Genomic DNA, 144,179 nt, shown 5'->3' with positions numbered 1-144,179 from the left:
TGTTAAATAATTAAATATTTTTGTATTAATATCTATTTACTTATTCACTTTACACTCTCCTTACTGCCCCGTGACACCCATAATCTTTCCCCAATATTCCTGGCCCCTTCTTTTCTGAGGGAATATGGGACAGCTATCTCAGGTCATCCCTTCTCCTACCAAAACTAAGTGACCCTGTCCTGGAGAAAGGTGCTGAGGGTGCTGGGAATGAATGACTTCTGCTTGGCTTTCTTCTTGCTGCACTTGGCTGGCTTTGACCAGTATGTGCAGAACTTTCCTTGAACTTGGTACTTCATCCTGATGGTCCATAAAAAGCACTGTTTTGATTAATGTTTGAGAGTATATTTCCATCAAACCTACTCCCACTAGTATACTAACAATGACAAAGGAAATTAGATATGAGACATCTATTCCAGGAGTTTCCAATTGTTCTCAGACCAGCAGTAGAAAAGCCGACAAAGCTGACAAAGGTGAGGTCACACAGGGACCTGAGAGCATACTGCTGCTTTCCTAAAGAATGTTCTAGAGGATTAGCATATCTAGACTCCCATAGATTCGTGTGCACTGGACACCAAAGGGCTCAACATACTTTGCTTTTGTCACTCAGCTTCTCCAAGTATTAGAAGCCCCCCAATTTAGAGGGATTTGAAGGTATAAATAAGTCCCAGTGGCTAGAGGTATCTCAAAAAATGTGTAAGATCAGAGAACTGCTTGAGAATCAGAAAGACAAGAGCAAAGTCATAGCCCAATAAGAAAATCTGAGTAACAAGCCATCAAGTGAAAACTGAAAGTAGCAGGCCATGCACCAGTAAGGTTGGTCCTTGTCTCTCAGGTAGATCTATCTGAAAATTTCTGAGGAACTCCATATTGGTTTCCAGAGTTGCCATAGCACTTTGCAGTCCCACCAGAAATGGAAGAATGTTCCTCTTTCTTCAAATTCTCACCAACATATGCTTTCACATGAGTTTTTTTTGATCTTAGCATTCTTCACTGGAAAGTATACCGCTGGAAACCAGCCTCAGGGTCATTTTGGTTTTCATTTCTCTGAAGACAAAGGACGTTGCACACTTCTTCAGTGCTTCTCAGCCATTCAAGATGAGTTGTTGTGAATGTTGTGTTTAGTTCTCTACCACATTTTTAGATTGTGTTCTTAGCTCTTATGCTGGTTATCTACTTGAGTTCTTTATATATTTTGGATATTAGTGCTCCACTGGATGGGGGGTTAGTGAACATTTTTCTCCCAATATGTAGTTTGTCAATCTGTCCTACTGGCTATGCCCTTTGTCTTATAGAAGCTTTTCAGTTTCTTGTGGCCCATTTATAAACTTTGATGTTGGAGTCTGAGCTATTGGAGTTCCCGTTTATAACATTTATCCCCATTCCCATAAGTTTGAGGCTCTTTCCTGCTTTCTCTTCAGTTAGATTCAATGAATCTGGTTTTATGTTGAGATCTTTAATCAACCTGGACTTGAGTATTGTGCCAGGTGACAAATATGCATCTACTTTCTTTTTTCTACATACTTACTCCCAGTTAGACCAGCGACATTTATTTTAGGTGTTTCTTTTTTCTATTGTATATTTTTTAATTTGGCGAAGATCAAGTGTCCATAAGTATAGTTTAATTTCTGGGTCTTCATTTTTTTTTCTATTTTAAAACACTTTAATCTTACATTTCAAATGTTAGCCATTTTTTCTGGTTACCTGCCTAGAACCCACTTATCTCATGCCCCTTCCACCTGCTTCTATGAGGGTGCTCCTATAGGATGACTCCTGTGCTACAAAGGGCCTGGCTGGAGAAGTGACCCAAGCCCTTGGAAGAGCCCAGAAGATCGTGAGTTGGATCCCAGACATTGGACGGTTGGAGATTGACTTTTGCTTTTGATTGTGACTGTGCCCTGATATTTTCCTCTTGAAGGAAGAAACTGTTTTAGTGGAGCCCACAGTTGAGACTTTTAATTGTAAAAAGACTTTGAATTTTAAAAGAGATGGATATTTTAAAGAGATTGAAATTTTAAGAATATGTAAAGACTGTGGGACTTTTAAAGTTATTTAGAACACAGTGTTCTCTTACTACCCTGACATTCCCCTACACTGGGGCATCGAGCCTTTAAAGGACCAAGGGCCTTTCCTCTCATTGATGTCCAACAAGGACGTCATCTGGCACAATGTGCCTAGAGCCATGGGTTACTCCATGTGTGATTGGTGGTTTAGTCCCTGGGAGTTCTAGGGGATATGGTTGGTTGATATTGTTGTTCTTCCTATGGTTGCAACCCCCTATAGCTCATTCAGTCCTTTCTCCAACTCTTCCACTGGGGACTCTATATTCAATCCAAAGAGTGGCTGCAAAAATGTGCCTTATTATTTGTCACTCTCATGTGGAGCCTCTGAGGAGACACCTATAGCAGGATCCTGTCAGAAAGCACTTATTGTCATCTTCCATATTGTCTGGGTTTGGTGTCTATATGTGGGATGGATCTCCAGGTGGGGAAGGCTCAGGATGGCTTTTGCTTCATTCTCTGCTCTACACCTTGTCTCCACATTTCCTCCTGTGACTATTATGTTCATCCTTCTTTTTTTTTTTTTTTGACTTTCAATATTGTCTGCTATGTTTATATGCTGGCTCTTTCTTGTTTTTTAACCTTTTTATCATATGTCCTGGGAGATTCAGACTAATGGAGCCCATATCTGTTCATAAGCCCAGGCATATATAAATGACCTTCCCAGGTGTTCTCCGTTTCCTTGTTAGCATTTCCTTCAAGGATAGGGAGTAAAAGCCAGGGAGTCAAAGCAAAGGCATAGAGAGGGATTGTGAATTGTGATGCTCAGATTTCTAAAGCAGGGAATATACAAAGCCTAAAAGAGAAATAAGGGAAAGCTTATCTATCCTTAGAATGCAGGTGGGGGACACATACAGAAGTAGAGGACAGCAGGGTTTCAGGAAGTATCTTGTTATTACCATATTAGGACTCTTTGGGTATCAAACAGAAACCCAAAGCAAACTAACTTAAGCAGAAAGAGGGGATTATTTATACAAGACACAAGGTATCATAGAATACAGGGGCAGAAATGCAGTTGAAGGGTCAGCAATTAAAGGGATGACTGGAGCCACTGGGAACTGGGAGGCTTCCATGATGAGCCATTGCTTCTCCTGCCATTTGTATTTCCTGGGAAGAGTGAATTTCTCAGCTGATTGGTGCATATGACAGATACCAGATGGCCACCCTCAGCTCCCAAGGTAACAGAAAGACTTGGCCATGTTTTTTCCAGTTTCACCACCTTAGTCTGACATCTCTGGTTAGGAAGAATAAGACATCTCTAACTTTAATCACCTGTGATCAAAATCAAGCTTCAGCATAAAATCCTGATTTCTAGGAATTAAGAATAAAAAAGTAGCCAGGAACTGTTGTAAGCTAGGGTGATCGTTGAAAGTGGCCACTCTTAATGTTACAATCCGGAATCTAGAGGTAAGAGGGGGAAAAATCCAAGGCCAGGAACATGAAGAAACTGATTGGTACTTAACTGGTTAGACTCATAAATTGACCCCACATAACAATTTCAAGTTTTCTTATTTCTCTCAAATATTTCTAGTATACCTTTTCAATGGATTCCCCTTCTTGCTCTAGTAATGTGTTGTGGAAATTCCTACTTACCTGGTCATTCTGGGCTCCTCACTGGGAACATCCCACTCCATTCCACATCCCTTTTTTGCCTATGAAAATTATATTCATTCATTAAAGGTTAGCTTAACCCTTCATCTGTTTATTAATCTTTTTGTATTCCTACCAAATTTGCTAATTTAACTTTTATTAAATAAACTTTTCCAAACAGACTATATGGTCCGTTAGGTCAAAGACAGTGTTTGTGTCCTTTGTGATTCTTTGAAAATTCTAAGTATGAATGTAATTAGTTAAATATAACTGCAGTAATCAGAGAACATTCAAACGCCAGATGAAAAGGAGTAGGAGAGGTGGGGTCTAAGTAAAATGGTGTGCTATGGTGTGACAGTAGGAGAGGTGGGTCTAAGTCAGATGGTGTGCTATAGTGTGACAGTAGGAGAGGTGGGCCTAAGTCAGATGGTGTGCTATGGTGTGACAGTAGGAGAAGTGGGCATAAGTAAGATGGTGTGCTATTGTGTGACAGTAGGAGAGGTGGGTCTAAGTCAGATGGTGTGCTATGGTGTGACAATAGGAGAGGCGGGTCTATGTCAGATGGTGTGCTATGGTGTGACAGTAGGAGAGGTGGGTCTAAGTCAGATGGTGTGCTATGGTGTGACAGTAGGAGAGGTGGGTCTAAGTCAGATGTTGTGCTATGCTGTGTAGTAGGAGAGGTGAGTCTAAGTCAGATGGTGTGCTATGGTGTGACATTAGGAGAGGTATGTTTAAGTCAGATGGTGTGTTATGGTGTGACAGTAAGAGAGGTGGGTCTAAATCAGATGGTGTGTGATGATGTGACAGTAGAAGATGTGGGTCTAAGTAAGATGGTGTGTTATGGTGTGACAGTAGAAGAGGTGGGTCCAAGTCAGATGGTGTGCTATGGTGTGACAGTAAGAGAGGTGGGTCTAAGTCAGATGGTGTGTGATGGTGTGACAGTAGGAGAGGTGGGTCTAAGTCAGATGTTGTGGGATGGTGTGATTATAAGTAAACACCATTTGCAGTGTACCTTTTAAAACAATTCGAAAATTATAAAAGACTGGCTGATTTTAATAATTGAAGAATACATTAATTAGGGAGTCAGGTCTGAACATTTCTAATTTCTATCATCTTTCTGATGATAGACCCTTACCACATAGGAAATGAACTTCAGAGAATGCTGTACTGAAAAATGAACTAGTTTAAAACAGGTTTAAGGGGAGCCTGAGCTGCATAGCAAGATCTGGAGGCTGGGGAGGGGAGGCAGGAGACAGAGACAGAGAGACAGAAAGAGAGAAGGATAGACAGAGACAGCGACACACATAGAGAGAGAGACAGAGTCAAAGAGACAGAGAGACATTCAAGAAGTAAACTAGTTAAATATGCATGGTGCTAGGGAATGGACACATAGCCTCGGTTTAGGGCGTTGTAAATATTTTTTCTAGCATTTGAATTTAATAGCTTTAAAGTCCCTTCTTCAAAATGTATGTTCAATTTTATTAGGAAGAATAAGGTAAACTCCTCTTTGTGGGTCAATTGAGAATATTTCCATAGATGATAAAATCAATAAAACATACAACAGCCTTATAGACATTCAAGTATGGCCAGCTTTAATTTATTGTACTTGCTGGAAATGAAGCAAAAGCTTTTCAATTAAATTCTGGTCTGCATTGAGATGAGTGAGAAACTTCTATTTGAGGAAGGCTGATAAAATATTTAAGAACTCAGTAACTATTGGTCCAGCACCACGTATATACTTATCCCTATGCATTTTACATTGCCACTGGGGAAGCACCATACACTAAGCATCTAAATTTGAAAGCCTAAAACATTTACAAATCCAAAACTTGCTAAGCACCAAGACAGTGCCACCAGGAGAAACTTCCACACTTGACCTCAATTGAAGGGTCATAGTAAAAGCATAAGCTCATTAAAAATCCTGTAAATCATTAATTTCAGGCTATATTCATGAGGTGTGAAATATAAATGAATTTTGTGTTTTGACTTGTGTCTTAGCCACACACACACACCATTTTTCATTAAAAAAAGTTTTTAAAGGAAGGTGGTCCAATATTTTGAGATTCTCAATTTGTACCTTTTACAAAAGTTTAGAAGTTTTAAATCCCGAGAAATTAAACTTTTGAAATAGCCCAGTTATCAGTGAAAGCAGAGTCTTCCTTACACACACACACACACACACAGGACTGTTAACTAAGCCTGGTGGTGTAAGCTTGTAATATCAACTACACAAAAGACTGAAGCAGCGCTGGGTAACTGCATTAATGCAGGCAAACCAGCTGAGGACATGACATCATGACTGATAACCTTTAGTGCACAGGCAACTTCACATATGCGGAGGCCATGACAACCTGTCAGGGTTTATTTCTTTGCTTGATGGCTCCTATGGATTCTGAGGCATCAATTTGAAGATGGAGCTCAATTTCAGGATGTAATGAAGATGGAACTGTAGCTCTTCATTCCATGTCAGCTTGACAGGCGGTCTAGCTTCTATCTTCATAGACAGCTGTCTCTTTTGCAACTTCTCAGAGACATCAAGGCATATGTCTGCTTACAATAGTTTCTCATTATTTCAGAGCCGATGGTTGTAGTCCAGTGGCTGTCTAGAGTCTCCCTCTCCTCACTCCTTGCTTTGAGTTTGGTGAGGTGAGCCGTGACCTGGATTTCAGCAGTTATCAGTCTGGGAAGATCAATGCTACTGTCAGAGTAGAGAATGAGAAAGTTCAGTTACTGTTCTTGCCACACAAGCTTGAAGACCTGGGTTTGAGCCTCACCCCAGATGTGACGGTGTGCACTTGTGATTCTAGCACACAGGAGACAAGCAGATCCTTGGAGCTTACTGGTCAGCCACCCTGGCTAACAGAAGAGCTCCAGACCAATAAGAACCCACTTTACAAACAAAGCAGGGGCTAAGCGATGCCTTGGCTTTAGCACTAAGAATACTTGCTGCTCTTACAAGAGATCAGAGCTCAGTTCCCAGCACCCAGGTCAAGCAACCCACAGCTACCGGTGACTCCAGCTCTGGGAATTTGGCACCTTGTCTTGGTCCCTTTGGGTATCCACACTCATGTGGCACACACACATATACACACACACACACATCCATAAATCTAAAACTGTGTTTTTCAAATGATGACATTCTTTCTTCTGTAAAGTTATTTCTGTCCTGGAGACATGTCAGTTGACAAGTCACAAGTACAGTGACAAGAGCTTGGCCTTCCACCTTCAAATGCTTTAATGTCTATTTTCTGCTACTCAGGATATTCTTCTCCATGGATATAGTGTAATGATCAGAGTCAATAGTGGTACACATTTCCATTCTAATAGTGAGACCCCATTTAAATGTGAAAAATGACCCCAATCATAATTTCTTTAGCAAAAGGACCTGATTGAAAATCCTGTCTTGCACTTAGCTGTCCTGTGTGACACAGCTTCTCTCGAGACCTTGACACATTTTTAAGATTGTGGTACATTTATTTTATGCAAGGTCACTCAGTTTGGGCTCATCTGACATTTCTTTCCTTTCACTATGTGGTCCTTGCGGATCAAACTCAGGGCGTGAGACATGGCAACAAAGATATTGACCCACTGAACGTTTTGCTGTCCCCCTTATCTGATATTTTGTTCTGATTAAATTCTAGTTAGAAAACCTTGACCACATAGAGTGTTGCTTTGTTGCCCAGCTCCAAGTGGGACTTGATTTTGAGTTGCCACTTACTATTGACATTAACTTTGATTATTGACTAAGGTGACATCCTCACAGTTTCTCCATGAGAAGTAATTCTTTTTCCCTTTGCAGTTCTTCAGTATCTTGAAATTTGGGAAAGGTAGATCAAGATTGTGTGACTCTTTTCTTACTCATAAAACATCCTGGTTTGTTTGTTTGTTCTTAATATATTTAATTATGTTGCTATGGACTCAGGTGTCCCCACTTAATCAATAGTTTATAATCTTGGTTAATTTATTATTTATTTTACATGTACAGGTATTTTGCCTGCATGTCTTTCTGTACACCATGTGTGTGCCTGGCACTCATGGAGGGCAGAGAGGATACCAGATCCTCTATAAGCAGCACTGTGGGTTCTGGGAATTGAACCCAGGTCTGCAGGAAGAACAGCCATGCTTTTAACCACTCGACCATTTCTCTCTCCAGCTCCTGTCATCTGTTATTTTGATCTTAAATTAGCACAGGCTAAAAGCTGGTTACTCTGTCCTTTGGGTGTGAATCCCTCATTCCTTTGAGCATTTGCCTAGTTTGGAGTAAAAGCAGGTTCTCCTCTTATTTCTTTCTCAGCCCTGAAGTCATCCTTTCCTCCAGGGAGCCCTGGTTCCTTAGAGAATGGTATTTAAGAACCAAGATCTGGCTGTGCAATATGGTCATTGCTCACAGGTCCTCTCCCTGAACAGAGCTAGAAAATGCATGTACATGTTCACATATACACATACAGATATAAATTCACACACATACAGACATAGTTTAAAAAAAAAACAGAGGTGAAGTATATGTGAATATAACCACACATTTATACCCAAACCACCAAGTCCTATTCTTTACTGTAGGGTTAGTATCATTTTTTTTTCATCTCCACATTTATAACCTCCCCCATCTCCCTTCATCCCTTTCCCCTGCATGGAACTGAGTTTCCACTCCACACCTCCCCTTCTCTACAGAAGATGTCTTGCACATCCTTCGTATCTCTCTTGATCATATTTTCTTTTTCCTCTGTGTTTTTTTGATCATATAGAGAATATTTGTAATAGCTTCTTTGGAAAAATCCCTATCCACAAATTCTATTCTTATTAGGTTAGCCTGGGCAACATAAGACGACCCTTTCTCACAAATAAATGTTTGCCCTTCAGTCGGGCAGTGTATGTAACACAGTTTGAAAACATTCCATTACTATCCATTATTAATTGTGACATCACCAGTAGTCCCTTTCGGGGACAATCTCTTGTGTTCAGGAGAACCCTAGAATCACCTGTGATGTCACCAGTGTTGTGGTGACACCAGCAGCCTATGGAGAATCCCTTTAGAGCCTATTAGTTTTGCAAGCAGGCATGTTGTTCAGGCTGCTTAGGCTATTTTGAAGTGAGAATGGAAAACAAGGAGAGGCCATATCAAGACAGAAGGAGGCTGACCTTCTATCATGCTGTAGAACAACAAGAAAGCAATGGTCCTGGGGAAGGTCCAGTGAGTCCTGGGCAGGGTTTGGGGAGCTTCCTGGAGGAGGAAAGCTTATGCTGGTCCTTCCAGGAGTAGGACTTATGATTTGAACCTCAGTCTTCCTAAATGGCAGACCCAGACTCAATAATTTCTGCAGATCAATTTGGCAGAGAGCCGGGAATTGACATGTGTCAATCTGCTTTCCTCAGAGCTCTTTACTTTCATACTGAGTGGGCCTGGAGGAGTCTCTGTGAGAATAACAGAGTGTTGCTGTCAGGATAGTGTTGAAGCACTTCATCCTAAGCATATTCTGTAGGATATATGAGTATGTGATGCCAAGAGCAAAGAGGAATACTCTCCTGGTCATGTCAGACAGACCTCACATTCTCAGACACTTTGGTCTTGAACAAACATGATTAGGGCTTGGGTGCTAATCAGTATGGATTCCAAGAATTCCCTGCATCACATCAAACATGAGCTAACAATGTCCTTCAATTCTTCTTGCCTGGGCCAGCTGATACATTTCAGAGCCAGGGAGATGACAGTAGGGTGTGAGGCATATGTCTACCTATGGTGCTTGGGAACAGGGACATAGCTGAGGAGCCCAGCTTGAAGATAACTTTCCTGCTCTTTCAGGGATTCATTAGTGTCTCTAGCAACACTTCTTCCTCAGATTTCTATTTGGGACTAAGCATGGTTTCTCCTGGCCCTGTGCCATCATCTATGCAAGTTTACTAGTGTTTATCTAACTACAGGATCTACTGGAAGGCATCATCCCAACCCTCCACCATCTCTAAGGAGGAGGAGAGGTTGAAGAGGTTGGAGAATCTGACAATCTCCAGAAGATGACAAATGGGAGGGATGAACTCTGGGGAATCCTGGCCCATTACACTAACAAGGATTTGAACAACAACAGGTAGTCATTATGCCCAGTTCTTTGCTATCTTGGGCCCTCTCTGTTAACCCAAGATTTCCTCACATCACAGGAGGCTACAACTCCAGAGTGTTCTCATGCCCAAAATCATTTTCCTGATTACATCTTAGATACAGAACTTGAAGTTCAGATAGGAGTGAGATGGGGTCACAGGCTCTTTTGATTCCCCCAAAAGTAAACCAGAGCCTGTGGCCTGAATCACAGTCTGGGAATAAGGGTAGAAGTGTGTGAGCTCTCATCCTGCATTTTAAGAAGCCTGGACATGTGTTGGCTTATGGAAATTACTAGGTGCTGTGTGCTTATGGCAAATCACTTTTGTAACTGACCTGGAGGTACTTTGGTTCTAATTGGTCCTGTCAACAGCTGAAGAGTTCTGGTCCCACGTGCTGCCTCTCAGTGTGACAGGATTTCTGCAGGTCACTGCTTTTCTCTGATTTTGCTCATTGTACTCTGAATTGTATTTATTTGGCATTCTAAGTGTGTGTGTGTGTGTGTGTGTGTGTGTGTGTGTGTGTGTGTGTGTGTGTGTGTGTTTACCTTACAATCCATGGAGTCTCTGGCCTTGATTTGGCCTGAGGATTGGCCTGAATCAATTTTCAGGTCATGATAGTGATGAGGACAAGGAGCCTTCCATTTTAGCAGCACAGCACATGACCTCTGTGCTCACCTTGGGTGCACGTTGGAAACTCCTAGTATGTGTTTTTATAAAGCCTTTCACTGTAGATATTATGTCCTTTGGGGATTTATGTAGCAATAGAACCAAGGATTGACAATTCCTTGTCTAAAAACAGGAGAAGGGTCATCACAGGTTTAAGGTGGACCCAGGCCTGTGGCACAGGCTCCTAGAAAGTTCTTGGAGAGCTCATCTATTCCTTCAAGTCCCCTCAGGGAGCTAAAGCAGGTCAGCTCTCTTCTTTTACTTCCCTAGCTCTACTGGCCCCAGGCCAAGAGTAATAATTTTAATAATCACCAAGAGGAACCAGTACCAAGGAGCAGGATGTGGCATATGTGGGCTGAGGTAGTCCACGATTCAGCTTGAACTGACATGATCCTTGTAGCCTCAGTTCAAGGGATTATTTGCTCCTTGGGCCATGCCATCCCACAGGATCAACTTTGAGGCCTTCATGCTCGAGATGCAACACCAACAGGTGATAGCCAACCTGCAGAAAATATCCCAGGACATCAGTGAGGCTTCTATGTGATGCTCCATGGCCAATATGAATTGTTGTCTGAGGCTGTCTGGGGGTCAGGGCTCATGATGGGAGGATGGTCCTTGGGAGGAGTGGGAGGAAGGTGCTGCCTGGGAGTCACAATTTTTTGTTTGTGGCTCAGCATCAGGCACTGCCACCTCCTGAGTGAATCTAACCACCTTCAGCACAAAGTCAGGAGAACAGGCAGCTGCTAGGGGAGCAGATTGCATTGGAAAAATGCTCCAAAGAAACAAAGAGGCTGTGTAAAGAAGGCAGCCTGAATATCTATGACCTATGTACCAAGCAGCAGCAGGTAGGATGAATGAAGCATCAGGGGCAGGTTGCAGTCATATCTAAGCATAAACACAGTCAAGCCTAGGCCACCATCCTGCACCTTATCCAAGATCTCTCCTATGGCTCACCCAGTAGTTCATTTCTGTGATCATTTACAAGACTTTCTGTGGTGTTAGCCTCTTGCCAGAAGCTGAAGGATAGTCCAGGTCACCTTGGGCACGGAGTCGGTGAACACCCCAAGATCCCCTAGAGGACTCTCCACACGATCTTAGGACCACTGGTGAGTGGAACACAACTTCTGTTCCGATCCAATCGCCTGGGACCTGAGAAAGCATTAGAGAAGCAGGAAACCCGGCCTGACCAGGGTCACAAGTCCCTTCCAGTAGGTGCCAGGACTTGGTCACCTGGGCGCAGAGTTGGCAGACACCCCCAAGGTCCCTAGAAGACAGACTCTGAGAAAGGACCCCGTTTTGGGCTCCAGACATCTGGACACCTTCCCTGACAGAGGAGAGGTGTCTGCCCTGCCCTGGAGGGCTTTGCTGGAGCACCTCAGAAATCCCACACCAAACCTGAGCCTGTGAGAATCCTTTCTATCATCTCTGGTCATCCAGACAACTCCAGATTCTAAGGCCCAGGAATGACCACTCCAACAGCACTCAAAGAAAATAGAACTGACAAGCTTCTACTCAGGCTCTCTCAATGTGAACCAAGATATATGAAGCCTGAAGAGACCATTTTGAGATAGAGGGGGGAAGGGGGGAATAGAAAAGCCACCAAAAGACAGCAAAGAAATCCACTTATTTGTCAATTAATCTAGGCTGTCATCCCTTTAAACTATTTCCTACCTAGAATCTCACAAGATCCCTGTAAAGCAAATGTTCTACAGGCCTTTACTTCTTCCTTCAAAGCTCTTGCTATTCTCAACAAGGGCTCCAACACAGCACCCTTCAAACTTAAGGCATGTGCTGTTGTGTTGTGATCAACCTATCTCCCTTAGTGATTCTAGCAGAGCAGGAACATTTGCATGCCAAACATGCAGTTTCTTGAACCAAGCTACCTCCACAGAGAGCCATATAGATGATCACATAAACAAACACTTGGAGGAGACATAGGTGAGTGCCTGGAGAAGTTGGTGGACTGTGACATTGGATTGTCTATGTTTATGGTTAGACATGAGGGCAATCTGCCTCTGATAAACATCATCCTACCTGCTGTTCCTTTGCACTTGAAGCACAGATGTTCTTGCTGGCCTCCTCACAGAACCTCTTTTCTTCCTCATGAGACAATTGCGTTCCAGCCTGCTCCACTAGCAGCTTTCTGTTCTCATTCAGTAATATCCTTACTTTTTCGCTGAGTTGAGTGCACTCACGGAGGAGGTGGTCCTCCTTAATGCTGATCCACAAAGAAAAATTGGTGATTCCCAGCCAGATTCCATTGGCATTTCACTCCTACAAGTCCCATGATCCCTGCAAGGGCCCTGATCCCCAGAAAGCCCGAGAAGAGTCCACAATATACATAGCAGAACCAAACAAAGACAAGTCAAATCAAGATACCACCCATATTCCAGAGGATTCCACAACCTTCTGAAAACCCTGTCACCAAGAGTTTTCCCTATACATCACAGAAGATCCTCATGGTAGATTATAGGTCTGTGGTACCATAAAACCTTCATCAAGGGAGGGCTTATCCCCTCTGAGAGAGGTGAGACCACCAAACAGGTGTACACTCTTTCCATTTTTGTCGGGAATCCTAGATCTTTTAATTTGTGGTCAGAACCCTAGAGGTTCAGGGTTCCTGGATATTCCCAGCGTGGTGGAAAAGTTTTCTATGTAGAGGATCTTGAATTTGGAAGAATAAAGTTTGGAGGGTCTTGGACACTCTTCACACTTAGGACAACTGTGTCCAAGAGGTACAAATAAAAGACCCTTGCCTCAGGGCAGGGTTCCTGGATAAAAATAACAGATAGCATAGAACCAGAGTCCTTGCTTTTGTTCAAAGTCCTAAAAGGACAGAAGCATTCCCTGCCTAGTTCTGGGGGTTTCAGTAGTGTCACTGACTCACCTGTAGGAATAGTTATCTTCTATCAGTTCCTTGGAGTACTGCATGGAACCAATTATGGACTGGATCATTTCATTCATATCCAACATTGTCTTCTCATGTTGTGATTTAATGATGTTGAATTCAGTGTTCATCCTGTGTTAGGACATAGCCCAAGAAGCAAATAATCTGCTGAATTAAGGATTCAATAATCATGTGCAAACAGGCTGTATCATGGACTACCCAAACCAAGTACATGCCACATCCTGGCTCATTCAAACTGGGTCCCCTTGGTGCTAATTAAACTTACTATCCTGGGCAGAGGACAGCAGAGCCAGGGGACCAAATGGAGCTAGCTGACCTTCAAGAGCTTCCTGGGCAAGCATGAAGGAATAGACTACTTCAATGACAATTTTCCACTACACTGTGCCACAGGCTTGAGTCCAGTAGATATTTGTAATAACTTTCCTCTTATTTTTAAGGCAGGGATTTTCATTCCTTAGGTCCTGTTGTTATTTGATTTCCCAGAGGACACAACTAGTATTTACAGGAGAAAGGCTTTATCACACCTCCTCTCCCAGGTGATTCCTGTGTGACACCAAGGAAACCAGGAGAAAACTTCCCTGATGATCACTTTGGGCCTCTATGGACTCAACACGAATAGGACCTACAAACTGTGCATCACACAAATCCTCAGACCCCATCAAAGGTCCCAGAACCCCAGTCCTGAACAAAACACACACAACTACGTTCACACACACAGACACAATTAGAATGCCAAATAAATCCTGTGAGGTGCCATCTCTCAGAATATAAGGAACAATACAGGCATTGCATTCACACACTGAGAGACAGTAAGTGTGAGCAGGTCCTTCCAACTGTTTACAGCAACAATCAGATTGCAAGCACCCCAAGGTCAAGTACAAAAGAAAATGATAATAAACACACAGCACCTTTTTTATCCAACAATTAAACACCTGTCAGGGCTACTTAATTGAATGATGAGAGATGACACAGTCCATTCATGGAAGGAAATTGGGTTAACAGATGGCACAATACAGTCAACAGGGCATAATTCCTACCTGTAGTTCAAATCCTCATATATGTAAAGTTCCAGGATTCCACCCATTTCCTCCATGTCATTGCTGATCTTCCTCATATCCAATTTCAGTTCTTCTAGTTCATTTATTTTTCATCTCTGCTTAGTGATTTTGGAATTTTGGGTTGAAGTATTTCTAGCAGACCCTGAAGATAGATAAACACAAAAGAATTTGCATACTTGATGGCCTAGGGGCAGGGGAGACTATTCTGAGTCCCAAGAAGAAGATGGAGGGAGAGAAAGATAAAGACAGGGTGAATCCAAAAAGAGCAGAAAAGCTATCTTCCAGCTGGTTTGCTAAGCTATGTTCCTCTTCCTAACCACCATTGTCAGACATATGCCACACTCCCTGTTACAGGCCCCGTTGCCTTGAAATCTATAAGCTGCCTCAGACATAAAGATGTGGGGAACATTGTCAGGTCATATCAGATGGGATGCAGGGAAATCCTGAAGTTCATAGTGCTTAGCACTATCAAGCCCTAATTAATCATGTGTCTTCAAATCCAAAGTGTCTGAGTCCTCACCACATGACAAGACCAGGGGAGCATCCTTCTCTGTTCTTTTCATCAGAGACTCAAGTTACCTACAGTAATCTGGAAGATGAAGTGCTTCAACTAACTTCCATGAAAAGACACACTGTTATTCTCATAGTACCCACTCCTGGCATTCTTTGCCACTCAAAATGAAATTAAATAGCTCCCAGAAAAGTAGCTGCAGGTTTGTCAATTCCTGGCTCTGTCAAACTAATCATCAGAAATTCTTGACTCTTTTTCTGACATTGACAAAGTCCAAGGCTTCAGCTTCTAAGACCTACTCCTGGAAGGCCCAGCTCAAGCCTACCTCTACCAGGAAGTTCTCCAACTCTGCCCAGGACTCACTGTGCCTTCTCCAGAATGATTTCCTTCTTCCTTTTTCATGAGAAAGGATTCCCTCTCCCTTCTCTGTTGTTCTGATCTCTCCTTCATCGCCATTCTCTTTCTGACATAGCCTGAGCAGCCAGGAAAACATTCCTGCTGGTGAACCCAGAGCAAACAGAAGGGATGAACCACAGGCAGTTGCTGTCACCACAACACAGGTGACAACAGAGAAGATTCTAGTTCTTTCCTAAATACAAGAGACTCTCCAGGAAGGCATTACTGATGATGTCACTAGCAACTGCCATGACCTAACAGCTAACTGGTTCTCCCCAGCTTGGTCCTTTTCTGGGGTGCCTCTCCTGGAGCCTCTCACGGTCCTGTGGGATCTCCTTTCAAAGCTGGAGAATTCTAACTACTTCATTAGATGTCATGTGCTTTTGAGGGGGAACGTTGGTTAGGACTCTGTCATGCTTAAGGGATGTTGTTAGCACCCAAATCTCTGGGGACTGTGGATGTAGTAGATGTTTCACAACAATAAATATACCACCTGAGTCAATTCATGTGACATACACTCCAATTTCCCAGGGTTTTCCTGTATCACAGAGGCAAATATCTTTCTCATATATGTTTAACTGTATAAAACCTGGATAATATTTTCTCTTTTTTTCCATTTTTATTAGGTATTTAGCTCATTTACATTTCCAATGTTATACCAAAAGTCCCCCATGCCCACCCGCCCCCACTCCCCTACCCACCCACTCCCCCTTTTTGGCCCTGGCGTTCCCCTGTACTGGGGCATATAAAGTTTGCCTGTCCAAAGGGCCTCTTTTTCTAGTGATGGCCGACTAGGTCATCTTTTGATACATATGCAGCTAGAGTCAAGAGCTCCAGGGTACTGGTTAGTTCATAATGTTGTTCCACCTATAGGGTTGCAGATCCCTTTAGCTCCTTGGGTACTTTCTCTAGCTCCTCCATTGGGAGCCCTGTGATCCATCCATTAGCTGACTGTGAGCATCCACTTCTGTGTTTGCTAGGCCCCGGCATAGTCTCACAAGAGACAGCTACATCTGGGTCCTTTCGATAAAATCTTGCTAGCGTATGCAATGGTGTCAGCGTTTGGATGCTGATTATGGGGTGGATCCCTGGATATGGCAGTCTCTACATGGACCATCCTTTCATCTCAGCTCCAAACTTTGTCTCTGTAACTCCTTCCAAGGGTGTTTTGTTCCCACTTCTAAGGAGGGGCATAGTGTCCACACTTCAGTCTTCATTTTTCTTGAGTTTCATGTGTTTAGGAAATTGTATCTTATATCTTGGGTATTCTAAGTTTCTGGGCTAATATCCACTTACCAGTGAGTACATATTGTGTGAGTTCCTTTGTGAATGTGTTACCTCACTCAGTATGATGTCCTCCAGGTCCATCTGTTTGCCTAGGAATTTCATAAATTCATTCTTTTTAATAGCTGAGTAGTACTCCATTGGGTAAATGTACCACATTTTCTGTATCCATTCCTCTGTTGAGGGGCATCTGGGTTATTTCCAGCTTCTGGCTATAATAAATAAGGCTGCTATGAACAGAGTGGAGCATGTGTCCTTCTTACCAGTTGGAACATCTTCTGGATATATGCCCAGGAGTGGTATTCTGGGATCCTCCAAGAGTACTATGTCCAATTTTCTAAGGAACTGCCAGACTGATGTCCAGAGTTGTTTTACAAGCTTGCAATCCCACCAACAATGGAGGAGTGTTCCTCTTTCTCCACATCCTTGCCAGCATCTGCTGTCACCAGAATTTTTGATCTTAGCCATTCTGACTGGTATGAAGTAGAATCTCAGGGTTGTTTTGATTTGCATTTCCCTGATGATTAAGGATGCTGAACATTTTTCAAGTGCTTCTCTGCCATTCGGTATTCCTCAGGTGACAATTCTTTGTTTAGCTCTGAGACCCACTTTTTAATGGGGTTATTGGATTTTCTGAAGTCCACCTTCTTGTGTTCTTTATACATATTGGTTATTAGTCCCCTATCTGATTTAGGATAGGTAAAGATCCTTTCCCAACCTATTGGTGGCCTTTTTGTCTTATTGACGGTGTCTTTTGCTTTACAGAAGCTTTGCAGTTTCATGAGGTCCCATTTGTCCATTCTCAATCTTACAGCACAAGCCATTCCTGTTCTATTCAGGAACTTTCCCCCTGTGCCCATATCTTCTACGCTTTTCCCCACTTTCTCCTCTATAAGTTTCCGTGTCTCTGGTTTTATGTGGAATTCCTTGATCCACTTAGATTTGACCTTAGTACAAGGAGATAGGAATGGATCAATTCCCATTCTTCTACATGTTAACCGCCAGTAGTGCCAGCACCATTTTTTGAAAATGCTGTCTTTTCTCCACTGGATGGTTTTAGCTCCCTTGTCAAGGATCAAATGACCATAGGTGTGTGGGTTCATTTCTGTGTATTCAATTTTATTCCATTTGTCTACTTGTCTATCGTTATACCAAGACCATGCAATTTTTGATCACAATGCTCTGTAGTACAGCTTTAGGTCAGGATAACAACAACAATTTTTAAAAAACCTTCTGAGGGCTGGAATTACAAGCTTGTACCAAATCGGGTCAACTTTTGTATGTATTTCCACCAGAGGTTCTTTTATCCTGGAGAACAGTTTTTGCTATCCTAGGTTTTTTGTAATTCCAGATGAATTTGCAGATTGCCCTTTCTAATTCATTGAAGAATTGAGTTGGAATTTTGATGAAGATTGCATTGAATCTGTAGATTGCATTTGACAAGATAGCCATTTTTACTATATTGATCCTGCCAATCCATGAGCATAGAAGATCTTTCCATCTTCTGAGATCTTCTTTAATTTCTTTCTTCAGAGACTTGAAGTTCTTATCATACAGATCTTTTACTTCCTTAGAGTCACACCAAGGTATTTTCTATTGGATTTTACTCTTGTGAACAGTGTTGTTTCCGTAATTTCTTTCTCAGCCCATTTCAAAAGACCAAGTCAGAATCAGTGTCAATCTCTTACTCCCTGCAGATAAGGATGTTAGTTAGCTCTTAGCTGTTGCTCTAGCACTAGGCCTGCCTGTCTGCGGCCATACTTCCAACCATGATGACCTTGGACTCTATGAAACTCTAAGCAATCCCTCAGTTAAAAGCTTCATTGTATCTTACCTTGTTTATAGTATTTCATCACAGTAATAGAACAGTGACTACCACAGGCAGGAAAGAGTTTCTCTCAGCTTACAGTTATAGACCATCATGAACTAAAGTCAGTGCAGGACGCCATGGTGGAGCCCTGCTTACAGGCTTGCTCCTCATGGCTTGTTCAGCCTGCTTCCTTACACCACAGGACCACCTGCCAAGGCAACCCACTTCTTGCAGTAGGCTTAGCCTTTCCACATCAATCCTTAATCAAGAAAATGCCCCACAGAATTGCCTACAGGCCATTATGAGACAATTATCTCAAACACCTCATGAGGAAGCTACATCTTTTTTATATTTCTTTTGAGGAACTTCCATGTTGTTTTGCCTGTGGCTCCACCAATTTACATTCTTGCCTGGAGTGCACACAGCTATCCTTTGTGAGGCAGTGGACTGTGTCACCAGAGGACCATGACAACCGGTGACATTGCATAGAGTTTTCTATTGTGATGGGGTATCTAGCTAGGCTCTAAGTGATTAGCCAATGAGCTTCCCTCCAATTCTGTGAAAGATATTCAATCTCTGGTTCACCCAGAGTAAGACTTGTGCATTTTCATCTACCCTGAATAAAACAGTTTAGACAAGCAAGGATTGTCTTCTTCATCAAGGACCTGAAGGGTGTGGGAGACAGTGGGCTGTGGGGGGATGGGGATGGCAGGGGGGAAGACTTAGACACACAGAGCTGTGGTTAAGTCTCCTGTAGAGGACCCCTCTTCTAGCCCCTCCATAGCCCTGGCACTTACCTGGAGCTAAGCTGAATTCCCCACACTGGGTTCATCTAGGGCTACTGGCTCCTGTTCCCAACTACTTGAAGTTCTCAGTGGTATCTGCGTACACAAGAGGATTGGGACCACCATTTTCAACTCATCATGGTTCCCAGGAAATTCTTGGTGCACAGGACTCCCCCTCCCCCCAACCCTGCTGTTTTCAGCCAGAGAAACACAGGCTGGGCCCCCTGAGACTGTTTCAGCCTTCCCTGAGCAATGTGGCTCAGCACTCCAGGGGCTAGGAAGAAACACAGCCTAATATCCCTGAGTTTTGCCTTCCCCAAGTGGCACATTGGTGGCATTCCTAACCCCCAGAGGGAAGGCAGAGACACAGAATGATGCCTTTACTGTATGCTGTCAGCAGGGCCTGATCTCTCTGCTCTGTTTTTGATATCTGTGCTCACAGGTATGGGGTATGAGGCAGAATGTCACTGTGGTTGATTTGCACTTCCTTGGTGCTTAGGGATAACAAACCCTTATCATAGAAATTAACATTTAGAGTCCTACTTGCTATCATGTGCCACCATACATCCTAATAGATTTATTAGTTGGTATGTTAAATGACTTTTTTTTTAATTGCAATTTCTTTCTTAGATCTGCTATTGTGGCAATATTATAACCAAAGTAACTTGGGAAGGAAAGTTTATTTGACTTATACTTCCACATCACAGCTCATCATGGAAGGAATCTGGACAGGAACTCAAACAGTATAGAAATCTGGAGACAGGAGCTGATGCAGAGGCCACTGAGGAATGCTGCTTACTGGCTTGCTCCTTATGGCTTGCTCAACCTAATTTCTTATAGAACCTAGGACCACCAGGCAAGTAACGGCCCCACCCACAATGGGCTGGGCCCACATCCATCAATCTAATTAAGAAAATGTCCTATAGGTGTACCAACAGCATGATTTTGTGTTGGCATTTTCTCCATTGAGGTTCCCTCCTCTCAGATAACTTCAGCTGGTACCAAGTTGACATTAAGTTAGCCAGCAGAGAATTGTTATGGCCAAAAGTTACTTTTCCAATGAAAGCAGTGATTCAGTGAGTTCATGTCCCTGGAGTTCCCTGACATCAGCAAGTTGCCATCATCAGAACCCCCGTAGGAAATGCTCTCAACAGAACATTCTTTGAAACAGTGGACAAAGTGGTGTTCCCCTAACAGCCAGAAGACCAGGGCCACAAATCTGATCTGCTTGTAGAAGTCACTCCCTAACTCACTTGCAAACATCTGCAGCTTCATAGCAATCCATGCAGCAACCTTTCCTTTGAAACCTTCAAAACCACTACAAGAACAAACCTGAGAGCTGAGATTGACCTGAATTAATCTTGTGGTGAAAAAATAAACAGAGTGGAGTACTTCCTCCATCTCTGGTCCACGAAGAGATCAGCAAGCAGCTTTAAAAGTGAACACACAATGCAAAATCAAACCTCAGGAAAGAAATCAGTTGAAACAATTTCTCCTTAGTCAGGAACTCTTTCTTGAATGACTGGAGGACTATTCCGGGTGTCGGCTGGTCCATTTCTCCAGCTGTGAATATGTGATATTTATTGGCAGTAGATGATAGATGAGAGGCTTCATTCAATGTTTCAAAAGATTTTAAATCTCACAGATGAGAACATAGGCAAACCCAAGGATGAGGTGATATATCTTTTAAATTGATTCTTACAACTACTGCATCATAATGTCGCTCTGTTGGGTTGGTTATTTATCTTGGTGCATCGGTTGTAGCTGTGTATCGTGCCGTGGTATCTTTTTCAAATATAAAAGATGAAAAACTTCTTCATTACAATCTACAGCTACAAAAACCTCCAGCAAAGTGGCTGGAGGCACAGTGGTGGAGCATTTGCCTGCCCAACATGTACAAGGCCCCAGACTCTAGCCTCAGCAACACAAACAACATCAATAACAACAAGCCAACAACAAATGTACCATACAAACTACACAGCATTGGGTTGTAGAGGGAGAGGGTAAACTTGAATAGTTTACTGTCACTAAAATGGTAGTTAAGCACCTCAGGTAACTATCACTGTCATGAGATCCAAAGCACACAAAGATAGTAATCAAATATGGTTCTGAATACAATTTAATGTTTGTTATAATATTAACCAACAAGTAATATAGAAATTTGGTAGATACCAGGGAACTCAATACATGTTCATCTCTTTCCTTCTCTCAACCAAAAGAATTAGGACAAATAGAGAGAGAGAGAGAGAGAGAGAGAGAGAGAGAGAGAGAGAGAGAGAGAGAGAGAGAGAGAAAAGACATCAGCTTTTTCCCCCCTTGTTCCTCTTGGTCAGGCCAACTTGAAGCTCACTGTACGCTGAGGATGAATTTCTGCTTTTCACATTTCTACCTGTAGAGTTCTGAGATTACAGACACGAGTCACCATACCTACACAGTGCTAGGAATTTAAACAAGGGCTTTGTATATACTAGCTAGGTAAACACTCCACCAACGGTGCTACATCCCAACCTGTAAAATGCCACATTTTACAGAAAAGAAAAGAAACAAACAGGAAAGGAAAGGAAAGGAAAGGAAAGGAAAGGAAAGGAAAGGAAAGGAAAAGAAAAGAAAAGAAAAGAAAAGAGAAAAGGAAAGAAAAAAGACAAGGCAGGTACATTTCTAGATAGTAGGCAACAACTTTATTACTAACCTGAGATAAGAGTTGGTATCTGGTTTTATTACCACAATTGTTGCTCCACAAGGAGAGAAAAAAAAATTAAAGCTTAAAATAGTATGAAAAGTGAAGCTAGCTGACAATAGTATGGAGAAGGAAGTATCTGGTTTGGACTCAGGAAAAAGCCCACTCAGGTAGAGCCACCCTTCTCGCCGCACGCCAAGGATCACCTTGGGTAAAGGAGACTTGGTTGGCTGGAGGAAGAAAAGGCCCAGGAGCTGTCTTCCTGCAGACTTCCAGGAGAACAGAAAGAAATGCCTGGGTCCAGTCCAGCTTTGGTGAGTTCTTGGATAGGACCTTCATGCCTACAAAGGAAAAGGTGAAACCTGAAGATACAGCTCCAAGTGACAAGGCTTGCTCTGAGGCTATGATAGCTGATGAAGAATTATGTTCCTCTTAAGGCAATAAGAAAAGAACGGAAGAAGAATGAAGACTCAGATACTCACAAAAGACTACCGCTTGCTTTCTTCCTGCTTCATTCTGAATATTGTCCAAAGATCATGATTGAATCCCAGGACTTGTCCACTGGGAATGTAGCAAGGAAATTGGGTGAGATGTGGTCTGAGCAGACAGCCCAAGATAGACCACCATGTGAAGAGAAGGCAGCTGAACAAAAGGAAGTATGAGCTACGGGATATTGCATACCTTGAGTGTGCAGAGGTGATGAAAGATAGAAGGGCCCTGGTGGGCCAGGAGGCTCAAAGAAGAATGAATAGATGAAGAAGATGAGGAAGAGGAAAAGGAGGAGGAGAAGTTGGAGGAGGAAGAAGAGAAGGATGATGTAGAAGAAGGAGGAGGAGGAGGAGGAGGAGGGGAGGGGGACAAGGAGAATAAGAAGAAATTGGAGGAGGAGAAGAAGAGGAAGGAGGAGAAAAAGAAGTGGGAGGAGGGAGGGGGGAAGGAGGAGGAGGACGACGACGACAATGATGAGGATAATGGGGATGAGCACAAGAAGGAGGAGGAAATGAGGCAGAGGAAAACCAAATGGTTAGTCTGAGATTCCCATGGAATTTGTGGAGGCCCGGTTACTATTTCATTACAAATGTGAAACTTAAGTACAGGTTAACACTGGCTTCTCTATAAATATCATACAGTTTTTTGTTTTGTATAGGATCCCTACCTACTTTAAGGCTCAGGAAACAGTATTGAAGAAGCTATGGAAAGAGTGAGTGTAAAAACCTGATGAATGGAGAAGAATACTGTGAGAGGCTGGCCTCTGAACACACCATGGATGTTACAGACACACGTTCACAGCAGCTGTGTTTACCTGTGCAAGCCCTTCACAAGATCCAGAGTGTTAAACTTTCCATTGTGGAGGGGGAGGGATTCTCAATACCCCATGCCCTTCCCTTACTGAGTTGCTAATGGCAACTGATAACTGCTAAAGGACAGAGAGCCACTTTCCTTTGAGAAAGGTGGCCATTGGCAGGTTTCCCACACCCCTTTGTATGACCCAGCAGGCATGCACGAATACAGGCAGCACCAGTGGGACTTAGTGTGTGATTTTATGAAACAACATGAAGTTGGGAGGGATACAGGAGACTTGTTGAGGGAAGGGTGGTGATTCCAAGTGTATGGGAGACCTGTTGGGGGCAGGAGGTGATAGTGGTAATGCTAGAGGGAGTGAACAAGGAATGACTACAATTAAGATACATTGTATACATGTATGAATTTTTTTATTGTATGTTATCAGGATATAGCTCAGTAGTGGGTGCTTGCAGTGCTAAATTAATATTCACAAGGTCCTGAGTTCAATCCCTAGTACTGTGGTAGAGAAAGAAGTTTTTAATACAGTCTGTAGCTTCCCCTCCCCCCAGGGTTTGTTTATGTGTTCATTTGTTTGTTTGAAGCAGTTTCTCTGTCATCAAGCTAGGCTTACACTCACACAGATTCCCCCTGCTCCTGCCTCCTTGGTGATGCAGTAATGGTTACTCCACCACCATCTGCAAGCTGGAGGTTTTTTGGAGGCTACTATATACTTAGATTTTTAAAGTTTTGATGTTGAGTGTTCATAAATACTTAGTAGTTTCTTTAATGTCTTGCATGTGGTAACACGGCCAACTTCATAGGCATTCATACTACTAGTATCTCCTTTTTAAGGATGTTTGTAATAAAATTGTGAACATTAAAATATAAAAAATATAACTAGAGACCATCATGAATAATGTACATACTAGTTTATAAACAGAAGTGAAAATGTGAGGTGTGACATCACCGCCTATCTTTGCATCCTCCACTCTTTCTCCTGGCTCTATTCCTCCTTTATGCAAGCTCATAGAAGTAAGAAAGGGAAGGAAGGAAGAAAGCAGGGAGGGAGGGAGGGAAAGAAAGGGGGGAGAGAGGGAAGGAGGGATGGATGGAGGGAGAGATGGAGGTAAATGGAAGGAGGGAAGGGAAAGGGGAAACCCACATACACTATAATAAAAAAAGAATTATTCAGAGGCTCATGTTATCAACACTGATCTCACAATAACATATTGTGAAACCGTCTAAAAATGCTTTCAAGCATTGTTATACAAGGGTCTCATCATTTCCCTCCGATCTTTAAAGCCACCAAGAACTGACAGACTTCCCTTGCATTCTAACATCCTGTTCAACCCAAAACATTTCAACTCTGTGGAAGTGAAAACGAAAAACAAAATAAAACACAACATAGCCCGAGTTCTACAAGAGAATCCAGTTTAAGGAAAAGGTAATTCAAAATCCCTGATACTTATTCAGTCTTTAGAAATCATTTGAAAGGGTGGGAAGGATCAGGGGTTCAAGGCCTTTGAGAGACATTGCCTCACAAAGCCAAAGGAATAAAAACTACTTGCACCTTTGTGCCTATGTTACCCAGAACTAGTAGTGTCTCACTTGGATCCCCTGAGTGGCAGCTGTCACTCAGTTGAAATCTGAGTTTCTCTATGGGCCTTACAGGAGAGAGTGTCATCATGGTACCCTCTGGGGTTGTTATGGTGGATGTGAAGAGAACATCTACTTCCTCCCTCAGCAGTGCTGTGAGAATGTCCGGGAGATCACATGGTGTGCCCTTACTGAACGTCTTGCCTGATCAACATAACCTTCTTAGATCACAGTCGCCTGTCCATACTTTACCAAAACAAAGCCCGAGACAGAGTGCGTAGAACAAAAAAAAAAAAAAAAAGAACAGTACACAGAATTAAACCCGGGAGAGAAATGGAGAAAGTGGGCAGAATGACACAGGCACACATTTACAAAGTACCTGCCTTGCTCTGGGAACAGACAGAGTCAGATATGATTGGCCAGAGCAGTGGTTCTCATCCTTCATAATTGTGACTCTTTAATACAGTTCCTCATGACCTGAACCATAAAATTATTTCCATTGCTACTTCTTAACTGTAATTTTGCTACCGTTATGAGTCTTAATGTAAATATCTGATATGCGGGGTATCCTGTACAGGGGTTGTGACCCACAGGTTGAGAAAGAACCACTGACATCGTGGTTGACAGAGCTGAGGCTTTCAGTGTATTCTAAACACGTGATATGCTAAACATTAAAATTGGGAAGCAGCAGAAACTCCATGCTTACAGAAGCATTATAAGATCCTCCTGTTTAAAAAAGATTTTAAAAGTGGTGATGTGTGGTACAGAAAATGTTCTCAAAAGAATGTGAAGGCCTTGCGGGTAAAACCACCATTCTAGAAGCTGAAATAAAGATGGTCACTATTTCTAAGCTCCCCTGGGCTAGCACCACCTCTCTGTCTCTCTGTCTCTCTCTGTCACTCTGTCTCTCTGTCCCTGTCTCTGTCTCTGTCTCTCTCTCTGTCTCTCTGTCTCTGTCGCTCTGTCTCTGTCTCTCTGTCTCTCTGTCTCTGTCTGTCTGTCTCTTTGTCTCTCTGTCTCTGTCTCTCTGTCTCTCTCTCTCTCTCTCTCACACACACACACACACACACACCTATGCACTTATTTCACACTCTGGGGCTTTTTGTTTTACAGATGTGGGTGTTTTTTGGCTTATTTGGGTTATTTTTATAAGGAGACAGGTTCTGTTATGTTCTTCACACCTAATCCCTGACCTCAAACCATCCTCCTGCCTCAGTTTCCTGAGTAGCTGAATCTACAGCACACACCACCACGTTTGGGCATTTCAGACAGATGAGAGTACTTTTCTACCTAGTGCTTTCCTGACAAACGTTTTTTTTTATTTTTGTTTCGATTTGCTTTTCTGAGATAGGGTTGAGCTTCATAGTCCTGACTGTGGATCAGGCAGACCTTGACATTGTTGGTGAACGTTTTTTTTCCTAATGTGTAGTTTGCCAATTTGTCCTATTGGCTATGCCCTTTGTCTTATAGAAGCTTTTCAGTTTCTTGTGGCCCATTTATAAATTTTGATGTTAGAATATGAGCTATTGGACTTCTGTTTATGACATTTATCCCCATTCCCATGAGTTTGAGGCTCTTTCCTGCTTTGTCTTCAGTTAGATTCAGTGAATCTGGTTTTATGTTGAGTTCTTTAATCCACCTGGCCTTGAGTATTGTGCCAGGTGACAAATATGGATCAACTTTCATTTTTCTACATACTTACTCCAATTTAGACCAGCGACATTTATTGAAGATGTTTCTTTTTGCATTGCATATTCATGACTTTGTCCATGATCAAGTGTTCATAAGTCTAGTTTAATTTCTCAGTCTTCAAATCATTTCTTTTTCCTTTTTAAATCACTTTAATCTTACATTTCAAATGTTAGCTATTTTTCTGGTTTCCTGCCTAAAACCCACTTATCTCATGCTCCTTCGAACTGCTTCTATGAGGGTGCTCCTCCAGGCACCCACAAAGTGCTCTCTTGCTAGCCTAGCATTCCCCTACACTGGGGCATCAAGCCTTTAAAGGACCAAGGGCCTTTTCTCCCATTGATGTCCAACAAGGCTGTCATCTGGCACACATCTGCTTAGAGCCATGGGTCACTCCATGTGTGATTGGTGGTTTAGTCCCTGGGAGTTCTAGTGGATATGGTTGGTTGACATTGTTGTTCTTCCTATGGTTGTAACCCCCTATAGCTCATCCATTCCTTTCTCCAATTCTTCCACTGGGGACTCTATGCTCATTCCAAAGAGGGGCTACAAAAAGGTGCCTCTGTATTTGTCACTCTCAGGTGGAGCCTCTGAGGAGACAACTATAGCAGGCTCCTGTCAGAAAGCACTTATTGGCATCTTCCATGGTGTCTGGCCTTGGAGTCTGTATGTGGGATGGATCTCCAGGTGGGGAAGGCTCAGGATGGCTTTTGCTTCATTCTCTGCTCCACACCTTATCTCCACATTTCCTCCTGTGTTTGCTGGCCTAAAGGGTCCTGGATCCACCAACAAGGGACTTACTCTATACAGGCTAAATTTTACTAAGAAAAGGATTGTTGCAGAATCATACCATGGCACCAAGAAGGTCAATTACAGTAACTTAGGTCCAGCTGACCTGGTAGAGAACTGAAGACCTGAGCTATCTGGGGAAAGGAAGCAGCATGCAGTGTCGCACGGCTCTCTCTGAGGCAACTGCTAGAAACTGCTAAAACTGGAATAGGGATGTTTGTTTGTTTCTTTGTTTATTATAAGGTAGAGTTTGTACATGCCTGTAATTCCAGCACTCAGAATGTTTTTTTAAAAATTGTTGTAGTTAGTATTGCTGTTGTTTCTATTGGTTTTGTTTTGAACTCTCCCAGCTCTTTGCACTGGACCCAGAAAACTAAGCCCATGCTCTGTACAGTCCTATCATTCATGTTAATCAGTGATTTTATTCTTAGCAACCACTCCTCAGATGATCTCATTACTCACTTTCAAATAAGGAAAACAGTCATACAGGCAGTAGTTAACTTGTATGGTCTCACATAACCAACTCATCATGACTGTAGAGTGGCATCCCAATCTTTGGAATACCCCAGCTTCTATTTTGGAGATGACAGGCCTCTGTGGAAGACTCCATTAGCTGACAGAGGGCCTGGAATGGCTGCCACCTGAAGGCCAAGGCTGCCCCTCCAGTGTCTCTGAAGCTTGAGGCAGAACAGGAACACTTGGCCACAGCTGGTTCAGGTCTGTGTTTTGGATGAGACCTGAGACCTGGATGAACAGAATTCTCCCGAGTTCTGGTAAAGGTGAGAACTAACACTTAGACATGAGGAGAATATTAGATCTTTGGGATTTGTTAGTATTCCTGCTGTTTCTACTAATTTTAGTTTGAACTCTCCCAGCTATTTGCACTGGACCCAGAAAATTAAGCCCATACTCTGTACAGTCCTATCATTCATGTATTTATTGTAATCAACACAGTCATCAATAGTAAACTAAGTATATTGGTTCATGGTTATAGTCTACTCTACTAAAATAAATGATTTTGACTGATTAACAATTTCTAGTGACTGTGTGAGTACAGGAACACATAAGAAGATATTTAACTGAGAATTAGTAAGTAGTTGCCCCTTTTTCTTCATCCATACATAGTAATATGTAAAGACAGAGTTATTTTGAAAACAAGACCTCTGGGGGAAAAAAAAACATTCCACGAGCACATATTCAGCAAAAGTTTAAAGTACAAACCTGAACAGAATTATGACAATGACATCTGGTCCCTACCCTTAGATCAGTCTGCTGACGAGACTTTGAAGGAGATTCAACATGAGCCTAGGGAATCACAGTTTGTGCATCTTCAGAAATTCATTTCAAAAGATTTCACAGTAAAAGTGAAGTGCTTTAGAAAGCATGAAAATATTGTTTCCCCAAGGAAGAAATCCTACCTCACTTCTCTAAGGAAAAAGCAAGATTAAAGGTAATTCTAATTTTAAAATCAGTATATGTCATTTGAGTGCAAAGATGCATCTGTGAGCCCACATCTGCAGAGCTTAAGAATGTCTAGACAACAGGATCTCAGCATTGAACATGTCCTGCATCTTCTTCACACGCTCAGTCCCAGCTGCATCCTTGTCCTTGATCATTAAAGCTCTAAGGATACAGGTGTAAAATTCCGGGATCCTGTGACCCTGAGATTCTGGGTGTGTAGCAGTTCCTGGGAGACAAGTTGCCTGTGAGACTCTAAGATTCTTGTGTGACTAACTCCTGGGATTCTGGGATCCTGGGATTCTAAGATCCTGGTCATGATAGAGTGAGTGTGTGGAGTGGAGCCTCTTCTGTGGGCTGTGGGACTGTCCTCTGGGTTTGTACCCAAGGTAGACAAGTGCTAGAGTAAACATATGCAAGAAATGATGCGAGCAGTCCTGGGACAGGTGGTGAAAAACTAAAGTTATTTAGTCTCAGCATCCAGAGTAGAGTGGTAGAGGCTATGGCTCTTCTTGGTTGTTTGTCATGCTATTGAGCAGCCACCTCCTTATGTATTGTCCCTGATGCAGATGTTGCATGACAATCTATAGATGGCCAAGAATCTAAACTTGCTGATACTCAGTGCAATCTACAGTTGTTAGGTTTATCATCTTGTGGTATTAGGATATTTGATCTCTTTGTCTATTTTTACTTGCTGTAAAAGGAGCCTAAGGCAGCTCCTCATAACTCTCTGTGAGTGCTCAGCATAGCACATTCCTGGTTTGGTAATGTTTTCAATTACAGGGTTAATCTGACCCCTTACACTAGGATTTTTAGAGTCATATAGCACTTAACTAATAACAACCTTTCTACGGGTCAACTGATTGCAGACTGATAACAGCCACGTTCCCCTTTTGGTCCTCTACTTAAGCTTGTCTTAAACTTGAAAAATCCTAAAAGTTACTCTCACGTCTTATTGTCCCCAAATGACAGAGGAGTCTGACTTGCTGTGTCCCTTTCAAGTCGGGTAACAACGATGTTTTATAGGCTATGTAGTATATAAATTGCCTTGAATCTGCACTAGCTCCATTAGGTTCATAGCAGCCTTAATCATGATAGCCAGTAGCTGGAAAGAACCAAGATGTCCATCAACAGAGGAATGGATACAGAAAATATGGTACATTTGTACAATGAAGAACTACTCAGCTATTAAAAAGAATGAATTCATGAAATTTTTAGACAAATGGATGGATCTGTAGGATATCATCCTGAGTAAGGTAATCCAATCACAAAGGAACACGTATGACATGTACTTGCTGATAAGAGGATATTAGCCCAGAACCTTGGAATACCCAAGATACAAAACGCAAAGCATACAAAACTCAAGAAAAAGGAAGACCAAAGTGAGGATACTTTGATCCTTATTAGAATGAGGAACAAAATAACCATGGAAGGAGTGACAGCAACATAATGTGAAGCAGAGACTGAAGGAATGACCATCCAGAGACTGCTTCACCTGGGGATCCATCCCATAAACAACCAGAAAAACCAGACACTACTACGGAGCCAACAAGAGATTGCTGACAGGAGCCTGATATAGCTGCCAACTGAGAGTTTCTGCCAGTGCCTGACAAATACAGAAGTACATGCTCACAGCCATCAATTGGTCAGAGCACAGGGTCCCCAGTGAAGGAGCTAGAGAGAGGACCTATGGAGCTGAAGGGTTTAGAGCCCCATAAGAGGAACAACAATATGAACTAACCAGTACCTCCAGAGATCACTTGGACTAAACCACCAAACAAAGAAAACACATGATGGATCTCATTGCTCTAGGTAAATGTGTAGAGGAGGATGGCCTGGTTGGTCATCACCGGGAGGAGAGTCCTTGGTCCTATGAATGTTCTATGCCCCAGTAGAGGGGCATGCCTAGGACAGGAGGAAGGGAGTGGGTGAGTTGGTGAGCAGGGGTTGGTGTAGTAAACAGGGGATCTTCAGAGGGGAAACTAGGAAAGGGTTTAGCATTTGAAATGTAAGTAAAGAAAATATCAAATAAAAAAGGCATTTGTTAGGATTTTATAGGATGATACCTAATTACAATCTTCATTGTTTTTGAATGATGTTTTTTGGCAGACACAGGTGAATCATAAAGTAATAAAATGAACATTGAAGGACCCCCACAGAAACCTATCCCCCAAAAGATTGTGGAATTTATTATCTCTACTTGCAGTTTCCAGTGATTGTATATTTGAAGGAAAGCAGAAGCATACACTGCTGTGTTTTCTGACAGCTTTTTATTCCCTTAGACTATGCTTTGATTTAATGAGAGCTATTACAGAAAAACTGATGTATTTGCCATTAATGCGTTCAACACCATCATCCACAGTATTTTCACAGTAGCTAAATATTTGACAGCAACGATGCAGCATGGGTAAGTTTTCCATCATTAAGTTCCTATCCAGACAGTTGGACATACTCTCCATACTGAATGTATGAAGGACTTTGTAGTTCAGTCTGGCTCAGGAGAAACTATGGAGCCCAAGTCCCATGAAGAGTGCAGAGATCCATCTGGGTCTGATATCTGTGGGATTTCATGATCACACCTGAAATAACAAGGCTCTTAGAGTGAAGAGTTGGAGATCACTGTGTTAGTTATAAGAATAAATGCAATGTACTCAATTGTAACTGAAAGCTGACAGTCAATATGTACTGTGTATAATCTTATCAAAATATCAAATTACTTAAAAGAACAATAAATAACCAATAAATAACAAAACTTTGAATGAAAACAAGAAAAACCAAATACCTAAACTAATCAAAACTCAAACCAAAATCAAACCACAAAAATTGTGCAAAGCAAAATTCTTAGTCTGCTCATTTTGTAGCACAGCCTTACAGCCTGTGGCTGTCCTTGGCAACTTAGTAGAAAAGCAGTTCCTGCAGGTAAAAATCTTTGCAGGAGAAATTTAAGCAACACTCTCCTTTTGGAGTGTGGGTCTGAAGGATATGGCCTCCCAAGTCAAAGCAGAACACATGTTGTAGACTTGGATCCAAGGTTTTACAATTTTGTTGACTGATCTCCATGTAATTATTGATGATGACCCATCAGGAAAAGATAAATTTGCACTCAGATTCTTCCTGGATGCCCAGCAGCTCTTGATGTGTCTCAGCATTTCTCTGAGTCCCTTTAAATGTGCACTCTTCCTGGGCCAGAGGCTAGATGAAATTAAGGCCTGTTCATACCAAAGAAACAAAATAAAGGAGGAGCATACAGCCCATTACAGCCATGGTTATTAGGGATGAGAGGCAACAGTGGTGTATTTCCTGTGCACACTCAGTGCTCTTCCTCCAGCACTTCTCTTTGAGGGAGATCATGTCCTGGTCTGTGCCATGTTCTGCTTTCTGCTGGACTATTTCACAAGTAGGGAAGAAAGAAACAAAGGCCGGTTAAGCATTTGTCAATTGAGCTGTCTCTCCCAGAACAGCTCTATTCAGCTGGACAAACCAACATGTCCTATCAGCTAAGATCATAACGTGCATCCCAAGTGTCATAGAGAACCTGATCTTGGAATTGTTTCTCACCTTTTAAAAACTGCTAGAATTGGAACTGTCAGCTACACATTATACTGGAGTTCTAAAAAACACCACATTTCCCCAGTTGTGCGGGTATATTATATTGAGTAATAACATTGTAGCAATGTTTGAATGTGAGTTCAAGAGAGATGTGTGCAACCTAGAAACCATGTGGATTCCTTATGGGGTAGGAGTGTGCCCTGAACTGAAGTGAAGGCTATGATTATTTCTCCAGTCAGGAACCTCACAGGGTTCCTCTTGTCAATCCCTCTATCTGCAAATAACCAGAGACACCATACAACACAATACCCATGGGTAATTCATGGTTCCTAGAATCTGCAAGAGTGTGCTAAATAAAAATATTCCCAAGGCTGGGCAATGAACCTTAAAAGTGATGGTCATGAAGAAACAGAACAACACCCCTGTACATCTATGACTATTGCAGGGCATACTCTCAAACACACATAATATTTAGGTTTATGCAATACAAGCATATTGTATCGCAGTGACCTTTTTAGTTTCGCAGTTAATACAAATATAAAAATCTCCCAGGATACTTTGCAGGAATAAAAAACAAATCTTGAATGGGAAAGGTACTTAGTGGGCATAGTATATAGGCAGCGCAGTCAGTGATATGCTTTCCACTCATAAACCGGTCTGGGAATCAGGGTTCTTGTCCTATTATCCAATCTGGCTCAGCAAGTTCCCAAGGCTGTGTAGAATAGGTTTGTTTCCCAGCCTAGGCTCACATGTTGGTGATGGACCAGTCTCTTGTTGTTGCTCATTGTTTCAGACTTGTCCCAAAGTAAACAGTTTCTTCCAATAGAATCTCCCTTTTCCATCACCTGACTGACTTGGTGTCCAAAGGCATGAGCCCAGAGTAATAGGAACTGTCTATAACCAGGATCCAAAAGAAACATTTTCTCCCCAGAATGTGACTGTGTCAGGGCTATTTTGAGTAGGATAAGGCTGACTAGTTGAAGGACAAATGCTTGCATGGATTATCTCACACTGAGTTCATGGAAGGGCTGCACCACACAGGGCCTTTTCAAACTTCAGCAGATGGACATCAGGATAACTTCTCCCTTCAGGGCTGCTCTGAGGGCCACTACAACCCTGAGCACCTAGACTCTGTGGATAACTCCTCCTTGTTCTGGAAGCACTGGGTCAAAGAGGACTTCTTTTCCACTTTCTGAACATGGCTTCTAACAGACATAACCAGTTTTATACTACCAGAACTGTGTGAAGGTCCTCATTTCTCCCAACCTCCACTGAGGCTGATTGAGACACAGGTCGGAAAAACCATGCATACACAAAAAGAAACACACAGACACAAAGTCACAGACACACACACAAGCACACGCAGACTTATTCACATAAAATCATAACTGAGCAGAAAACAATGAGGTATCTGTTATGGATCAGGACCAAGATAATTCAGACTATGCAGAGGTAATGTTTCAAGGGAGACCCAAGGACTCTGCGATTATTTTAGAGGAAGAAAAAGCACGAGAGAAGCGGGGTCATAGTGGCACACTCCTTTAATCCCAGCACTTGGGAGGCAGAGGCAGGCAGATTTCTGAGTTTGAGGCCAGCCGGGTATACAGAGTGAGTTCCAGGACAGCCAGTTTGAACAGAGAAACCCTGTCTGGGGGGAGGGGGGGAGGGAAACATCTAACAATGGTCCAATTTGGGGGCATATATTAAGAAATTTTTTCATGAAGCCTTAGAAATCACACACCAAACCTGAGCCTGTGTGAAGCCTTTCTATCATCTCTGGTCATCCAGCCAACTCCAGACTCTAAGGCCCAGGAATGACCACTCCAACAGCACTCAAAGAAAATTGAACTGACAAGCTGCTACTCAGGCTCTCTCAGTGTGAACCAAGATATATGAAGCCTGAAGAGACCATTTTGAGATAGAGCAGAAAAGGGGGGAATAGAAAAGCCGCCAAAAGACAGTAATGAAATCCACTTATTTGTCAATTAAACTAGGCTGTCATCCCTGCAAACTATTTCCTACCTAGAATCTCACAAGTTCCCTGTAAAGCAAATGAGCTACAGGCCTTTACTTCTTCCCTCAAAGCTCTTGCTATTCTCAAGAAGGGCTCCAACACAGCACCCTTCAAACTTAAGGCATATAGTGTTGTGATGTCTAATCAACCTATCTCCCTTAGTGATTATAGCAGAGCAGGAACATTTGCATGCCAAATATGCAGTTTCTTGAACCAGGCTACCACCACAGAGAGCCCTGTAGATGATCACATAAACAAACACTTGGAGGAGACATAGGTGAGTGCCTAGAGAAGTTGGTGGACTATTACATTTGATTGTCTATGTTTATGTTTAGACATGAGGGCAATCTGCCTCTCATACACATCATCCTACCTGCTGTTCCTTGGCACTTGGGACACAGATGTTCTTGCTGGCCTCCTCAGAGAACCTCTTTTCTTCCCCACAGGACACTTGTGGCCAGCCTGCTCCACCAGCAGCCTTCTGTTCTCATTCAGTAATATCCTTACGTTTTCGTGGAGTTGAGTGCACTCACGGAGGAGGTGGTCCTCCTTAATGCTGATCCACAAAGAAAAATTGGTGATTCCCAGCCAGATTCCATTGGCTTGCCACTCCTACAAGTCCTATGATCCCTGCAAGGGCCCTGATTCCCAGACAGCCCCCAGAAGAGTCCACAGTTACATAGGAGCACCAAACAGAGGCAGGTCATATCAAGATACCAGCCATATTCCACAGGACTCAACAAACTTCTAAAAACCCTGACACCAAGAGTACACCATATACATGACAGAAGAGGAAATGTTCCTCATGGTTGATTATAGGTCTGTGGTACCATAAAACCTTCAGCAGGGAGAGGGCTTAGCCCCTCTGAGAGAGGTGAGACGACCAAACAGGTGTCCAATCTTTACATTTTTGTTGGGAATCCTAGATCTTTTAATCTGTGGTCAGAAACCCAGAGGTTCAGGGTTCCTGGATATTCCCAGCATGGTGGAAAAGTTTTCTATGTAGAGGATCTTGAATTTGGAAGAATAAAGATTGGAGGGTCTTGGACACTCTTCACACTTAGGACACCTGTGTCCAAGAGGTACAAATCCAAGACCCTTGCCTCAGGGCAGGGTTCCTAAATAAAAAACAGATAGCATAGAAGCAGAACCCTTGCTTTTGTTCAAAGTCCTAAAAGGACAGAAGCATTCCCTGCCTAGTTCTGGGGGTCTCATTTGTGTCACTGACTCACCTGTAGGAATAGTTATCTTCTATCAGTTCCTTAGAGTACTGCATGGAACCAATTATTGACTGGATCATTTTATTCATATCCAACATTGTCTTCTCATGTTGTGATTTAATGATGTTGAATTCAGTGTTCATCCTGTGGCATGGCCCAAGAAGCAAATAATATGCTGAATTAAGGAATCAATAATCATGTGCAAACAGGCTATATCATGTACTACCCAAGCCAAGTGCATGCCACATCCTGGCTCATTCAAACTGGGTCCCCTAGGTGCTAATTAAACTTACTATCCTGGGCAGAGGACAGCAGAGCCAGGAGACCAAATGGAGCTAGCTGACCTTCAAGGGCTTCCCGGGCAAGCATGTAGGAATAGAGTACTTCTATGACAATTTTACACTACACTGTGCCACAGGCAAGGGTCCAGTAGATATCTGTAATGACTTTCCTCTTATTTTTAAGGCAGGGAATCTCATTCCTTGGTTCCTGTTGTTATGTGAATTCCCAGAGGACACAACTAGTATTTACAGGAGAAAGGCTTTATCACATCTCCTCCAGGAGATTCCTGTGTGACAACAAGGAAACACCAGGAGCAAACTTCCCTGGTGATCACTTTGGACCTCTATGGACTCAACACTAACAGGACCTGCAAACTGTGCATCACACAAATCCTCAGACCCCATCAAAGGTCCCAGAGCCCCAGTCCTGAACAAAACACACGCAACTATGTTCACACACACAGACACAATTAGAATGCCAAATAAATCCAGACAGGTGCCATCTCTCAGAATATAATGAACAATATCAGAGTAAAGCCTTGAAGCCTGCAGGCATTGCATTCACACACTGAGAGACAGTAAGTGTGAGCAGGACATTCTAGCTGTTCACAGCAACAATCAGAATGCAAAAACCCCAAGGTCAAGTACAAAAGAAGATGATAATAAACACACAGCACCTTGTTTATCCAACAATTAAACACCTGTCAGGGCTACATAATTGAATGATGGGAGATGACGCACTCCATTCATGGAAGGAAATTGGGTTAACAGATGGCACAATACAGTCAACAGGGTACTGGGCATAATTCCTACCTGTAGTTCAAATCCTCATACATGTAAAGGTTTAGGATTCCACACATTTCCTCAATGTCATTGCTGATCTTCCTCATATCCAATTTCAGTTCTTCTAGTTCATTTATTTTTGATCTCTTCTTAGTCATTTTGGAATTTTGGGTTGAAGTATTTCTAGCAGACCCTGCAGATAGGTAAACACAAAAGAATTTGCATACTTGATGGCCCAGGGGCAGGGGAGACCATTCTGAGTCCCAAGAAGAAGATGGAGGGAGAGAAGAGATAAAGACAGTGAATTCCTAAAAGAGCAGAAAAGCTATCTTCCAGCTGGTTTGCTAAGCTATGTTCCTCTTCCTAACCACCATTGTCAGACATATGCCACACTCCCTGTTACAGGCCCGGTTGCCTTGAAATGTATAAGCTGCCTCAGACATAAAGATATGGGGAACATTGTCAGGTCATATCAGATGGGACGCAGGGAAATGCTGAAGTTCATAGTGCTTAGCACTATCAAGCACTAATTAATCGTGTGTCTTCAAATCCAAAGTGTCTGAGTCCTCACCACATGACATGACCAGGGGAGCATCCTTCTCTGTTCTTTTCATCAGAGACTCAAGTTACCTACAGTAATCTGGAAGATGAAGTGCTTCAACTCCCTTCCATGAAAGGACACACTGTTATTCTCATAGTGCCCACTCCTGACATTTTTTGCCACTCAAAATGAAATTAAATAGCTCCCAGAAAAGTAGCTGCAGGTTTGTCAATTCCTGGCTCTGTCAAACTAATCATCAGAAATTCTTGACTCTTTTTCTGACATTGGCAAAGTCCAAGGCTTCAGCTTGTAAGACCTACTCCTGGAAGGCCCAGCTCAAGCCTACCTCTACCAGGAAGTTCCCCAACTCTGCCCAGGACTCACTGTGCCTTCTCCAGAACCATTTCCTTCTTCCTTTTTCATGAGAAAGGATTCCCTCTTCCTTCTCTGTTGGTCTGGTCTCTCCTTCATCGCCATTCTCTTTCTGAAATAGCCTGAGCAGCCAGGAAAACATTCCTGCTGGTGAACCCAGAGCAAACAGAAGGGATGAACCACAGGCAGTTGCTGTCACCACAACACAGGTGACAACACAGAAGATTCTAGTTCTCTCCTAGATACAAGAGATTCTCCAAGGAAGGCATTACTGATGATGTCACTAGCAACTGCCATGACCTACCTGTTAACTAGTTCTGCCCAGCTTGGTCCTTTTCTGGGGTGCCTCTCCTGGAGCCTCTCATGGACCCGTGGGATCCCCTTTGGCAACCTCTCCTTCCAAAGCTGGAGAATTCTACTGCTTCATTAGATGTCATGTGCTTTTGAGGGGGAACGTTGGTTAGGACTCTGACATGCTTAAGAGATTTTGTTGGCACCCAAAACTCTAGGGACTGTGGATGTAGTAGATGTTTCACAACAGTAAATATACCAGCTGTGTCAATTCATGTGACATACACTCCAATTTCCCAGGGTTTTCCTGTCTCACAGAGGCAAATATCTTTCTCCTATAGGTTTAATTGTACAAAACATGGACAATATTTTCTAACGGTGTATTCCTTGACAGTGGGCATTTTTTCATATATATATATATATATATATATATATATATATATATATATATATATATATGTATATATACATGAGTTTCACAAAATCTCTGGTTTACAACCCTATCTTTTACAAAGAAAACTCCCTACTCTTTTGAACATACGGAATCATCTACAGGGCAAATATAAATGGTTAACTTGCTGTCCCTTCTTCAAAACATTATCCTGCACATGCTCCCATTCTCAAATACAACCAGACAATTTAAGTGGGCAACAGAGAGTAGTGGTCATCCTGGACTGTACATTACTGCATTGTAGCCTCATAGCAATTACTTCTCCAATATCTGTCTTCCAGAATTGCTAAGTTGAGAAATGAGGGTGTTGCAGGTTGTAACGTCATACTGTACTCACAGCAAATATAATACTCAGAAGGTAGGGCTGGGAGTGCAATGACCTGAATTGAGATGAAACCTCAATTTTAATGTGTCTATAAGGTCAGGATGCTGTCCCTTTGGCATTATCATCTCTGGCTTTTGTGTTCTTATGCTGGCTTTGCTGAACCTGTGCCCCCTAACCTCACAGATTTAAGAGTGAAAAATCATGTATATCTTCTTTCAGAAAACATCTGAATTTCACTACCTTCTTGAGCCACACAATATCAATATGCAGAGCTCAAAAATCAGGGGGAGATAGGTGATGGCTTCAAAGATGAGGGCTTTTTCTTACAATTAGGGCGCATATTTTTTTCCAATGTGATTTTTCCTTTTCTCTTTCACTAAGGGTGGCTTGTGTGTTTGCTGGCCTAAAGGGTCCTGGTTCCAACAACATGGGGCTTACTCTATAGAGGCTCAATTTTACCAAGGAAAGGATTGTTGTAGAATCATGTCATGACAGCAAGTAGTTCAACTACACTGTCTTAGGTCCAGCTGACCTGGTATAGGACTGACGACCTGAGCTATCTGAGGAAAGGAAGCAGCATGCAGTGTCACACAGCTCTCTCTGATGCAAACTGCTGCAATTGGAATAGGGATGTTTGTTTGTTTGTATGTTTGGTTGTTAATTATAAAAACAAAAAAAGTTAGCCACAGTTGGTACATGCCAGTAATCTCAGCACTCAAAAGGGTTTTAAACAATTGTTGTTGTTTGTATTCCTGTTGCTTTTATTGGTTTTTTTTTTTTGAACTCTCCCAGCTATTTGCACTGGACCCAGAATATTAAGCCCATGCTCTGTACAGTCCTATCATTTATGTTAATCAGTGATTTTATTCTTAGCAACCACTCCTGAGATGATCTCATTACTCACTTTCAAATAAAGAAAACAGTCATACAGACATTAGTTAACTTGTATGGTCTCACGTAATCAACTCATCATGACTGTAGAGTGGCATCCCAATCTTTGGAATACCCAAGCTTCTATTTTTGAGATGTCAGGCATCTGTGGAAGACTCGCTATCTGGTATGGTAGGGGACCTGTAATGGCTGCCACCTGAAGGCCAACACTGCCCCTCCAGTGCCTCTGAAGCCTGAGGCAGATGTCAGCCAACAACACAGGAACCCTTGGCCACAGCCAGTTCAGGACTGTACTTTGGATAAGCCATGAGACCTGGATTAACAGAGGTTTCCAGAGTTCTGGTAAAAGTGAGCACAAACACTTAGACTTGAGAAGAATAATGGATCTATGGGACAAACATCTTTCTTTTTTATTTATCTTTGCTATGTTCCTAGTTTATGTCAATACCAAAGGCACCCTACTTTACAACATCTATTCTCTCTGGGTGTTAAAGTTATTGCCTGTGTATACACACTAGAGTTACTAGAACAATACATTCTGTCCAATTTTTTTAAATAATTAAATATTTTTTATTGATATCTTTTTATTTATTCACTTTACACTCTGCTTTCTGCCCCTGACACCTATATTCTTTCCCCAATATTGCTGGCTGCTTCTTTTCTGTGGGAATATGTGGCAGCTATCTCAGGTCATCCCTTCTTCTACCAAAGCTGAGTGACCCTGTCCTGGAGAAAGGTGCTGAGGGTGCTGGGAATGAATGACTTCTGCTTGGCTTTCTTCTTGTTCCACTTGGCTGTCTTTGAGCAGTTCTTGCAGAACTGTCCTTGAACTTGGTACTTCATCCTGATGGTCCGTAAGAAGCACTGGTTTTATTAAATATTCTTGAGAGTATATTTCCATCAAACCGAATCCCATCAGTATACTAACAAGGACAAAGGAAATGAGATATGAGACATCTATTCCAGGAGTTTCCAATTGTTCTCAGACCAGCAGTAGAGAAGCCCACAAAGCTGGCAAAGGTAACTGAGGTCACACAGGGACCTGAGAGCATACTGCTGCTTTCCTAAAGATTGTTCTAGAGGATTATTATATCTAAACTCCCATAGATTCGTGTGCACTGGACACCAAAGGGCTCAACATACTTTGCTTTTGTCACTCAGCTTCTCCAAGTATTAGAAGTCCCCCAATTTAGAGGGATTTGAAGGTATAAATAAGTCCCAGTGGCTAGAGGTACCTCAAAACAATGTGTAAGAACAGAGAACTGCTTGAGAATCAGAAAGACAAGAGCAAAGTCATAGCCCAATAAGAAAATCTGAGTAACAAGCCATCAAGTGAAAACTGAAAGTAGCAGGCCATGCACCAGTAAGGTTGGTCCTTGGCTCTCAGGTAGATCTATCTGAAAATTTCTGAGGAACTCCATTTTGATTTCCAGAGTTGCCATAGCACTTTGCAGTCCCACCAGAAATGGAAGAATGTTCCTCTTTCTTCAAATTCTCACCAACATATGCTTTCACATGAGTTTTTTTGATCTTAGCATTCTTCACTGGAAAGTATAACGCTGGACACCACCTCAGGGTCATTTTGATATTCATTTACCTGAAAAAAAAAGGACGTTGCACACTTCTTCAGTGCTTCTCAGCCATTCAAGATGAGTTGTTGTGAATGTTGTGTTTAGTTCTCTACCTCATTTTTAGATTGTGTTCTTAGCTCTTATGAAGGTTATCTACTTGAGTTCTTTATAACATAACAACAGAACCTGAGGAAATCCAAAACATCATCAGATCCTACTACAAAAGGCTATACTCAGGAAAACTGAAAACCTGTATGAAATAAACAACTTCCTAGACAGATACCAGATACCAAAGTTAAATCAGAATCAGATTAACGATGTAAACACTCTCATTTCCCTAAAGAAATAGAAGCAGTCATCAATAGTCTCCCAGCCCCAAAAAGTCCAGGACCTGACGGGTTTAGTGCAAAGTTCTAGCAGACCTTCGAAGAAGACCTGATTCCAACTCTCCTCAAACTATTCCACAAAATAGAAACAGAAGGCACTCTACCCAATTCTTTCTATGAAGCCACAATTACTCTGATACCTAAACCACACAAAGATCCAAGAAAGAAAGAGAACTTCAGACCAATTTCTCTTATGACCATGGATGCAAAAATACTTAATAAAATCCTCACAAACCGAATCCAAGAACACATCAAGACAATCATCCATCATGACCAAGTAGGCTGGATCCCAGGGATGCAGGGATGGTTTAATATACGCAATCCATCAGCGTAATTCACAATATAAACCAAATCAAAGAAAAAAAAACACATGATTATCTCATTAGATGCTGAGAAAGCATTTGACAAAATCCAATACCCATTCATGATAAAAGTCTTGGAAAGATCAGGAATTCAAGGCCCATACCTAAACATGACAAAAGCAATCTACAGAAAACCACCATCAAACTAAATGGAGAGAAGCTGGAAGCAATCTCACTAAAATCAGGAACTAGACAAGGATGCCCACTTTCTCCCTACCTATTCAATATAGTACTTGAAGTCCTAGCCAGAGCAATTCGACAACAAAGGAAGATCGAGGGGATACAAATTGGAAAGGAAGAAGTCAAACGATCACTATTTGCAGATGATATGATAGTATGTATAAGTGACCCTAATAATTCCACCAGAGAACTCCTAATCCTGATAAACAGCTTCAGTGCAGTAGCTGGATATAAAATTAACTCAAACAAATGAATGCCCTTTCTCTACACACAGGATAAACGGGCTGAGAAAGAAATTAGGGAAACAACACCATTCACAAGAGTCACAAACAATATAAAATACCTTGGCGTGACTCTAACTAAGGAAGTGAAAGATCTGTATGATAAGAACTTCAAGTCTGTGAAGAAAGAAATTGAAGAAGAACACAGAAGATGGAAAGATCCCCCATGCTCATGGGTTGGCAGGATTAATATAGTCAAAATGGCTATCCTGATGAAAGCAATCTACAGATTCAAACTTCCAACTCAATTCTTCACTGAGTTAGAAAATGCAATTTGCAAATTCATCTGGAATAATAAAAAAAAACCTAAGATAGCAAAAACTATTCCCAACAATAAAAGAACCTCTGGGGGAATCACCATGCCTGAACTCAAGCTGTAGTACAGAGCACTTGTGCTAAAAACTGCATGGTACTAGTACAGCAACAGACAGGTAGATCAATGGAAAAGAATTGAAGACCCAGTAATGAATCCATACACCTATGGTCACTTGATCTTTGACAAGGGAGCTAAAACCATCCAGTGGGAAAAAGACAGCATTTTCACCAAATGGTGCTGCCACAACTGGCAGTTATGTAGAAGAATGCAAATTGATCCATTCTTATCTCCTTAAACAACACTCAAGTCTAAGTGGATCAAAGTACTCCACATAAAACCAGAGACACTGAAACTTATAGAGGAGAAAGTGGGGAAAAGCCTCAAAGATATGGGCACAAGGAAAAAGTTCCTGAATAGAACAGCAATGGCTTGTGCTGTAAGATTGAGAATCGACAAATGGGACCTCACAAAATTGCAAAGCAAAAGACACTGCCTCTGGTGCATTCTGGGGGTCCAGTTTCCTGAGGCTGCCTGTTTACATTCTTTCTGCCAGACATCAGGACTTCAGTCATTTTCCCTCTACCAATACCAGATCAGGTTTCCCTCTCCCCACACCAACTGCCCCCTACCATGTTAGGGAGGGAGGGAAGGACCTGGGAGGGAAAGTGATCCTGTTTGTTTAAAAATGACTTTCATTATGATGTGTTAGACTTAGGACTAGCTCTGGATGCTGTATGCTGGCTCTTATGGGACTCTGTTACAGAACACTCCTCTGAAGTGCTCTAGGCATCCCTGCAGCAGAGGCTCTGCCTGGGTTCATCCAGCTACCTCCTAAATCTTCTCTATCCAGAGAACACTATTCACTAGAAATAGGCAGAAACTGCAGAGACCCGGGTTCAAGGGTGGCAATCTCAGGTCTACAGGCAGTATTTCTCAATAAAAGTGTAGTTTCTTCCAACCATGGTTATGCACTCCTTTAAATCCCATCACTTAAAAGTTATAAACAGGAGGATCTCTGTGTGTTCAAAAACAGCAAGCTCATAACATATCAGAGAGTTTGGAATGGAGGAAGACACTCACTGAGTATCAAACATATTGTTTCCCGGACAGAAGGTCCTGAAGACTAGATCCATGCAAACTCTGATGTGTTCTCTTTCTGGCTGTGACCATCAGGTTGTCCATGAGCAGAAAGAAGCCCACAAAAGTCACTCCACAGGATCCTCCCAGGCTTTGTTCCTACTTCATCTGAGAGACAACCAAGCAAGACCAGATTTTTTTTTTATTGCTTGTTCTTCTTCTGCATGACCAGGTCCTTCTGCTCAGCAGTACTATAGCCTTTGCTCCAGACTATCCTGTTCCTGATAATTAGAGTATGTGTTCTTAGTGGAGGGGTATCAAAAAGCATGCACACACTGGAATAAAAATGCAAGTGTTTACAAAGGATACCAGTGGTTGATGATCAGCCAGGCAAGCAAAGCAGCCAGCTTCTGGGCGAAAGAGCAAACAGTATTTCAAGACAGAGGCTGAAAATGAAACCCAATGAGACCTTCTAGAAAATGAAGAAAATGCATGAAAAAGTGCATGAAAAAAAAAATACCACATGCCTATAATATACAAAAAAGAAAATATACACACACACAAAAACACACATATCAGCAGCCTATCCACCACACACAGAGTATGTAAATGAGAGCAAAATACCAAAAAAAAGCACCTCGTGCTGCAAGAACACATTCGTTTAGTTATAGCATACCAGCAATTTGAGCGGTATCTTACACTATGCTAAACAAAAGGTGGAAGATACAATTGCTATGGTGAGCATGCTTTGCTTGGCCAGACTATGCTGAAGTGGTTGCATAAAATTTCCTCTTGCAATCTTAAATCTCTTGACACCATGTCCCTAGCTTGTCAGAATCCCTACCCACATCCATAGTCATCCAGTCAACAGGAGAATGCAATCTACAGAAAAGGAGAATACTCCAGTCTCATTGACAAAAAACATGGCTAACACTCTGCTAGTCAGAGTTCAGTCAGTGTGAGTCTGTCCTGGGCAGATTAAAAAGATTGTCTTGAAATGTAGACAGCAAAGATGAGAAATGCCACATGTCACCCCAAAAAAGATGACATCAAGAACTGCTCATTTGGCATTTGCAAAGGGATTCCCCCCACCCTTGCAAGCTGCTTCTCACATGTGAATTACATGACTGATGCCAAGCAAATAAGCCACAAGCCCTGACTTCACTCACTTAAAGCTCTGTGCACTGAACCCTGTAGGCGTGTGGTGTATTATTGAACTGTACTCATCTTTGGGCTGAAGTATTAAGCAGAGGTGGATTTGCTTGCTGATAATCCACTTTCTCACAAGAAGCTCATTCCCCAGAAATATTTGTGCTTGGACATAGACCTGAACAATTGGCTGTCATGAGGTATGTACTTAGATTGCTGTGTGGATGAGTAAGATGATGGATGAAAGCACAGGTAGGTGGATGAGCTCGTCTAGAAGTTACAAGGGCAGATGGAGCTAACCATTAGCCTGACAAAGCTGCCTGTCTCTACCTGTTGTTCCTGACTCTGGAAGACACTGGCCTCTTCCTATTGGTCCTTATGGAGCCCCTTTAAGTCCCACAAGTACTGCAGCACCAGTGCCTCATCTTCCAGCACTTTCTTATTCCTGTGCCTCCTCAGCATGTCTACCTTCTTCTTCAGCTGATTCAGTTCCATCAGAAGGTGGCTCTGCAGGTTTCTGCAAACACCCAATGCATACAAAGCCCCTGCTATCCTTTTCCTATTAACTTATAAGAAACACCATCAACCCCACCAGACCCTGGTTCTCAGGAAGACCTAGATAAGAACTCAGGACATCTAGGTGAGCTGCACTCAGAAAGCAAAAATTAGAGAACAGCAAATTCCAGAAACACTCATGCTACTTCCAAAAGTCCCAACACTAAGAGGGATCCATGTTTCCTAAAAAGAAGACGTGGACTACAGTTGTCCCTACCTGTCCATCCTAATGGAGAAACATCACGAAGGAATGGGCAAAGGCACTATGAATTGGAAAGGAGAAACAAGGGGAACACTTGCTATACATGGGTCTGCTGGTAACTAGCTCTCTACAGATCCTGACTCAGCCCCGGGGGTCAAGAAGACCTCACATGATACAAATAGTTCTTCTGTCAAGACCAGGGTTTCTCAATTTACCAAATGCTGTGGATGCTTTAATGCAGTGACCTCCCAAACTTAAGATTATTTTCATTGCTACTTGGGTACTATAATTTTTGTACTGTTATAAGCCATAATAGAAGTGTCTGAGATAAAGGATTGTCTGATACACAACCTCTGTGAAAGGGTCCTTTGACCTTTTTTTTTACCCCAAAAAGTGTTTCAACCCACAGGTTTACAACAGAAAAATCTAAAGGCTCCTGTGTGAAGTGGCAGAAAGCAAGAACCAGAGCTCGAGAGTCTCCTGTGCAGGATCAAAAGCAGAGATGGCAATTCTACAGCTCATGTGCTCCCAAGCAAGACAGACAGTTACCTATAGCAGCCTTTCTCTTTGCCAGGAATTCAAATGTCTCTGAGGCCTCAGTGTACACATTCTGTAAGCTCTGCAGGTCCAACATTACCTGCTTAGTCTCCACTTTCAATTTTTCATAGTAAGGATTTGATCTGTGGTTGGGCCTGGCCCCAAGAGCAAAGAGTCCCAAGAACACAGGCTTCAAGGGTCACCTGAATCCAGGATGGATTCTGAACTATCCAAGCTCACAGTATGTTACCTTCTACCTCCTATGTACTAGGATCATCTAAGCTTATTAATCTTGCTATCTTGTCCAAAGGTCTCCAGAGGCTGGGTGTCCAGGTGGTTAGAGTTCTGGTTGTTTGAGCTCCCGCATAGGCCTGGAGGGACAGACGAGGTCTCTAAACTCTCAGTAGTTTATGGCACAGGTGTGGGTATACAGAAACTATGAGGACATTTCTCCTTTTTTTTTTCTTTCAGAACAAGGACTCTTGATCTTTGGCCTAGTCCTATGAATTTGGCCAAACTATATAATCCACATTTCAGGGAGAATTACCCAGAATGAGGAGGTCATGGTGAATTCACCACAGAACTCAAATATTTCATCAAGTTGGACACATAATGCAAGTGCATTGTTGCTTGAAGTATGGTTTCCAGTCCTAAGCATTGGCATTGTCAGCAGACTGTAAGGCAGGCAATTCCTCAGGTCCTACCACATACCCTTATGACCAGAATATAGAGAGAGTCACACACACACACACATGCATGCACACAGAATCAGGGTGTGTTTGCAGGGAGAATGAGAAAGTACAATTTAAATAGAATCCAGAGGAAATGCAGAGGACATTCTGTTTATAAGACCCAAAATCTGAGAAAAGTATTAATGAGCCTAAGACCTTCCATCATTTATCAGAATGGACCAAATGGGACCAAGCTTTCCTGGTGATATAGGAAGCTTCAGCAAGCAACACCTGCCAGACAATTACAAAGCTTTGCGAACAAACAAACAACGAACTCAAGCAAGCAAACAATCAATCAAAACCTCACAGCAACTAATATCTCACTCAAACGGTCACATGTCAGTGCCTCTATCAATACATGCTGAGACATCACATCCTCTTCAATCCCTCAGTTGTAGGCTTTCATTTTCATATAAAAAAAATAGAATACCCTTTGTCCGCAGCTCACTCCTGCTCTGACTTCAAGTTCAGCCTGTGAGAATGTTTAGTGAGAAAAGGTTGGGCACAGTGACACCCTGGAGTTACAGTCTCCAAGTACCATAAAATTTAATAAGAATAAATTGTAGGCCATACCATAGACTCAAGAAATTGACCATGATGTTTGACATAATGAAAAATACCTCTTGTGCAAAGCTTTCTCACTGATGAAGATCAGGTGATCTTGTAGCTCATTTTTCCCACTGGTCATCGGCTGAGTGGTTAGGCTTTCCACTTTCCTCACCCATCTTCTGAACAGGAGTGTTGGGGATGATGGTAGTACACCAGCAGCCCCTATGGGTAGATGAACACAAGTGAATATACATACTGTCAAGGCTCAGAGCATTGACAGAACACTGAGTCCTATACAGACATCTGACAAAACAGGAATGCATGTGACCCAGTCATTCCTCTTTCATTTCACTTTGCACATGCATCATGTGACCAAGGACAGGATCCTCAGGCTTATTCATAGCTGCGTATGATTTAATTAGGCAGTACTGTCCATAAGCTTTTGGTATAGAAACCATCAGAAAACTATCATAGCCCACAAGCACCAAGATGGTGTGGAGATGCCCATATCTCCTGTCAGGTCACTCTAGAAACAAGACTATGGATGGAAAAACAGTGCAAGAGCACAACGCATTCCCAGACTCAACAAGTCAGCTGCGTGAAAGCCCAGTGTGCCCAGAGTTGGCAAGAAAGCACCAGTCTCTACTCTGGCTCACTATTTTGACAGTCCAGTGGCTAGACTAGAGAACAAACTGATACCCACACCTGCTACCTATGTGGGCAACTTTTAGGGAACACTGTTCAGAGACGTTCTTCTGTGACATCTGAGAAATGAAAGGTCTTCCCTGGGAAGCCAATTTCTTTCCTTCTTAGGAGAGCTGGAAAGACAGTTCACCTAATGGAGTCCCTGGGGTAAAGGACAGTGATGCCCAGCCCTGAGGTGCTGACATCTCACTCACAGTCCTCTGCCTGCTGCTGCTTTCACTTTTGTCCTGTTCAAACCCATTTCCCCTGTAAGAGCAGAAGCCTGAAACACCCAGGACAACAGCTTCCCAGAGAGACTAACTACTGAGTCCCAATTCCTGAAGACCCAGAAACAGACTGTGGTCTCCTTCAGGAATTTTCCCATCTTCTGACCAATACTTATGGTGGCACATTTTCAAGGACCATTTATTTCTTGATGCTTTAGCCTGAGGGTCAAGGGTCATCTTTCTTCCTCTCACTTGTGTCCATTCTTTCTCCTAAGTAGCATCCTTCCTCTGGCCAACATATCTATGGATGATTAGGAAAGACGGTGCATAAAGTGGTCCAAGAGCAGTTGGTGTTGCCACAACACAGGTGACATCTCAAACCATGCCAGGCCTCTCCAGGATACAAAAGAATGTCTAGGGAAGGAACTGCTGATGTCATGGGGAGCTGACACTGCAACCATGCTAACTAGCTCTCCTCACAATTCATGCTGCACTTTCCAGGAGCCACTCCTAACACTGAAGGGAATCCTTTCAGTACCTCCTCCTTCCAAAGACCTCCATTAGATTGGTTGGAAACTCATTACTAATTCCCCCATGGGGAACTGATTGTTTATTTTCAAAAATTTCCCCAGGAATGTTTCATTTCTTTCTCAAAATTCCCCTATTCATCTAAATGTGAAATAAAATACTCCTGAAAACTCAGATTAGGATGAATATGGATGCAGAAGGAACACCTGCCTCAAGTACTGATGCTTGGAAGCACACCCAGGAAGAGCCTGCAGGGCCTTGAACTCACAGATATCTACTTGTCTCTGAGTACTCCCAAGTGCTGAAATTAAAGGCAGGCAGAACCAGGCCAGGCATTCCCATCACCTCCTTTCTCTCCCCTACTTCAACTTGTGTCCCAACATTTTCTTTGGTCCCTACCTCTAATAGAAAGCAGGGCAGAAGGTACTTGGATTCTAGCTAATGGCTCTTTTACTGTCATTCTCTTATAAGCCTGGACCACATGTGTGCTGTTAGTCAATGTGATCACATATAGCTTCAAACATTAAAATATACCCTTTGTTACAAGATCCAATCTTCTTGAAACTCAAACTGTGTTCACTGAAAAATATATCATAGATGGGAGAGAGGGGAAGAGAGAGAGAGAGAGAGAGAGAGAGAGAGAGAGAGAGAGAGAGAGAGAGAGAGAGAGAGAGAGAGAGAGAGAGAGAGAGAGAGAGAGAGAGCAAATTCTTGCATACATGTTGCCACATGCCATGATAACACAGTAATCCCATTTAGTCAAGTTTGTATGGTAAAATATTAAATTCCCTATATTTAAATTTTAAGAAAGTTTTTTGAAAAACCAACTCAGAACTGGAATCCCAGTGAAAACAGGTTTGCTTTCTTTGTTGTTCTTTCATTTTGTTTTAAGAGAGTATGGATTTATTTTGGCTCAGAGGATAAATATATCTTGGTGGGAAAGGCATGGAGCTGGGTCTCTAGTTGTGTTTGCCAGAGCATGTACCAGCTGCTTGTTCTGTGCCACCTACTAGGAAGCAATGGGGGGAGGGGACACACACAAAGCTTGAAAATGAGAGTCTCTGAGCACACAGAGTTGGGGCTTCAAAAAGCTGTGATTCTACTGCTTAGATCTGATATCTCTCTCTCTCTCTCTGTCTCTCTCTCTTACTCTCTCGCTCTCGCTCCCCCCCCCTCTCTCTCTGTGTCGGTGTGTCTGTGTGTGTCTGTGTGTGTGTGTTAGACAGACAGACAGACAGTGTGGCTTCTTAAAATTATATATAGACTAGCAATTAATGTTCTAAGTATAGCCTACCGCATGGCGGTCATATCGATTCATTCTGAAGGAAACCAGAACTCACTTCATTCAGATTCTTGAGATCCCTGAATCAAAGTTAAAGACTCTGATTTTGGGGAATTTGATGATGCCTTGTACTCTGCTGAAGCAAGAGCAGGGCATGCAGTTTCAGGCCTGCCTGGCCTACCGAGTAAATCCCACAGCAGCCTGTCCTACAGTGTGATGCTCTGTCCCAAACATAAACAACACAGATTCGGATGGACCCAGTGTTCCTTCAAAACATATTTAGATTAAATCGTCAACCCCATTGTACCCCATGCCAGAAAATTTAACATTTAAAGCTGTTTCCTCTACTACATTCTTGCTTTCTCTTGAATACACTCCTCTTTTAGTCGTTCAGGTAACACAACTTTCTTATGTAGTTATATAAAGCATTTGAAAAATCCTTAAATATTGTAGTCATTACACAAAGTTCTGAATAAAATCCCTCGTGAGAACTTTTTTGACACATACTTGGATAGATGTCAACCTTCAGCTATAAAGTAAGGTTCTTGGGGACAACGCTTGTCTGAGAGTTAACAGCTTGCCCAACAATCTCAGAACACGACAGGTGTTGGATAAGAATATTTGCTGAACTAATAAAATGCCTTAGCCACGTACATACGCCAAGTTTTGAAGAGTTCAACATTTAGCCACTGCTCCTGCTCCATCTCACATCTCTGTGAAGGTTTTAGCTTTAAACGTTCATGTTGCGAGACGAGTACTGAAGATTTTCTAGGAGAATAAGAAAGCACTCTGTTTCTTAGCACTTTGGAGAAGAAAGCCGGAGGTTCTCTAATTTTCTAACTGCGGTGAAGTCCTAGCATTCAGCACCCAAAAACCACCACACATAACTTGGAGCTTCCCGCTGTACGTGGTGGAAGCTGATAAGATTTTATATAGTAAAGTTCAAAACAGGTCGCTGGATTTCATTCCTAATGATCTAAAATGTCAAGACTGAATTGTATGTTTAACCAAGACACCTTACTCCCTAATAATGATCGCAATAGAACACGAGCAGATGGGCTACCTAATGTGCAAACTCACAAAAACAAACGCAGTGGCAGATGGATCAAAGTCGAAGGACTTCGTGAAAGGTCAGGAAGCAGGAGGCAGTAAATTGTACCCTGGCAAAATGGCTGGAAGTCTAAGGGTAAGAAAAGAAGCAAGCCTGGCCCCTGACCTACAAGCTCTCAACAGGCAGAGGGCGCACCTGAGCAGACTCAGGAAGTCCCTGGGACAACTTCACTGGAACAGCACCTCAGCAGGGATGAAGCCAGAAATTTTGGACCAGGCTTTTGAGACGGTTCACAACGTCAATCAAAAACGAGTAAGAAATACATAGATAGGGTATGCAGGGCCAAATTCATTGCCCACTCAAGATTACAAGCGTCTACGCAGGGCGGGGATTCCTGCGAGGAATCCCTGAATGGATGGATGGATAACAGAAGGTTCAGTTTGAGGTGCAAGAAATAAGTTAATGGATTTTAGGGAATAAATCCAAAGACCCCGACTCGCATCTTCTCACACGCAACACTGAGCCCCAAAAGTGACTCAATCTGCGCGTGGCGTGTGCTGTGAGGTCCAGGCGAAAGCGAAGTTATCTGGGGCTGGATCCCTGGCCAGGTCCTTGACCCTCGGAACAGTTCAGGGCAGCCTAGGCTACCCGAGTCTGAGGCGTGGCTCTGGACTTCTGGCAGCCACGGGCCTTCCCAGGCAGCGGTCCTCGGGAACCTGCGTGCCCAGGTGACTGCCAGCGCGCGGTCAAGAGGTGAACCCCCGTCTCCTCCTGGCCGCACCCGCTGACCGCGCAATCAAGCCCCCTCCACTTCCCTGGCCTCCATGCCACTCTAGGAAATAAAGTGCAAAGCTGAGAAAAGGATGAAGCGCGGAAATGGTCCTCTCCGGATCCAGAGGACGACCAGACAAAGGCGCTTAGGGCGGGGAGCAAGGAGGAGCCAGGGCGCGGGAGGAAGCGCTGTCCCGGCTGGGAAGCAACTGGGGACCTCATCCCGGACCCCTTCCGGAACGAAACCTGGCCGGGAGGGGGAGGCGGGGAGCAAGGACAAGCGGGAGGGGTGGGCGCGGGCACGGGCGCGGTACCCACCATTTCCTCCCAGGCTGGGCTCTGGGATCCAAGCACGGGGCGCACGTGCTGCGGCTCCATCCTGCCGGCCCGCGCCCGCTGACCTACAGAGCGCAGGGACACGGCGCTCTCTGGCTTCCGACGCGTTCGCACCCCCCCCCCGCCCCCCGCGTGGGTCCCTTCCTCCACCACCACCTCCGCAGCCGCATGAGTGCAGCTCCATGGCGCAGTGGCGAGCGCTCGGCTCCTCGAGCCTTTGCTGCCTCCCATGGCCCCAGAATCCGCCACCCCACCCCTCTCCTGTCTCTGCCTCCGACCCTCTCCCCTTTTCTCCCGCCGTCTGCCCCTTCCCCAGCGACCCCTCCCGGCCGGCGGCCCGGGATGCATGTGACCCCCCCCTGCCAGGCCATATATGGCGCGGAAAGGAAAGCAGCCACCGGGCGGTCACAGGCACCTGGCGGTGGTGCAGCTAAAAGAGGAAGCTTCACCGAGGACCCAGGCTCAACAGGAGCATGGGGGATGTCAGGGACAAGTAGCTCAGGAGGGGTGAGCACGACCTGGCCCCTTTCCTTCAGGCATTCCTTGCCTCGGGTGCCTGTAGCTCCAGGTGGTTGCCTCATGAGCTGAGCCTGGAGCCAATTGCCCAGGACAGTACCTGGCTTCAACAGAGCAAGGCTGTGCTTTGCGCCCCTGAGCTGCTCCCAAGCACCTATTCTGGCAGCTGGGATGTCTGGCTGGGCGGGCTGGGGAGCCCTGCTTTTGTTCATTTTCTATGGCTGAAAGATTTTGTGAAAAGAAAACCAGCTAAGGAGCAGGTCTGTGGCTCCCTGTGAGCTCTCAACTCAAATTAGGGACAGGGGCTGTTCAGAGACAGCTCAAATGTCAACTGTCTCTCCTGCTGCTCTCTGGGAAAAAGAAAATGAAAATTGCAACTAGCAAGTTTTTCAATCATCTTTTCTGAAATCATCTTTACTGGCAGTGGAGACAGTTTCCATCTAGTTGCAAACAGAGGAGTGACTGCATTTGCATGGATCATTTCCTCTCTCATGGACTTCAGACTCCTGCATCTCCTGGCCCTTAGTCTGGTAGACAGATGCATTCACACGTTTTGAATCCGAAAATTCAAAACACGTACTTGATCCAGCATGCTCCCACCTCATACTAACTTCCAAGGCTAATATTCCACTGGAGCTACACCTATAAAGGTCACTAAGGATTGTGGAGAGAGCTAAGCCACTGGATGGTTTCCAACCCTCACTTTCTGTGACTTGACAGACTAGATTTGCATTCCTGAATCTCTCCTTTAAAAGGGCCTTGGAATGTTGGGTCTTCTTTGTTTGTGACTATGCTTTGTTCAGTGGCCTCTTACCTGCTGCCTAAGTAGCCTGTCCTTCATTTACTTTGAATGAGGGTTAAGTGGGGTGAGTGAGCAGTCTACAAGTTCCTCCCTTGCTTTTAGTTAGCAGCCAGATGATAACTCACAGATCTCCATCATTCTGACCATGCTGCCTTTACCTCAGCACTGGGATCACAGATGAACACTGGGGCTCACTCAAACCCAGCCCTTCATTCCTCTAGGCCAACTGAGCTATCCCAGACCAGAAGCGAACTGCTGTTTTTCAAGCATGTTGTTACATTTTTTGACTTTTTTCACTTGGGTGTCTGTGTCTGTGTGTGGGTTTGTGCACAGCAGTGTGAATTCTCATGGAGGCCAGAAGCATCCAGTACCCCTAGAGCTGGAGTTAGGAGGCACCCAGTGTGGGTGCTCCAAATCAAACTCCCTGCTTTCAGACTCCCAAACCCATCTGGCAGAATGAGCAACCCAACTCCAAAAAGTTGGGTTTCCCCTCTCTCTCTCTCTCTCTCTCTCTCTCTCTCTATCTATCTATCTATCTATCTATCTCTGTCCCTGTCTCTGTCTCAAACACACACATACGTTATTTTTTTATAGAAAGAAAGACAGAAAGAAAGAAAGAAAGAAAGAAAGAAAGAAAGAAGGAAGGAAAGAAAGAAAAGACATTAAAACTGGAAAAGAAGAATGCAGTTTGCCCAGGGACCTGTGTATCTCCCAGAGCCAGGGTTATAATCTAGATTGCTTCATTAATGTGACTACATATACAGCTGTTTCTATGTTCTAAATGTTGGTATCTCCCCAGTTCCCGTTGAAGTCCTAACTTGCATGAGCACCTAAGGAAGGGGTCTGGTTATGATAGCAGATTCTGTATAAATGGAACTGGTGTCTTGTAGGTGGAGGGGCTGGAGAGATGGCTCAGTGACTAAGAACACTCAGTGTTCTTCCTGAGGACCCACGTTCAGTGCCCAGTACCCACCTTGGGCAGCTCACAGCTACCTGTAACACCAGTTCCAAAAGATCCAATACCCTCTTCTGGCCTCAGGTACCTGCATGAACATGGTGCCCAGATGACAGGCAGGCACACACTCACATAAAACAATTCAAAACATAAAGCAAGAAACAGAATACCATCTCCATTGTCTTATAACATTAAATTCTGTCCTGTATAATAAAAGTGTTCTCTTTGCTCCTGAATGCACAGTATAACTAGTTCTGTTTTTCAACTCTTCCAAGTCATTGTGTTTTAAGGATGTCCTAAAAATACGGTTTGATCTCACTACTACCAGACCATCCTAAGAGCACTACTTTTAGCATGACTGTTTTCATTCATTGTGTGTATTAATCAGACTAAAGGGCTCTAGGAAAGCCTTGCTGCCACCGCCCCTCCCCCTCACCTTATTTCCTTCTCAGGGAACAGTACACTTTAGGAGATTGTGGGGTGTGTCCTCTGTTCCACATTACCATCCACCTCCTAAGGCTTTGCCCTCATACAGAGGAGGGAAGTGATACAGAGTTTGGGGTGGGAGACAAAAAAAGCAAGGAGCAGCATTGCTTCACAGACCTCTACAGACAGTGGTGTGTGTGTGTGTGTGTGTGTGTGTGTGTCTGTGTGTGTGTGTCTGTGTGTGTGTCTGTGTGTGTGTCTGCATGTGTGTGTGTCTCTGTGTGTGTGTGTGTCTCTGTGTGTGTGTCTGTGTGTCTCTGTGTGTGTGTGTATGTGTGTGTCTGAGAATGTGCTTTTTACAGAGGAGGGAAGTGATATAGCGTCTCCTGTGGGAGACAAAAAAGGCAGGGAGGGGCATTGCTTCACAGAACTCTAGACACTGGTGTTTGTGTGTGTGTGTGTCTCTGTGTGTGTGTGTGTCTGTGTGTGTGTGTGTGTGTCTGTGTGTGTGTGTGTCTGTGTGTGTCTGTGTGTGTGTCTGAGAATGTGCTTTTCAATTTCTTTCACCAAAGGCCTCTGAGTCTTGTATTTTTATTTCCTCCTATGCCTACATCAAAATTTCAATGTCTACAGAATTCTACATGGAAAGTGATTAACACCAACCCTTCATAACAACCTTTTGGCACCTCGGACAACCAATGAGATGTCTACTCTCAGTCCACTATCTTTCTGTCCATCAAGTTTTAATATTTTCATTTTGTGTTTGGACTAATGGTTTGAATCTAAGTGGATTTTAGTTTTAGGATTGTTTGTTTCTTCTTATGAAATTGATATTCGTTTTACCCTGAAATATAAATCCTTCTCTAAATCTGAAAATGTTTTTTGGGTTTGGGGGGTGGATTTTTAATTAATCATTTTGTTTACATTTCAAATGATATCCCCCTTTAACTGTCCACAACCACCCCCACCCAACCCTCTTTCTCCTGCCTCCTCTTTGCCTATATGAGGGTGATCCCCCACTCCCCCACCTACTCCCACCCTTCCTTTAGCATCCCCCTACACTGGGTCATCAAACCGGCACAGGACCAAGGGCCTCTCCTCCCACTAATGCCGAACAAGGTCATCCTCTGCTACATATGTATCTGGAGCCATGGATCCCTCCATGTATACTCTTTGGTTGATGGTTTAGTCTCTTGGAGCATGGGGTGGTCCAGTTAGTTGATATTGCTCTTCCTATGGGGATGCAACCCCCTTCAGCTCCTTCAGTCCTTCCCCCAGCTCTTTCACTTGTATCCTCATGCTCAGTTAGATGGTTGCCTATGAGTATCTGCATCTGTATTGGTCAGGGGACACTCATACCAGATTCCTGTCAGCAAGTGCTTCTTGGCATCAACAATAGTGTCTGGGTTTGGTGTCTCCAGATAACTAATATCAACAATCGGCAAATGGGACCTCAAAAAATTGCAAACATTTTGTATGGCAAAGAACCCTGTCAATGAAACAAAATGGCAACCAACAGATTGCGAAAAGATCTTTACCAATCCTATATACTATCAAAGGCTAATATCCAGTCTATACAAAGAACTCAAGAAGGACTCCAGAGAACCAAATAACCCTATTAAAATGGGGAACAGAGCTAAACAGAGATTGTCAACTGAGGAATACTGAATGACCATGAAGCACCTAAAGAAATGTTCAACATCCCTAGTCACCAGGGAAATGCAAACCAAACAACCCTGAGATTCTACCTCACACCAGTCAGAATGGCTAAGATCAAAAATTCAGGTGACAGCAGATGCTGGCGAAGATACGGAGAAAGTGGAACACTCCTCCATTGCTGTTGGGACTGAAAGCTGGTCAAACCACTTCTGAAATCAATCTGGCGATTCCTCAGAAATTTGTAAATAGATCTACCTGAAGACCCAGCTATACCACTAATTGACATGTACCCAAAACATATGCCAACATATAACCAGGACACATGCTCCACTATGTTTATAGCAGCCTTATTTATAATAGCCAGGAGCTGGAAACAACCCAGATGTCCCTCAAGAGAAGACTGAAAATGTTTTAAATTCAACTGTTACTTATCTTCATTCCTGTTCCATGCAATTTTCTCTATTTTCAGTTTCTATAACTAGATTTGACACAGAGATTTTATACTATCCTCCAAATCTCGATCTTTCTTTCACCATTCTCCTGTTTGGTGGTGGTGTTGTTGTTGTTGTTGCTGGTGATGGTGATGGTGATGATGATTTGTTTTGTTTTGTTTTGTTTGTGTCTGTGTGTGTTTTGCTAGTCTTGGATACTTTTCTCTGAAATATTATCCAATTCCCTAATTTTGTTTGCAACAATGTTCAGTTGCCAGTGCTGATTTCTTGTCCTTTTGAGGTAAGGTTTTGCTATGTAGTTCTGGTGATTGGCCTACCAGTCTCTACAGAGATGGGACTGGCTTCAAACTTGTAGTAATCTTCCTGTCTCTGTTTAGCCTGCTTCTTAATTTCTTAATATGACCACTGTCTTCTCATTTATTAATCTCCTTAAAACTTTCATCTCATTCTTTTAAAAAGCTGTTAGGTCGTTTTTAATATACTTTGTTTTTTATTTATCTTTTAAACCTGTATGTGGGCATGGGTGGGCAGGCATGTATGTACAACAGGATCTTTCTACATAGCCCTGGCATCAGCAATAGTGTCTGGATTTGGTGTTATTTCTAGCTCATAACTCAAGGTGTAAATTCTACAAATGACCTTATTTTCCTGTTGTCCTCATCTCACCTAATTATTAAGAGAGAAAAAAAAAAAAAACTAAATGTCATTTTAAAATGAAAGACAGATTTTTTTAAAGCACAATATAGGGCTGGTGAGATGGCTCAGTGGGTAAAGGCATGGGCCACACAAGCCTAATGATGTCAGTTAAATAGATCACTAAATGCACATAAATGTGGAAGGAGAGAACTAAGGCTACAAAGTTGTACCCTGACCCCCACATGTACAGGATAGCATGTTCTTCTGCACACACACACACATTACTAATAGTAAAAAAAATGTTATTATTAAAAATAAAAAACTGTTAAATATTTTAACTACCTAAAGCCCAATGTGTAAAAAGTGTACATATGATAAAATAAGAATTTTTGAATTGGTAGGTTATGTCTCAACATGGCTACTGGTTATTAATGTGCAACAGGATTCCATAATTGCATGTATTTTTTTCCTTCCTTTTGGCTAAAGTATGGTAAGATCATGTATTTTTTTCTCCGCACAGTTGTTGTTGCTTGTAAGAGAAGAAAATGATTAATAATTACAAATGATTCATCTAACAAAGAGATCAGTATAGAAAACTATGAAAAAGTATTCCATGACTGCTGGGTGAGGTTGTTAACGATGCAGAGAAAAGAACAAACCAACATGAGGTCTGCTTTCCACAGAGAGAGGATGAAACAATTGAGTCTAAAATAAATATAAATTGTGACAGATTTAGTTGTAGTTCAAGAAATGGCACGTTCAGGGCAGGAGAGTCAGCTATAGGTTAAGAGCACTGGTTGTCTTCCAGGGGACCCAAGTTGGGTTCCTAGCACTCACACAATGGCTAACATTCATCTGCAACTCCAATTTCAGAGGATCTGACACCCTCTTCTGGCCTCTACGCATACAGCAAAGTCATGGTGCAAAGACATATACTGTGGGCAAAATGCTCATACACCTAAAATAAACTTGAAAATAAATACGTTTTCTTTTAAAGAAATAGAAAATATGAGGTTCCCTCCAAATGTGCAGGGGAAAAGCCAGGGGCAGCATGGGAAGCTAGTTCTTATGATCCCCCGAGAATACTTCTAGCAGAGCCCCTCTATACAGTGGTAGGACCCAGCCACTTCAGATTCCAGCTTAGAGCTCCAAAGCCAAGACACGCAGTTGCCAAGAATCAACCCAGGTGCTCTCGGGATCAATAATTCTGTGATTATTCTCTCAGAATCAATTCTGGAGTTTAATCACATAAGGAGCCTGAAGGCAGCTGTAGGTGACTCAGTAGCCAGCATGACATCTAGCAGGGAGGCAGGAATCCATGAGACTAGAGAGGGCCTTTGAAACTTAAGGGCTGGGGAAGGCACTTCAGGAAAGTTCCCCAAGCAGTCCTGGGCTGCATAGTAATGGCAGTGGAAAAGGAAGACACAGCTCAACATTGGCAACTGTCCCTTAGGGGGACTTCTACTCACTGAAAAATGAGACTCTTAACTTACACCACAAAAGAGAAATTCAGTACAAGTCTGTATGAACCATAAATGGAGTTTACTGAGAACGACTGTGTGGGGGTTGGGGGGTGGTAGTTGTACATATCACGGGGCCGTCTTGGTTACTTTGCTACTGCTATGGAGAGAAAGCATGACCAAGGCAACGTATAGAAGAAGGCGTCTACAGGGGCTCCTGGGTGCAGAGTGCTAGTCCATGACTCTTATGGTGGGGAGCATGGCAGGAGACAGGTATCATACTGGAGTGGTAGCTGAGAGTTTACATCTAATCCACAGGCAGGAGACAGGGAATGCTATGGGCTTTTGAAACTCCTCCATTAGGCTACACCTCTTAATCCTTCCCAAATATATGGGGGCTATTCGCATTCAGACCTCCACAGTGCCCATGGACTGCTCAAGAGAGAAGTTATCAAAGTCACATCTAAGTGTCTTAACAATAAACTCTCTCTCTCTCTCTCTCCCTCTCTCTCTCTCTCTGAGAACACACACACACTGTATTGTTGATCTCACATCTACCCATTTCCCTGTAGCCAGACTACTCCCAAACTTGTTATGAAGTGGAAGACATTGACTTACCTGTCTTCATCTCCCTGAGTTCATGCTAGGGAAGTACTCTACCAACTGAACAAATGCTTATAAAACAAACTTTGGTTTTGTTTTGTTTTGTTTTGTTTTGTTTTGTTTTGTTTTGTTTTGTTTTGTTTGGAAATAGCATGATGTAGCTCATGGTGGCCCTGGACTTGTACTTTTCACACCTTTCCTGAGTCTTGGGATATCAGTAATGTTCCATCACGTCTGACTTAAAGAACTTCTCTTTAGTACATGAGGTTACTGTTGTGTCCGGCCAGCAGATCACAACATGGGTTCTAGCCTGGAAAGGCATTTTGGAAACCTGGAAGAGAAGAGGGGCTAGGTGGCGAGATAAAGAAATGTAGCTAAGACAGTCATTCTGATCAAAGCTCAATTTTACTGTTCCACACGCAACTATAAAGCAGGGAAAGGGGGCCCCTATTCCCGCCAATTAATCTTGGGTTGCAATAGCAGAGTGACAATGTGCAGGGCTCCGAACAGCAAAGCAGCAGGTTCCAGCAGTGGGCATGGCAGAATGATTGAGCGAGAAGCTCCACCCCTGAGCAAGCAGGTTTCAGGCTGGGGGAGGGGAGACTACAGGTTACAAAGTGGTATGTCAGGTATGTTGTCTGTGTTTAAAGACAGATAAAAGATGCATAGACCAGAAAAGGTCAAAGGGATTCATAATGTACTTAGGTTACAGTGTCAGCGCCTGTTTGGTGTGCCTGTATACCTGTGTGTGGATGCATGTGTACAAATTTGTGTTCAAATTTGTGCTGAGGCAGGAGGACACCTCATATCCATCCAGAGACTTCACCTGGGGATCCATCCCATAAACAACCACAAAAACCAGACACTACAACAGATGCCAACAAGAGATTGCTGACAGGAGCCTGATATATCTGTCTACTGAGAGGCTCTGCCACTGCCTGACCAATACAGCAGTAGATGTTCACAGCCATCTATTGGTCAAAGCACAGGATCCCCAGTGAATGAGCTAGAGAAAGGAACTATGGAGCTGAAGGGTTTGCAGCCCCATAGAAGGAACAACAATATGAACTAACCAGTACCTCCAGAGATCCCTGGGACTAAACCACCAGCCAAAGAAAACACATGGTGAAACTCATGGATCTAGCTAAATATGTAGTAGAGGAAGGCCTGGTTGGTCATCACTGGGAGGAGATCCTTGGTCCTGTGAAGGTTCTGTGCCCCAGTAGAGGGGAATGCCAGGGCCAGGAAGAGGGAGTGGGTAGGTTGGGAATCAGGGGTTGGGGGTAGGAAAAAGGGGATCTTCAGAGAGGAAACAAGGAAAGGGTTTAACATTTGAAATGTATGTAAAGAAAATATCAAATAAAAAAGCATTTGTTAGGATTTCATAGGATGATACCTAATTGCAGTCTTCATCGTTTTTGAATGATGTCTTTTGGCAGACACAGGTGAATCATAAAGTAATAAAATGAATGTTGAAGGACCCATAGAGAAACCTGTCCCCAAACAGATTGTGGAATTTATTATCTCTACTTGCAGTTACCAGTGATTTTATATTTGAAGGAAAGCTGAAGCATACACTGCTGTGTTTTCTGACAGCTTTTTATTCCCTTAGACTATGCTTTTAATTAATGAGAGTTATTACAGAAATACTGATGTATTTGCCATTAATGTGTTCAACATCATCATCCACAGAATTTTCACAGTAGCTAAATATTTGACAACAAGGATGCAGCATGGGTAAGTTTTCCAACATTAAGTTCCTATCCAGAGAGTTGGACACACTCTCCACAATGAATTTATGATGGACTTTGTAGTGCAGTCTGGCTCAGAAGAAACTATGGAGCCCAGGTCCCGTGAAGAATGCAGAGATCCATCTGGGTCTGATATCTGTGGGATTTCATGATCACACCTGAAATAACAAGGTTTTTAAGAGTGAAGAGTTGGAGATCAAGGTGTTAGTCATAAGAATAAATGCAATGTACTCAATTGTAACTAAAAGCTGACAGTCAATATGTACTGTATATAGCCTTATCAAAATATCAAATTAATTACAAGAACAAATAAACAACCAATTAATAACAAAACTTTGAATGAAAACAAGAAAAACCAAATAACTAAAGTAATCAAAACTCAAACCAAAATCAAACCAAAAAATTGTGCAAAGCAAAATTCTTAGTCTGCTTATTTTGTAGCACAGACTTATAGCCTGTGGCTGTCCTTGGCAACTAAGTAGAAAAGCAGTTCCTGCAGGTAAAAATCTTTGCAGGAGAAATTTAAGCAACACTCTCCTTTTGGATTGTGGGTCTGAAGGATATGGCCTCCCAAGTCAAAGCAGAACACAGGTTGTAGACTTGGACCCAAGGTTTTACAATTTTGTTGACTGATCTCCATGTAATTATTGATGATGACCCATCAGGAAAAGAGAAATTTGCACTCAGATTCTTCCTGGATGCCCAGCAGCTCTTAATGTGTCTCAGCATTTCTCTTAATCCCTTTAAATGTGCACTCTTCCTGGGCCAGAGGCTAGATGAAATTAAGGCCTGTTCATACCAAAGAAACAAAATAAAGGAGGAGCATACAGCCCATTACAGCCATGGTTATTAGGGATGAGAGGCAACAGTGGTGTATTTCCTGTGCACACTCAGTGCTCTTCCTCCAGCACTTCTCTTTGAGGGAGATCATGTCGTGGTCTGTGCCATGTTCTGCTTTCTGCTGGACTATTTCAGACTTAGGGAAGGAAGAAACAAAGGCCTGGTAAGCATTTGTCAATTGAGCTGTCCCTCCCAGAACAGCTCTATTCAGCTGGACAAACCAACATGACCTATCAGCTGAGATCATACCGTGCATCCCAAGTGTCATAGAACACCTGAGCTTGGAATTGTTTCTCACCTTTTAAAAACTGCTAGAATCAGAACTGTCAATGACACATTATACTGGAGTTTAAAAAAAACACCACATTTCCCCAGTTGTGCGGGTATATTATATTGAGTAATAACAATTGAACAATGTCTGAATGTGAGTCCAAGAGAGATGTGTGCAACCTAGAAAACCATGTGGATTCCTTATGGGGTGCGAGCATACCCTGAACTGAAGTGAAGGCTATGATTATTTCTCCAGTGCAGGAACCTCACAAGGTTCCTCTTGTCAATCCCTCTATCTCCAAATAGCCAGAGACAACATACAACACAAAACCCCATGGGTACTTCATAGGTCCTAGAATCTGCAAGAGTTTGCTAAATAAAAATATTCCCAAGGCCGAGCAATGAACCTTAAAAGTGATGGTCATGAAAAAAACAGAACACCCCTGTACAGCTATGACTATTGTAGGGCACACTCTCAAACACACCTATTTGTGTTTATGCAATACAAGCATATTGTATTGCAGTGCCCCGTTTAGTTTCCCGGTTAATACAAATATAAAAATCTCCCAGGAAACTTTAGAGGCATAAAAAACCAAATCTTGAATGGGAAAGGTACTTAGTGGGCAAAGCATATAGGCAGCGCAGTCAGTGATATGCTTTCCACTCATAAACAGGTCTGGGAATCAGGGTTCTTGTCCTATTATCCAATCTGGCTCAGCAAGTTCCCAAGGCTGTGTAGAATAGGTTTGTTTCCCAGCCTAGACTCACATGTTGGTGGTGGACCAGCCTCTTGTTCTTGCTCACTGTTTCAGACTTGTCTCAAAGTAAACAAATTCTTTCAATAGGATCTCCATTTTCCATCACCTAACTGACTTGGTGTCCAAAGGTATGAGCCCAGAGTAATAGGAACTGTCTATAACAGGATCCAAAGGAACCATTTTCTCCCCAGAATGTGATTGTCTCAGGGCTATTTTGAGTAAGAAAAGGCTGACTAGTCGAAGGACAAAAGCTTGCATGGATTATCTCACACTGAGTTCATGGAAGGGCTGCACCACACAGTACCATTTCATTCTTCAGCAAACAGACATCAGGATAACTTCTCCTTCAGGGCTGCTCTGAGGACCACTACAACCATGAATACCCTAGACTCTGTGGATACCTCCTACTTGTTCTGGAAGGATGGGTCAATGAGGACCTCTTTTCTACTTTCAGAACATGGCTTCTAACAGACATAACCAATTTTATACTACCAGAACTGTCTGAAGGTCCTCATTTCTCCCAACCCCAACTGAGGCTGATTTTAACTCTGAGAAAATGATGTTGAAGAACAGTCCCGCTGAATGCTACACAGATAAGATAGTGTGAGTACTTTAGATTATCAAGACCCTCAATGGGCTCCTGAAGCAGGCCTGGTTTGCTCCACTGCTATGGGAATTCTGCTGGATCCAAGTTCAGCTCCAAGCAACTCAATCTCTCAATGAGTAAAATCCAAGACAAAGTACAAGGCAAAGCTTTACTGAGCAGAGATAGCAGGAAATGTAATGGTGGCAGGCAATGAGGAAAACAACCTGGAATGCTTAGAAGACACAGTGAGCCACCTGACCTTCCAGTGGTCCTTCACAGTTCACCAAGAGCAGAAAAGGGTCATAAACACAACGATTTTATACAGCAATGTCCTCCTTACCTCCATATACCATATCCCTTACATTTGCTCTAAAGATTTCAATGAGAATCAATAGTTTTGTCTCTAGTCAGTTAAAAATCTGACCCTACAAGAATTCTTGTGTCCTTTTATTCTTGGGTGTTAGGTGAGCATGCAGAATAATTGGACTGCTGTATTTGATATTTCATAGGTGCAAACTAAAACCTCAGAGTGTATTTCTCATTAAATTTGACCTCTAGAGACACACACAGCTGCATTTATGCACAATCACACACACACACACACACACACACACACATTTGTATATACAAGCACCCATATCACAAACACAAAATTACCTAGTATTACACTAATACACAACTTTAGTATAAACAAGCTCAGCCAAACGTGGTCCAAACACACACAGACAAACACACACACCACACACAAGGAACAAAAACATACACACCACACAATACACACAGAGACACACAAACACAAATCAATGAAAATATTACTGTCGCCCAGCAAAGTTCCTGTTGCATGAGCAGCTACTGGGACCTCTGATGTATATGTGTATAAGGTTCTTAGACTCAGGCAGTCTTTGCGGCCCTCATCTGTAATTAACTCCTCTTCAAAAAAATTTTTATGCAGATGCTTTCTGGTCCTACCAGGAAGTTACAGGCTCTGCACAGATAACCTGGACAACACAATACCAAATTCCCAAGAAAGAGATTCCTAAGAAAAGCCCCCAGCAAGCCCCATGTTGACTCTCTCGGTCCCCTCACTATACCTACACTGGTTCCTTGGTAGCATCAGAGGAAGACAGTGACTTTTGGTCACTACCCAGGAACTTTTCAACCTATTACAGTTCATGTGATATTAAATCTTCCTCAATATCAGTCAGAAAAAAAGCTGGTGAAATAACGCGCTGTGACATTTATGAAATGCAGCACTGTGCCAACTATGAGGAGGAATCTATCCTGAAACAAAGCCACGCCCACGATATAGTTAGCAAAAGCCATGTTAGCAGAGGGATGCACTGTAGGATTCTATGCATGTTCATGGTGGAGCCAATAAGACAAACCCAAATCTCCTAGGGAGATAACTCTATGCAGGGAAAGTGAAGAAATCTAACACTTATTTTTAAAATAGCTGTATTGTTTATTAATTTGATGAAATAAATGAGAGAGGGGGTGCTACCTGATAGTGAACAGGAGATGCAAAGACTACTGGACAGAACAAAACAGGAAATGTCACTTTTATTGAGAGACCAATGCTCAAAGAAGTAATATAGAGAATAACTGGACAACTCAGATGTCACTGAATGGCCTCCCAACATACCGAGAGAGACACAGGTCAAGAAAACAATGCATACACAAAAAGAAACACACAGACACACTGTCAGAGACAAAGACACACACAGAAGCACACACAGACTGATTCACATAAAATCATAACTGAGCAGAAAACAATGAGGTATCTGTTATGGTTCAGGACCAAGATAATTCAGACTATGCAGAGGAGATGTTTCAAGGGAGACCCAACGACTCTGCGATTATTTTAGAGGAATAAAAAGCACTAGAGAAGCCAGGTCATAGTGGCACACTCCTTTAATCCCAGCACTTGGGAAGCAGAGGCAGGCAGATTTCTGAATTCAAAAACGGCCGGGTCTACAGAGTGAGTTCCATGACAGCAGGTACTTCACAGAAAATCCCTGTCACAGGGGACAGAAAAAAAAATATCTAACAAAAATCACTAGAGAACACTCTTCTTGGTCAGAATTGGGGGCATATATGAAGAAATTTTTTCATGAAGCCTCAGAAATCACACACCAAACCTGAGCCTGTGAGAAGCCTTTCTGTAATCTCTGGTCATCCAGACAACTCCAGACTCTCAGGCCCAGGAATGACCACTCCAACATCACTCAAAGAAAATTGAACTGACAAGCTGCTACTCAGGCTCTCTCAGTGTGAACCAAGATATATGAAGCCTGAAGAGACCATTTTGAGATAGAGGGGAAAGGGGGGAATGGAAGTGGCCAAAAGACAGCAATGAAATCCACTTATTTGTCAATTACACAAGGCTGTCATCCCTGCAAACTATTTCCTACCTAGAATCTCACAAGATCCCTGTAAAGCAAATGAGCTACAGGCCTTTACTTCTTCCTTCAAAGCTCTTTCTATTATCAAGAAGGGCTCCAACACAGCATCCTTCAAACTTAAGGCATGTAGTGTTGTGATGTGTAATCAACCTATCTCCCTTAGTGATTCTAGCAGAGCAGGAACATTTGCATGCCAAACATGCAGTTTCTTGAACCAGGCTACCTCCACAGAGAGCCCTGTAGATGATCACATAAACAAACACTTGGAGGAGACATAGGTGAGTGCCTGGAGAAGTTGGTGGACTGTGACATTGGATTGTCTATGTTTATGTTTAGACATGAGGGCAATCTGCCTCTGATACACATGATCCTACCTGCTGCTCCTTGGCACTTGAGGCACAGATGTTCTTGCTGGCCTCCTCACAGAACCTCTTTTCTTCCCCATGGGACACTTTCGTTCCAGCCTGCTCCACCAGCAGCTTTCTGTTCTCATTCAGTAATATCCTCACTTTTTCCTTTAGTTGAGAGCACTCACGGAGGCGGTGTTTCTGCTGGATGCTGATCCACAAAGAAAAATTGGTGATTCCCAGCCAGATTCCATTGGCTTTCCACTCCTACAAGTCCCATGGTCCCACTAGGGCCATGAACCCCTGACAGTCCCAGAAGAGTCTACAGTATATGTAGCAGCACCAAACAGAGGCAGGTCAAATCAAGATACCAGCCATATTCCACAGGACTCAACAAACTTCTGAAAGCCCTGACACCAAGAGTGCACCCTATACATCACAGAAGAGGAAATGTTCTTCATGGTTGATTATAGGTCTGTGGGACCATAAAACCTTCAGCAGGGAGAGGGCTTATCTCCTCTGAGAGAGGTGAGCTGACCCAACAAGTGTACACTCTTTCCATTTTTGTCGGGAATCCTAGATCATTTAATCTGTGGTCAGAACCCTAGAGGTTCAGGGTTCCTGGATATTCCCAGCGTGGTGGAAAAGTTTTCTATATAGAGGGCCTTGAATTTGGAAGAATAAAGATTGGAGGGTCTTGGACACTCTTCACACTTAGGACAACTGAGTCCAAGAGGTACAAATCCAAGACCCTTGCCTCAGGGCAGTGTTCCTAAATAAAAAAACAGATAACATAGAACCAGAGCCCTTGCGTTTTTTCAAAGTCATAAAAGGACAGAAGCATTCCCTGCCTAGTTCTGGGGGTCTCAGTTGTGTCACTGACTCACCTGTAGGAATAGTTATCTTTTAACAGTTCCTCGGAGAACTTCATGGAAATAATTATGGACTGGGTCATTTTATCCATATCCAACATTGTCTTCTCATGTTGTGATTTAATGATGTTGAATTCAGTGTTCATTCTGTGTTAGGGCATGGCCCAAGAAGCAAATAATCTGCTGAATTGAGGATTCAATAATCATGTGCAAACAGGCTGTATCATGGACTACCCAAGCCAATTGCATGCCACATCCTAGTTCCTTAAAACTATGTCCCCTCGGTGCTAATTAAACTTACTATCCTGGGCAGAGGACAGCAGAGCCAGGGGACCAAATGGAGCTAGCTGACCTTCAATGGCTTCCCGGGCAAGCATGTAGGAATAGAGTACTTCTATGACAATTTTACACTACACTGTGCCACAGGCAAGGGTCCAGTAGATATCTGTAATGACTTTCCTCTTATTTTTAAGGCAGGGATTCTCATTCCTTGGTTCCTGTTGTTATGTGAATTCCCAGAGGACACAACTAGTATTTACAGGAGAAAGGCTTTATCACATCTCCTCCCCCAGGAGATTCCTGTGTGCCAACAAGGAAACACCAGGAGCAAACTTCCCTGGTGATCACTTTGGACCTCTATGGACAAACACTAAAAGGACCTGCAAACTGTGCATCACACAAATCCTCAGACCCCATCAAAGGTCTCAGAGCCTCAGTCCTGAACAAAACATACACAGCTAAGTTCACACACATAGACACAATTAGAATGCCAAATAAATCCAGGGAGGTGCCATCTCTCAGAATATAATGAACAATATCAGAGTAAACGTGTGATAGCCTGCAGGTATTGCATTCACACACTGAGAGACAGTAAGTGTGAGCAGGTCCTTCCAGCTGTTGACAGCAACAATCAGATTGCAAGCACCCCAAGGTCAAGTACAAAAGATGATAATAAACACACAGCACCTTGTTTATCCAACAATTAAACACCTGTCAGGGCTACTTAATTGAATGATGGGAGATGACACACTCCATTCATGGAAGGAAATTGGGTTAACAGATGGCACAATACAGGCAACAGGGTACTGGGCATAATTCCTACCTGTAGTTCAAATCCTCATACATGTAAACGTTCAGGATTCCACAAATTTCCTCCATGTCATTGCTGATCTTCCTCATATGCAATTTCAGTTCTCTAACTTTATTTATATTTGATATCTGATTAGTGATGTTGGAATTTTGGGTTGAAGTATTTCTAGCAGACCCTGCAGATAGATAAACACAAATGAGTTTGCATACTTGATGGCCCAGGGCAGGGGAGACCATTCAGAGTCCCAAGAAAAAGACTGAGGGAGAGAAAAGGTAAAGACAGGGTGAATCCCTAAAAGAGCAGAAAAGCTATCTTCTAGCTGGTTTGCTAAGCTATGTCCTCTTCCTAACCACCATTGTCAGACATATGCCACACTCCCTATTACAGGACCCTTTGCCCTGAAATCTATAATTTGCCTCAGACGTAAAGATATGGGGAACATTGTCAGGTCATATCAGATGTGTTGCAGGGAAATCCTGGATTTCATAGTGCTTACCACTATCAAGCTCTAATTAATCGAGTGTCTTCAAATCCAATGTGTCTGAGTCCTCACCACATGACATGACCAGGGGAGCATCCTTCTCTGTTCTTTTCATCAGATACTCAAGTTACCTACAGTAATCTGGAAGGTGAAGTGCTTCAACTCCCTTCCATGAAAGGAATAACACACTGATATTCCCATAGAATGCCCTCCTGGCATTCTTTGCCACTCAAATTGAAATTAAATAGCTCCCAGAAAAGTAGCTGCAGGTTTGTCAATTCCTGGCTCTGTCAAACTAATCATCAGAAATTCTTGACTCTTTGACATTGGCAAAGTCCAAGGCTTCAGCTTGTAAGACCTACTCCTGGAAGGCCCAGCTCAAGCCTAACTCTACCAGGAAGATCCCCAACTCTGCCCAGGACTCACTGTGCCTTCTCAAGAATGACTTCCTTCTTCCTTTTTCATGAGAAAGGATTCCCTCTTCCTTCTCCGTTGGTCTGGTCTCTCCTTCATCGCCATTCTCTTTCTGACATAGCCTGAGCAGCCAGAAAAACATTCCTGCTGGTAATCCCAGAGCAAACAGAAGGTATGAACCACAGGCAGTTGCTGTCACCACAACACAGGTGACAACACAGAAGATTCTAGTTCTATCCTAGATACAAGAGATTCTCCAAAGAAGGCATTACTGATGATATCACTAGCAACTGCCATGACCTACCTGCTAACTAGTTCTCCCCAACTTGGTCCTTTTCTGGGGTGCCTCTCCTGGAGCCTCTCATAGACCCGTGGGATCCCCTTTGGCAACCTCTCCTTCCAAAGCTGGAGAATTCTAACTGCTTTATTAGATGTCATGTGCTTTTGAGGGGGAACGTTGGTTAGGACTCTGACATGCTTAAGAGATTTTGTTAGCCCCAAATCTCTAGGGACTGTGGATGTAGTAGATTTTTCTCAAAAAATAAATATGCCACCTGAGTCAATTCATATGACATATACTCCAATTTCCCAGGGATTTCCTGTATCACAGAGGCAAATATCTTTCTCCTATACATTTAATTGTTAAAACCTGGATGATATTTTCTAACGGTGCATTCCTTGATAGTGGTTATTCTTGTCATTCTTTCCATACATAAATACATACATAGATATGTATATATATATATATATATATATATATATATATATATATATATATATATATATGTGTGTGTGTTTCACAAAATCTCTGGTTTACAATGCTATCTTTTATAAGGAAAACTCCCTATTCTTTCAAACATAGGGGATCAACTACAGGGCAAATATAAATGGTAAACTTGCTGTCCCATCTTCAAAACATTATCTTGCACATGGTCCTGTTCTCAAATACAACCAGACAATTTAAGTGGGCATCAGAGAGCAAAGGTCATCCCGGACTTTACATTACTACATTTTAGCCTCATTGCAATAACTTCTCCAATATCTGTCTTCCGGAATGGAGAAGTTGAGCAATAAGGATGTTGCTGGTTGTACCGTGATACTATACTCACAGCAAGTATAAGACTCAGGAGGTAGGACAGGGAGTGCAATGGCCTGAGTTGAGATGAAACCTCAATTTTAATGTGTCTATAAGTTCAGGATGCTGTCCCTTGGCATTATCATCTCTGGCTTCTGTGTTCTTATGCTGGGTCTGCTGAATCTGTGCTATAATGCCCGCAAACCTCACAGATAAAGAGTGAAAAACTATGTATGTCTTCATTGGGAAACCATCTGAATTTCACTCCCTTCTTGAGCCAAACAATATCAATATGCAGAGCTCAAAAATCAAGGGGAGATAGGTGATAGATTCAAAGTTGAGGTCTTTTTCTTCCAATTTTCCTTTTCTCTTTCACTGAGGGTGGCTTATGTGTTTGCTGGCCTAACGGGGCCTGGATCCAACAACAAGGGGCTCACTGTATACAGGATCAATTTTACCAAGAAAAGGATTGTTGCAGAATCATGGCATGGCACCAGCTTTAGCTCCAGCTGACCTGGTATAGGACAGAAGACCTGAGCTATCTGGGGAAAGGAAGCAGCATGCAGTGTCACACAGCTCTCTCTGATGCAACTGCTAGAACTAGAATAGGGATGTTTGTTTGTTTGTTTGTTATACATACACAAAAAAGTAGGGTAGAGTTGGTACATGCCTGTAATCCGGAGCACTCAGAAGGTTTTTAAACAATTGTTTTTGTTAGTATTCCTGTTGTTTCTATTGGTTTTGTTTTGAACTATCCCAGCTATTTGCACTTGACCCAGAAAATTAAGCCCATACTCTGTACAGTCCTATCACTCATTTTAATCAGTGATTTTACTCTTAGCACCCACTCCTCAGATGATCTCATTACTCACTTTCAAATAAGGAAAATAGTCATACAGACATTAGTTAACTTGTATGATCTCATGTAACCAATTCATCATGACTGTAGAGTGGCATCCCAAACTTTGGAAATACCCAAGCTTCTATTTTTGAGTTGACAGGCCTCTGTGGAAGACTCATTATCTGGTATGGTAGAGGACCTGAAATGGCTGCCACCTAAAGGCCAAGACTGCCCCTCCAGTGCCTCTGAAGCCTGAGGCAGAGGTCAGCCAACAACACAGGAACACTTGGTTGGCCACATCAGGTTCAGGACTGTACTTTGGATGAGCCCTGAGACCTGGATGAACAGAGGTCTCTTGAATTCTTGTGAAGGTGAGCACGAACACTTAGACTTGGGTAGAATAATGGATCTTTTGGATGCAAGTCTTTCTTTTTTATTTATCTTTGCTATGTTCATATTTTATGTCAATAAAAAAGGTACCCTACTTTACAACTTCTAGTCTCTCTGTGTGTTAAAGTGATTGCCAGTGTATACACACTAGAGTTACCTGAACAATACATTTTGTCACATTTTGTTAAATAATTAAATATTTTTGTATTAATACCTTTTTACTAATTCACTTTACACTCTGTTTTTTTTTTGCCCCCTGACACCCATATTCTTTCCCCAATATTGCTGGCTGCTTCTTTTCTGAAGGAATATGGGGCAGCTATCTCAGGTCATCCCTTCTCCTACCAAAGCTAAGTGACCCTGTCCTGGAGAAAGGTTCTGCAGGTGCTGGTAATGAATGACTTCTGCTTGGCTTTCTTCTTGCTCCACTTGGCTGGCTTTGAGCAGTTCTTGCAGAACTGTCCTTGAACTTGGTACTTCATCCTGATGGTCCATATGAAGCACTTGTTTTATTAATGTTCTTGAGAGTATTTTTCCTTCAAACCTACTCCCACTAGTATACTAACAATGACAAAGGAAATGAGATATGAGACATCTATTCCAGGAGTTTCCAATTGTTCTCAGACCAGCAGTAGAGAAACCCACAAAGCTGGCAAAGGTAAGTGAGGTCACACAGGTACCTTAGAGCATACTGCTGTTTTCCTGCTGCTTTCCTAAGGAATGTTCTAGAGGATTATCATATCTAGACTCCCATAGATTCGTGTGCACTGGACACCAAAGGGCTCAACATACTTTGCTTTTGTCACTCAGCTTCCTCAAGTATAAAAAGTCCCCCAATTTAGAGGGATTTGAAGGTATAAATAAGTCCCAGTGGATAGAGGTTCCTCAAAAAATGTGTAAGAACAAAGAACTGCTTTAGAATCAGAGAGACCAAATGCTTACCAAGAGCAAAATCATAGCTCAATAAATAAGAAAATCTGAGTAATAAGCCATCAAGTGAAAACTGAAAGTTGCAGGCCATTCACCAGTAAGGTTGGTACATGGCCTTCAAGTAGATCTATGTGGGAATTTCTGAGGAACCTCCATATTGATTTCCATAGTTGTCATAGCAGTTTGCAGTCCTACCAGAAATGGAAGAATGTTCCTGTTTCTTTAAATTCTGACCATGTGTTTTCACAGAAGTTTTTGATCTTGGCATTCTTCACTAGAAAGTATACTCCTGGACACCAACCTCAGGGTCATTTTGGTTTTATTCCCTGAAGATTAAGGATGTTGCAGACTTCTTCAGTGCTCTCAGCCATTCAAGATTCATTGTGAATTTTTTGTGTAGTTCTATACCCCATTTTTAGATGGTGTACTTAGCTCTTATGGTGGTTAGCTACTTGAATTCTTTATATATTTTGTATATTAGCCGTGCATTGGATGGGGAGTTGGTAAACATTATTTCTGAATATATAGCTTGCCAATTTGTCCTATTGGCTATGCCCTTTGTCTTACAGAAGCTTTTCAGTTTCTTGTGGCCCATTTATAAATTTTGATGTTAGAACCTGAGCTATTGGAGTTCTGTTTATGATATTTATCCCCATTCCCATGAGTTTGAGGCTCTTTCCTGCTTTCTCTTCCATTAGATTCCCTGGGGATTTGGCTGCACTGATGAATCTGCCTTTAGTTTTAGCATCAATAGCTGCTTGGCTGGACTTTTTGGTCCTTGAGTTCATAAGCCTTCTGCTTTGGTGTGGAAATTCTGGAGTTGCTTGAAACCATTCTGATCATCACCCCTAAAATAGAGAGAAGCCTTGCATATTATCAGGTTTATTCTGGCCAAAATGCAGAAGAGTATATTTCTCTTGTCCTATTTTGAAAGGACAGCTGACTATCTCTCTGATGCTTATTTTCTGGATGGAAAGACTTCCTATGCAATAGGTCTGCAGTGTCAAAGACATATAGGTTAAAATACTCATAGATGTTTTTTGTTTCACCAGTCAACCAAGGCATACTATGCTTTCTCTTCTCTCTTCTGTCTTCTCTCTCCTCTCTTCTTTCTCCTCTCTCCTCCCTCCTCCCTTCTTCCCTTCTCCCTTCCCTTATTCTCATTCTCTCTCTCTCTCTCTCTCTCTCTCTCTCTCTCTCTCTCTCTCTCTCTCTCTCTCTCTCTCCCTCTCCCTCTCTCTCTCTCTCTCTCTCTCTCTCTCTCTCTCTCTCTTTCTTCCTCTATCTCCCTTTCTCCCTCTCTCCTGATGGAGCCTAAACTTTGATGGCCTGATTTCTCCTATTCAGAGAGAAAATCAAAAGATTCCTTGGAGATTCCTGTGGAGAAAAGGGATTTTCTGGGACTTCCTGCCATTCTCTCTGTGAGGGAGTGAAATTAAGTTAATTAGATACATTTGGATACATATTAATTTATTTAGCGTTATTCTGGCTAAGTCTTGAGCCTAAAGGAGATACTTGCTAGCATAGTAAGTTTCTTGGTTTTCTTTCTTGCTAGCTTTGGAATATAGTCCAGTGTTAGTGAATATAGGCATAATTTAAATTTTAGCCCAAAAAGTATTTGGGGAATTGGGTGCGGTGCTGCACACCTGTATTCACAACAACTAGGTGAGGAAAGAGGGCCCAGATTGGGGAGCCAGCATAAGCTACATATTGGGACTCTGGATCCAGAGACAGAAGAAAAAAATGGGGGCTGGGATGTAGATCTGGGACAGAGCATATGCCAGTGCAAGGCTTGCCCTAGCATCACTAAAGTAAATAAGTAAGTAGAATCAAAGTGTTTTGCTGTTGAGAATGGGCGATTAGAAGATATTTAGCAAAGCAGTCCTTAATCTTGGGTGGGAGTGGGTAGCAGATAGGTAGTTAGAATTCGAGCTCAGTTTAAAAATGTGGGAGTATTTATAAAATACCTTAAGTGGAGAGAGGCTTGGCTATACGTCATTGCCTAAAATTGGTTTTTATTTTCAAATGGTTCTGTACCTGTTGGCATTAACTGATGGCAGTATACCAGTTAATAGTCCAGAATTAATGGACACTTAGAAAGAGAAGTGTTTCAAAGCAAAAAGGCCACAATACAAGCTAGAGGTTGTACAGTTCCCCTTTCTGCCTGGATGGTGAGTCTTTGGCCTTGTGGGCTAGGACCACAGAAGTTCCTGTAATCGACAGCACTGTTGCTCACAGAATGTTTTGTTATCGGCCTAACAACTAAGAAAATTGACCCAGGGCAAACTTTTTGAATGTTAAGTTCTGACTACGGAACACATAGTGATTGCAGAATTGGGTCCATATTGCTGCCAGGGCAGCCTTCCAGTCTGTGCTGGTTCCATCTGTAGTCCTTTGGTTCTGGACTGATCAGGAACATGAGCCCTGCACCATGGCTTCTCAAGTACCCACTCATGGTTTTCAAGATATGACACATAACTCTTAAGTTCTATCACAATTGAAGGTAAAACCGTAGGACATGGGATTAGACACTTTAAGTGACTCATGATTCTGCTTGTGAGCAATTGATTAGTTCAAAATACCTGTAAGTAGTAATAGAGTGTTCATAAAGTTTTAATCATCTTTGGCTTATGTCTCTTGTACTTTGGGGGTGATGGTATGGCACCTTATTAAGAAGAAAACTGACTGGGGGTTCAGCTTTACTCCTTTCTGTATAACCCTGACTGTAGCATCTATACACTGTATGGCCAAGACTCTTTCTTGCTTTTGTTTGTTTGTTTGTTTGTTTGTTTGTTTGAAACAAGATCTTGCTGTGTAGCCCTTTCGGGCCTGTTACAATGTAGCCCAGACTGGCTTCCAGCTCTTGGGAGCACTCATATCTTAAACTCCAACATGCAAGCTTTCAACAAGATTAGTGATATGTTCTACATGGAAGTTTTATTGTATAGCCCAGGCTGGCTTCACATTTCAGAGGCTTGCTGGCATCTGCCTCTGGAATTCTGCAACCAAAGGTGTGCACTACAATGGCTCACCAATGAAGATCTCAAAGTAACAGTAATAAAAGGGAATTCGTGAGCAGCAGGGGAGAAATTATTTGAAAATCTAAAACACTAAAGAAAGTCAAGGAACTTTTTATAAACCAAATAAGACAATATGCCATGTATTTGAAACGGTAGTAGCCATTTCGAGAAATAGAGTTTGATGCTGGAGACCTGCCATAAATTCCAAGTCAGATTGGGCCTGAGGTATGCTAGGGGACTCCCTCAAAACAAAGAAACAAACTGAACAAAGAAAAGGCAAGTGCATGTCCCTTAGGTCAGAGAACCACTGTGAAAGCTTTTAACTAGGAGAAGCAGTTAGTAGGTCAGAAACTATTTTAAATTGGGGATTCCTTGAAAGTTTCTCAGAAGCAATGGGCTTCCACCAGGCTTTTCCCCTGAGCTGCCTTTAGTGGGAAATGAGGCAGCTTTCCTTTCTTTGCCTACACAGTATTTTCAGCCATCCTGGGTTTCCTCTACAGCTGCAGATGCTGTTGAGTTGCAGTCATTTACTTAGCAGGAATCAGCTTAGACTGGCTTTGCTTTTCAAAGTTACAGGCCTTAGGAGCTGGCTACTGAATTCTGTGTTGATCAGAGCGGGCTGCAAGGCTAGGTTTTTATAAGTAATGGATACCTGAACTTTGAGGAATTAATTGCCTGGCTCCTGGATGTGAAGCTGTGCAATGTGTCTCTAAGCAATCAGCATCCTTTCAAAGAGTAAGAAATGGAACCCGTCTTCTTTCCCAAATAGGCATGGGCCTTAGACCACCTTTCACTTCAGTCACCCTTGACTGGATTCTGGGAAATGTTGCTATATAAAACCTGAAAGTTTAATGTGTAAGTTGAAATACAGGATAGCTGCCAAAGTGACCTTTCACTATATAGAGTGTGGGGAAGAGAACATTAGAATCATAATCACATTTTGGTCCCAGCTTGTGCCCTCTGTCTTCTTTACATTAAAAGGAAAAGTCTGAACTGTGTTAGGCCTTTTACTAGGGGTCTTTGTCTTGACTTGTCTGTGACCAAATAGTCAGACTAAGACAAAGGTCAATAAAAGGGCATTGTTTTGGTTTTGGCTGTGTATGGGCCTTCTGTACTCTAGGCACTGATCTGGATCTCCGACCAAGGCCATTTAATGCTATTGTTTCTTAGAAAGTTCTCGGCAGTGTGTACTTGTAGGTACAGAAGTTCATATTATAGGGCCAGAAGGACTTTTGAAGTCCATTTTACCCCATGTTTTCCCTCGCTAAAGGGAATAACTGAAGCACAAGAGAGGCTGTCTCTGTGTTTGAGAAACATGGCAGCACTCTCTTGCTGAATGACCTAAAGGGATTTCCCTTTTTCAGTGTAGTTAAAATCTCTTAGAGCTGGCAGCGGATCATTGCTGGGCTTAAGGTTGCACCTGAAACCTGAAAGAATCAAAACCCCAAATCTTAGTTTCCAGGAATTTTCAAGGTCAAGGCTAAGTGACAAACTAAAGGAGGAACCTGAAGGGCTAAAAGAATTGATCTACTGAAGAGAGCACCCCCCCCCAAGTCAGTAGAGAATTCAACATTGGAAAATCACTAACAGCACTGTGAAGTTTTCTAAGGTGGACAGCAGGAAGCCTGTCCTTTTCCTATCCTCTCCCTCAGCCCCTCTTCCCCCACCTGTGTAGGATTTTGAGGTCGAATGTGCATTGTGCACTGCTGCTGCAAGGTAGCTCTTCCCTGTGGCTGTGCTGAAGCAGCTGGCCAGGGAAGCCTGGGAGCTGAGGCTCCAGCCTGTGGATTCTCTTTCCTCAGACTTTAGTCTGCACCAGGGAGTGGTGTTCTCTCCTGTGGATGTGTGTATATATATTCTTTACTTTATACTTTGTTCACGTAGTTCGGTGCATTCTTCCAGGCCTTCTGGATGGGCGCTTTAGCCTAGACATTTATTTCGGCATATTGTCATCTTGGGCTGCATGCCTGTCCTCTCTTGTTTCTGTGTCCTCACCATGCCCTTCCCAGCTTCCTGTTAGCCAAAGGGAATCACTCTTTCTGAACCAAAAGCTCTCAGAGCAGAGCTGAACCTCCCAGAAAATGCTCTTCTCTACCTAATGCGACAGATGGGGGTGGGCCCGATGCTAAACAGCACTGTAGAGGTGGCCTAATGGACCGGAACCCCCAGGCAGAGGTGGGAGGTAAGGTCCTAGCAATGTGAGGGTCCGTAAGACCCAGTTCTTCTCCTGTGCAGAGGGAACTTTTACTTAGCTGGAATGGTAGCTTGTGGTCCGAGCATGTCGAGGGATTCGGGGTTCAGAGTGCACCCCAGAACATAGGAGATAGCTCCATGTCCCCCTTTCCCTCAGGAGCCTTCTCCTCACTCCTGCTGCCTAGAACAAGGGGAGGAGGATCTCCACTGCCTGGCCTGCTGCATCATGCCCCTGCCTATCTCTACTCTCCATTTCCTCTGAGCCCTCCAGACCCTAGGAGGAGTGAGAGGGAGGTCCTTCGAGGCGTATCTCGACATCTGTCATCTCATTCTGATGCTGGTCATATCCTGGGTCAGCAACACCAGAACATCCCAAGGCTGGGTGCCCAGGCGTGAAGTGCACAGAGGACCCAAGAGGTCTAGGCAGGGGAGGCTTGTGATCCAGGGTCCCGGGTCCAGGGTGCTGCGCTGAGGGGATCGCGGAAGATGGTGCTAGCTAGGGGCAGGGCTCAGACTTTCGGGCAGAGCCCAGCAGCTGACCACAGCCCCTGGGGCACTGCTGTGTCCCTGCAGGAATCAGAGAGGATGCCTGGGCCTGCAGCCAGCACCACCCTCAGGGCTTCGCAGGAGGAGCTGTCCCTGAGGCCAGTGTGGTTTGCCCCACTGCTGCAGGACCTGGAGAGGATTCATCCTACAGTGAATTGGAACAGGAGGGGCCCCAGAAGCTGATCCATAAAGTGTCCACCTCTGAACAGATGGGGACCAAAGTAAGGCTCGGCCGTGGAACTGTGAGAGGGCTGTGGGCAGAGGGAATGCTCTGGGAGATCCCTGGAAGTGGTATCCAGAAGAGTGGTGCAGGGGGGCCTGGGGGGGGGCGGCCTGGATGGGGCATGGCCTGGCGCAGAGGACTGGAAGGTGCTCTAGGGATTCCTGAGGTGGGTTGAAGAGATATCTAGGGTGTGTTCTGGAACACTTGTCTAGCCATCATAGCAAGCATCTTGAAGCACGGTTAGAGCCGGGTGGCGAGATCCCACCTAGGAAACTTAAAGGGAGTTTGGTTGTTCACCCATGAGCTGCATGCTATGGAAGCCCTGCTGGAAGCTGTATTCTGCCAGCCACTGTGCTTTCCCACCCACAGCAAGCTGAGCAGCTTGAGTCTCTCAGTCAGTTTCCCTGGTGTGCTGTGCCCACAGGCTGCCTAGGCTTCTGTGTTGCAGGTTCCCTCAAAGTGTAGGGCTCAGACATCCATGGTGGTTCATCACAAATTAATTTCTTTAGGGTATTTCAGGGTGTGGTAGTGCTTTTGTGGCATTTTTGTGCTGATTAGTCTCAAAGTTGAGCTTTCCTTTAATAATGAAGGCAGAGGCAACTGGATGTTAAGGGACTTAGATACTTTAACATTCTTCTTAGTTTAGAAGTCTTCAACACCTAGACTGTCGTTGGTGGAGGAGTTAAAGCAAGATTTTGAGGAGGGAAATGATTAAATTAGTGGATGCTCCCTCTAGTAATAGATTTGCAAAAGCAATTCATCCACACTCATTTCATGACAATTAACTGCCTAAGGCTTATGGGAGTCTTACATGGAAACAATTTGGATTAGTGTTTGTTTGAGCATGTGCTGGCATGTAAAATTCAGTAGATGTATACATGACAATGACTTCAGTTACCAGAGTCAAAGGTTGCTTCAGCCATGTTTACTCAGACATCTTGGAACTACTGTTTAATGGAGACGGATTTGAAGTTCATAGCATTTGTAATTTTTCTGAATTTCGATTTTTTGAAAACTAAAGCTAACCATACATTTAACTTGTGAAAAATTATTCAAAACAAAACAAAACAAAAACAAAAATAAACAAACCAAAAGACCCAAAACCCTGGCCGGACAGTGGTGGCACAAGCCTTTAATCCCAGCACTCCTGAGGCAGAGGCAGGCAGATTTCTGAGTTCAAGACTGGTCTACAAAGGTTGTTCCAAGACAGCCAGGACTATGCAGAGAAACCCTGTGTCATAAAAAACAAAACAAAACAAAACGAACAAACAAACCTGAAAAAGTGAGTTAAAGAGAAAAATGGCAGGTTTCAAATTTGGCATATCATATACTTATATGCAATGGTCAAAATTCCATGCCTATTAATATCAATATCGGCAAGTAAGATTCATGCCATTTGAAAAAAAAATTAGGGATGGCATAAATTGAACTGAGGAAGTAAGATTGAACAAAAAATTTGATAGAGGGCACTATTAAGTTGTTGGCTTAATGAACATGAAAGATTGTAATGTTTAATTTTTGGATAAAGCATGTTTATGACGGCTACAATAAATCTAAGAAAATGTTTTTGTTTGTTTGTTTTTGTTTTGTTGTAGTTGTGGTTTTTCGAGACAGCGTTTCTCTGTATAGCCCTGGCTGTCCAGGAACTCACTTTGTAGACCAGGCTCTCCTCAAACTCAGAAATCTGCCTGCCTCTGACACCTGAGTGCTGGGATTAAAGGTGTTTGGGTTTGTTGTTGTTGTTTTTTTTTTTTTTTTTTTTTTTTTTTTTTTTTGGACTTTCTGAGAAACATTTGCCACGATTATGGCTAATTATCAAGTTTTGGAATACTGCTTCTGATATTCATATCAGAATATCAGGAAATCTGCATTTTATACTGGCTCATATGTCAGTATTTATAAAAAATGGTTTTGTGTTCAAACATCTGAAGTCACAGTAATAAGTTGCTAAGACTAATGGGCCTCTGCCTCATGGCCCACCTCCTGCAGTCCAGGCTGTAACTTGTGCTGTGGTGCCCATCACTGTGGCACTCCAGGCTGTAGCTTGTGCTGTTGTGCCCATCATGGTGGCTCTTAGCTCACATACTGCTCCTGAGAGGAGAAGGTGAGGTCTGTGGAGGAGGTAATTTAAGTAGAGCTACTAAAGGTAACAGTGGGTTCCTAGTCTTTGGGAATTATCCAGGTAAGAAGAGAAGCACCCTTAGGAGAATGAAGATATTTCCTCATCTTCTCCCTAGGAGTATAAGGCTAGAGAGGCTTGAATAGAGGCACAGGCCCCAGATTTGGCTAAGGCTTAGTTGGTTTTGAGGCCACACTAACAGTGTTTTCTCAGTCATCCTGAAGATACATCAAGACCCTCTAAGTATGATGGGTTAGGATTACTAATAGTGCGTTTAGTTCTGCATTCACACACTTATACATACTACATGCTTACATATAGATGTGCAAATGTGCTCCTGATCGAATTGTGTAGTTAGGTGTATGGCCCACAGGTGAGTGTGTTGTTCATAGAACTTGAAAATATTTGAGGGGAGGAGCAAGGACTCGGACTGTAAGGTGCTTGCTGTGTAAGTGGAGGAACTGAGGCACATCCCCAATACTCATGTGTCTTTGTTGCCTTTTTGTTGCTGTGATAAAAATACCTTGACCAGGAGAGCTTATAGAAGATTGTTTTGGGGCTTTTACTTCCAAAAGCATAAGAGGTCATCCTGGCTGCATGAGGCAGGCATAGCAGTAGGAGCAGGAAGCTGCAGCATGATGCACTGAAGGCCTGGAACAGAGAGAGCCAACTGAGAGCAGTGTGAAGCTTTAAATTCCCAGACCCTGCCCCCCCCCAAGTGAGGTACTTCCTCCAGAAAGAAACTCCTAATCCTTCCCAAATAATGCCACTGACTGAGGACCAAGTGTTTACATTCCATAGACTGGGGGCATGCTTGTGTGGAGTGGGGGTAGGGAGGGGTCAGGGATGGGGGCAATCATTCTTATTCAGACCCCTCTACCACATTTGATAAAAGGCAGGTGCTGGGGAGGCATTCACAGGAGGATCCCCATGAGTTGTTGGCCAAGCCAATCAGAGATTCAGGTTTAAGGATCAACCTTGTCCAAAAATTAAAGAGCAAAGTGACTGAAGAAGACAGCTGCAGGTCATAGTGATGCCAGCCTTTAATCCCAGCACTTGGGAGGCAGAGGCAGGTGGATTTCTGAGTTTGAGGCCAGCCTGGTCTACAAAGTAAGTTCCAGGAAAGCCAGGGCTACACAGAGAAATCCTGTCTCAGAAGAAGAAGAAGAAGAAGAAGAAGAAGAAGAAGAAGAAGAAGAAGAAGAAGAAGAAGAGGAGGAGGAGGAGGAGGAGGAGGAGGAGGAGGAGGAGGAGGAGGAGGAGGAGGAGGAGGAGGAGGAGGAGGAGGAGGACAGGGAGGGGGAGGGGGAGGGGGAGGAGGAGGAGGAGGAGGAGGAGGAAGAGGAAGACAGCTGACCATGACCTCATCGAATATGTGCTTGTGACGTGCACGCGCGTGCGCACACACACACACAAATATCTTTCCATGAATGACTGCATAGTTATGAAATACTTGCAATGTGAATATTATCATTAGAACAAGCCCACTCACTTTAGTTCCCATTGAAGATCCCCGGGGTCATTCCCCTGTTTGGCAGGCAGTGAACAGTGCAGAACAGTTTGGGCTGGGGAGGCAGCTCACTGGTAGACTGCTTTGCTAGCATGCATGAAGCTCTGGATTTAGTTCCCAGTATTGCATAGAAACAAGGTGCAGTGTCACTCACCTGGAATTCTAATGCTCAGGACATAGAGGCAGGGGATAAGTGCTTCAAGACTATCCTCATTTACAAAGGGAGTCCCAGGCCAGCCTGGGCTACATCAAACTCTGTCTCAAAACCAAACTAACAAAAGGCCAGAGTTTAAGTAATTAACCTTGTTTGAAATACTTTTTGTAAATATTTCATGATACACTAAAGTATTTGCATACTAAAATGGGCATTGCTTTACTTGAGACATTTGAAAAGTGTCTAGGCATTTTCTTAATTGAAAACATTGTACAAGCTGGCAATGGGTATTTTAATTATACTGCTCAGAAGGCTGAGGCAAGAGGATGGTAAATTTGACTATAGTCTGGCCTATCTTGTAAGGCCCTATCTCAAAACAACAATAAGACATGTATGTAGTCAGACATACTGTCTTAGTTAGGGTTTCATTTCTATGAAGAGACACCTTGACCAAGGCAACAGAGGGAGAGCATTTAATTGGGGCTGGCTTACAGGTTCAGAGGTTCAGTCCATTATCATCAAGGCTGGAGCATGGCAGTATCCAGGCAGGCATGGTATAGGAATATTTGAGAATTCCACATCTTGTTCCAAAGTCAAGCAGGAGAAGACTAGCATCCAGGCAGCTAGGAGGAGAGTCTACAAGCCCACCCCCACACTGTCACACTTCTTCCAATAAGGCCATGCCTTCTTTAACAAGGCCATAACTCCTAATAGTGCCACTCCCTGGGCCAAGCATATTCAAACCCACACATACTAACAATACAAGAGGCTACAGGAAAGGATTCTAGCCATGAGAGAAATCCCATCTTCCACTGATCTCTGGATTCCTCTCAGAGGCAATCGTAAGTGATGTTTTCTTGCGGTGCTTCCAGAAAATCTCTATGCACTTACAAGTGTTATATATTATTTATGTACAACATACACGTAAGAATATATATATATATATATATATATATATATATATATATATATGTATATATACACACATATAAACACACACGCATATATATATGCATTTATACATTTTTTTAAGATAACCAAATAACATGGTATATACCTGTAGTCCCAGCACCAGGGAAACTGATGCAGGAGGATTGCCTAAAGATCAAGGCTAACTTGGGTGACATAGTGAGACCCTCTCTCAAAAAATAGACATTTAGAAAATATCACTGTCTATTTTTGTATTCGTAGATATTTCTACACACACACAATGTGTATATATTCTGTTTAAAAACTGCTAGTAGGACTATTCCCTAATGGCTTTCTGTATATTTACTTCCTTCTTTTTAGTGATAGTAGGCCATTCAGATGAGCTGTGCTAAATTGCTTTCAGCAGTTCAAAGTTGGCAAAGTGTAGACAGTTTCATTTGGTTGAAATAACACGGTATGAGATCATTTAATTAATCATTTTAGTGGGAGGAAATTGGTGGTTTTAGGACAGTACACTAATCTCACCATTTTGGGGGGCGGGGTAGTGTATAGGACAACTTTTAATGTAAAGAATAGGATGTGTGTGTGTGTGTGTGTGTGTGTGTGTGTGTGTGTGTGTGTGAGAGGGGGAGGGAGAGAGAAAGACACGGAGGAGGGAGAGGGAGGGAGGGAGAGAGAGAGAGAGAGACAGAGAAACAGAGAGAGAGAGAGACAGAGACAGAGAAACACAGAGACAGACAGACAGACAGACAGACAGACAGGCAGGCAGAGAAAAAGAAGTGTGCTGGCCAGCCGGCCACCATCCGGACCAGAGGACAGGTGTCCGCCTGGCTTGGGAGGCGGCCCCAGCCTCAGCAGCAGCGGTCGCCATCTTGGTTCCGGGACTCAGCAGAACTTAGGAAATTAGTCTGAACAGGTGAGAGGGTGCGGCAGAGAACCGGACAGCTTCTGGGACAGGCAGAAGCACAGAGCCGCTGAGGCAGCACCCTTGGTGGGCCACAGACAGCCGGCCACCATCCGGACCAGAAGACAGGTGTCCGCCTGGCTTGGGAGGCGGCCTCAGCCTCAGCAGCAGCGGTTGCCATCTTGATTCCGGGACTCCCTGGAACTTAGGAATTTAGTCTCCACAGGTGAGAGTCTGCACCACAGAAGCTGACAGCTTCTGGGAACTGCCAAAGCAACACAGCTTCTGAGAAAGTCCCTGTTTTGGGCCTTCTTCTTAGGCCAGCAGGAGGTCCAAAAACAAGATATCTGCGCACCTTCCCTGTAAGAGAGCTTGCCAGCAGAGAGTGCTCTGAGCACTGAAACTCAGAGGAGAGAATCTGTCTCCCAGGTCTGCTGATAGATGGTAACAGAATCACCAGAAGAACAATCTCTAAACAGAGTCAACTATAACTACTAACTCCAGAGATTACCAGATGGCGAAAGGTAAACGTAGGAATCTTACTAACAGGAACCAAGACCACTCACCATCATCAGAACCCAGCACTCCCACTTCGTCCAGTCCAGGACACCCCAACACACCTGAAAACCTAGACCTAGATTTAAAAGCATATCTCATGATGATGGCAGAGGACACCAAGAAGGACTTTAATAAATCACTTAAAGAAATACAGGAGAACACTGCTAAAGAGTTACAAGTCCTTAGAGAAAAACAGGAAAACACAATCAAACAGGTTGAAGTCCTTACAGAAAAAGAGGAAAAAACATACAAACAGGTGATAGAAATGAACAAAACCATACTAGACCTAAAAAGGGAAGTAGACACAATAAAGAAAACTCAAAGTGAGGCAACACTGGAGATAGAAACCCTAGGAAAGAAATCTGGAACCATAGATTTGAGCATCAGCAACAGAATACAAGAGATGGAAGAGAGAATCTCAGGTGTAGAAGATTCCATAGAGAACATCGGCACAACAATCAAAGAAAATGGAAAATGCAAAAAGATCCTAACTCAAAATATCCAGGAAATCCAGGACACAATGAGAAGACCAAACCTACGGGTAATAGGAGTGGATGAAAATGAAGATTTTCAACTCAAAGGACCAGCAAACATCTTCAACAAAATTATTGAAGAAAACTTCCCAAATCTAAAGAAAGAGATGCCTATGAACATACAAGAAGCCTACAGAACTCCAAATAGACTGGACCAGAAAAGAAATTCCTCCCGACACATAATAATCAGAACAACAAATGCACTAAATAAAGATAAAATACTAAAAGCAGTAAGGGAAAAAGGTCAAGTAACATATAAAGGCAAGCCTATCAGAATTTACACCAGATTTTTCACCAGAGACTATGAAAGCCAGAAGAGCCCGGACAGATGTTATACAGACACTAAGAGAACACAAATTCCAGCCCAGGCTACTATACCCAGCCAAACTCTCAATTACCATAGATGGAGAAACCAAAGTATTCCACGACAAAACCAAATTCACACATTATCTCTCCATGAATCCAGCCCTTCAAAGGATAATAACAGAAAAAAACCAATACAAGAACGGGAACAACGCCCTAGAAAAAACAGGAAGGTAATCCCTCAACAAACCTAAAAGAAGACAGCCACAAGAACAGAATGCCAACTTTAACAACAAAAATAACAGGAAGCAACAATTACTTTTCCTTAATATCTCTTAACATCAATGGTCTCAACTCCCCAATAAAAAGACATAGACTAACAAACTGGCTACACAAACAAGACCCGATATTTTGCTGCTTACAGGAAACTCATCTCAGAGAAAAAGATAGACACTACCTCAGAATGAAAGGCTGGAAAACAATTTTCCAAGCAAATGGTATGAAGAAACAAGCTGGAGTAGCCATCCTAATATCTGATAAGATTGACTTCCAACCCAAAGTCATCAAAAAAGACAAGGAGGGGCACTTCGTTCTCATCAAAGGTAAAATCTTCCAAGAGGAACTCTCAATTCTGAATATCTATGCTCCAAATACAAGGGCAGCCACATTCATTAAAGAAACTTTAGTAAAGCTCAAAGCACACATTGCACCTCACACAATAATAGTGGGAGACTTCAACACACCACTTTCACCAATGGACAGATCATGGAAACAGAAACTAAACAGGGACACACTGAAACTAACAGAAGTGATGAAACAAATGTATCTGACAGATATCTACAGAACATTTTATCCTAAAACAAAAGGATATACCTTCTTCTCAGCACCTCATGGTACCTTTTCCAAAATTGACCACATAATAGGTCACAAAACAGGCCTCAACAGATTCAAAAATATTGAAATTGCCCCATGTATCCTATCAGATCACCATGGTCTAAGGCTGATCTTCAATAACAAAAAAAATAATAGAAAGCCAACACTCACCTGGAAACTGAACAACACTCTTCTCAATGATACCTTGGTCAAGGAAGGAATAAAGAAAGAAATTAAAGACTTTTTAGAGTTTAATGAAAATGAAGCCACAACGTACCCAAACCTTTGGGACACAATGAAAGCATTTCTAAGAGGGAAACTCATAGCTCTGAGTGCCTCCAAGAAGAAACGGGAGAGAGCACATACTAGCAGCTTGACAACAAATCTAAAAGCTCTAGAAAAAAAGGAAGCAAATTCACCCAAGAGGAGTAGACGGCAGGAAATAATCAAACTCAGGGGTGAAATCAACCAAGTGGAAACAAGAAGAACTATTCAAAGAATTAACCAAACGAGGAGTTGGTTCTTTGAGAAAATCAACAAGATAGATAAACCATTAGCTAGACTCACTAGAGGGCACAGGGACAAAATCCTAATTAACAAAATCAGAACTGAAAAGGGAGACATAACAACAGATCCTGAAGAAATCCAAAACACCATCAGATCCTTCTACAAAAGGCTATACTCAACAAAACGGGAAAACCTGGACGAAATGGACAAATTTCTGGACAGATACCAGGTACCAAAGTTGAATCAGGATCAAGTTGACCTTCTAAACAGTCCCATATCCCCTAAAGAAATAGAAGCAGTTATAAATAGTCTTCCAGCTAATAAAAGCCCAGGACCAGAGGGGTTTAGTGCAGAGTTCTATCAGACCATCAAAGAAGATCTAATTCCAGTTCTGCACAAACTTTTTCACAAGATAGAAGTAGAAGGTACTCTACCCAACTCATTTTATGAAGCCACTATTACTCTGATACCTAAACCACAGAAAGATCCAAAAAAGATAGAGAACTTCAGGCCAATTTCTCTTATGAATATCGATGCAAAAATCCTCAATAAAATTCTCGCTAACTGAATCCAAGAACACATTAAAGCAATCATCCATCCTGACCAAGTAGGTTTTATTCCAGGGATGCAGGGATGGTTTAATATACGAAAATCCATCAATGTAATCCATTATATAAACAAACTCAAAGACAAAAACCACATGATCATCTCGTTAGATGCAGAAAAAGCATTTGACAAGATCCAACACCCATTCATGATAAAAGTTCTGGAAAGATCGGGAATTCAAGGCCCATACATAAACATGATAAAAGCAATCTACAGCAAACCAGTAGCCAACATCAAAGTAAATGGAGAGAAGCTGGAAGCAATCCCACTAAAATCAGGGACTAGACAAGGATGCCCACTTTCTCCCTACCTTTTCAACATAGTACTTGAAGTATTAGCCGGAGCAATCTGACAACAAAAGGAGATCAAGGGGATACAAATTGGAAAAGAGGAAGTCAAAATATCACTTTTTGCAGATGATATGATAGTATATATAAGTGACCCCAAAAAAGTCCACCAGAGAACTCCTAAACCTGATAAACAGCTTCGGTGAAGTAGCTGGATATAAAATAAACTCAAACAAGTCAATGGCCTTTCTTTATACAAAGAATAAACAGACTGAGAAAGAAATTAGGGAAACAACACCCTTCTCAATAGTCACAAATAATATAAAATATCTCGGCGTGACTCTAACTAAGGAAGTGAAAGATCTGTATGATAAAAACTTCAAGTCTCTGAAGAAAGAAATTAAAGAAGATCTCAGAAGATGGAAGGATCTCCCATACTCATGGACTGGCAGGATCAACATTGTAAAAATGGCTATCTTGCCAAAAGCAATCTACAGATTCAATGCAATCCCCATCAAAATTCCAACTCAATCCTTCAATGAATTAGAAGGAGCAATTTGCAAATTCATCTGGAATAACAAAAAACCTAAGATAGCAAAAACTCTTCTCAAGGATAAAAGAACCTCTGGTGGAATCACCATGCCTGACCTAAAGCTTTACTACAGAGCAATTGTGATAAAAACTGCATGGTACTGGTATAGAGACAGACAAGTAGACAAATGGAATAGAATTGAAGACCCAGAAATGAACCCACACACCTATGGTCACTTGATCTTCGACAAGGGAGCTAAAACCATCCACTGAAAGAAAGACAGCATTTTCAACAATTGGTGCTGGCACAACTGGTTGTTATCATGTAGAAGAATGCAAATCGATCCATACTTATCTCCTTGTACTAAGGTCAAATCTAAGTGGATCAAGGAACTTCACATAAAACCAGAGACACTGAAACTTATAGAGGAGAAAGTGGGGAAAAGCCTTGAAGATATGGGCACAGGGGAAAAATTCCTGAACAGAACAGCAATGGCTTGTGCTGTAAGATCGAGAATTGACAAATGGGACCTAATGAAACTCCAAAGTTTCTGCAAGGCAAAAGACACCGTCAATAAGACAAAAAGACCACCAACAGATTGGGAAAGGATCTTTACCTATCCTAAATCAGATAGGGGACTAATATCCAACATATATAAAGAACTCAAGAAGGTGGACTTCAGAAAATCAAATAACCCCATTAAAAAATGGGGCTCAGAACTGAACAAAGAATTCTCACCTGAGGAATACCAAATGGCAGAGAAGCACCTGAAAAAATGCTCAACATCCTTAATCATCAGGGAAATGCAAATCAAAACAACCCTGAGATTCCACCTCACACCAGTCAGAATGGCTAAGATCAAAAATTCAGGTGACAGCAGATGCTTGTGTGGATGTGGAGAAAGAGGAACACTCCTCCATTGTTGGTGGGATTGCAGGCTTGTACAACCACTCTGGAAATCAGTCTGGCAGTTCCTCAGAAAATTGGACATAGTACTACCGGATGATCCAGCAATACCTCTCCTGGGCATATATCCAGAATATGCCCCAACTGGTAAGAAGGACACATGCTCCACTATGTTCATAGCAATAGCCAGAAGCTGGAAAGAACCCAGATGCCCCTCAACAGAGGAATGGATACAGAAAATGTGGTACATCTACACAATGGAGTACTACTCAGCTATTAAAAAGAATGAATTTATGAAATTCCTAGCCAAATGGATGGACCTGGAGGGCATCATCCTGAGTGAGGTAACACATTCACAAAGGAACTCACACAATATGTACTCACTAATAAGTGGATATTAGCCCAAAACCTAGGATACCCAAGATATAAGATACAATTTCCTAAACACATGAAACTCAAGAAAAATGAAGACTGAAGTGTGGACACTATGCCCCTCCTTAGAAGTGGGAACAAAACACCCTTGGAAGGAGTTACAGAGACAAAGTTTGGAGCTGAGATGAAAGGATGGACAATGTAGAGACTGCCATATCCAGGGATCCACCCAATAATCAGCATCCAAACGCTGACACCATTGCATACACTAGCAAGATTTTATCGAAAGGACCCAGATGTAGCTGTCTCTTGTGAGACTATGCCGGGGCCTAGCAAACACAGAAGTGGATGCTCACAGTCAGCTAATGGATGGATCACAGGGCTCCCAATGGAGTAGCTAGAGAAAGTACCCAAGGAGCTAAAGGGATCTGCAACCCTATAGGTGGAACAACATTATGAACTAACCAGTACTCCGGAGCTCTTGACTCTAGAAGCATATGTATCAAAAGATGGCCTAGTCGGCCATCACTGGAAAGAGAGGCCCATTGGACAAGCAAAATTTATATGCTCCAGTACAGGGGAACGCCAGGGCCAAAAAGGGGGAGTGGGTGGGTAGGGGAGTGGGGGTGGGTGGGTATGGGGGACTTTTGGTATAGCATTGGAAATGTAAATGAGCTAAATACCTAATAAAAAATTAAAAAAAAAAAAAGAAGTGTGCTGGCACTGCCCCAGCTCAGGGCTAAGACTGTGCTTTGAAGGGCATGTAGTTTGACAGTGATCTCCTGTATCTTAGTGCCCTCCTCACCTCCATCTTTTTTGATGTCTTTGGTCCATTTTGTTCATCTTCCTATTGACTAGGTACATTTTTTTCCTCTTTACTCATTCTCTGTTTTTCACTTGTATCTTTTCTCCTGTCAGCTGAGTAGGACTTCAGGTAGTTACATTTACGTTGCTATGTGATAAGCAAGATGATTTTGTGTCCAACTTAATTTCCCAAAGGCAAAAAAAATCTGCAGGCTTGAAAGAGATGTTGGCTTGAAAAAGGCAACTGGGAGCAGTAAGGTTTCCATTCTTGGTTTTCCTCTTTACCCTTCTGTATGTTCCCTGTGAGGTGGAGTCCCCTTTAGACTCAGTGCTGTAGGTATTTCATATGCATTTCGTAGATATCAATGGTCTGAAAGGACATTGCTATAAACTCTGAATGTGAATAAGTCTGTTTGTGCCTTTTGTTGGCCTGTGAGTACAGTAATCTTTCATTATGCCTCAATGGCTGGAGATTGTTGCTCTACTTTCAAGCTGGCATAGTTAATGGTTGGTCATACGGTGGTACACTCGGATGAGAACTGTCTCCATGACTTTCAGCCATTGAATTATCTCAGCCTGCCTGGCAGCGGTGATGCATGCCTTTAATCCCAGCACTTGAGAGGCAGAGGCAGGCAGATTTCTGACTTCGAGGCCAGCCTGGTCTACAGAGTGAGCTCCAGGACAGCCAGGGCTACATAGAGAATCCCTGTCTCAGAAAAAAAAAAAACCAAAATACCAAAAAAAAAAAACACCCAAACAAACAAACAAAAAGAAAAAACAAACAAACAAAACCCCCCAAAACAACAATAAAACAATTATCTCAGCCAAGGTCAGAAAACTTTGTGTGTCAAAAATGTCTCCTGAGTAAGATATGGATTTCTTATTTTGTTTGACATTCATGTATATTCATTGTTAATTCTGAATGGCTTTAAATTGTTCTCTAAATTTGGCAAAAGTGTGCTAAACACAGAATACAGTCAGCTGATGAATACCTTGCTTTTAATTAATCATGAAAGTAGCTTTAGAGTGAGGCAATTTTGACTTCTGTTTTTCTTCCTTTATGAGATATAGTTTAGGCAATTAAAAGATTATTATCTGATATGCTTGTGTACGACTTTAATCCCACCACTTGGGAGGCAGAGGCAGGTGGATCTCTCTGAGGTTGTAGCCATCCTGCTTTATGTTGTAAGTTCCCCGGACATCCAGGGTTACACTGACAGACCTTGTCTCAAAAAAACAGAACAAAATAAAAAACCCACCACCCCCAAAACTAATAAACGGACAAACAAACAAAGCAACATTCTACCACCGTGGATTATTATTAATTTTTTAATCATGATTTCTCCAGGGAGGAGACAATAGGGCATTTGGTCACTGACTTTCAAATTGTAAATCATTTTGTCTTGGGAGGTCATGGGAGTTTCTACCTAGTGTTTTAAACAGAAACAATAAACTACAAGGTATCATTAAGAATCTCCAGCCTCTGTTTTGTGTGGAAATATTGGGATCTAGGTCCAAATAAGATGAGAAGGGAGAAGTAAGACCAAAGGTTTCCAGACAATTTGAAGGCCAAGAGGAACATCTGCAATCATCTGGGGCAGAACTCTGCCTACTTTCCTAAAGATCAAGTGCCAAAGATGACTACCTTTGGGGCTATTAGGATTCCCTCAGAATGGCTCATCTCTGAGAATGATGGTCCAGGGAAAAAGGTAGAAGAGGGATGGAGTGATGTTTGTCAGAGGGTTCAAAATTTCTGTCAGACTGATTAAGTAAGGTCTGGAGTATAGAAAAAGTTGATTTTGACATAAACTATGTACAAAGCAAAGATAAAAAAAAAAGAAAGACTTGCATCCCAAAGGTCCATCATTCTCCTCGAGTCTAAGTGTTTGTGCTCACCTTTACCAGAACTCTGGAGACCTGTGTTCATCCAGGTCTCAGGGCTCATCCAAAACACAGACCTGAACCAGCTGTGGCCAAGTGTTCCTGTGTTGTTGGCTGACCTCTGCCTCAACTTCAGAGACACTGGAGGGGCAGCCTTGGCCTTCAAGCGCCAGACATTCCAGGTCCTCTGCCAGCTAATGGAGTCTTCCACAGAGGCCTGTCATCTCAAAAATAGAAGCTTGGGTATTCCAAAGATTGGGATGCCACTCTATAGTCATGATGAGTTGGTTACGTGAGACCATAGAAGTTAACTAATGTCTGTATGACTGTTTTCCTTATTTGAAAGTGAGTAATGAGATCATCTGAGGAGTGATTGCTAAGAATAAAATCACTGATTAACATGAATGATAGGTCTGTACAGAGCATGGGCTTAATTTTCTGGGTCCAGTGCAAATAGCTGGGAGAGTTCAAAACAAATCCAATAGAATCAACAGGAATACTAACAACAACAATTTTTTTAAAACCTGAGTGCTGGAATCACAGGCATGTACCAACTCTGGCTAACTTTTGTATGCTTTTATAATAAACAAACAAACAAACAAACAAACATCCCTATTCCAGTTCTAGCAGTTGCCTCAGAGAGAGCTGTGTGACACTGCATGCTGCTTCCTTTCCCCAGATAGCTCAGGAGATCTTTTCCATCTTCTATGATCTTCTGCAATTTCTTTCTTCAGACACTTGAAGTTCTCTTTTTTTCCCTTTTTTTATTTGTGATTTTCTTCATTTACATTTCCAATGCTATCCCAAAAGTCCCCCATATCCTCCCCCTACCACTCCCCTACTCACTCACTCCCACTTTTTGGCCCTGGTGTTCCCCTGTACTGAGGCATATAAAGTTTGCAAGAACAAGGGGCCTCTTCTTCCACTGATGGCCAACTAGGCCATCTTCAGATACATACTCAGACTGAGACACGAGCTCTGGCGGAGGGGGGGGGGATTGGGGGGGAGTGTACTGGTTAGTTCATATTTTGTTCCACCTATAGGGTTGCAGATCCCTTTAGCTCCTTGGGTACTTTCTCTAGCTCCTCCATTGGCGGCCATGTGATCCATCCAATAGCTGACTGTGAGCATCCACTTCTATGGCAGTTTCTAGATGATACATCCTTTCTTCTCAACTCCAAATTTTGTCTCTGTAACTCTTTCCTGGGTGTTTTGTTCCCAATTATAAGAAGGGGCAAAGTGTCCACACTTCAGTCTTAGTTCTTCTTGAGTTTCTTGTGTTTTGCAAATTGTATCTCATATCTTGGGTATTCTAAGTTTCTGGGATAATATCCACTTACCAGTGAGTACATATCATGTGAATTCTTTTGTGATTGGGTTACCTCACTCAGTATGATGCTACCTCCAGGTCCAACCATTTGGCTAGGAATTTCATAAATTCATTCTTTTTAAAAGCTGAGTAGTACTCCATTGTGTAAATGTACCACATTTTCTGTATCCATTCCTCTGTTGAGGGGCATCTGGGTCATTTCCAGCTTCTGGCTATAATAAATAAGGCTGCTATGAACATAGTGGAGCATGTGTGCTTCTTACCAGTTGGAACATCTTCTGGATATATGCCCAGGAGTGGTATTCTGGGATCCTCCAGTAGTCCTATGTCCAATTTTCTGAGGAACTGCCAGATTGATTTCCAGAGTGGTTGTACAAGCTTGCAATCCCACCAACAACGGAGAAATGTTCCTTTTTCTCCACATCCTTGCCAGCATCTGCTGTCACCAGAATTTTTGATCTTAGCCATTCTGACTGGTGTGAAGTGGAATCTCAGGGTTGTTTTGATTTGCATTTCCCTGATGATTAAGGATGCTGAACATTTTTCAAGTGCTTCTCTGCCATTCGGTATTCCTCAGGTGACAATTCTTTGTTTAGCTCTGAGCCCCACTTTTTAATGGTGTTATTGGATTTTCTGAAGTCCACCTTCTTGTGTTCTTTATACATATTGGTTATTAGTCCCCTATCCGATTTGGGATAGGTAAAGATCCTTTCCCAACCTATTGGTGGCCTTTTTGTCTTATTGACGGTGTCTTTTGCTTTACAGAAGCTTTGCAGTTTCATGAGGTCCCATTTGTCCATTCTCAATCTTACAGCACAAGCCATTCCTGTTCTATTCAGGAACTTTCCCCCTGTGCCCATATCTTCTATGCTTTTCCCCACTTTCTCCTCTATAAGTTTCATGGTCTCTGGTTTTATGTGGAATTCCTTGATCCACTTAGATTTGACCTTAGTACAAGGAGACAGGAATGGATCAATTCCCATTCTTCTACATGTTAACCGCCAGTAGTGCCAGCACCATTTTTTGAAAATGCTGTCTTTTCTCCACTGGATGGTTTTAGCTCCCTTGTCAAGGATCAAATGACCATAGGTGTGTGGGTTCATTTCTGTGTATTCAATTTTATTCCATTGGTCTACTTGTCTATCGTTATACCAAGACCATGCAATTTTTGATCACAATGCTCTGTAGTACAGCTTTAGGTCAGGCTACCAACAACAATTTTTAAAAAACCTTCTGAGGGATGGAATTACAAGCTTGTACCAAATCTGGTCAACTTTTGTATGTATTTCCGCCAGAGGTTCTTTTATCCTGGAGAACAGTTTTTGCTATCCTAGGTTTTTTGTAATTCCAGATGAATTTGCAGATTGCCCTTTCTAATTCATTGAAGAATTGAGTTGGAATTTTGATGAAGATTGCATTGAATCTGTAGATTGCATTTGACAAGATAGCCATTTTTACTATATTGATCCTGCCAATCCATGAGCATAGAAGATCTTTCCATCTTCTGAGATCTTCTTTAATTTCTTTCTTCAGAGACTTGAAGTTCTTATCATACAGATCTTTTACTTCCTTAGTTAGAGTCACACCAAGGTATTTTCTATTGGTTTTTACTCTTGTGAACAGTGTTGTTTCCCTAATTTCTTTCTCAGCCCATTTCAAAAGACCAAGTCAGAATCAGTGTCAATCTCTTACTCCCTGCAGATCAGGATGTTAGTTAGCTCTTAGCTGTTGCTCTAGCACTAGGCCTGCCTGTCTGCGGCCATACTTCCAACCATGATGACCTTGGACTATATGAAACTCTAAGCAAGCCCTCAGTTAAAAGCTTCATTGTATCTTACATTGTTTGTAGTATTTCATCACAGTAATAGAACAGTGACTACCACAGGCAGGAAAGAGTTTCTCTCAGCTTTCAGTTATAGACCATCATGAACTGAAGTCAGTGCATGACGCCATGGTGGAGCCCTGCTTACAGGCTTGCTCCTCATGGCTTGTTCAGCCTGCTTCCTTACACCACAGGACCACCTGCCAAGGCAACCCACTTCTTGCAGTGGGCTTAGCCTTACCACATCAATCCTTAAACAAGAAAATGCCCGACAGACTTGCCTACAGGCGAATATTAGACAATTATTTCAAACACCTCATGAGGAAGCTACATCCTTTTTATATTTCTTTTCAGGAACTTCCATGTTGTTTTGCCTGTGGCTCCACCAATTTACATTCTTGCCTGGAGTGCACACAGATATCCTTTGTGAGGCAGTGGACTGTGTCACCAGAGGACCATGACAACCGGTGACATTGCATAGAGTTTTCTATTGTGATGGGGTATCTAACTAGGCTCTAAGTGATTAGCCAATGAGCTTCCCTCCAATTCTGTGAAAGATATTCAATCTCTGGTTCACCCAGAGTAAGACTTGTGCATTTTCATCTACCCTGAATAAAACAGTTTAGACAAGCAAGGACTGTCTTCTTCATCAAAGACCTGAAGGGTGTGGGGGACAGTGGGCTGTGGGGGGATGGGGATGGCGGGGGTAAGGCTTAGACACACAGAGCTGTGGTTAAGTCTCCTGTAGAGGACCCCTCTTCTAGCCCCTCCATAGTCCTGGCACTCACCTGGAGCTAAGCTGAATTCCCCACACTGGGTTCATATATGGCTACTGGCTCCTGTTCCCAACTACTTGAAGTTCCCAGTGGTATCTGCATACACAAGAGGATTGGGACCACCATTTTCAACTCATCATGGTTCCCAGGAGCTTCTGGGTGCATAGGACTCCCCCTCCCCCCAACCCTGCTGTTTTCAGCCAGAGAAACACAGGCTGGGCCCCCTATCTGAGACTGTTTCAGCCTTCCCTGAGCAATGTGGCTCAGCACCCCAGGGGCTAGGAAGAAACACAGCCTAATATCCCTGAGTTTTGCCTTCCCCAAGTGGCACATTGGTGGCATTCCTAACCCCCAGAGGGAAGGCAGAGACACAGAATGATGCCTTTACTGTATGCTGTCAGCAGGGCCTGATCTCTCTGCTCTGTTTTTGATATCTGTGCTCACAGGTATGGGGTATGAGGCAGAATGTCACTGTGGTTGATTTGCACTTCCTTGGTACTTAGGAATAACAAACCCTTATCATAGAAATTAACATTTAGAGTCCTACTTGCTATCACGTGCCAACATACATCCTAATAGATTTATTAGTTGGTATGTTAAATGACTTTTTTTAATAGGAATTTCTTTCTTAGAGCTGCTATTGTGGCAATATCATAACCAAAGTACCTTTGGAAGGAAAGTTTATTTGACTTATACTTCCACAATACAGCTCATCATGGAAGGAATCTGGACAGGAACTCAAACAGTATAGAAATCTGGAGACAGGAGCTGATGCAGAGGCCACTGAGGAATGCTGCTTACTGGCTTGCTCCTTATGGCTTGCTCAACCTAATTTCTTATAGAACCTAGGACCACCAGGCAAGTGACGGCCCCACCCACAATGGGCTGGGCCCACATCCATCAATCTAATTAAGAAAATGTCCTATAGGTGTACCAACAGCATGATTTTGTGTTGGCATTTTCTCCATTGAGGTTCCCTCCTCTCAGATAACTTCAGCTGGTGCCAAGTTGACATTAAGTTAGCCAGCAGAGAATTGTTATGGCCAAAAGTTACTTTTCCAATGAAAGCAGTGATTCAGTGAGTTCATGTCCCTGGAGTTACCTGACATCAGCAAGTTGCCATCATCAGAACCCCCTTAGCAAATGCTCTCAACCGAACATTCTTTGAATCAGTGGCCAAAGTGGTGTTCCCCTAACAGCCAGAAGACCAGGACCACCAATCTGATCTGCTTGTAGTAGTCACTCTCTAACTCACTTGCAAACATCTGCAGCTTCATAGCAATCCATGCAGCAACCTTTCCTTTGAAACCTTCAAAACCACTACAAGAACAAACCTGAGAGCTGAGATTGACCTGAATTAATCTTGTGGTGAAAAAATAAACAGAGAGTAGTACTTCCTCCATCTCTGGTCCACGAAGAGATCAGCAAGCCGCTTTAAAAGTGAACATACAATGCAAAATCAAACCTCAGGAAAGAAATCAGTTGAAACAATTTGTCCTTAGTCAGGAACTCTTTCTTGAATGACTGGAGGACTTTTCCGGATGTCGGCTGGTCCATTTCTCCAGCTGTGAATATGTGATATTTAATGGCAGTTGATGATAGATGAGAGGCTTCATTCAATGTTTCAAAAGATTTTAAATCTCACAGATGAGAACATAGGCAAACCCAAGGATGAAGTGATATATCTTTTAAATTGATTCTTACAACTACTGCATCATAATGTCACTCTGTTGGGTTGGTTATTTATCTTGGTGCATTGGTTGTAGCTGTGTATCGTGCCGTGGTATCTTTTTCAAATATAAAAGATGAAAAACTTCTTCATTACAATCTACAGCTACAAAAACCTCCAGCAAAGTGGCTGGAGGCTCAGTGGTGGAGCATTTGCCTGCCGAATATGTCCAAGGCCCCAGACTCTAGCATCAGCAACACAAACAACATCAATAACAACAAGCCAACAACAAATGAACCATACAAACTACACACTGTTGGGCTGTAGAGGGAGAGAGTAAACTTAAATAATTTACTGTCACAGAAACGGTAGTTAAGCACCTCAGGTAACTATTACTGTCGTGAGATCCAAAGCACACAAAGATAATAATCAAAATATGGTTCTGAATACAATTTAATGTTTGTTATAATATTAACCGACAAGTAATACACAAATTTGGTAGATACCAGGGAACTTAATACATGTTCATCTCTTTCCTTCTCTCTACCAAAAGAATTATGAAAGAGAGAAAGAGAGAGAGAGAGAGAGAGAGAGAGAGAGAGAGAGAGAGAGAGAGAGAGAGAGAGAGAAAGAGAGAAAGAGAGAGAGAGAGAGAGAGAAAAGACATCAGCTTTTTTCCCCTGAGTTCTTCTGGGTCAGGCCAACTTGAAACTCACTGTATGCTGAGGATGAATTTCTGCTTCCCACATGTCTACCTGTAGAGTTCTGAGATTACAGACACGAGTCACCATACCTACACAGTGCTAGGAATTTAAACAAGGGCTTTGTATATACTAGCTAGGTAAACACTCCACCAACGGTGATACATCCCAACCTGTAAATTGCCACATTTTACAGAAAAGAAAAGAAACGAAAAGGAAAGGAAAGGAAAGGAAAGGAAAGGAAAGGAAAGGAAAGGAAAGGAAAGGAAAGGAAAGAGAAAAGGAAAGGAAAGAGAAAAGGAAAGAAAAAAGAAAAGGCAGGTACATTTCTAGATAGTAAGCAACAACTTTATTACTAACCTGAGATAAGAGTTGGTATCTGGTTTTATTACCACAATTGTTGCTCTGCAAGGAGAGAAAAATAATTAAAGCTTAAAATAATATGAAAAGTGAAGCCAGCTGACAATCGTATGGAGAAGGAAGCATCTGGTTTGGACTCAGGAAAAAGCCCACTCAGATAGAGCCCCCCTTCTCCCCGCACGCCATGGGTCACCTTGGGTGAAGGAGACTGGGTTGGCTGGAGGAAGAAAAGGCCCAGGAGCTGTCTTCCTGCAGACTTCCAAGAGAACAGAAAGAAATGCCTGGATTCCAGTCAGCTTTGCTGAGTTCTTGGAGAGGACCTTCATGCCTGCAAAGGAAAAGGTGAAACCTGAAGATACAGCTCCAAGTGACAAGGCTTGCTCTGAGGCTATGATAGCTGATGAAGAATTATGTTCCTCTTAAAGGCAATAAGAAAGGACCTGAAGAAAAATGAAGACTTAGGTACTCACAAAAGACTACCGCTTGCTTTCTTCCTGCTTCATTCTGAATATTGTCCAAAGATCAAGAGTGAATCACCGGGCTTGTCCACTGGGAATGCAGCAAGGAAATTGGGTGAGATGTGGTCTGAGCAGACAGCCCAAGATAGACCACCATGTGAAGAGAAGGCAGCTGAACTAAAGGAAGAATGAGATACAGGATATTGCATGCCTTGAGAGGGCAGAGGTGATGCAAGATAGAAGGGCCCTAGTGGGCCAGGAGGCTCAAGGAAGAATGAATAGATGAAGAAGGGGAGGAAGAGGAGAAGGAGAGGAGAAGATGGAGGAGGAAGAGGAAAAGGAGGATGTAGAAGAAGAAGGAGGAGGAGGATGCTAAAGAGAGGGGAGGAGGAAGAGGAGGAGCAGGAGGAGGAGGAGAAAATGAGGCAGAGGAAAACCAAATGGTTAGTCTGCGATTCCCATGGAACTTGTGGAGGCCCAGTTACCTATTTCGTTACAAATGTGAACCTTAAGTACGGCTTAACACTGGCTTCTCTATAAATATCATGCAGTTTTTTGTTTTGTACAGGATCCCTACCTACTTCAAGGCTCAGGAAACAGTATTGAAGAAGCTATGGAAAGAGTGAGTGTAAAAACCTGATGAATGGTGAGGAATACTGTGAGAGGCTGGCCTCTGAACACACCATGGCTGTTACACACACACATTCACAGCAGCTGTGTTTACCCATGCAAGCCCTTCACAAGATCCAGAGAGTTAAACTTTCCATTTTGGAGGGGGAGGGATTCTCAATACCCCAACCCCATCCCTTGCTGAGTTGCTAATGGCAACTGATAAAAGCTAAAGGACAGAGAGCCACTTTTCTTTGAGAAAGGTGGCCATTGGCAGGTTTCCCACGCCCCTTTGTATGCCCAGCAGGCATGCACGAATACAGGCAGCACCAGTTGGACTTAGTGGGTGATTTTATTAAAAAACATGAAGTTGGGAGGGATACAGGAGACTTGTTGAGGGAAGGGTGTTGATCGAAGAGTATGGAAGACAGGCTAGGGGCAGGAGGTGATGGTGGTAAGGCTAGAGGGAGTAACCAAGGAATGACTACAACTAAGATACATTGTATACACCTATGAATGGATTTTATTGAATGTTATCAGGATGTAGCTCAGTAGTGGGTGCTTGCAGTGCTAACTTAATATTCACAAGGTCCTGAGTTCAATCCCTAGTACTGTGGTAGAGAAAGAAGTTTTCAATACAGTCTGTAGCTCCCCCTCCCCCCAGGGTTTGTTTATGTGTTCATTTGTTTGTTTGAAACAGTTTCTCTGTCATCAAGCTAGGCTTATGCTCACACAGATCCCCCTGCTCCTGCCTCCTTGGTGATGCATTAATGGTTACTCCACCACCATCTGCAAGTTGGAGGTTTTTTGGAGGCTACTATATACTTAGATTTTTAAAGTTTTGATGTTGAGTGTTCATAAATACTTAGTAGTTTCTTTAATGTCTTGCATGTGGTAACAGGGCCAATTTCATAGGCATTCATACTACTAGTATCTCCTTTTTAAGGATGTTTGTAATACAATTGTGAACATTAAAATATAAAAAATATTACTAGAGAAAATCATGAATAATGTACATACTAGTTTATAAACAGAAGTGAAAATGTGAGGTGTGACATCACCGCCTATCTTTGCATCCTCCACTCTTTCTCCTGGCTCTGTTCCTCCTTTATGCAAGCTCATAGAAGTAAGGAAGGGAAGGAAGGAAGAAAGCAGGGAGGCAGGGAGGAAAAGAAAGGGGGGAGAGAGGGGTGGAGGGATGGATGGAGGGAGAGATGGAGGTAAAGGGAAGGAGGGAAGGGAAAGAGGAAACCCACATACACTATAATAAAAAAAGAATTATTCAGAGGCTCATGGTATCAACACTGTTCTCACAATAATGTATTCATTGTGAAACCATCTAAATATGTTTTCAAACATTGTTATACAAGGGTCTCATCATTTCCCTCCCATCTTTAAAGCCACCAAGAACTGACAGACTTCCCTTGCATTCTAACATACTGTTCAACCCAAAACATTTCAACTCTGTGGAAGTGAAAACGAAAAGCAAAATAAAACACAACATAGCCCAAGTCTGCAAGAGAACCCAGTTTAAAGAAAAGGTAATTCAAAATTCCTGATAATTATTCAGTCTTTAGAAATCATTTGAAAGGGTGGGAAGGATCAGGGGTTCAAGGCCTTTGAGAGACATTGCCTCACAAAGCCAAAGGAATAAAAACTACTTGCACCTTTGTGCCTATGTTACCCAGAACTAGTAGTGTCTCACTTGGATCCCCTGAGTGGCAGCTGTCACTCAGTTGAAATCTGAGTTTCTCTATGGGCCTTACAGGAGAGAGTGTCATCGTGGTACCCTCTGGGGTTGTTATGGTGGATGTGAAGAGAACATCTACTTCCTCCCTCAGCATTGCTGTGAGAATGTCCGGGAGATCACATGGTGTGCCCTATCTGAACATCTTGCCTGATCAACATAACCTTCTTAGATCACAGTCGCCTGTCCATACTTGACCAAAACAAAGCCTGAGACAGAGTGCTTAGAACAAAAAAAAAAAAAAAAAACAGTACACAGAATTAAACACGGGAGAGAAATGGAGAAAGTGGGCAGAATGACACAGGCACACATTTACAAAGCACCTGCCTTGCTCTGGGAACAGACAGAGTCAGATATGATTGGCCAGAGCAGTGGTTCTCCTCCTTTGTAATTGTCACTCTTTAATACAGTTCCTCATGACCTGAACCATAAAATTATTTCCATTGCTACTTCTTAACTGTAATTTTGCTATCGTTATGAGTCTTAATGTAAATATCTGATATGCAGGATATCCTGTACAGGGGTTGTGACCCACAGGTTGAGAAAGAACCACTGACATCGTGGTTGACAAAGCTGAGACTTTCAGTGCATTATAAACACGTGATATGCGAAACATTAAAATTGGGAAGCAGCAGAAACTCCATGCTTACAAACGCATTATAAGATCCTCCTGTTTAAAAAAGATTTTAAATGTGGTGATGTGTGGTACAGAAAATGTTCTCAAATGAATGTGATGGCCGTGGGGGTAAAACTACCATTCTAGAAGCTGAAATAAAGATGGTCACTATTTCTAAGCTCCCCTGGGCTAGCACCACCTCTCTGTCTCTCTGTCTCTCTCTGTCACTCTGTCTCTCTGTCTCTGTCTCTGTCTCTCTCTCTGTCTCTCTGTCTCTGTCGCTCTGTCTCTGTCTCTCTGTCTCTCTGTCTCTGTCTGTCTGTCTCTTTGTCTCTCTGTCTCCGTCTCTCTGTCTCTCTCTCTCTCTCTCACACACACACACACACACCTATGCACTTATTTCTCACTCTGGGGCTTTTTGTTTTACAGATGTGGGTGTTTTTTGGCTTATTTGGGTTATTTTTATAAGGAGACAGGTTCTGTTATGTTCTTCACACCTAATCCCTGACCTCAAACCATCCTCCTGCCTCAGTTTCCTGAGTAGCTGAATCTACAGCACACACCACCACGTTTGGGCATTTCAGACAGATGAGAGTACTTTTCTACCTAGTGCTTTCCTGACAAACGTTTTTTTTTTTTTTATTTTTGTTTCGATTTGCTTTTCTGAGATAGGGTTGAGCTTCATAGTCCTGACTGTGGATCAGGCAGACCTTGACATTGTTGGTGAACGTTTTTTTTTCCTAAAGTGTAGTTTGCCAATTTGTCCTATTGGCTATGCCCTTTGTCTTATAGAAGCTTTTCAGTTTCTTGTGGCCCATTTATAAATTTTGATGTTAGAATATGAGCTATTGGACTTCTGTTTATGACATTTATCCCCATTCCCATGAGTTTGAGGCTCTTTCCTGCTTTGTCTTCAGTTAGATTCAGTGAATCTGGTTTTATGTTGAGTTCTTTAATCCACCTGGCCTTGAGTATTGTGCCAGGTGACAAATATGGATCAACTTTCATTTTTCTACATACTTACTCCAATTTAGACCAGCGACATTTATTGAAGATGTTTCTTTTTGCATTGCATATTCATGACTTTGTCCATGATCAAGTGTCCATCAGTCTAGTTTAATTTCTCTGTCTTCAAATCATTTCTTTTTCTATTTTAAAACACTTTAATCTTACATTTCAAATGTTAGCTATTTTTCCGGTTTTCTGCCTAAAACCCACTTACCTCATGCCCCTTTGAACTGCTTCTATGAGGGTGCTCCACCACACAGTGCTCTCTTGCTAGCCTAGCATTCCTATACACCGGGGCATGGAGCTTTTAAAGGACCAAGGGCCTTTCCTCCCATTGATGTCCAACAAGGCTGTCATCTGGCACACATGTGCCTAGAGCCATGGGCCAGTCCATGTGTGATTGGTGGTTTAGTCCCTGGGATATCTAGGGGATATCTGGGGAAAGGAAGCAGCATGCAGTGTCGCACGGCTCTCTCTGAGGCAACTGCTAGAAACTGCTAAAACTGGAATAGGGATGTTTGTTTGTTTGTTTGTTTGTTTATTATAAGGTAGAGTTTGTACATGCCTGTAATTCCAGCACTCAGAATGTTTTTTTAAAAATTGTTGTAGTTAGTATTGCTGTTGTTTCTATTGGTTTTGTTTTGAACTCTCCCAGCTCTTTGCACTGGACCCAGAAAACTAAGCCCATGCTCTGTACAGTCCTATCATTCATGTTAATCAGTGATTTTATTCTTAGCAACCACTCCTCAGATGATCTCATTACTCACTTTCAAATAAGGAAAACAGTCATACAGGCATTAGTTTACTTGTATGGTCTCACATAACCAACTCATCATGACTGTAGAGTGGCATCCCAATCTTTGGAATACCCCAGCTTCTATTTTGGAGATGACAGGCCTCTGTGGAAGACTCCATTAGCTGGCAGAGGACCTGGAATGGCTGCCACCTGAAGGCCAAGGCTGCCCCTCCAGGGTCTCTGAATCTTGAGGCAGAACAGGAACACTTGGCCACAGCTGGTTCAGGTCTGTGTTTTGGATGAGACCTGAGACCTGGATGAACAGAATTCTCCTGAGTTCTGGTAAAGGTGAGAACAAACACTTAGACATGAGGAGAATATTAGATCTTTGGGATTTGTTAGTATTCCTGCTGTTTCTACTAATTTTAGTTTGAACTCTCCCAGCTATTTGCACTGGACCCAGAAAATTAAGCCCATACTCTGTACAGTCCTATCATTCATGTATTTATTGTAATCAACACAGTCATCAATAGTAAACTAAGTATATTGGTTCATGGTTATAGTCTACTCTACTAAAATAAATGATTTTGACTGATTAACAATTTCTAGTGACTGTGTGAGTACAGGAACACATAAGAAGATATTTAACTGAGAATTAGTAAGTAGTTGCCCCTTTTTCTTCATCCATACATAGTAATATGTAAAGACAGAGTTATTTTGAAAACAAGACCTCTGGGGGGAAAAAAAACATTCCACGAGCACATATTCAGCAAAAGTTTAAAGTACAAACCTGAACAGAATTATGACAATGACATCTGGTCCCTACTCTTAGATCAGTCTGCTGACGAGACTTTGAAGGAGATTCAACATGAGCCTAGGGAATCACAGTTTGTGCATCTTCAGGAAGTCATTTCAAAAGATTTCACAGTAAAAGTGAAGTGCTTAAGAAAGCATGAAAATATTGTTTCTCCAAGGAAGAAATCCTACCTCACTTCTCTAAGGAAAAAGCAAGATTAAAGGTAATTCTAATTTTAAAATCAGTATATGTCATTTGAGTGCAAAGATGCATCTGTGAGCCCACATCTGCAGAGCTTAAGAATGTCTAGACAACAGGATCTCAGCATTGAACATGTCCTGCATCTTCTTCACACGCTCAGTCCCAGCTGCATCCTTGTCCTTGATCATTAAAGCTATAAGGATACAGGTGTAAAATTCTGGGATCCTGTGACCCTGAGATTCTGGGTGTGTCTCAGTTCCTGGGAGACAAGTTGCCTGTGAGACTCTAAGATTCTTGTGTGACTAACTCCTGGGATTCTGGGATCCTGGGATTCTAAGATCCTGGTCATGATAGAGTGAGTGTGTGGAGTGGAGCCTCTTCTGTGGGCTGTGGGACTGTCCTCTGGGTTTTTACCCAAGGTAGACAAGTGCTAGAGTAAACATATGCAAGAAATGATGCGAGCAGTCCTGGGACAGGTGGTGAAAAACTAAAGTTACTTAGTCTCAGCATCCAGAGTAGAGTGGTAGAGGCTATGGCTCTTCTTGGTTGTTTGTCATGCTATTGAGCAGCCACCTCCTTATGTATTGTCCCTGATGCAGATGTTGCATGACAATCTATAGATGGCCAAGAATCTAAACTTGCTGATACTCAGTGCAATCTACAGTTGTTAGGTTTATCATCTTGTGGTATTAGGATATTTGATCTCTTTGTCTATTTTTACTTGCTGTAAAAAGAGCCTAAGGCAGCTCCTCATAACTCTCTGTGAGTGCTCAGCATAGCACATTCCTGGTTTGGTAATGTTTTCAATTACAGTGTTAATCTGACCCCTTACACTAGGATTTTTAGAGTCATATAGCACTTAACTAATAACAACCTTTCTACGGGTCAACTGATTGCAGAATGATAACAGCCACGTTCCCCTTTTGGTCCTCTTCTTAAGCTTGTCTTAAACTTGAAAAATCCTAAAAGTTACTCTCACGTCTTATTGTCCCCAAATGACAGAGGAGTCTGACTTGCTGTGTCCCTTTCAAGTCGGGTAACAACGATGTTTTATAGGCTATGTAGTATATAAATTGCCTTGAATCTGCACTAGCTCCATTAGGTTCATAGCAGCCTTAATCATGATAGCCAGTAGCTGGAAAGAACCAAGATGTCCATCAACAGAGGAATGGATACAGAAAATATGGTACATTTGTACAATGAAGAACTACTCAGCTATTGAAAAGAATGAATTCATGAAATTTTTAGACAAATGGATGGATCTGTAGGATATCATCCTGAGTAAGGTAATCCAATCACAAAGGAACACGTATGACATGTACTTGCTGATAAGAGGATATTAGCCCAGAACCTTGGAATACCCAAGATACAAAACGCAAAGCATACAAAACTCAAGAAAAAGGAAGACCAAAGTGAGGATACTTTGATCCTTATTAGAATGAGGAACAAAATAACCATGGAAGGAGTGACAGCAACATAATGTGAAGCAGAGACTGAAGGAATGACCATCCAGAGACTGCTTCACCTGGGGATCCATCCCATAAACAACCAGAAAAACCAGACACTACTACGGATGCCAACAAGAGATTGCTGACAGGAGCCTGATATAGCTGCCAACTGAGAGGTTCTGCCAGTGCCTGACAAATACAGAAGTACATGCTCACAGCCATCAATTGGTCAGAGCACAGGGTCCCCAGTGAAGGAGCTAGAGAGAGGACCTATGGAGCTGAAGGGTTTAGAGCCCCATAAGAGGAACAACTATATGAACTAACCAGAACCTCCAGAGATCACTTGGACTAAACCACCAAACAAAGAAAACACATGATGGATCTCATTGCTCTAGGTAAATGTGTAGAGGAGGATGGCCTGGTTGGTCATCACCGGGAGGAGAGTCCTTGGTCCTATGAATGTTCTATGCCCCAGTAGAGGGGCATGCCTAGGACAGGAGGAAGGGAGTGTGTGAGTTGGTGAGCAGGGGTTGGTGTAGTAAACAGGGGATCTTCAGAGGGGAAACTAGGAAAGGGTTTAGCATTTGAAATGTAAGTAAAGAAAATATCAAATAAAAAAGGCATTTGTTAGAATTTTATAGGATGATACCTCATTACAATCTTCATTGTTTTTGAATGATGTTTTTTGGCAGACACAGGTGAATCATAAAGCAATAAAATGAACATTGAAGGACCCCCACAGAAACCTATCCCCCAAAAGATTGTGGAATTTATTATCTCTACTTGCAGTTTCCAGTGATTGTATATTTGAACGAAAGCAGAAGCATACACTGCTGTGTTTTCTGACAGCTTTTTATTCCCTTAGACTATGCTTTGATTTAATGAGAGCTATTACAGAAAAACTGATGTATTTGCCATTAATGCGTTCAACACCATCATCCACAGTATTTTCACAGTAGCTAAATATTTGACAGCAACGATGCAGCATGGGTAAGTTTTCCATCATTAAGTTCCTATCCAGACAGTTGGACATACTCTCCATACTGAATGTATGAAGGACTTTGTAGTTCAGTCTGGCTCAGGAGAAACTATGGAGCCCAAGTCCCATGAAGAGTGCAGAGATCCATCTGGGTCTGATATCTGTGGGATTTCATGATCACACCTGAAATAACAAGGCTCTTAGAGTGAAGAGTTGGAGATCACTGTGTTAGTCATAAGAATAAATGCAATGTACTCAATTGTAACTGAAAGCTGACAGTCAATATGTACTGTGTATAATCTTATCAAAATATCAAATTACTTAAAAGAACAATAAATAACCAATAAATAACAAAACTTTGAATGAAAACAAGAAAAACCAAATACCTAAACTAATCAAAACTCAAACCAAAATCAAACCACAAAAATTGTGCAAAGCAAAATTCTTAGTCTGCTCATTTTGTAGCACAGACTTACAGCCTGTGGCTGTCCTTGGCAACTTAGTAGAAAAGCAGTTCCTGGAGGTAGCAAACTTTGCAGGAGAAATTTAAGCAACACTCTCCTTTTGGAGTGTGGGTCTGAAGGATATGGCCTCCCAAGTCAAAGCAGAACACATGTTGTAAACTTGGATCCAAGGATTTACAATTTTGTTGACTGATCTCCATGGAATTATTGATGATGACCCATCAGGAAAAGATAAATTTGCACTCAGATTCTTCCTGGATGCCCAGCAGCTCTTGATGTGTCTCAGCACTTCTCTGAGTCCCTTTAAATGTGCACTCTTCCTGGGCCAGAGGCTAGATGAAATTAAGGCCTGTTCATACCAAAAAAACAAAATAAAGGAGGAGCATACAGCCCATTACAGCCATGGTTATTAGGGATGAGAGGCAACAGTGGTGTATTTCCTGTGCACACTCAGTGCTCTTCCTCCAGCACTTCTCTTTGAGGGAGATCATGTCCTGGTCTGTGCCATGTTCTGCTTTCTGCTGGACTATTTCACACGTAGGGAAGAAAGAAACAAAGGCCAGTTAAGCATTTGTAAATTGAGCTGTCTCTCCCAGAACAGCTCTATTCAGCTGGACAAACCAACATGTCCTATCAGCTAAGATCATAACGTGCATCCCAAGTGTCATAGAGCACCTGATCTTGGAATTGTTTCTCACCTTTTAAAAACTGCTAGAATTGGAACTGTCAGCTACACATTATACTGGAGTTCTAAAAAACACCACATTTCCCCAGTTGTGTGGGTATATTATATTGAGTAATAACATTGTAGCAATGTTTGAATGTGAGTTCAAGAGAGATGTGTGCTACCTAGAAACCATGTGGATTCCTTATGGGGTGGGAGCATGCCCTGAACTGAAGTGAAGGCTATGATTATTTCTCCAGTGCAGGAACCTCACAGGGTTCCTCTTGTCAATCCCTCTATCTGCAAATAACCAGAGACACCATACAACACACTACCCATGGCTACTTCATGGGTCCTAGAATCTGCAAGAGTGTGCTAAATAAAAATATTCCCAAGGCTGGGCAATGAACCTTAAAAGTGATGGTCATGAAGAAACAGAACAACACCCCTGTACATCTATGACTATTGTAGGGCAAACTCTCAAACACACATAATATTTGTGTTTATGCCATACAAGCATATTGTTTTGCAGTGACCTGTATAGTTTCACAGTTAATACAAATATAAAAATCTCCCAGGATACTTTGCAGGCATAAAAAAACAAATCTTGAATGGGAAAGGTACTTAGTGGGCATAGCATATAGGCAGAGCAGTCAGTGATATGCTTTCCACTCATAAACCGGTCTGGGAATCAGGGTTCTTGTACTATTATCCAATCTGGCTCAACAAGTTCCCAAGGCTGTGTAGAATAGGTTTGTTTCCCAGCCTAGGCTCACATGTTGGTGGTGGACCAGCCTCTTGTTCTTGTTCCCTGTTTCAGACTTGTCCTAAAGTAAACAATTTCTTCCAATAGGATCTCCCTTTTCCATCACCTAACTGACTTGGTGTCCAAAGGCATGAGCCCAGAGTAATAGGAACTGTTTATAACCAGGATCCAAAAGAAACGTTTTCTCCCCAGAATGTGACTGTGTCAGGGCTATTTTGAGTAGGATAAGGCTGACTAGTTGAAGGACAAATGCTTGCATGGATTATCTCACACTGAGTTCATGGAAGGGCTGCACCACACAGGGCCTTTTCAAACTTCAGCAGATGGACATCAGGATAACTTCTCCCTTCAGGGCTGCTCTGAGGACCACTACAACCCTGAGCACCTAGACTCTGTGGATAACTCCTCTTTGTTCTGGAAGCACTGGGTCAAAGAGGACTTCTTTTCCACTTTCTGAACATGGTTTCTAACAGACATAACCAGTTTTATACTACCAGAACTGTGTGAAGGTCCTCATTTCTCCCAACCCCCACTGAGGCTGATTGAGACACAGGTCGGAAAAACCATGCATACACAAAAAGAAACACACAGACACACAGTCACAGACACACACACAAGCACACGCAGACTTATTCACATAAAATCATAACTGAGCAGAAAACAATGAGGTATCTGTTATGGATCAGGACCAAGATAATTCAGACTATGCAGAGGTAATGTTTCAAGGGAGACCCAAGGATTCTGCGATTATTTTAGAGGAAGAAAAAGCACGAGAGAAGCGGGGTCATAGTGGCACACTCCTTTAATCCCAGCACTTGGGAGGCAGAGGCAGGCAGATTTCTGAGTTTGAGGCCAGCCGGGTATACAGAGTGAGTTCCAGGACAGCCAGTTTGAACAGAGAAACCCTGTCTGGGGGGAGGGGGGGAGGGAAACATCTAACAATGGTCCAATTTGGGGGCATATATTAAGAAATTTTTTCATGAAGCCTCAGAAATCACACACCAAACCTGAGCCTGTGTGAAGCCTTTCTATCATCTCTGGTCATCCAGCCAACTCCAGACTCTAAGGCCCAGGAATGACCACTCCAACAGCACTCAAAGAAAATTGAACTGACAAGCTGCTACTCAGGCTCTCTCAGTGTGAACCAAGATATATGAAGCCTGAAGAGACCATTTTGAGATAGAGCAGAAAAGGGGGGAATAGAAAAGCCACCAAAAGACAGTAATGAAATCCACTTATTTGTCAATTAAACTAGGCTGTCATCCCTGCAAACTATTTCCTACCTAGAATCTCACAAGTTCCCTGTAAAGCAAATGAGCTACAGGCCTTTACTTCTTCCCTCAAAGCTCTTGCTATTCTCAAGAAGGGCTCCAACACAGCACCCTTCAAACTTAAGGCATATAGTGTTGTGATGTCTAATCAACCTATCTCCCTTAGTGATTATAGCAGAGCAGGAACATTTGCATTCCAAATATGCAGTTTCTTGAACCAGGCTACCTCCACAGAGAGCCCTGTAGATGATCACATAAACAAACACTTGGAGGAGACATAGGTGAGTGCCTGGAGAAGTTGGTGGGCTATTACATTTGATTGTCTATGTTTATGTTTAGACATGAGGGCAATCTGCCTCTGATACACATCATCCTACCTGCTGTTCCTTGGCACTTGGGACACAGATGTTCTATCTGGCATCCTCAGAGAACCTCTTTTCTTCCCCACAGGACACTTGTGGCCAGCCTGCTCCACCAGCAGCCTTCTGTTCTCATTCAGTAATATCCTTACGTTTTCGTGGAGTTGAGTGCACTCACGGAGGAGGTGGTCCTCCTTAATGCTGATCCACAAAGAAAAATTGGTGATTCCCAGCCAGATTCCATTGGCTTGCCACTCCTACAAGTCCTATGATCCCTGCAAGGGCCCTGATTCCCAGACAGCCCCCAGGAGAGTCCACAGTTACATAGGAGCACCAAACAGAGGCAGGTCATATCAAGATACCAGCCATATTCCACAGGACTCAACAAACTTCTAAAAACCCTGACACCAAGAGTACACCATATACATGACAGAAGAGGAAATGTTCCTCATGGTTGATTATAGGTCTGTGGTACCATAAAACCTTCAGCAGGGAGAGGGCTTAGCCCCTCTGAGAGAGGTGAGACGACCAAACAGGTGTCCAATCTTTACATTTTTGTTGGGAATCCTAGATCTTTTAATCTGTGGTCAGAAACCCAGAGGTTCAGGGTTCCTGGATATTCCCAGCGTGGTGGAAAAGTTTTCTATGTAGAGGATCTTGAATTTGGAAGAATAAAGATTGGAGTGTCTTGGACACTCTTCACACTTAGGACACCTGTGTCCAAGAGGTACAAATCCAAGACCCTTGCCTCAGGGCAGGGTTCCTAAATAAAAAACAGATAGCATAGAACCAGAACCCTTGCTTTTGTTCAAAGTCCTAAAAGGACAGAAGCATTCCCTGCCTAGTTCTGGGGTGTTGGGAGCCGCGCCCACATTCGCCGTTACAAGATGGCGCTGACAGCTGTGTTCTAAGTGGTAAACAAATAATCTGCGCATATGCCGAGGGTTGTTCTCCACTCCATGTGCTCTGCCTTCCCCGTGACGTCAACTCGGCCGATGGGCTGCAGCCAATCAGGGAGTGACACGTCCTAGGCGAAATATAACTCTCCTAAAAAAGGGACGGGGTTTCGTTTTCTCACTCTCTTGCTTCTTACACTCTGGCTCCTGAAGATGTAAGCAATAAAGCTTTGCCGCAGAAGATTCTGGTTTGTTGCGTCTTTCCTGGCCGGTCGTGAGAACGCGTTTAATAACAATTGGTGCCGAATTCCGGGACGAGAAAAAACTCGGGACTGGCGCAAGGAAGATCCCTCATTCCAGAACCAGAACTGCGGGTCGCGGTAATAAAGGTTCCCGTAAAGCAGACTGTTAAGAAGGATTCAACTGTATGAATTCAGAACTTTTCAGCTGGGGAACGGCGGTAACCCGTAAGTATAGCTTTACGAGGTACGCCTGGCCTTGAACTTTCTAAGGAAATTCAAGACAGTCTATCAGAAGTAAAGTGGAAAATAGCTTTATAAGATATGTTTGGCCTTGAATTTTTTCTGGTGTTAGGAGCCCTTTTGTTCCTTTTCACATGTTATCAAGTGATTAAGATAGGGCGGATTCTAGATGAAATTCAGGACAAGCTATCAGAAGTAAAGTGGGGAGAGAGAGTAGGAACAAAGAGGAAATATGGTACACAAAATAAGTATACAGGCCTTTCCAAGGGTCTTGAACCCGAGGAAAAGTTAAGGTTAGGTAGGAATACCTGGAGAGAGATTAGAAGAAAAAGAGGAAAAAGGGAAAAGAAGAAAGATCAATTAGCGGAGGTCTCTAGGAAAAGGAGCCTGTGCTCATCGCTGGATGGGCTCGGGGAGCCAGCTCTTGGTAGCTCTGAATCAGATGAAGAATTCTCCTCTGAAGAAACAGACTGGGAGGAAGAAGCAGCTCATTATGAGAAAAAAGGGTACCAGCCAGGTAAAGTGCTAGCTAATCAGTTAAGGAAGCCAAAAGCGGCTGGCGAAGGCCAGTTTGCTGATTGGCCTCAGGGCAGTCGGCTTCAAGGTCCGCCCTATGCGGAGTCCCCGCCCTGCGTAGTGCGTCAGCCCTGCGCAGAGAGGCAGTGCGCAGAGAGGCAGTGCGCAGACTCATTCATTCCCAGAGAGGAACAAAGGAAAATACAACAGGCATTTCCGGTCTTTGAAGGAGCCGAGGGTGGGCATGTCCACGCTCCGGTAGAATACTTACAAATTAAAGAAATTGCCGAGTCGGTCCGTAAATACGGAACCAATGCTAATTTTACCTTGGTGCAGTTAGACAGGCTTGCCGGCATGGCACTAACTCCTGCCGACTGGCAAACGGTTGTAAAAGCCGCTCTCCCTAGTATGGGCAAATATATGGAATGGAGAGCGCTTTGGCACGAAGCTGCACAAGCGCAGGCCCGAGCAAACGCAGCTGCTTTGACTCCAGAGCAGAGAGATTGGACTTTTGACTTGTTAACGGGTCAGGGAGCTTATTCTGCTGATCAGACAAACTACCATTGGGGAGCTTATGCCCAGATTTCTTCCACGGCTATTAGGGCCTGGAAGGCGCTCTCTCGAGCAGGTGAAACCACTGGGCAGTTAACAAAGATAATCCAGGGACCTCAGGAATCCTTCTCAGATTTTGTGGCCAGAATGACAGAGGCAGCAGAGCGTATTTTTGGAGAGTCAGAGCAAGCTGCGCCTCTGATAGAACAGCTAATCTATGAGCAAGCCACAAAGGAGTGCCGAGCGGCCATAGCCCCAAGAAAGAACAAAGGCTTACAAGACTGGCTCAGGGTCTGTCGAGAGCTTGGGGGACCTCTCACCAATGCAGGCTTAGCGGCCGCCATCCTCCAATCTCAGAACCGCTCCATGAGCAGAAATGATCAGAGGACATGTTTTAATTGCGGAAAGCCTGGGCATTTTAAGAAAGATTGCAGAGCTCCAGATAAACAGGGAGGGACTCTCACTCTTTGCTCTAAGTGTGGCAAGGGTTATCATAGAGCTGACCAGTGTCGCTCTGTGAGGGATATAAAGGGCAGAGTCCTTCCCCCACCTGATAGTCAATCAACTGATGTGCCAAAAAACGGGTCATCGGGCCCTCGGTCCCAGGGCCCTCAAAGATATGGGAACCGGTTTGTCAGGACCCAGGAAGCAGTCAGAGAGGCGACCCAGGAAGACCCACAAGGGTGGACCTGCGTGCCGCCTCCGACTTCCTATTAATGCCTCAAATGAGTATTCAGCCGGTGCCAGTGGAGCCTATACCATCCTTGCCCCCGGGAACCATGGGCCTTATTCTCGGCCGGGGTTCACTCACCTTGCAGGGCTTAGTAGTCCACCCTGGAGTTATGGATTGTCAACATTCCCCTGAAATACAGGTCCTGTGCTCAAGCCCTAAAGGCGTTTTTTCTATTAGTAAAGGAGATAGGATAGCTCAGCTGCTGCTCCTCCCTGATAATACCAGGGAAAAATCTGCAGGACCTGAGATAAAGAAAATGGGCTCCTCAGGAAATGATTCTGCCTATTTGGTTGTATCTTTGAATAATAGACCTAAGCTCTGCCTTAAGATTAACGGAAAAGAGTTTGAAGGCATCCTTGATACCGGAGCAGATAAAAGTATAATCTCTACACATTGGTGGCCCAAAGCATGGCCCACCACAGAGTCATCTCATTCATTACAGGGCCTAGGATATCAATCATGTCCCACTATAAGCTCCATTGCCTTGACGTGGGAATCCTCTGAAGGGCAGCAAGGGAAATTCATACCTTATGTGCTCCCACTCCCGGTTAACCTCTGGGGAAGGGATATTATGCAGCATTTGGGCCTTATTTTGTCCAATGAAAACGCCCCATCGGGAGGGTATTCAACTAAAGCAAAAAATATCATGGCAAAGATGGGTTATAAAGAAGGAAAAGGGTTAGGACATCAAGAACAGGGAAGGATAGAGCCCATCTCACCTAATGGAAACCAAGACAGACAGGGTCTGGGTTTTCCTTAGCGGCCATTGGGGCAGCACGACCCATACCATGGAAAACAGGGGACCCAGTGTGGGTTCCTCAATGGCACCTATCCTCTGAAAAACTAGAAGCTGTGATTCAACTGGTAGAGGAACAATTAAAATTAGGCCATATTGAACCCTCTACCTCACCTTGGAATACTCCAATTTTTGTAATTAAGAAAAAGTCAGGAAAGTGGAGACTGCTCCATGACCTCAGAGCCATTAATGAGCAAATGAACTTATTTGGCCCAGTACAGAGGGGTCTCCCTGTACTTTCCGCCTTACCACGTGGCTGGAATTTAATTATTATAGATATTAAAGATTGTTTCTTTTCTATACCTTTGTGTCCAAGGGATAGGCCCAGATTTGCCTTTACCATCCCCTCTATTAATCACATGGAACCTGATAAGAGGTATCAATGGAAGGTCTTACCACAGGGAATGTCCAATAGTCCTACTATGTGTCAACTTTATGTACAAGAAGCTCTTTTGCCAGTGAGGGAACAATTCCCCTCTTTAATTTTGCTCCTTTACATGGATGACATCCTCCTGTGCCATAAAGACCTTACCATGCTACAAAAGGCATATCCTTTTCTACTTAAAACTTTAAGTCAGTGGGGTTTACAGATAGCCACAGAAAAGGTCCAAATTTCTGATACAGGACAATTCTTGGGCTCTGTGGTGTCCCCAGATAAGATTGTGCCCCAAAAGGTAGAGATAAGAAGAGATCACCTCCATACCTTAAATGATTTTCAAAAGCTGTTGGGAGATATTAATTGGCTTAGACCTTTTTTAAAGATTCCTTCCGCTGAGTTAAGGCCTTTGTTTAGTATTTTAGAAGGAGATCCTCATATCTCCTCCCCTAGGACTCTTACTCTAGCTGCTAACCAGGCCTTACAAAAAGTGGAAAAGGCCTTACAGAATGCACAATTACAACGTATTGAGGATTCGCAACCTTTCAGTTTGTGTGTCTTTAAGACAGCACAATTGCCAACTGCAGTTTTGTGGCAGAATGGGCCATTGTTGTGGATCCATCCAAACGTATCCCCAGCTAAAATAATAGATTGGTATCCTGATGCAATTGCACAGCTTGCCCTTAAAGGCCTAAAAGCAGCAATCACCCACTTTGGGCAAAGTCCATATCTTTTAATTGTACCTTATACCGCTGCACAGGTTCAAACCTTGGCAGCCACATCTAATGATTGGGCAGTTTTAGTTACCTCCTTTTCAGGAAAAATAGATAACCATTATCCAAAGCATCCAATCTTACAGTTTGCCCAAAATCAATCTGTTGTGTTTCCACAAATAACAGTAAGAAACCCACTTAAAAATGGGATTGTGGTATATACTGATGGATCAAAAACTGGCATAGGTGCCTATGTGGCTAATGGTAAAGTGGTATCCAAACAATATAATGAAAATTCACCTCAAGTGGTAGAATGTTTAGTGGTTTTAGAAGTTTTAAAAACCTTTTTAGAACCCCTTAATATTGTGTCAGATTCCTGTTATGTGGTTAATGCAGTAAATCTTTTAGAAGTGGCTGGAGTGATTAAGCCTTCCAGTAGAGTTGCCAATATTTTTCAGCAGATACAATTAGTTTTGTTATCTAGAAGATTTCCTGTTTATATTACTCATGTTAGAGCCCATTCAGGCCTACCTGGCCCCATGGCTCTGGGAAATGATTTGGCAGATAAGGCCACTAAAGTGGTGGCTGCTGCCCTATCATCCCCGGTAGAGGCTGCAAGAAATTTTCATAACAATTTTCATGTGACGGCTGAAACATTACGCAGTCGTTTCTCCTTGACAAGAAAAGAAGCCCGTGACATTGTTACTCAATGTCAAAGCTGCTGTGAGTTCTTGCCAGTTCCTCATGTGGGAATTAACCCACGCGGTATTCGACCTCTACAGGTCTGGCAAATGGATGTTACACATGTTTCTTCCTTTGGAAAACTTCAATATCTCCATGTGTCCATTGACACATGTTCTGGCATCATGTTTGCTTCTCCGTTAACCGGAGAAAAAGCCTCACATGTGATTCAACATTGTCTTGAGGCATGGAGTGCTTGGGGGAAACCCAGACTCCTTAAGACTGATAATGGACCAGCTTATACGTCTCAAAAATTCCAGCAGTTCTGCCGTCAGATGGATGTTACCCACCTGACTGGACTTCCATACAACCCTCAAGGACAGGGTATTGTTGAGCGTGCGCATCGCACCCTCAAAGCCTATCTTATAAAACAGAAGAGGGGAATTGAAGAGATTTTACCCCGAGCACCAAGAGTGTCTGTGTCTTTGGCACTCTTTACACTCAATTTTTTAAATATTGATGCTCATGGCCATACTGCGGCTGAACGTCATTGTTCAGAGCCAGATAGGCCCAATGAGATGGTTAAATGGAAAAATGTCCTTGATAATAAATGGTATGGCCCGGATCCTATTTTGATAAGATCCAGGGGAGCTATCTGTGTTTTCCCACAGAATGAAGACAACCCATTTTGGATACCAGAAAGACTCACCCGAAAAATCCAGACTGACCAAGGGAATACTGATGTCCCTCGTCTTGGTGATGTCCAGGGCGTCAATAATAAAGAGAGAGCAGCGTTGGGGGATAATGTCGACATTTCCACTCCCAATGACGGTGATGTATAATGCTCAAGTATTCTCCTGCTTTTTTACCACTAACTAGGAACTGGGTTTGGCCTTGATTCAGACAGCCTTGGCTCTGTCTGGACAGGTCCAGACGACTGACACCATTAACACTTTGTCAGCCTCAGTGACTACAGTCATAGATGAACAGGCCTCAGCTAATGTCAAGATACAGAGAGGTCTCATGCTGGTTAATCAACTCATAGATCTTGTCCAGATACAACTAGATGTATTATGACAAATAACTCAGCAGGGATGTGAACAAAAGTTTCCGGGATTGTGTGTTATTTCCATTCAGTATGTTAAATTTACTAGGGCAGCTAATTTGTCAAAAAGTCTTTTTCAGTATATGTTACAGAATTGGATGGCTGAATTTGAACAGATCCTTCGGGAATTGAGACTTCAGGTCAACTCCACGCGCTTGGACCTGTCCCTGACCAAAGGATTACCCAATTGGATCTCCTCAGCATTTTCTTTCTTTAAAAAATGGGTGGGATTAATATTATTTGGAGATACACTTTGCTGTGGATTAGTGTTGCTTCTTTGATTGGTCTGTAAGCTTAAGGCCCAAACTAGGAGAGACAAGGTGGTTATTGCCCAGGCGCTTGCAGGACTAGAACATGGAGCTTCCCCTGATATATCTATGCTTAGGCAATAGGTCGCTGGCCACTCAGCTCTTATATCCCATGAGGCTAGTCTCATTGCACGGGATAGAGTGAGTGTGCTTCAGCAGCCCGAGAGAGTTGCACGGCTAAGCACTGCAATGGAAAGGCTCTGCGGCATATATGAGCCTATTCTAGGGAGACATGTCATCTTTCATGAAGGTTCAGTGTCCTAGTTCCCTTCCCCCAGGCAAAACGACACGGGAGCAGGTCAGGGTTGCTCTGGGTAAAAGCCTGTGAGCCTAAGAGCTAATCCTGTACATGGCTCCTTTACCTACACACTGGGGATTTGACCTCTATCTCCACTCTCATTAATATGGGTGGCCTATTTGCTCTTATTAAAAGGAAAGGGGGAGATGTTGGGAGCCGCACCCACATTCGCCTTTACAAGATGGCGCTGACAGCTGTGTTCTAAGTGGTAAACAAATGATCTGCGCATATGCCGAGGGTGGTTCTCCACTCCATGTGCTCTGCCTTCCCCGTGACGTCAACTCGGCCGATGGGCTGCAGCCAATCAGGGAGTGACACGTCCTAGGCGAAATATAACTCTCCTAAAAAAGGGACGGGGTTTCGTTTTCTCACTCTCTTGCTTCTTACACTCTGGCTCCTGAAGATGTAAGCAATAAAGCTTTGCCGCAGAAGATTCTGGTTTGTTGCGTCTTTCCTGGCCGGTCGTGAGAACGCGTTTAATAACACTGGGGGTCTCATTTGTGTCACTGACTCACCTGTAGGAATAGTTATCTTCTATCAGTTCCTTGGAGTACTGCATGGAACCAATTATGGACTGGATCATTTTATTCATATCCAACATTGTCTTCTCATGTTGTGATTTAATGATGTTGAATTCAGTGTTCATCCTGTGGCATGGCCCAAGAAGCAAATAATATGCTGAATTAAGGAATCAATAATCATGTGCAAACAGGCTATATCATGTACTACCCAAGCCAAGTGCATGCCACATCCTGACTCATTCAAACTGGGTCCCCTAGGTGCTAATTAAACTTACTATCCTGGGCAGAGGACAGCAGAGCCAGGAGACCAAATGGAGCTAGCTGACCTTCAAGGGCTTCCCGGGCAAGCATGTAGGAATAGAGTACTTCTATGACAATTTTACACTACACTGTGCCACAGGCAAGGGTCCAGTAGATATCTGTAATGACTTTCCTCTTACTTTTAAGGCAGGGATTCTCATTTCTTGGTTTCTGTTGTTATGTGAATTCCCAGAGGACACAACTAGTATTTACAGGAGAAAGGCTTTATCACATCTCCTCCAGGAGATTCCTGTGTGACAACAAGGAAACACCAGGAGCAAACTTCCCTGGTGATCACTTTGGACCTCTATGGACTCAACACTAACAGGACCTGCAAACTGTGCATCACACAAATCCTCAGACCCCATCAAAGGTCCCAGAGCCCCAGTCCTGAACAAAACACACGCAACTATGTTCACACACACAGACACAATTAGAATGCCAAATAAATCCAGACAGGTGCCATCTCTCAGAATATAATGAACAATATCAGAGTAAAGCCTTGAAGCCTGCAGGCATTGCATTCACACACTGAGAGACAGTAAGTGTGAGCAGGACATTCTAGCTGTTCACAGCAACAATCAGAATGCAAAAACCCCAAGGTCAAGTACAAAAGAAGATGATAATAAACACACAGCACCTTGTTTATCCAACAATTAAACACCTGTCAGGGCTACTTAATTGAATGATGGGAGATGACGCACTCCATTCATGGAAGGAAATTGGGTTAACAGATGGCACAATACAGTCAACAGTGTACTGGGCATAATTCCTACCTGTAGTTCAAATCCTCATACATGTAAAGGTTCAGGATTCCACACATTTCCTCCATGTCATTGCTGATCTTCCTCATATCCAATTTCAGTTCTTCTAGTTCATTTATTTTTGATCTCTTCTTAGTCATTTTGGAATTTTGGGTTGAAGTATTTCTAGCAGACCCTGCAGATAGGTAAACACAAAAGAATTTGCATACTTGATGGCCCAGGGGCAGGGGAGACCATTCTGAGTCCCAAGAAGAAGATGGAGGGAGAGAAAAGATAAAGACAGTGAATTCCTGAAAGAGCAGAAAAGCTATCTTCCAGCTGGTTTGCTAAGCTATGTTCCTCTTCCTAACCAATATTGTCAGACATATGCCACACTCCCTGTTACAGGCCTGGTTGCCTTGAAATGTATAAGCTGCCTCAGACATAAAGATATGGGGAACATTGTCAGGTCATATCAGATGGGACGCAGGGAAATCCTGAAGTTCATAGTGCTTAGCACTATCAAGCACTAATTAATCGTGTGTCTTCTAATCCAAAGTGTCTGAGTCCTCACCACATGACATGACCAGGGGAGCATCCTTCTCTGTTCTTTTCATCAGAGACTCAAGTTACCTACAGTAATCTGGAAGATGAAGTGCTTCAACTCCCTTCCATGAAAGGACACACTGTTATTTTCATAGTGCCCACTCCTGACATTTTTTGCCACTCAAAATGAAATTAAATAGCTCCCAGAAAAGTAGCTGCAGGTTTGTCAATTCCTGGCTTTGTCAAACTAATCATCAGAAATTCTTGACTCTTTTTCTGACATTGACAAAGTCCAAGGCTTCAGCTTGTAAGACCTACTCCTGGAAGGCCCAGCTCAAGCCTACCTCTACCAGGAAGTTCCCCAACTCTGCCCAGGACTCACTGTGCCTTCTCCATAACCATTTCCTTCTTCCTTTTTCATGAGAAAGGATTCCCTCTTCCTTCTCTGTTGGTCTGGTCTCTCCTTCATCGCCATTCTCTTTCTGAAATATCCTGAGCAGCCAGGAAAACATTCCTGCTGGTGAACCCAGAGCAAACAGAAGGGATGAACCACAGGCAGTTGCTGTCACCACAACACAGGTGACAACACAGAAGATTCTAGTTCTATCCTAGATACAAGAGATTCTCCAAGGAAGGCATTACTGATGATGTCACTAGCAACTGCCATGACCTACCTGTTAACTAGTTCTGCCCAGCTTGGTCCTTTTCTGGGGTGCCTCTCCTGGAGCCTCTCATGGACCCGTGGGATCCCCTTTGGCAACCTCTCCTTCCAAAGCTGGAGAATTCTACTGCTTCATTAGATGTCATGTGCTTTTGAGGGGGAACGTTGGTTAGGACTCTGACATGCTTAAGAGATTTTGTTGGCACCCAAATCTCTAGGGACTGTGGATGTAGTATATGTTTCACAACAGTAAATATACCAGCTGTGTCAATTCATGTGACATAAACTCCAATTTCCCAGGGTTTTCCTGTCTCACAGAGGCAAATATCTTTCTCCTATAGGTTTAATTGTACAAAACATGGACAATATTTTCTAACAGTGTATTCCTTGACAGAGGGCATTTTTTCATATATATATATATATATATGAGTTTCACAAAATCTCTGGTTTACAACCCTATCTTTTACAAAGAAAACTCCCTACTCTTTTGAACATACGGAATCATCTACAGGGCAAATATAAATGGTTAACTTGCTGTCCCTTCTTCAAAACATTATCCTGCACATGCTCCCATTCTCAAATACAACCAGACAATTTAAGTGGGCAACAGAGAGTAGTGGTCATCCTGGACTGTACATTACTGCATTGTAGCCTCATAGCAATTACTTCTCCAATATCTGTCTTCCAGAATTGCTAAGTTGAGAAATGAGGGTGTTGCAGGTTGTAACGTCATACTGTACTCACAGCAAATATAATACTCAGAAGGTAGGGCTGGGAGTGCAATGACCTGAATTGAGATGAAACCTCAATTTTAATGTGTCTATAAGGTCAGGATGCTGTCCCTTTGGCATTATCATCTCTGGCTTTTGTGTTCTTATGCTGGCTTTGCTGAACCTGTGCCCCCTAACCTCACAGATTTAAGAGTGAAAAATCATGTATATCTTCTTTCAGAAAACATCTGAATTTCACTACCTTCTTGAGCCACACAATATCAATATGCAGAGCTCAAAAATCAGGGGGAGATAGGTGATGGCTTCAAAGATGAGTGCTTTTTCTTACAATTAGGGCGCATATTTTTTTCCAATGTGATTTTTCCTTTTCTCTTTCACTAAGGGTGGCTTGTGTGTTTGCTGTCCTAAAGGGTCCTGGTTCCAAAAACATGGGGCTTACTCTATAGAGGCTCAATTTTACCAAGAAAAGGATTGTTGTAGAATCATGTCGTGACAGCAAGTAGTTCAACTACACTGTCTTAGGTCCAGCTGACCTGGTATAGGACTGACGACCTGAGCTATCTGAGGAAAGGAAGCAGCATGCAGTGTCACACAGCTCTCTCTGATGCAAACTGCTGGAATTGGAATAGGGATGTTTGTTTGTTTGTATGTTTGGTTGTTAATTATAAAAACAAAAAAAAATTTAGCCACAGTTGGTACATGCCAGTAATCTCAGCACTCAAAAGGGTTTTAAACAATTGTTGTTTGTATTCCTGTTGCTTTTATTGGTTTTGTTTTGAACTCTCCCAGCTATTTGCACTGGACCCAGAAAATTAAGCCCATGCTCTGTACAGTCCTATCATTTATGTTAATCAGTGATTTTATTCTTAGCAACCACTCCTGAGATGATCTCATTACTCACTTTCAAATAAAGAAAACAGTCATACAGACATTAGTTAACTTGTATGGTCTCACGTAATCAACTCATCATGACTGTAGAGTGGCATCCCAATCTTTGGAATACCCAAGCTTCTATTTTTGAGATGTCAGGCATCTGTGGAAGACTCGCTATCTGGTATGGTAGGGGACCTGTAATGGCTGCCACCTGAAGGCCAACACTGCCCCTCCAGTGCCTCTGAAGCCTGAGGCAGAGGTCAGCCAACAACACAGGAACACTTGGCCACAGCCAGTTCAGGACTGTACTTTGGATGAGCCCTGAGACCTGGATTAACAGAGGTTTCCAGAGTTCTGGTAAAAGTGAGCACAAACACTTAGACTTGAGAAGAATAATGGATCTATGGGACAAACATCTTTCTTTTTTATTTATCTTTGCTATGTTCCTAGTTTATGTCAATACCAAAGGCACCCTATTTTACAACATCTATTCTCTCTGGGTGTTAAAGTTATTGCCTGTGTATACAGACTAGAGTTACTAGAACAATACATTCTGTCTAATTTTTTTAAATAATTAAATATTTTTTATTGATAATGTTTTATTTATTCACTTTACACTCTGCTTTCTGCCCCTGACACCTATATTCTTTCCCCAATATTGCTGGCTGCTTCTTTTCTGAGGGAATATGTGGCAGCTATCTCAGGTCAACCCTTCTTCTACCAAAGCTGAGTGACCCTGTCCTGGAGAAAGGTGCTGAGGGTGCTGGGAATGAATGACTTCTGCATGGCTTTCTTCTTGTTCCACTTGGCTGTCTTTGAGCAGTTCTTGCAGAACTGTCCTTGAACTTGGTACTTCATCCTGATGGTCCGTAAGAAGCACTGGTTTTATTAATTATTCTTGAGAGTATATTTCCATCAAACCGAATCCCATCAGTATACTAACAAGGACAAAGGAAATGAGATATGAGACATCTATTCCAGGAGTTTCCAATTGTTCTCAGACCAGCAGTAGAGAAGCCCACAAAGCTGGCAAAGGTAACTGAGGTCACACAGAGACCTGAGAGCATACTGCTGCTTTCCTAAAGAATGTTCTAGAGGATTATTATATCTAAACTCCCATAGATTCGTGTGCACTGGACACCAAAGGGCTCAACATACTTTGCTTTTGTCACTCAGCTTCTCCAAGTATTAGAAGTCCCCCAATTTAGAGGGATTTGAAGGTATAAATAAGTCCCAGTGGCTAGAGGTACCTCAAAACAATGTGTAAGAACAGAGAACTGCTTGAGAATCAGAAAGACAAGAGCAAAGTCATACCCCAATAAGAAAATATGAGTAACAAGCCATCAAGTGAAAACTGAAAGTAGCAGGCCATGCACCAGTAAGTTTGGTCCTTGGCTCTCAGGTAGATCTATCTGAAAATTTCTGAGGAACTCCATTTTGATTTCCAGAGTTGCCATAGCACTTTGCAGTCCCACCAGAAATGGAAGAATGTTCCTCTTTCTTCAAATTCTCACCAACATATGCTTTCACATGAGTTTTTTTGATCTTAGCATTCTTCACTGGAAAGTATAACGCTGGACACCACCTCAGGGTCATTTTGATATTCATTTACCTGAAAAAAAAGGACTTTGCACACTTCTTCAGTGCTTCTCAGCCATTCAAGATGCGTTGTTGTGAATGTTGTGTTTAGTTCTCTACCTCATTTTTAGATTGTGTTCTTAGCTCTTATGAAGGTTATCTACTTGAGTTCTTTATAACATAACAACAGAACCTGAGGAAATCCAAAACATCATCAGATCCTACTACAAAAGGCTATACTCAGGAAAACTGAAAACCTGTATGAAATAAACAACTTCCTAGACAGATACCAGATACCAAAGTTAAATCAGAATCAGATTAACGATGTAAACACTCTCATTTCCCTAAAGAAATAGAAGCAGTCATCAATAGTCTCCCAGCCCCAAAAAGTCCAGGACCTGACGGGTTTAGTGCAAAGTTCTAGCAGACCTTCGAAGAAGACCTGATTCCAACTCTCCTCAAACTATTCCACAAAATAGAAACAGAAGGCACTCTACCCAATTCTTTCTATGAAGCCACAATTACTCTGATACCTAAACCACACAAAGATCCAAGAAAGAAAGAGAACTTCAGACCAATTTCTCTTATGACCATGGATGCAAAAATACTTAATAAAATCCTCACAAACCGAATCCAAGAACACATCAAGACAATCATCCATCATGACCAAGTAGGCTGGATCCCAGGGATTCAGGGATGGTTTAATATATGCAAATCCATCAGCGTAATTCACAATATAAACCAAATCAAAGAAAAAAAAAACACATGATTATCTCATTAGATGCTGAGAAAGCATTTGACAAAATCCAATACCCATTCATGATAAAAGTCTTGGAAAGATCAGGAATTCAAGGCCCATACCTAAACATGACAAAAGCAATCTACAGAAAACCACCATCAAACTAAATGGAGAGAAGCTGGAAGCAATCTCACTAAAATCAGGAACTAGACAAGGATGCCCACTTTCTCCCTACCTATTCAATATAGTACTTGAAGTCCTAGCCAGAGCAATTCGACAACAAAGGAAGATCGAGGGGATACAAATTGGAAAGGAAGAAGTCAAACTATCACTATTTGCAGATGATATGATAGTATGTATAAGTGACCCTAATAATTCCACCAGAGAACTCCTAATCCTGATAAACAGCTTCAGTGCAGTAGCTGGATATAAAATTAACTCAAACAAATGAATGCCCTTTCTCTACACACAGGATAAACGGGCTAAGAAAGAAATTAGGGAAACAACACCATTCACAAGAGTCACAAACAATATAAAATACCTTGGCGTGACTCTAACTAAGGAAGTGAAAGATCTGTATGATAAGAACTTCAAGTCTGTGAAGAAAGAAATTGAAGAAGAACACAGAAGATGGAAAGATCCCCCATGCTCGTGGGTTGGCAGGATTGACATAGTCAAAATGGCTATCCTGATGAAAGCAATCTACAGATTCAAACTTCCAACTCAATTCTTCACTGAGTTAGAAAATGCAATTTGCAAATTCATCTGGAATAATAAAAAAAACCTAAGATAGCAAAAACTATTCCCAACAATAAAAGAACCTCTGGGGGAATCACCATGCCTGAACTCAAGCTGTAGTACAGAGCACTTGTGCTAAAAACTGCATGGTACTAGTACAGCAACAGACAGGTAGATCAATGGAAAAGAATTGAAGACCCAGTAATGAATCCATACACCTATGGTCACTTGATCTTTGACAAGGGAGCTAAAACCATCCAGTGGGAAAAAGACAGCATTTTCACCAAATGGTGCTGCCACAACTGGCAGTTATGTAGAAGAATGCAAATTGATCCATTCTTATCTCCTTAAACAAGACTCAAGTCTAAGTGGATCAAAGTACTCCACATAAAACCAGAGACACTGAAACTTATAGAGGAGAAAGTGGGGAAAAGCCTCAAAGATATGGGCACAAGGAAAAAGTTCCTGAATAGAACAGCAATGGCTTGTGCTGTAAGATCGAGAATCGACAAATGGGACCTCACAAAATTGCAAAGCAAAAGACACTGCCTCTGGTGCATTCTGGGGGTCCAGTTTCCTGAGGCTGCCTGTTTACATTCTTTCTGCCAGACATCAGGACTTCAGTCATTTTCCCTCTACCAATACCAGATCAGGTTTCCCACTCCCCACACCAACTGCCCCCTACCATGTTAGGGAGGGAGGGAAGGACCTGGGAGGGAAAGTGATCCTGTTTGTTTAAAAATGACTTTCATTATGATGTGTTAGACTTAGGACTAGCTCTGGATGCTGTATGCTGGCTCTTATGGGACTCTGTTACAGAACACTCCTCTGAAGTGCTCTAGGCATCCCTGCAGCAGAGGCTCTGCCTGGGTTCATCCAGCTACCTCCTAAATCTTCTCTATCCAGAGAACACTATTCACTAGAAATAGGCAGAAACTGCAGAGACCCGGGTTCAAGGGTGGCAATCTCAGGTCTACAGGCAGTATTTCTCAATAAAAGTGTAGTTTCTTCCAACCATGGTTATGAACTCCTTTAAATCCCATCACTTAAAAGTTATAAACAGGAGGATCTCTGTGTGTTCAAAAACAGCAAGCTCATAACATATCAGAGAGTTTGGAATGGAGGAAGACACTCACTGAGTATCAAACATATTGTTTCCCGGACAGAAGGTCCTGAAGACTAGATCCATGTAAACTCTGATGTGTTCTCTTTCTGGCTGTGACCATCAGGTTGTCCATGAGCAGAAAGAAGCCCACAAAAGTCACTCCACAGGATCCTCCCAGGCTTTGTTCCTACTTCATCTGAGAGACAACCAAGCAAGACCAGATTTTTTTTTTTATTGCTTGTTCTTCTTCTGCATGACCAGGTCCTTCTGCTCAGCAGTACTATAGCCTTTGCTCCAGACTATCCTGTTCCTGATAATTAGAGTATGTGTTCTTAGTGGAGGGGTATCAAAAAGCATGCACACACTGGAATAAAAATGCAAGTGTTTACAAAGGATACCAGTGGTTGATGATCAGCCAGGCAAGCAAAGCAGCCAGCTTCTGGGCGAAAGAGCAAACAGTATTTCAAGACAGAGGCTGAAAATGAAACCCAATGAGATCTTCTAGAAAATGAAGAAAATGCATGAAAAAGTGCATGAAAAAAAAATACCACATGCCTATAATATACAAAAAAGAAAATATACACACACACAAAAACACACATATCCGCAGCCTATCCACCACACACAGAGTATGTAAATGAGAGCAAAATACCAAAAAAAAAGCACCTCGTGCTGCAAGAACACATTCGTTTAGTTATAGCATACCAGCAATTTGAGCGGTATCTTACACTATGCTAAACAAAAGGTGGAAGATACAATTGCTATGGTGAGCATGCTTTGCTTGGCCAGACTATGCTGAAGTGGTTGCATAAAATTTCCTCTTGCAATCTTAAATCTCTGACACCATGTCCCTAGCTTGTCAGAATCCCTACCCACATCCATAGTCATCCAGTCAACAGGAGAATGCAATCTACAGAAAAGGAGAGTACTCCAGCCTCATTCACAAAAAACATGGCTAACACTCTGCTAGTCAGAGTTCAGTCAGTGTGAGTCTGTCCAGGGCAGATTAAAAAGATTGTCTTGAAATGTAGACAGCAAAGATGAGAAATGCCACATGTCACCCCAAAAAAGATGACATCAAGAACTGCTCATTTGGCATTTGCAAAGGGATTCCCCCCACCCTTGCAAGCTGCTTCTCACATGTGAATTATATGACTGATGCCAAGCAAATAAGCCACAAGCCCTGACTTCACTCACTTAAAGCTCTGTGCACTGAACCCTGTAGTTGTGTGGTGTATTATTGAACTGTACTCATCTTTGGGCTGAAGTATTAAGCAGAGGTGGATTTGCTTGCTGATAATCCACTTTCTCACAAGAAGCTCATTCCCCAGAAATATTTGTGCTTGGACATAGACCTGAACAATTGGCTGTCATGAGGTATGTACTTAGATTGCTGTGTGGATGAGTAAGATGATGGATGAAAGCACAGGTAGGTGGATGAGCTCGTCTAGAAGTTACAAGGGCAGATGGAGCTAACCATTAGCCTGACAAAGCTGCCTGTCTCTACCTGTTGTTCCTGACTCTGGAAGTCACTGGCCTCTTCCTATTGGTCCTTATGGAGCCCCTTTAAGTCCCACAAGTACTGCAGCACCAGTGCCTCATCTTCCAGCACTTTCTTATTCCTGTGCCTCCTCAGCATGTCTACCTTCTTCTTCAGCTGATTCAGTTCCATCAGAAGGTGGCTCTGCAGGTTTCTGCAAACACCCAATGCATACAAAGCCCCTGCTATCCTTTTCCTATTAACTTATAAGAAACACCATCAACCCCACCAGACCCTGGTTCTCAGGAAGACCTAGATAAGAACTCAGGACATCTAGGTGAGCTGCACTCAGAAAGCAAAAATTAGAGAACAGCAAATTCCAGAAACACTCATGCTACTTCCAAAAGTCCCAACACTAAGAGGGATCCATGTTTCCTAAAAAGAAGACGTGGACTACAGTTGTCCCTACCTGTCCATCCTAATGGAGAAACATCACGAAGGAATGGGCAAAGGCACTATGAATTGGAAAGGAGAAACAAGGGGAATACTTGCTATACATGGGTCTGCTGGTAACTAGCTCTCTACAGATCCTGACTCAGCCCCGGGGGTCAAGAAGACCTCACATGATACAAATAGTTCTTCTGTCAATACCAGGGTTTCTCAATTTACCAAATGCTGTGGATGCTTTAATGCAGTGACCTCCCAAACTTAAGATTATTTTCATTGCTACTTGGGTACTATAATTTTTGTACTGTTATAAGCCATAATAGAAGTGTCTGAGATAAAGGATTGTCTGATACACAACCTCTGTGAAAGGGTCCTTTGACCTTTTTTTTTTACCCCAAAAAGTGTTTCAACCCACAGGTTTACAACAGAAAAATCTAAAGGCTCCTGTGTGAAGTGGCAGAAAGCAAGAACCAGAGCTCGAGAGTCTCCTGTGCAGGATCAAAAGCAGAGATGGCAATTCTACAGCTCATGTGCTCCCAAGCAAGACAGACAGTTACCTATAGCAGCCTTTCTCTTTGCCAGGAATTCAAATGTCTCTGAGGCCTCAGTGTACACATTCTGTAAGCTCTGCAGGTCCAACATTACCTGCTTAGTCTCCACTTTCAATTTTTCATAGTAAGGATTTGATCTGTGGTTGGGCCTGGCCCCAAGAGCAAAGAGTCCCAAGAACACAGGCTTCAAGGGTCACCTGAATCCAGGATGGATTCTGAACTTTCCAAGCTCACAGTATGTTACCTTCTACCTCCTATGTACTAGGATCATCTAAGCTTATTAATCTTGCTATCTTGTCCAAAGGTCTCCAGAGGCTGGGTGTCCAGGTGGTTAGAGTTCTGGTTGTTTGAGCTCCCGCATAGGCCTGGAGGGACAGACGAGGTCTCTAAACTCTCAGTAGTTTATGGCACAGGTGTGGGTATACAGAAACTATGAGGACATTTCTCCTTTTTTTTTTCTTTCAGAACAAGGACTCTTGATCTTTGGCCTAGTCCTATGAATTTGGCCAAACTATATAATCCACATTTCAGGGAGAATTACCCAGAATGAGGAGGTCATGGTGAATTCACCACAGAACTCAAATATTTCATCAAGTTGAACACATAATGCAAGTGCATTGTTGCTTGAAGTATGGTTTCCAGTCCTAAGCATTGGCATTGTCAGCAGACTGTAAGGCAGGCAATTCCTCAGGTCCTACCACATACCCTTATGACCAGAATATAGAGAGAGTCACACACACACACACATGCATGCACACAGAATCAGGGTGTGTTTGCAGGGAGAATGAGAAAGTACAATTGAAATAGAATCCAGAGGAAATGCAGAGGACATTCTGTTTATAAGACCCAAAATCTGAGAAGAGTATTAATGAGCCCAAGACCTTCCATCATGTATCAGGATGGACCAAATGGGACCAAGCTTTCCTGGTGATATAGCAAGCTTCAGCAAGCAACACCTGCCAGACAATTGCAAAGCTTTGCAAACAAACAAACAACGAACTCAAGCAAGCAAACAATCTATCAAAACCTCACAGCAACTAATATCTCACTCAAACGGTCACATGTCAGTGCCTCTATCAATACATGCTGAGACATCACATCCTCTTCAATCCCTCAGTTGTAGGCTTTCATTTTCATATAAAAAAATAGAATAGCCTATGTCTGCAGCTCACTCCTGCTCTGACTTCAAGTTCAGCCTGTGAGAATGTTTAGCGAGAAAAGGTTGGGCACAGTGACACCCTGGAGTTACAGTCTTCCAGTACCATAAAATTTAATAAGAATAAATTGTAGGCCATACCATAGACCCAAGAAATTGACCATGATGTTTGACAGAATGAAAAATACCTCTTGTGCAAAGCTTTCTCACTGATGAAGATCAGGTGATCTTGTAGCTCATTGTTCCCACTGGTCATCGGCTGACTGGTTAGACTTTCCACTTTCCTCACCCATCTTCTGAACAGGAGTGTTGGGGATGATGGTGGTACACCAGCAGCCCCTATGGGTAGATGAACACAAGTGAATATGCATACTGTCAAGGAACAGAGCATTGACAGAACACTGAGTCCTATACAGACATCTGACAAAACAGGAATCCATGTGACCCAGTCATTCCTCTTTCGCTTCACTTTGCACATGCATCATGTGACCAAGGACAGGATCCTCAGGCTTATTCATAGCTGCGTATGATTTAATTAGGCAGTACTGTCCATAAGCTTGTGGTATAGAAACCATCAGAAAATTATCATAGCCCACAAGCACCAAGATGGTGTGGAGATGCCCATATCTCCTGTCAGGTCCCTCTAGAAACAAGACTATGGATGGAAAAACAGTGCAAGAGCACAACGCGTTCCCAGACTCACCAAGTCAGCTGCGTGAGAGCCCAGTGTGCCCAGAGTTGGCAAGAAAGCACCAGTCTCTACTCTGGCTCACTATTTTGACAGTCCAGTGGCTAGACTAGAGAACAAACTGATACCCACACTTGCTACCTATGTGGGCAACTTTTAGGGAACACTGTTCAGAGACGTTCTTCTGTGACATCTGAGAAATGAAAGGTCTTCCCTGGGAAGCCAATTTCTTTCCTTCTTAGGAGAGCTGGACAGACAGTTCACCTAATGGAGTCCCTGGGGTAAAGGACAGTGATGCCCAGCCCTGAGGTGCTGACATCTCACTCACAGTCCTCTGCCTGCTGCTGCTTTCACTTTTGTCCCATTCAAACCCATTTCCCCTGTAAGAGCAGAAGCCTGAAACTACCAGGACAACAGCTTTGGCCTTAAAACTTCATTGATCTGGGACAAACTAATGTCCTGTAATCATTGACAAATTCAGGATCCATGACAAGCAGGGAAGGCCAGAAGCTTCCCAGAGAGACTACCTACTGAGTCCCAATTCCTGAAGACCCAGAAACAGACTGTGGTCTCCTTCAGGAATTTTCCCATCTTCTGACCAATACTTATGGTGGCGCATTTTCAAGGACCATTTATTTCTTGATGCTTTGGTCTGAGGGTCAAGGGTCATCTTTCTTCCTCTCACTTGTGTCCATTCTTTCTCCTAAGTAGCATCCTTCCTCTGGCCAACATATCTATGGATGATTAGGAAAGACAGTGCATAAAGTGGTCCAAGAGCAGTTGGTGTTGCCACAACACAGGTGACATCTCAATCCATGCCAGGCCTCTCCAGGATACAAAAGAATGTCTAGGGAAGGAACTGCTGATGTCATGGGGAGCTGACACTGCAACCATGCTAACTAGCTCTCCTCACAATTCATGCTGCACTTTCCAGGAGCCACTCCTAACACTGAAGGGAATCCTTTCAGTACCTCCTCCTTCCAAACACCTCCATTAGATTGGTTGGAAACTCATTACTAATTCCCCCATGGGGAACTGATTGTTTATTTTCAAAAATTTCCCCAGGAATGTTTCATTTCTTTCTCAAAATTCCCCTATTCATCTAAATATGAAATAAAATACTCCTGAAAATTCAGATTAGGATGAATATGGATGCAGAAGGAACACCTGCCTCAAGTACTGATGCTTGGAAGCACACCCAGGAAGAGCCTGCAGGGCCTTGAACTCACAGATATCTACTTGTCTCTGAGTACTCCCAAGTGCTGAAATTAAAGGCAGGCAGAACCAGGCCAGGCATTCCCATCACCTCCTTTCTCTCCCCTACTTCAACTTGTGTCCCAACATTTTCTTTGGTCCTTACCTCTAATAGAAAGCAGGGCAGAAGGTACTTGGATTCTAGCTAATGGCTCTTTTACTGTCATTCTCTTATGAAGCCTGGACCACATGTGTGCTGTTAGTCAATGTGATCACATATAGCTTCAAACATTAAAATATACCCTTTGTTACAAGATCCAATCTTCTTGAAACTCAAACTGTGTTCACTGAAAAATACATCATAGATGGGAGAGAGGGGAAGAGAGAGAGAGGGAGAGAGAGCGCGCAAATTCTTGCATACATGTTGCCACATGCCATGATAACACAGTAATCCCATTTAGTCAAGTTTGTATGGTAAAATATTAAATTCCCTATATTTAAATTTTAAGAAAGTTTTTGAAAAACCAACTCAGAACTGGAATCCCAGTGAAAACAGGTTTGCTTTCTTTGTTGTTCTTTCATTTTGTTTTAAGAGAGTATGGATTTATTTTGGCTCAGAGGATAAATATATCTTGGTGGGAAAGGCATGGAGCTGGGTCTCTAGTTGTGGTTGCCAGAGCATGAACCAGCTGCTTGTTCTGTGCCACCTACTAGGAAGCAATGGGGGGAGGGGACACACACAAAGCTTGAAAATGAGAGTCTCTGAGCACACAGAGTTGGGGCTTCAAAAAGCTGTGATTCTACTGCTTAGATCTGATATCTCTCTCTCTCTCTCTCTGTCTCTCTCTCTTACTCTCTCGCTCTCGCTCCCCCTCTCTCTCTCTGTGTCGGTGTGTCTGTGTGTGTCTGTGTGTGTGTGTGTTAGACAGACAGACAGACAGTGTGGCTTCTTAAAATTATATATAGACTAGCAATTAATGTTCTAAGTATAGCATGCCGCATGACGGTCATATCGATTCATTCTGAAGGAAACCAGAACTCACTTCATTCAGATTCTTGAGATCCCTGAATCAAAGTTAAAGACTCTGATTTTGGGGAATTTGATGATGCCTTGTACTCTGCTGAAGCAAGAGCAGGGCATGCAGTTTCAGGCCTGCCTGGCCTACCGGGTAAATCCCACAGCAGCCTGTCCTACAGTGTGATGCTCTGTCCCAAACATAAACAACACAGATTCGGGTGGACCCAGTGTTCCTTCAAAACATATTTAGATTAAATCGTCAACCCCATTGCACCCCATGCCAGAAAATTTAACATTTAAAGCTGTTTCCTCTACTACATTCTTGCTTTCTCTTGAATACACTCCTCTTTTAGTCGTTCAGGTAACACAACTTTCTTATGTAGTTATATAAAGCATTTGAAAAATCCTTAAATATTGTAGTCATTACACAAAGTTCTGAATAAAATCCCTCGTGAGAACTTTTTATGACACATACTTGGATAGATGTCAACCTTCAGCTATAAAGTAAGGTTCTTGGGGACAACGCTTGTCTGAGAGTTAACAGCTTGCCCAACAATCTCAGAACACGACAGGTGTTGGATAAGAATATGTGCTGAACTAATAAAATGCCTTAGCCACTTACATACGCCAAGTTTTGAAGAGTTCAACATTTAGCCACTGCTCCTGCTCCATCTCACATCTCTATGAAGGTTTTAGCTTTAAACGTTCATGTTGCGAGACGAGTACTGAAGATTTTCTAGGAGAATAAGAAAGCACTCTGTTTCTTAGCACTTTGGAGAAGAAAGCCGGAGGTTCTCTAATTTTCTAACTGCGGTGAAGTCCTAGCATTCAGCACCCAAAAAGCACTACACATAACTTGGAGCTTCCCGCTGTACGTGGTGGAAGCTGATAAGATTTAATATAGTAAAGTTCAAAACAGGTCGCTGGATTTCATTCCCAATGATCTAAAATGTCAAGACTGAATTGTATGTTTAACCAAGAACACCTTACTCCCTAATAATGATCGCAATAGAACACGAGCAGATGGGCTACCTAACGTGCAAACTCACAAAAACAAACGCAGTGGCAGATGGATCAAAGTCGAAGGACACTTGTGAAAGGTCAGGAAGCAGGAGGCAGTAAATTGTACCCTGGCAAAATGGCTGGAAGTCTAAGGGTAAGAAAAGAAGCAAGCCTGGCCCCTGACCTACAAGCTCTCAACAGGCAGAGGGCGCACCTGAGCAGACTCAGGAAGTCCCTGGGACAACTTCACTGGAACAGCACCTCAGCAGGGATGAAGCCAGAAATTTTAGACCAGGCTTTTGAGACGGTTCACAACGTCAATCAAAAAACGAGTAAGAAATACATAGATAGGGTATGCAGGGCCAAAATTCATTGCCCACTCAAGATTACAAGGGTCTACGCAGGGCGGGGATTCCTGCGAGGAATCCCTGAATGGATGGATGGATAACAGAAGGTTCAGTTTGAGGTGCAAGAAATAAGTTAATGGATTTTAGGGAATAAATCCAAAGACCCCGACTCGCATCTTCTCACACGCAACACTGAGCCCCAAAAGTGACTCAATCTGCGCGTGGCGTGTGCTGTGAGGTCCAGGCGAAAGCGAAGTTATCTGGGGCTGGATCCCTGGCCAGGTCCTTGACCCTCGGAACAGTTCAGGGCAGCCTAGGCTACCCGAGTCTGAGGCGTGGCTCTGGACTTCTGGCAGCCGCGGGCCTTCCCAGGCGGCGGTCCTCGGGAACCTGCGTACCCAGGTGACTGCCAGCGCAGGGTCAAGAGGTGAACCCCCATCTCCTCCTGGCCGCACCCGCTGACCACGCAACCCAGCCCCCTCCACTTCCCTGGCCTCCATGCCACTCTAGGAAATAAAGTGCAAAGCTGAGAAAAGGATGAAGCGCGGAAATGGTCCTCTCCGGATCCAGAGGCGGACCAGACAAAGGCGCTTAGGGCGGCTAGCAAGGAGGAGCCAGGGCGCGGGAGGAAGCGCTGTCCCGGCTGGGAAGCAGCTGCTGGGGACCTCATCCCGGACAGCTTCGGGAATGGAACCTGGCCGGGACGGGGAGGCGGGGAGCAAGGACAAGCGGGAGGGGTGGGCGCGGGCGCGGGCGCGGTACTCACCGGTTCCTCCCAGGCTGGGCTCTGGGATCCAAGCACGGGGCGCACATGCTGCGGCTCCATCCTGCGGGCCCGCGCCCGCTGACCGACGGAGCGCAGGGACACGGTGCTCTCTGACTTCCGACGCGTTCGCCCCCCCCCCCCCCCCCCGCCCCCCGCGCCGGTCCCTCCCTCCACCACCAGCTCCGCATGAGTGCAGCTCCATGGCGCGGTGGCGAGCGCTGGGCTCCTCGAGCCTTTGCTGCCTCCCATGGCCCCAGAATCTGCCACTCCACCCCTCTCCTGTCTCTGCCTCCGACCCTCTCCCCTTTTCTCCCGCCGTCTGCCCCTTCCCCAGCGACCCCTCCCGGCCAGCGGCCCGGGATGCATGTGACCCCCCCCTGCCAGGCCATATATGGTGCGGAAAGGAAAGCAGCCACCAGGCGGTCACAGGCACCTGGCAGAGGTGCAGCTAAAAGAGGAAGCTTCACCAAGGACCCAGGCTCAACAGGAGCATCCGGGATGTCAGGGGCAAGTAGCTCAGGAGGGGTGAGCAGGACCTGGCCCCTTTCCTTCAGGCATTCCTTGCCTCGGGTGCCTGTAGCTCCAGGCGGTCGCCTCCTGAGCTGAGCCTGGAGCCAATTGCCCAGGACAGTACCTGGCTTCAACAGAGCAAGGCTGTGCTTTGCGCCCCTGAGCCGCTCCCAAGCACCTATTCTGGCAGCTGGGATGTCTGGCTGGGCTGGCTGGGGAGCCCTGCTTTTGTTTTGTTCATTTTCTATGGCTGAAAGATTTTGTGAAAAGAAAACCAGCTAAGGAGCAGGTCTGTGGTTCCCTGTGAGCACTCAACTCAAATTAGGGACAGGGGCAGTTCAGAGACAGCTCAAATGTCAACTGTCTCTCCTGCTGCTCTCTGGGAAAAAGAAAATGAAAATTGCAACTAGCAAGTTTTTCAATCATCTTTTCTGAAATCATCTTTAGTGGCAGTGGAGACAGTTTCCTTCTAGTTGCAAACAGAGGAGTGACTGCATTTGCATGGATCATTTCCTCTCTCATGGACTTCAGACTCCTGCATCTCCTGGCCCTTAGTCTGGTAGACAGATGCATTCACACGTTTTGAAACCGAGAATTCAAAACACATACTTGATCCAGCATGCTCCCACGTCATACTAACTTCCAAGGCTAATATTCCACTGGAGCTACACATATAAAGGTCACTAAGGATTGTGGAGAGAGCTAAGCCACTGGATGGTTTCCAACCCTCACTTTCTGTGACTTGACTGACTAGATTTGCATTCCTGAATCTTTCCTTTAAAGGGCCTTGGAATGTTGGGTCTTCTTTGTTTGTGACTATGCTTTGTTCAGTGGCCTCTTACCTGCTGCCTAAGTAGCCTGTCCTTCATTTACTTTGAATGAGGGTTAAGTGGGGTGAGTGAGCAGTCTACAAGTTCCTCCCTTGCTTTTAGTTAGCAGCCAGATGATAACTCACAGATCTCCATCATTCTGACCATGCTGCCTTTACCTCAGCACTGGGATCACAGATGAACACTGGGGCTCACTCAAACCCAGCCCTTCATTCCTCTAGGCCAACTGAGCTATCCCAGACCAGAAGCGAACTGCTGTTTTTCAAGCATTTTGTTACATTTTTTGACTTTTCTTTTTCACTTGGGTGTCTGTGTCTGTGTGTGGGTTTGTGCACAGCAGTGTGAATTCTCATGGAGGCCCGAAGCATCCAGTACCCCTAGAGCTAGAGTTAGGAGGCACCCAGTGTGGGTGCTCCAAACCAAACTCCGTGCCCTCAGACTCCCAAACCCTGTCTCTGTCTCAAACACACACATACGTTATTTTTTTATAGAAAGAAAGAAAGAAAGAAAGAAAGAAAGAAAGAAAGAAAGAAGGAAAGAAAGAAAGAAAGAAAGAAAGAAAGAAAGAAAAGACATTAAAACTGGAAAAGAAGAATGCAGCTTGCCCAGGGACCTGTGTATCTCCCAGAGCCAGTGTTATAATCCAGATTGCTTCATTAATGTGACTACATATACAGCTGTTTCTATGTTCTAAATGTTGGTATCTCCCCAGTTCCCGTTGAAGTCTTAACTTGCATGAGCACCTAAGGAAGGGGTCTGGTTATGATAGCAGATTCTGTATAAATGGAACTGGTGTCTTGTAGGTGGAGGGGCTGGAGAGATGGCTCAGTGACTAAGAACACTCAGTGTTCTTCCTGAGGACCCACGTTCAGTGCCCAGTACCCACCTTGGGCAGCTCACAGGTACCTGTAACACCAGTTCCAAAAGATCCAATACCCTCTTCTGGCCTCAGGTACCTGCATGAACATGGTGCACAGATAGACAGGCAGGCACACACTCACATAAAACAATTCAAAACATAAAGCAAGAAACAGAATACCATCTCCATTGTCTTATAACATTAAATTCTGTCCTGTATAATAAAAGTGTTCTCTTTGCTCCTGAATGCACAGTATAACTAGTTCTGTTTTTCAACTCTTCCAAGTCATTGTGTTTTAAGGATGTCCTAAAAATACGGTTTGATCTCACTACTACCAGACCATCCTAAGAGCACTACTTTTAGCATGACTGTTTTCATTCATTGTGTGTATTAATCAGACTAAAGGGCTCTAGGAAAGCCTTGCTGCCACTGCCCCTCCCCCTTACCTTATTTCTTTCTCAGGGAACAGTACACTTTAGGAGATTGTGGGGTGTGTCCTCTGTTCCACATTACCATCCACCTCCTAAGGCTTTGCCCTCATACAGAGGAGGGAAGTGATACAGAGTTTGGGGTGGGAGACAAAAAAAGCAAGGAGCAGCATTGCTTCACAGACCTCTACAGACAGTGGTGTGTGTGTGTGTGTGTGTGTGTGTGTGTGTGTGTGTGTGTGTGTCTGTGTGTGTGTCTGTGTGTGTGTCTGTGTGTGTGTGTGTCTGTGTGTGTGTCTGTGTGTGTCTCTGTGTGTGTCTCTGTGTGTGTCTGTGTGTCTCTGTGTGTGTGTCTTCATGTGTGTGTGTCTCTGTGTGTGTGTGTGTGTCTGTGTGTGTGTCTGTGTGTCTGTGTGTGTGTGTGTATGTGTGTGTCTGAGAATGTGCTTTTTACAGAGGAGGGAAGTGATATAGCGTCTCCTGTGGGAGACAAAAAAGGCAGGGAGGGGCATTGCTTCACAGAACTCTAGACACTGGTGTTTGTGTGTGTGTGTGTCTCTGTGTGTGTGTGTGTCTGTGTGTGAGTGTGTGTCTGTGTGTGTGTGTGTGTCTGTGTGTGTCTGTGTGTGTGTCTGAGAATGTGCTTTTCAATTTCTTTCACCAAAGGCCTCTGAGTCTTGTATTTTTATTTCCTCCTATGCCTACATCAAAATTTCAATGTCTACAGAATTCTACATGGAAAGTGATTAACACCAACCCTTCATAACAACCTTTTGGCACCTCGGACAACCAATGAGATGTCTACTCTCAGTCCACTATGTTTCTGTCCATCAAGTTTTAATATTTTCATTTTGTGTTTGGACTAATGGTTTGAATCTAAGTGGATTTTAGTTTTAGGATTGTTTGTTTCTTCTTATGAAATTGATATTCATTTTACCCTGAAATATAAATCCTTCTCTAAATCTGAAAATGTTTTTTGGGTTTGGGGGGTGGATTTTTAATTAATCATTTTGTTTACATTTCAAATGATATCCCCCTTTAACTGTCCACAACCACCCCCACCCAACCCTCTTTCTCCTGCCTCCTCTTTGCCTATATGAGGGTGATCCCCCACTCCCCCACCTACTCCCACCCTTCCTTTAGTATCACCCTACACTGGGTCATCAAACCTGCACAGGACCAAGGGCCTCTCCTCCCACTAATGCCGAACAAGGTCATCCTCTGCTACATATATATCTGGAGCCATGGATCCCTCCATGTATACTCTTTGGTTGATGGTTTAGTCTCTTGGAGCATGGGGTGGTCCAGTTAGTTGATATTGCTCTTCCTATGGGGATGCAACCCCCTTCAGCTCCTTCAGTCCTTCCCCCAGCTCTTTCACTGGTATCCTCATGCTCAGTTAGATGGTTGCCTATGAGTATCTGCATCTGTATTGGTCAGGGGACACTCATACCAGATTCCTGTCAGCAAGTGCTTCTTGGCATCAACAATAGTGTCTGGGTTTGGTGTCTCCAGATAACTAATATCAACAATCGGCAAATGGGACCTCAAAAAATTGCAAACATTTTGTATGGCAAAGAACCCTGTCAATGAAACAAAATGGCAACCAACAAATTGGGAAAAGATCTTTACCAATCCTATATACTATCAAAGGCTAATATCCAGTCTATACAAAGAACTCAAGAAGAACTCCAGAGAACCAAATAACCCTATTAAAATGGGGAACAGAGCTAAACAGAGATTGTCAACTGAGGAATACTGAATGACCATGAAGCACCTAAAGAAATGTTCAACATCCCTAGTCACCAGGGAAATGCAAACCACACAACCCTGAGATTCTACCTCACACCAGTCAGAATGGCTAAGATCAAAAATTCAGGTGACAGCAGATGCTGGCGAAGATACGGAGAAAGAGGAACACTCCTCCATTGCTGGTGGGACTGAAAGCTGGTCAAACCACTTCTGAAATCAATCTGGCGATTCCTCAGAAATTTGTAAATAGATCTACCTGAAGACCCAGCTATACCACTAATTGACATGTACCCAAAACATATGCCAACATATAACCAGGACACATGCTCCACTATGTTTATAGCAGCCTTATTTATAATAGCCAGGAGCTGGAAACAACCCAGATGTCCCTCAAGAGAAGACTGAAAATGTTTTAAATTCAACTGTTACTTATCTTCATTCCTGTTCCATGCAATTTTCTCTATTTTGAGTTTCTATAACTAGATTTGACACAGAGATTTTATACTATCCTCCAAATCTCGATCTTTCTTTCACAGTTCTCCTCTTTGGTGTTGTTGTTGTTGTTGTTGTTGTTGTTGTTGCTGGTGATGGTAATGGTGATGGTGATGATGATTTGTTTTGTTTTGTTTTGTTTGTGTCTGTGTGTGTTTTGCTAGTCTTGGATAATTTTCTCTGAAATATTATCCAATTCCCTAATTTTGTTTGCAACAATGTTCAGTTGCCAGTGCTGATTTCTTGTCCTTTTGAGGTAAGGTTTTGCTATGTAGTTCTGGTGATTGGCCTACCAGTCTCTACAGAGATGGGACTGGCTTCAAACTTGTAGTAATCTTCCTGTCTCTGTTTAGCCTGCTTCTTAATTTCTTAATATGACCACTGTCTTCTCATTTGTTAATCTCCCTACAACTTTCATCTCATTCTTTTAAAAAGCTGTTAGGTCGTTTTTAATATACTTTGTTTTTTATTTATCTTTTAAACCTGTATGTGGGCATGGGTGGACAGGCATGTATGTACAACAGGATCTTTCTACATAGCCCTGGCATCAGCAATAGTGTCTGGGTTTGGTGTTATTTCTAGCTCATAACTCAAGGTGTAAATTCTACAAATGACCTTATTTTCCTGTTGTCCTCATCTCACCTAATTATTAAGAGAGAAAAAAAAAAACTAAATGTCATTTTAAAATGAAAGACAGATTTTTTTAAAGCACAATATAGGGCTGGTGAGATGGCTCAGTGGGTAAAGGCATGGGCCACACAAGCCTAATGATGTCAGTTAAATAGATCACTAAATGCACATAAATGTGGAAGGAGAGAACTAAGGCTACAAAGTTGTCCCATGACCCGCACATGTACAACATAGCATGTTCTTCTGCACACACACACACATTACTAATAGTAAAAAAAAATGTTATTATTAAAAATAAAAAACTGTTAAATATTTTAACTACCTAAAGCCCAATGTGTAAAAAGTGTACATATGATAAAATAAGAATTTTTGAATTGGTAGGTTATGTCTCAACATGACTACTGGTTATTAATGTGCAACAGGATTCCATAATTGCATGTATTTTTTTCCTTCCTTTTGGCTAAAGTATGGTAAGATCATGTATTTTTTTCTCCGCACAGTTGTTGTTGCTTGTAAGAGAAGAAAATGATTAATAATTACAAATGATTCATCTAACAAAGAGATCAGTATAGAAAACTATGAAAAAGTATTCCATGACTGCTGGGTGAGGTTGTTAACGATGCAGAGAAAAGAACAAACCAACATGAGGTCTGCTTTCCACAGAGAGAGGATGAAACAATTGAGTCTAAAATAAATATAAATTGTGACAGATTTAGTTGTAGTTCAAGAAATGGCACGTTCAGGGCAGGAGAGTCAGCTATAGGTTAAGAGCATTGGCTGTCTTCCAGGGGACCCAAATTGGGTTCCTAGCACTCACACAATGGCTAACATTCATCTGCAACTCCAATTTCAGAGGATCTGACACCCTCTCCTGGCCTCTATGCATACAGCACATTCATGGTACAAAGACATATACTGTGGGCAAAATGCTCATATACCTAAAATAAACTTGAAAATAAATACGTTTTCTTTTAAAGAAATAGAAAATATGAGGTTCCCTCCAAATGTGCAGGGGAAAAGCCAGGGGCAGCATGGGAAGCTAGTTCTTATGATCCCCCGAGAATACTTCTAGCAGAGCCCCTCTATACAGTGGTAGGACCCAGCCACTTCAGATTCCAGCTTAGAGCTCCAAAGCCAAGACACACAGTTGCCAAGAATCAACCCAGGTGCTCTCGGGATCAATAATTCTGTGATTATTCTCTCGGAATCAATTCTGGAGATTAATCACATAAGGAGCCTGAAGGCAGCTGTAGGTGACTCAGTAGCCAGCATGACATCTAGCAGGGAGGCAGGAATCCAGGAGACTAGAGAGGGCCTTTGAAACTTAAGGGCTGGGGGAGGCACTTCAGGAAAGTTCCCCAAGCAGTCCTGGGCTGCATAGTAATGGCAGTGGAAAAGGAAGACACAGCTCAACATTGGCAACTGTCTCTTAGGGGGACTTCTACTCACTGAAAAATGAGACTCTTAACTTACACCACAAAAGAGAAATTCAGTACAAGTCTGTATGAACCATAAATGGAGTTTACTGAGAAAGACTGTGTGGGGGCTGGGGGGTGGTAGTTGTACATATCACGGGGCCGTCTTGGTTACTTTGCTACTGCTATGGAGAGAAAGCATGACCAAGGCAACGTATAGAAGAAGGCGTCTACAGGGGCTCCTGGGTGCAGAGTGCTAGTCCATGACTCTTATGGTGGGGAGCATGGCAGGAGACAGGTATCATACTGGAGTGGTAGCTGAGAGTTTACATCTGATCCACAGGCAGGAGACAGGGAATGCTATGGGCTTTTGAAACTCCTCCATTAGGCTACACCTCTTAATCCTTCCCAAATATATGGGGGCTATTCGCATTCAGACCGCCACAGTGCCCATGGACTGCTCAAGAGAGAAGTTATCAAAGTCACATCTAAGTGTCTTAACAATAAACTCTCTCTCTCTCTCTCTCTCTCTCTCTCTCTCTCTCTCTCTCTCTCTCTCTCTCTCACTCTCTCTCTCTCTCCCTCTCTCTCTCTCTCTGAGAACACACACACTGTATTGTTGATCTCACACCTACCCATTTCCCTGTAGCCAGACTACTCCTAAACTTGTTATGAAGCTGAAGACATTGACTTACCTGTCTCCATCTCCCTGAGTTCATGCTAGGGAAGTACTCTACCAACTGAACAAATGCTTATAAAACAAACTTTGGTTTTGTTTTGTTTTGTTTTGTTTTGTTTTGTTTTGTTTTGTTTTGTTTTGTTTTGTTTGGAAATAGCATGATGTAGCTCATGGTGGCCCTGGACTTGTAATTTTCACACCTTTCCTGAGTCTTGGGATATCAGTAATGTTCGATCACGTCTGACTTAAAGAACTTCTCTTTAGTACATGAGGTTACTGTTGTGTCCGGCCAGCAGATCACAACATGGGTTCTAGCCTGGAAAGGCATTTTGGAAACCTGGAAGAGTAGAGGGGCTAGGTGGCGAGATAAAGAAATGTAGCTAAGACAGTCATTCTGATCAAAGCTCAATTTTACTGTTCCACACGCAACTATAAAGCAGGGAAAGGGTGCCCCTATTCCCGCCAATTAATCTTGGGTTCCAATAGCAGAGTGACAATGTGCAGGGCTCCAAACAGCAAAGAAGCAGGTTCCAGCAGTGGGCATGGCAGAATGATTGAGCGGGAAGCTCCACCCCTGAGCAAGCAGGTTTCAGGCTGGGGGAGGGGAGACTACAGGTTACAAAGTGGTATGTCAGGTATGTTGTCTGTGTTTAAAGACAGATAAAAGATGCATAGACCAGAAAAGGTCAAAGGGATTCATAATGTA

General features: G+C 42.9%; 2 protein-coding genes, 1 non-coding gene and 2 pseudogenes across 12 annotated transcripts; all 5 read right to left on the bottom strand.

Annotated features, from left to right (window-relative positions):
• The window catches only part of Gm3047 (predicted gene 3047), an 18,456-nt pseudogene extending 7,106 nt beyond the window's left edge, over window positions 1–11,350 (bottom strand).
• Window positions 10,819–15,373, bottom strand: Gm3030 (annotated as a pseudogene).
• A 15,528-nt stretch (window positions 15,374–30,901) lies between these two features.
• On the bottom strand, window positions 30,902–52,877 carry Gm3173 (predicted gene 3173). 10 transcript variants are annotated; one of them, XM_011244774.3, is made up of 9 exons: window positions 51,064–52,070; window positions 50,638–50,751; window positions 47,334–47,484; window positions 40,866–40,963; window positions 37,421–37,552; window positions 36,526–36,688; window positions 35,444–35,575; window positions 34,585–34,767; window positions 31,959–32,034 (listed from the first exon to the last, which is right to left on the bottom strand). In XM_011244774.3, the coding sequence occupies exons 4-9, from the start codon at window positions 40,957–40,959 to the stop codon at window positions 31,959–31,961; spliced, it is 780 nt and encodes a 259-aa protein (XP_011243076.1). In that variant the 5' UTR covers window positions 40,960–40,963; window positions 47,334–47,484; window positions 50,638–50,751; window positions 51,064–52,070. The 10 variants fall into 10 exon arrangements, with proteins under 10 accessions (NP_001361085.1, NP_001361086.1, NP_001361087.1 ...); NM_001374156.1 differs by lacking the exons at window positions 40,866–40,963; window positions 51,064–52,070 and adding an exon at window positions 52,124–52,548 and having other exon boundaries at window positions 30,902–32,034; window positions 37,421–37,555; NM_001374157.1 differs by lacking the exons at window positions 40,866–40,963; window positions 50,638–50,751; window positions 51,064–52,070 and adding an exon at window positions 52,557–52,718 and having other exon boundaries at window positions 30,902–32,034; window positions 37,421–37,555.
• An 8,676-nt stretch (window positions 52,878–61,553) lies between these two features.
• Window positions 61,554–69,603, bottom strand: Gm3182 (predicted gene 3182). The gene is made up of 5 exons (XM_017316333.1): window positions 69,474–69,603; window positions 68,579–68,741; window positions 67,492–67,623; window positions 66,632–66,815; window positions 61,554–61,559 (listed from the first exon to the last, which is right to left on the bottom strand). The coding sequence occupies exons 1-5, from the start codon at window positions 69,601–69,603 to the stop codon at window positions 61,554–61,556; spliced, it is 615 nt and encodes a 204-aa protein (XP_017171822.1).
• A 29,523-nt stretch (window positions 69,604–99,126) lies between these two features.
• On the bottom strand, window positions 99,127–135,824 carry Gm3164. The gene is made up of 8 exons (XR_001781337.2): window positions 134,386–135,824; window positions 131,052–131,202; window positions 121,187–121,321; window positions 120,292–120,454; window positions 119,210–119,341; window positions 111,257–111,439; window positions 99,310–99,444; window positions 99,127–99,161 (listed from the first exon to the last, which is right to left on the bottom strand). It is a non-coding gene; the product is annotated as a predicted gene 3164 (transcript).
• Between the last annotated feature and the right edge of the window lie 8,355 nt (window positions 135,825–144,179).

This window comes from Mus musculus, chromosome 14 (genome assembly GCF_000001635.26).
Source record: "Mus musculus strain C57BL/6J chromosome 14, GRCm38.p6 C57BL/6J".
Taxonomy (NCBI): Eukaryota; Metazoa; Chordata; class Mammalia; order Rodentia; family Muridae; genus Mus; species Mus musculus.
This window is presented reverse-complemented; position numbering and strand designations above follow the sequence as displayed.

Coding starts and splice junctions, on each gene's coding strand:
- Gm3173 (XM_011244774.3), bottom strand. CDS start 40,959: ATGAATATCAAAATGACCCTGAGGTGGTGTCCAGCGTTATACTTTCCA. Junction 34,768..35,443: donor GAAGATAACTATTCCTACAG/GTGAGTCAGTGA, acceptor TTTGTGGATCAG/CATTAAGGAGGACCACCTCC. Junction 32,035..34,584: donor CAAGTGCCAAGGAACAGCAG/GTAGGATGATGT, acceptor CTTGTGAAATAG/TCCAGCAGAAAGCAGAACAT.
- Gm3182 (XM_017316333.1), bottom strand. CDS start 69,603: ATGTTTTTCTGGCTGCTCAGGCTATGTCAGAAAGAGAATGGCGATGAA. Junction 67,624..68,578: donor TATGAGGATTTGAACTACAG/GTAGGAATTATG, acceptor GCCCTAACACAG/AATGAACACTGAATTCAACA. Junction 66,816..67,491: donor AAAGATAACTATTCCTACAG/GTGAGTCAGTGA, acceptor TTTGTGGATCAG/CATCCAGCAGAAACACCGCC.